We start from the raw sequence: 140,140 nt of genomic DNA, 5'->3' as shown, positions 1-140,140 counted from the left end.
AGTTGTAACTTTTCAGTTTGTATTGTGATGGACGCTTCAGTTAGAATATTTGTAATCCATGTGTGATTTATGTATTTATGTATTTATATGTGATTTGATATAATCACAGGTTAACGGGCGGGTGTGGTCCTGTACTGCGCAGGTGCGGGCGGGTGTGGGCGGGTGCGGCAAGTCAGGCGGGTGCGGTGCGGGTGCGGGTGGGGTGGGCGGGCGGTGCGGGGCGGGCGGGTGCGGGCGGGCGGGTGCGGTGGGTGTTGGCGTGGTGCGGGCGTGGCGGGTGCGGGCGGGTGCGGGCGGGCGGGTGCGGTGGGTGTTGGCGGGTGCGGGCGGGCGGGTGCGGTGGGTGGGCGGGTGCGGGGCGGGCGGTGGGTGGCGGGTGCGGGCGGCGGGTGCGGGTGGGTGTTGGCGGGTGCGGGCGGGCGGGTGCGCGGGTGGGTGTTGGCGGGTGCGGGCGGGCGGGTGCGGGTGGGTGTTGGCGGGTGCGGGCGGGCGGTGCGGTGCGGTGCGGGTCGGCGGGTGTGTTGCGGGCGGGTGCGGGCGGGTGAGGGCGGGTGCGGGCGGGTGCGGCGGGCGGTGCGGCAGGTGCGGGCGGGTGCGGGTCTCCAAATATGGCCGTGTGCAGGACTCTGGTCACCATCTGGTTTTGGACTGGATCCTCTTGGTCACAACAAGAGAAAAGAGAAACTGAAGCTCCTGTACGACACTAAACCAAGAGTCTCCAACCTGTAACTTTTAATATTCAGAACAACGGTGTAATTACATGTTTATTACTTTTATAAATGTTTACTTTTGAAGCCCAACTTTGTGCTTTTATAACTGGACAGTGGTTTATGTTTGTTTGTTGACTCCTGCGTGAAACTGACTCTCGAAAGCTTTAAATCCTGTTCTAATGTCGTTTCTTGGTCAAAAACAGAGCTGGACTTGTGTTTTGTTTCATTCACATGTTTGAGTAACTCTTTATTATTCGTCTGTCTACATCTCCAAAGCTCTAAACGCTCTGCTCCACCTTGTGATGTCACGATGTAGCGGTAGTTTTCAAGTGAACAGCTCCTTTCACCTTCAGTGTTTTCAGTTTAAGAAAAGAATTCAACTTAAATGTGCAGTTTGTGTGAACGAGACAAAAAAACACAACTCCAGATCAGAAAACAGTGTCATATGGGTCTGTTTAAATGGTCTGTAAATGATTTTTTTCCCAAAATAATCCCGCTGTGCACTGTCTGTATCTGATCAGGAAGTTCTCTGTTTGCATGCTAGTTGTTATTAACAGCGGTGTGATGTGCAAAACTCCACTCTGGCCTCTGAAAGTTATGAAAAGCTCTTAAAATAAACTCATCGTGGTAGAATTAGAGCACAAGAGAAGTGAGAAACACAGCAAACCGATTAAAAAGAAAAAAAAGAAAAAAAGTAGTTCTATTTTTTATGTTTTAAAACAGTAAAAACTTGTAAAAACTTGTGCATTTCTAAAAATACAAACATCTTTTTAGCAGGAACGAGAACATGTGTCTACAACGATCCATTATCGCCTCTAAACACAAACCTGAGCTGCCAAATTTGTCACTTACAAGTTTTAGAAAATGTGAAAATAGCCGTTGCATTTTGAAATCAGAGGAACAACGTCAGCACAAAGTTTATACGTTTAAAAATACAAACGTCGGGGCAGTAAACATCTAAAGATACGCACGGACGCAATTCCACGAGGGGCCAAAATAGAAGTCATCATTTTGGTCGCGGCCGCATCGGGGGCAAAAAATGCAAAACCTGAGCCAGGAATTATTTATTTAGGACAAAAAGGTTAATTTAAGGTTTGATTCGGAGAACAAAGGCGTGGGCTGGTTTGGGGTCTGGGCTCGGGGGGTCCGGCCTGTGGGAGGGTGTGGTTTTAAACACTCTCTATTTAACCAAACCAAGAATGTTTCACCGGTTCATGGACTTGAGTCTGAGTCCACCAAAAAGGACCAGAAAACCTCAAAACCACGAGTCGGGTTTAACACAGACGGATAAGTTTATCTTTAAAGATCCACTATTAAACCAAACGGACTCCAGTGAGGTTTAAGTTCCTCAAAAACAGAGCTGGAATTATGTTTGTTTCATTCACTTATGTTTGAGTAACTCTTTATTATTATTAGTTTGTTTACATCTCCAAAGCTCTAAAAGCTCTGCTCCACCTTGTGATGTCATGAAGTGGTTGTTTTCAAGTGAACACAAATCTTTAACCTTTAATTCAGTAGAGATTTAACCTGAGTTCTACACATTCTAAATCTGAAAAGGCTCTGAGTGAAAGTGTATTTTAAAAAGGCGGGACTCACAGCAGAACGACTCGAGCTGATTGGGCAAATCAAACTGAAGTACCCGCCCACCAGGTTCTTTTTAGCCAATCACAGTAAATCTGTCAAAATGACGAATCCAACTTGCACTGGGAAGCAAGTTCATAAACTAATTTAGAAGTTTTGCAGTACAAATTTGTGCATTAAGGAGGTTCTAAACCTCATGTAGAGCAGGAGTCTCCAGCCTGTGGCTCAGGAGCTACTTGTAACTCTCCTTCTTCTACCAAGTCGCTCACCAAGGGATTTCTGAATGACACATATTGTGCTGAGTGGCTCAGATTTGATGAACTGTCATTGTAAATGTGTCATTTTGATGCCTGACTTTGTTCGAGGGACCAGACGTCCCTGTTCACCTGGGACAGTTTCCACTGTCCCAGCAGATTTATACAAAACACTGATTTGTCCAAGTCAGTCTGGCGCCACCTAGTGCCTCCATTCAGTTTCATTTCTCTTCAGCGAGTAGGTCAAGAATCAGAATACACGAGACCAGGCATGTCCAAACTATGGCCCAGGGGCCAAATGCGGCCATCAGACAAATTTTTCTTGGCCCTCAGACTTTCAGGTGAAATGACCCAAATTACCTTGTATCAATTAAAAATACATTTTTTACTGCACGTTTTTTGAAAATCTACCTTGATAAAGCGAATATTTAATATTTAATATTTAATGTTTAATGTGTGATTTTAAGGATTTTAGTATGAATAAAGACTGATGGCTCATTCTAACATGTGAAACATGCACATGTTTCAATTATTCACTGTTTGGACACCGCTGCACTGGACGGTTCACAAAAACCCCGGAAGTGTGAGTTCGGGCACTGACCAATCAGAGAAGAGACAGACGTTCTGTGTTGGCGACGATTCCCCAGATCAAGAATCAGAAACAGAAATCAGAAACAGGACTAAAACGTTTTCAGTCCTGGTCTGGTCCCAGTCTCAGTCTCAGTCCTGGTCTCAGTTCTGGACTCAGTCCCGGTCTGGTTCCGGTCTGGTCCCGGACCTGGTTCAATCCTGGTTTAGTCTTAGTTTAATCCTGTTTAAGTCCTGTTTTAGTCCTGGTTTAGTCTTAGTTTAATCTGTTTAAGTCCTGATTTAGTCCTGGTTTAGTCCTGGTTCAGTCTTAGTTTAGTCCTGTTTTAGTCCTGGTTTAGTCCGTCATTCTTTTTTTCCATTTTTCATTTAAACACAAAATTGAAAACAAAAAAAAAACAACAACAAAAAAACACGAATCATTATCTGTTTTTTCATTTTGGTTTTGGAGACAAATAATGAAGAAAATCGTTGTTTTTTTCGTTTTCTTATTTTTGGTTTTATTTTGAAAAACGACTGAACGAATGACACATGAATTCTGTTGTCATGGCGATAAACCATTTCAGACCCGTGTGTGTGTTGTGTGTGTGCGTGCTGTGTGTGTGTGTATGTGTGTGTGTGTGTGTGTCTCACCGTGGGCCTGTGCTGTGGTGTTGGGCGAGTACCCCAGAGCCAGCAGGGCGCTCTCCACCAGCTGAGAGAAAAGAACATCTCTGCGGACGAGGACAAACTCAGCGTGGTGCTTCCTCCTCCTCCTCTCCTCCTCCTCCTCCTCATCGTCCTCGTCCTCCTCGTCCTCGTCGTCCTCGTCGTCTTCATCACGGGACGAGGTCACACACTCCACCACGCAGAACACCGGGATCATCAGACCTGGAACACACACGAGACTAGAGCCCGACCGATATGGATTTTGTTGTGGCTGATATAAAACCGATATAATGGGAGTTGGCGCTGCCGATATAATCACCGATATATTTAGTGATGTAAAAATTCACTGTAAATCTTGAACTGATTAAAAAACTTAGGTTTGGCTCTAGTCGATTCTAAATTGGGTTTATTTAGGCAACATTTATTGTTATTTTGACTCTTTACATCATATTTACAGACAGTAGTTTGGCCTAATGGCATTTTTGCATCACATTCTAGCTACTAGTGATGGGGATTCCAGTTTTTTTTTTTTTTTTTTTTGGAGAACCGGCTCTTTTGGCTCGGCTCACTAAAGCAACTGGCTCTTTCGGCTCCCAAGCGACTCTTGAGATGGTTTTGTTGCAAGCAGGACTAAACCAGAACTGAACCAGGTCTGAGTGTCGGGACTCGGTTTCTATCTCTCTCCTTCACTCGAGCCCAAGTTTAGTCCTGGTTTATTCATTTTATGCTGAACTGCAGCCAAATATGCACTTTTATTTTTTTTATCCTATGCACACGCAGATTTCTGAAAGTTTCGTTTTCAGCCGCTGCTGCTGTCAAACTACTGTCAAACTACGGGTCGACATGCAGCATGAAGAGAAAAAATGAGAAAAAGAGAAAACACGGCTCCCGATAAGAAACATGCTCCTGTTGTTCGCTTCAAAGAGCCGCTTCGATCGCGACACATAACTCCTAGCTAGTAAATAAACTACCGCTATTAGCCTTTAGCCGTAAATGCTGCGCACCGCGGTAATTAATTATATGCATAAATGTGGATCATTCACACGTCTGTTCACAGCTCATTTACATATCAATACTGGTCCAGTAACAAATATACGGCCAATACAGTCACTTTACAATAGACCAATAGAAAACAGCCTGTTTATGTGCGGGAGCTACAGCAGCTAACCGCTAACAAAACCTAAACTAGCTTCAAAGTCGATGTATTTCCAACACTCACCGCTCACACAGGCTCCTCCCACATCACACAGGCTCCTCCCACATCACAAGTCTGAACTAATAAATGTCCTTTTAATCCAGACTCAAACCGATTGTCCGAAAAAGAAAATAATCTCAGTGTTGCGCACGTCTGCGGGTGTAAACAAACACACGCGAGTGAAGTGACGTCACTCTGTGGTGTGTTCAGGGACAGTACGGACACAGACACAGACAAGTTACACCACAGATAAATACTGATGCAGAGCCACATATTAGGACATTTATCTGTCTGTAAATTGGATTAAATGAACAGAATGTAGAGAGTCTAAGCTTTATAACGAGGTATAACATGTCCACGTGAAATATCGGCTCATATCAGCAAGCATATCGGCCGATAGCCGATATGTCTCCAGATGCCCGTATTAGCCGATAATATCGGCCAGCCGATATATCGGTCGGCTCTACACAAGACCACACCACATGAGACCACACCACATGAGACCACACGACACGACACGACGCGACGCGAGGAAGAAGGAAACGTGAAATAAAGATTTAAAATTTATACATGTCATTTTACTAAGACCTAAACGGAACTAAACTAGGACTAAACATGACATAGACCAGGAAATAACTGGAGACTAAACCAGGACTAAACCGGGACTAAACCAGGAATCAAACAATGTCTAAACCAGAACTAAACCAGAATTAAATGAGGACTAACCCAGGACTAAACAAGACCGAAACCAGGACTGAACAAGAATTTATCCAGAACTAAACCAGGATTAAATCAGGACTAAACTAAGACTCAACAAGGACTAAACCAGGAACTCAACCAGTGTCTAAAAGAGGACTAAACCAGGACTAAACCAGGACTCAACGAGAACGAAATCAGTGTTTAAAACAAGTCTAAACCAGGACTAAACTGGGGCTGAAACAAGGACTAAACCAGGACTCGACCAAGACTCAACCAGGACTAAACAAGGGCTCAACTAGAACTCAACCAGAGTCTAAAACAGGACTAAACCAGGACTCAATATGAACTAGACTAGAACTAAACCAGGAATTAACCACTGTACCCGTTGTATCTGAGCAAAACTCCAGTACAGACGAGTCTAAACCAGGACTAAACAAGAATTTATCCAGAACTAAACCAGGACTATAAACCTGGACTTAATTGGGACTAAATCTGGACTAAACAACGAGTAAACCAGGACTAAACCAGGACTAAACAAGAATTTAGCTAGAACTAAACCAGAACTCAACCAGAAATGAACAAGAAATAAATCAGAGCTAAATTGGGATTTAACCAAGACTAAACCAGGACTAAACCAGGACTAAATCAGAACTAAATCAGGACTGAAGAAGAAATAAATCAGAACTGAACTGGGACTAAACAGGACTAAACCAGGTCTACAGTTCAATTAGATCTTTGTTAAATGAGATTATTAAATATTTTTGGTCGATTTCTTCCAAAAGTTTAAATCTTTCCCTCTGTTTTTCTTAAATAACAAACAAAAACAAGATTAAAGGTGCACGTGAAGGTTGAGTCTCACCCCCCAGAGTCCTGACGGGTCTGAGGATGCTGATGTTGTTGTTGTTGTTTGGTTTTTGGTTTGACCTCGCCGGGCTCCCGTTGACCTCCAGGACGCTGGCCCGGCTGGAGGCTGGACTCTCCCCGCTCTCGGGCCTCTCCTCCGGGCTGCAGCTGTCCATGACGCTGGGGCTGGAGTCCGGATCTGCTGAGAACCTCCGCTCCTCCTGCTCCTCCCGCTCCACCTGCTCCACCTGCTCCACCTGCTCCACCTGAGACATTCTACAGCTCTGAAAAACAACCGAGAAACAAAAACAAACACGACAGAAGAGCTGTCAAAAATAACAAAACTAGAGCCTCATTTTCCACAGGTGTTGATACAAAAAAGTCCCACAGAGCAGAACCTCTAGAACTTTTAAATCGATCCAGAGCTGGATCAGAACAAGCACAAGAACACAGACACTAGTATACACTCATGGACCCGGTTTCATCCTGGTTTAGACCAAGTTTAGACCTGGTTTAGACCAAGTTTAGACCAAGTTTAGACCAAGTTTAGACCTGGTTTAGACCAAGTTTAGACCTGGTTTAGACCTTTAGACCTGGTTTAGATTTAGACCAAGTTTAGGTTTAGACCTTTTAGTTTAGACCTTTAGGTTTAGTTTAGACCTGGTTTAGACCAAGTTGACCTTTAGACCATTTAGGTTTAGACCTGGTTTAGACTTGGTTTACACAGATATAAGGTCACATGGGAATAGAGGATTTCATTTCAAAGCCTCAAGTGTTTGTCTTTTGTTTTGATATTGGTGATATCTCGATATCATCGTAGTAAAATGTAATTTGATTTATTTTCCACGGTGGACGGTGTCGGGTTTAAAAGGTCAGAGGCCAAACTGGAACTGGCTAAAATGCCATTGCAATTAAGATTTTTTTGTTTCCTACAAGGACGACTCAAATATACATTGAGTAATAATGTGTTTAATGCAGCTTTGAGCACATTTGTTTATGTTTTACAGGAACTAAACTTAAAACCACATGACTCATTTGCATAAATTATTGCTCCTTGTGCTGCTGATGTGGTTCAGCTTCTGTCGGACTCCCTGAGGCTCCTGACTACAGCAGCAGTAAAGCTCCGATAATCCATCAAGTGTTGTGGCTTCGTAGTTTACCAAAGTCGTACTGAAACATTTAGACAGATTTTTGAGCGTCGTGTTCCACATAAAATCTGTTCCAGGTCAATAAACAAAAACACAATTAATACATAAGACACTGGATTATAAAACGCACTGTTGATTTTTGAGAACATTAAAGTATTTTAAGTGCTCCTTCTATTCTGAAAACTACGGTATTCAAACAGTGTTGTTCTACAGAGTCTGGAGCGTCACAGCGTCTCACTCTCCTCCGACAGGCGACTACAACAGTTTTATTACAACTGTTTAATTGTTACTTGACTTTTGCTTATTGCTTGTTTTAACAAATCACTGATCAAAACATTTTATAATGTCACTCTTGTTTTTATGTAGAATATCAGAATATATGAACTTTCCCACAATATCATGATAAATATCGTATCGTGTAGGTCTGTCACCAGGACCGTCTACACGGGTACAACTTAGTCCTGAGTTAGTCCTGGTTTAGTTCTGCTTTACTTCTGGTTCAGTCTTGGGTTAGTCCTGGTTTTAGTCCTGAGTTAGTCCTGGGTTAGTTCTGGTTTAGACCTGGTTTAGTTCTGTTTTAGTTCTGGTTTAGTCTTGGGTTAGTCCTGGTTTTAGTCCTGGTTTAGTCCTGATTTAGTCCTGGTTTAGACCTGGTTTAAACCTGGTTTAGTCCTGGTTTAGACCTGGTTTAGTCCTGGTTTAGTCCTGGTTTAGACCTGGTTTTAGTCCTGGTTTAGACCTGGTTTAGTCCTGGTTTAGACCTGGTTTCCTGGTTTAGTCCTGGTTTAGACCTGGTTTAGTCCTGGTTTAGTCCTGGTTTAGACCTGGTTTAATCCTGGTTTAGTCCTGGTTTAGACCTGGTTTAGTCCTGGTTTAGACCTGGTTTAGTCCTGGTTTAGACCTGGTTTAGTCCTGGTTTAGTGGTTTAGTCCTGGTTTAGACCTGGTTTAGTCCTGGTTTAGACCTGGTTTAGAGTCCTGGTTTAGTTGGTTTAGACCTGGTTTAGACCTGGTTTAGACCTGGTTTAAGTCTGGTTTACCTGGGTTTAGACTCCTGTATTTAGTCCTGGTTTAGTAAAAGTCCTGGTTTCAGAGTCTTAAACCAACCAAACAAAACTTTTCTATCGACATAAAACCACTTCTATTTTTTTAGTTTAATCAGTTTAAAAAGTCTGAACGTCCTGAACACGACGTCGACTCCTCCTCAAGAAATAAACTCGATTACCCAGCATGCACTTGTGTTTTATTAACCCCAAATTAAAGACTTAATCATGCTGCTTTTCTAAGTGTTTTTTACGACAGAAGCATTAAAAAGAAAAAGCCGTTTAAGTCTGCGAGCGTCTCCACTTCACCACTTCACAACACGTTTCTTTTTTTTTTTTTTTTACGGTGCTTAAAACCACAAAACTCAAACATGTGCAGCCCAAATGAAGCCAGAATCACGTTTTTAAATCTTATATTTCACATTTAATAGAAGATAATCCAGTTGTTGTTGCTCTAGTTTCTGTTTGGTTAAAAGTTTTTGTAGTTGAAATTCGTATTTTTTTTTTACAAATTCTGACTTGTTTTTGTGTTCAGTATTTTATTTATTTAGTTTTATATCAGTTAAACGACAAAAAAAGTGGAAAAAAGTACAAAAACTGACACTTTAAACCTTCATTTCACTAAATAAAACTGTGCTCTTTTTATTTTTATGAGTCTATTTTGTGATTTAAACATGTTTTTTGGGTTTTGTTTACGTCACAGTTGTTAAATTAAAATTACAAAACTCGAAAAACGAAGCAAAATTTTTAGTGAAATCTTAAAAATCAGGGAGGAATTAAAGTCTGAAGTGTCACGAAACTGAATTTAAAGCTCAAATATTTATCTTAAAATATTTCAGAATTTCACATTTAATTGTTTTTTTTGTTGTTTTTTTTTCTAATCTTGAATTTTTGTGTGTGATTTTGTCCAAAAATTAAAAGGTTTAGTCCTGGTTTAGTTTAGTCCTGGTTTAGTCCTGGTTTAGTCCTGATTTAGACCTGATTTAGTCCTGGTTTAGACCTGATTTAGTCCTGATTTAGTTTTGTTTAGTCCTGGTTTAGTCCTGGTTTAGTCCTAGGTTTAGTCCTGGTTTAGGTTTAGTCCTGGTTAGACCTGATTTAGTCCTTTAGTCCTGGTTTAGTCCTGGTTTAGACCTGGTTTAGTCTGGTTTAGACCTGGTTTAGTCCTGGTTTAGACCTGATTTAGTCCTGATTTAGTCCTGGTTTAGTCTGGTTTAGACCTGATTTAGTCCTGATTTAGTCCTGGTTTAGTCCTGGTTTAGTCCTGGTTAGACCTGGTTTAGTCCTGGTTTAGTCCTGGTCCTGGTTTAGATCTGATTTAGTCCTGGTTTAGACCTGGTTTAGTCCTGGTTTAGTCTTGGTTTAGGTTTATGGTTGGTTAGTAAAGGTTTAGAAATTTAAAGACAGTAAAATAAAACAAATAAAAGTAAATAAACGTCTCACCTTTTCACGTTGAGTTGAGTTGAAAGTAAAAATTTAAATCCATTTGTTAAAAAAAACGACTTAAAAATGTGACGCCACAAACAGAAACAAACCAGTCCAAATACTACGAGTACTGCAAATACTGCTGTGACTACTACTACTACTACTACTGTTAATACTACGACTACTACAACAACTGCTGCTGCTGCTGCTGACGCTGACAGAGAAGGAGGGCAGAGAAAGAGAGGGAAGAGAGAGAGAGAGAGGGAGGGAGGGAGGGGAAAGACATAGAGAGAGAGAAGAGAAGGAGGGCAGAGAAAAAGGGAGAGAGAGAGGGAGAGAGAAAGAGAAAGAAAGGGAGGGAGCAGATGAGCATAATATGGAGAGAGAGAAGAGAAGGAGGGCAGAGAGGGAGAGAGAGAGGGAGGGAGGGGAAAGACAGAGAGAGAGAGAGGGAGAGAGAGAGGGAGGGAGGGGAAAGACAGAGAGAGAGAGAGAAGAGGAGGAGACTGAGAGAGAAAGAGAAATAGAGGGAGGGAGCATACGGAGAGAGAGAGAGAGAGAACAGAGAGAGTAAGAGAGAGGGGGAGGAGAGAGAAATAGAGAGGGAGGGGAGAGAGAGAGAGGGAGGATGTGGAGAGAGAGAAGAGAGACGGGGGAGATAGAGAAAGAGAGAGGGAGGGAGCATGTGAGCGTGTGGAGAGAGAGAAGAGAGGGGGAGTGAGAGAGAAAGAGAGAGAGAGGTAGCATATGGAGAGAGAGAGAGAAGAGAGTGAGTGAGTGAGAAAGACAAAGAGGGGAGAGAGAGAGAGAGAGCATATGAAGAGAGAGGAAGAGGAAAGAGAGAGAAGAGAAGGAGGGCAGAGAGGGAGCATATGGAGAGAAAGAGAAGAGAAAGAGAGAGGGAGAGAGAGAGGGAGGGAGGGGAAAGACATAGAGAGAGAGAGAAGAGAAGGAGACTGAGAGAGAAAGAGAAATAGAGGGAGGGAGCATACGGAGAGAAAGAGAAGGAGAGGGAGGGCAGAGATAGTGGGAGCATACGGAGTGAGAGAGAGAGAACAGAGAGAGTAAGAGAGAGGGAGGAGAGAGAAATAGAGGAGGAGAGAGAAGAGAGAGAGGAGAGAGAGAGAGAGAGAGAGAGAAAGAGAAGAGAGACGGGGGAGATAGAGAAAGAGAGAGGGAGGGAGCATGTGAGCGTGTGGAGAGAGAGAAGAAAGAGGGGGAGTGAGAGAGAAAGAGAGAGAGGGAGAGAGGGAGAGGTAGCATATGGAGAGAGAGAGAGAAGAGAGTGAGAGTGAGTGAGTGAGAAAGGCAAAGAGGGGAGAGAGAGAGAGCATATGAAGAGAGAGGAAGAGGAAAGAGAGAGAAGAGAGGGAGAGAGAAAGAGAGAGGGAGAGGAGAGAGAGAGAGAGAGATGGAGAGAGAGAGGAAGAGAGGGAGGGGAAGAGCGACAAGGAGCATATGGAGAGAGAGAAGAGGGAGAGAGAAATAAAGGGAAGAGAGAGAGGGAGAGAAGAGAAAGAGAGAGAAAGAGAGGGAGGGGAAGAGCGACAAGGAGCATATGGAGAGAGAGAAGAGGGAGAGAGAAAGAGAGAGGGAGAGAGAGGGAGCATATGGAGAGAGAGGAAGGGGAAAGAGAGAGAAGAGAGGGAGAAGGAGAGAAAGAGAGGGAGGGCAGAGAGCAGAGAGAAAGGTAGCATATGAAGAGAGAAAGAGAAGAGAAAGAAAGAGCGAGGGAGAGCAGAGAGTGAGAGAGGGAGCATATGGAGAGAGGGAAGAGGAGAGAAATAAAGAGAGGGGAGAGAAGAAGAGGAGAGAGAGAGAAAGAAAGACGAAGAGAGGGGAAGAGAGAGAGAGAAGAGAGAGAGAGAGAAAGAAAGACGAAGAGAGGGAGAGGGGAAGAGAGAGAGAGAGAGGGAGGATGTGGAGAGAGAGAAGAGAGAAAGAAAAGAGAGAGAGACGGGGGAGATAGAGAAAGAGAGAGGGAGGGAGCATGTGAGCGTGTGGAGAGAGAGAAGAAGAGAGAGGAGGAGAGTGAGAGAGAAAGAGAGGGAGAGAGGGAGAGGTAGCATATGGAGAGAGAGAGAGAAGAGAGTGAGAGTGAGAGAGAAAGAGAGAGAGGGGAGAGAGAGAGAAAGAGAGAGGGAAGGGAGAGAGAGAAAGAGAGGGAGAGAGAGAGAGAGCATATGAAGAGAGAGAAAGAGGGAGAGAGAAATAAAGGGAAGAGAGAGAGGGAGAGAGAGGGAGAGAGCGAAAGAGAGAGAAAGAGAGGAAGGGGAAGAGCGACAAGGAGCATATGGAGAGAGAGAAGAGGGAGAGAGAAATAAAGAGAGGGGAGAGAAGAAGAGAAGAGAGAGAGAGAGAAAGAAAGACGAAGAGAGGGAGAGGGGAAGAGAGAGAGAGAGAGAGAGGAGGATGTGGAGAGAGAGAAGAGAGAAAGAGAAGAGAGAAGGGGGAGATAGAGAAAGAGAGAGGGAGGGAGCATGTGAGCGTGTGGAGAGAGAGAAGAGAGGGGGAGTGAGAGAGAAAGAGAGAGAGGGGAGAGAGAGAGGGAGAGAGAGAAGAGAGGGGGATGAGAGAGAAAGAGAAAGAGAGGGGAGGTAGCATATGGAGAGAGAGAGAGAAGAGAGTGAGAGAGTGAGAAAGACAAAGAGGGGAGAGAGAGAGAGCATATGAAGAGAGAGGAAGAGGAAAGAGAGAGAAGAGAGGGAGAGAGAAAGAGAGAGGGAAGGGAGAGAGAGAAAGAGAGGGAGAGAGAGAGGGAGCATATGGAGAGAGAGAAGAGGGAGAGAGAAAGAGAGAGGGAGAGAGAAAGAGAGAGGGAAGGGAGAGAGAGGGAGCATATGGAGAGAGAGGAAGGGGAAAGAGAGAGAAGAGAGAGAAGAGAGGGAGAGAAAGAGAGGGAGGGCAGAGAGAAAGGGAGCATATGAAGAGAGAAAGAGAAAGGGAGCATATGGAGAAAGAAAGAGAAGAGAAAGAGAGGGAGAAAGAAAGAGCGAGGGAGAGCAGAGAGTGAGAGAGGGAGCATATGGAGAGAGGGAAGAGGGAGAGAGAAATAAAGAGAGGGGAGAGAAGAAGAGAAGAGAGAGAGAGAGAAAGAGAAGACGAAGAGAGGGGAAGAGAGAGAGAGAAGAGGAGGAGTATGAACAAACAAAAAAAACACATTTAAAACAGAAGAAATTCATCACAGAGAGAAAGAAAGAGAAAGAGAAAGAGAAAGAGAAGGAGAGAGAGAAAAGAGGAGAGACAAACAGAGGAGTGGAGAAACACAAACTCTGGAGTTTCTAAACGTCACAACAACAACAACAACAACAACAACAACAACGATTCTCAAAAGTTCAGCTCGAGACGATTTTAACTTGAATTTTACTCTTTAAACTCTGAACTGTTTTACTTTCAAATAAACTCCACAAAAATCTAATAAATCGAATAATAATAAAAATGATTAATTGACTCAGATCGATGTTCACGTTTCACTCTTGAATATTTTTACGTCGTAATTATTTTTTGCCTTGGGTTTTTCTTCACATAAATCATATTTTCATTACATTTATTTACATTTATATTATTTTGATTATATTTAATTTTTTCTAGATTATTTTTCGTGGTATTTGTTGAGTTTCAGTGTTTTTTGACTCGTGTTTTTGCTGATGCAGGAGTTTGTGTGTTTTCTGTGCAAACGCCGCCCTCTTGTGGTGATAAACGGAACTGCATCTGTGTGTTTTCAATATTAAAGTTTCGCGTTTTTATTTATATATCACGTATTTTTTTTATTTTAGTCTCATGTAAAACTTTTCTTATTTAAAGTTTTTGGACAAGAACAATCATAAATGTTGTTATTATATTGGATTTACACTGGATTTGGGGACGAGTTTTGAGAATCTCTACATTTTTTGGCGTTTGTAGGTGAACAAGAAAACACAGTTGTTCCATTGCTTTTCCTGGAATGTTCCACAGTAGGGCATTAAACTATCTTGCATTTTTTAGTCTGTCTACATCTTCAAAGCCCCAAATGTTCTATATACGACAAAACACGTCTTCATTTGGAGTTTCTATAAATCTGCAAAGAACTTTAAATTTGTACATTTTAAATACATTTTATTTTGTATTTTAACTTTTTTTAAAATAAATTATTTTGGAAAAACACTGGTGTATTTAAGTTGAAATGTCCCTGTTGTGTTTTATAGACTCATCATTTTACTTTAGGTTTAGACCTGGTTTAGTTCTGATTTAGTCCTGGTTTAGTCCTGGTTTAAACTTGGTTTAAATCTGTTTTAGTCCTGGTTTAGTCCTTTTTTAGTCCTGGTTTAGACCTGTTTTAGTCCTGGTTTCACCCTAATTTAGTCCTGGTTTAGTCCTAGTTTAGTCCTGGTTTAATCCTGATTTAGACCTAATGTAGTCCTGGTTTAGACCTGGTTTAGTCCTGGTTTAGACCTAATGTAGTCCTAGTTTAGTACTTTTTTAGTCCTGGTTTAGACCTGGTTTAGTCCTGGTTTAGTACTGGTTTAGTACTGGTTTAATCCTGGTTTAGTCCTTTTTTAGTCCTGGATTAGTCCTAGTTTAGTCCTGGTTTAGTCCTGTTTTAGTCCTGGTTTAGACCTAATGTAGTCCTGGTTTAGTCCTTTTTTAGTTCTAGTTTAGACCTGGTTTAGTCCTTTTTTAGTCCTGGTTTAGTCCTGGTTTAGACCTGGTTTAGTCCTTTTTTAGTCCTGGTTTAGTCCTGGTTTAGACCTGGTTTAGTCCTTTTTTAGTCCTAGTTTAGTTCCTGGTTTAGACCTGGTTTAGTCCTTTTTTAGTCCTGGTTTAGTCCTAGTTTAGTCCTTTTTTAGTCCTAGTTTAGTCCTGGTTTAGTCCTTTTTTAGTTCTAGTTTAGTCCTTTTTTAGTCCTAGTTTAGTTCTGGTTTAGTCCTGGTTTAGTCCTTTTTTAGTCCTAGTTTAGTTCTGGTTTAGTCCTGGTTTAGTCCTTTTTTAGTCCTAGTTTAGTTCTGGTTTAGTCCTGGTTTAGTCCTAGTTTAGTCCTGGTTTAGTCCTGGTTTAGTCCTGGTTTAGTCCTGGTTTAGTCCTAGTTTAGTCCTGGTTTAGTCCTAGTTTAGTTCTGGTTTAGTCCTGGTTTAGTCCTTTTTTAGTCCTAGTTTAGTTCTGGTTTAGTCCTGGTTTAGTCCTTTTTTAGTCCTAGTTTAGTTCTGGTTTAGTCCTGGTTTAGTCCTTTTTTAGTCCTAGTTTAGTTCTGGTTTAGTCCTGGTTTAGTCCTTTTTTAGTCCTAGTTTAGTTCTGGTTTAGTCCTAGTTTAGTCCTGGTTTAGTCCTGGTTTAGTCTGGTTTAGTCTGTTTAGTCCTGGTTTAGTCCTAGTTTAGTCCTGGTTTAGTCCTGGTTTAGTCCTTTTTTAGTCCTATTTTAGTCCTGGTTTAGTCCTGGTTTAGTCCTGTTTAGTAGTTCTGGTTTAGTCCTGGTTTAGTCCTTTTTAGTTCCTAGTTTAGTTCTGGTTTAGTCCTGGTTTAGTCCTGGTTTAGTCCTGGTTTAGTCCTGGTATGGGCCCTTTAATGCTGTACTGTGGAACATTATAAAACCCCAGAGAAGTTCCTCAGTGCATCTTTAAAAAACAAAACCTTTAGGATTTCATAATAATTTTAAATTGTACCTGAGAGTTTTTGTCGTTCTTCTGTTTCTTTGTCGTCGTCGTTGTTCTTGAGTTTCCTGCGTCGACGCCTCGTCACCTGCTCCTCTTCAAAAAAACAACAACAAACAGGTTCTTTTCTTTCATTTCTCGTCTCAAAATCGTCGATAATTTCTGCAAAAATTGGAGCGTTGCACGACAAAATCGAGCGTTCATCTCACCACCGGCAGCTGTTTCCTGTTCTGGTTTGGTCAGAGAATATAGAGCACACGTGTTTTCACCTTAATATTTCACTGGTGTGTGGGAGACGTGATCCTCAAACACAAATTTACTTCAATTTGATTAAAAAAAATCTATCAAACTGTCAAATTTCCAAAAGTTTTGATTATTTAAAGCTCCTACGTCGCATTTATTACAGTTATTAACAATTAAAATCCTCTTTCCTCATCAGAAACCGAGCCGGAGTTGAGGTTTGTTTCTTTATTCTTCGTCTGTCTGCGTCTCCAAAGCTGAAAACTGTGCCGTGTTCCACCTTGTGATGTCATGAAGTGGTAGTTTTCAAGTGAGCAGCTCGAAAAACGACACGAAAAAACAACTATTTGCTTTGTTATTTGTCTCCAAAATGAAACACGACTGAGAAACCAGGACTAAACCAGGACTGAACCAGGACTGAACCAGGACTAAACCAGGACTGAACCAGGACTAAACCAGGACTAAACCAGGACTGAAACCAGGACTGAACCAGGACTGAACCAGGACTGAACCAGGACTAAACCAGGACTGAACCAGGACTGAACCAGGACTGACCAGGACTGAACCAGGACTAAACCAGGACTGAACCAGGACTGAACCAGGACTAAACCAGGACTAAACCAGGACTGAACCAGGACTAAACCAGGACTAAAACCAGGACTGAACCAGGACTAACCAGGACTAAACCAGGACTGAACCAGGACTGAACCAGGACTAAACCAGGACTAAACCAGGACTGAAACCAGGACTGAACCAGGACTAAACCAGGACTGAACCAGGACTGAACCAGGACTAAACCAGGACTAAACCAGGACTAAACCAGGACTGAACCAGGACTAAAACCAGGACTGAACCAGGACTAACCAGGACTAAACCAGGACTAAACCAGGACTGAACCAGGACTAAACCAGGACTGAACCAGGACTGAACCAGGAGAACTAAACCAGACTGAACCAGGACTGAACCAGGACTGAACCAGGACTAAACCAGGACTGAAACCAGGACTAAACCAGGACTGAACCAGGACTAAACCAGGACTAAACCAGGACTGAACCAGGACTGAACCAGCTTATCGTATGTAAGAATTATAGAAATTAATTTAGTTAATTTTTCCTTTTTAAATGTCTCGACAGAACAGAAAGAATTCAGATTTAAAAGTACTTTTCAAGTCACAGGCCTTAAATCCAAGTCGAGTCCCAAGTCTTAGTCCATTTCATCAAGTCAAGTCCTCTTAAGATGACTTGACAAAACTTCTAAAAAAAACAAATAATTAAGAGTTAAAAGTGTTAGAACTGTTATTTCTTCTTGTCGTCTGCATTGAAACGGAGCAAAGGATCATGGTCTGTGTAGTTCCTCTGACGTGGACATGTAATCTGTCCATTTTAACAAGAACTGGACCGGATTTTGGAGACTAGCCCAGAGTTTAGGCTCCTGACGTCGTTGTGTCTCCAGTGTCACATGTGGGACACATACAAGTCACATTTAACTGGAAATGTGAACGACTTCGCAAAAACATCGGATTTATCAAATATTTGGCAAGATTTGGCAATAGAGTCTTTGCATCGTCACGTGTCCCCATGGTAACGGTACCTACGCCGCCATGACACCGGGCACGACATGTCATCGACTTCAGCAGCGTCGGAGAAACATGGGCAGGTTCTGTTGTGTATTTGGTTTTTCTAGTTCAGACGTGTTCACACTTTTTCATCATGTGACCTACTTACAAAATGATCGACCTAATACAAAGTCAAACAAACTGCACTGAAACACTCTGTGCCCCTTTTTTGGACCCTCCCCCACAGTTTGAGAACCTCTTCTTTAAGAGAACTTCCTCTGGCACTTTACACAAAACTGTGAAAAAAGTGAAGGAAGATTTTTAAACCTGTTTTTTAAAGTTCCAAACTGGAGTTTCATTCTTTTGTGGTTTTGCAGTGATATTTACCAGCCTCTGCACGTTTACCAAACCAAACGCACATCGTGACAAACACAGATGCATTTGTCACTTTTGTTACACAAACTTCAGCCAAATGTGGCAGTAGGTCTGTTCTGTAGATCCGCTCTATGCTGTAGACCTGCTTTGTGCCAACACTGGAACACAAATTTAGACTGGTTTTTGCTTCACGTTTGGTCTTGTTCTTCTAATCAGCCGCACTGTGGGAGGGGCTTGTGTTCGCTGTACGCAGGAAGGAGCGAGAGCGTGAAAAGGCGAGGGGCGGCGTGCTGACGTGAGGCAGATGGACAGGTAGGATGTTTAGGAAGTTGAACCTGCCCTGTGACGCACGCTGGTACACGAGGGCACACGCTGTCGCAGACGAGCCGTGCATAGGGAGCGTGTGTGTTTGTGATGCGCCGTAGAGTCTCCGCGGGTTTCAAATGAGCGCACAGGCTGCACTGAGACGCCCCACACGCTCCTGCACCCGCTACAAGTTTATTACCAACAGCAGCGGCCGCAATGAAATATGATCACACTTGTTGAGTGTCAGACCTCGAGTGAGAGACAAGACCGAGTCCAAACACGAGTCCGAGACGAGACACGACGATCTACACACACGACCTTGGCCATCGACTGGTAGATCGAGATCGACGTATTGAGCACCACTGATCTAGACGCTCTGAGAGGGATAAAACATGTATTTTTTTTTATCATTCTATTATTATTATATTGTATGATGCTACTCCTATTTCTTGAGTGATTTGTTTATGTTTGTTAACTTTATTAGTTATGTTTTATCTGCATAAAAATGAAAAAAAAAAGTGTGTGTTCATGTGTTGTTTGAATGACATATCTGTATCTGTACGAAACCAAAAATTCCATGACTTTTCCATGACCGTGGGAACCCTGGACTTCAGTGGGTTTTGTCGAGAACGACACCGGGAGTCGTCGTCGTCTCATGTTTCCAAACGTCTTCCTGGTTTGTGACGTAATCGTGAAGAGTTTAGGCCTCCACAAACATCTTCGGAAAAACACGGGACTCTTGGATTCGTTAATTTTTCCGACATTGTTCATTTTTTGAGGCCTCGACTCGATTTCCCCCTCATGTATTTAAGTAAAATTTGACTCACCTCAGCACAGATCTCATGTTGAAGCAGCTGTCGAGGTCAAAATGTTTTCTGTGAACTCTCTGCATCAAATTATAACACATTTTCTTGGCCGATAATCAGGAAATGCGCTGTTAGCATGCCGCTCTGGCCTCAGGAGAACAGTCAAGACACTCTGACTCGGAATAACAACTTTGGAGCACTGCAAACTGTTTATAACGAACCAGTTTTTCACATTTTTCGGCCGTAAAAATCATGTACAGCACCTTTAAAAAACAAACAAAAACAAAAAAACCCAGAAACTTTTGACAGTTTTATCACAATATGGATTTCATGACACAAAATTCCTTGGATGTTTTCAAAAACCACCAAGAAATAACAATTTGTGAGCATCGTCTAGTATCTAAAATAATACGTTATTATTTTACAAGTCGATCCGCATGCAGTAAACGTATTTAAAATGTGCATGCTTCGCTCGTTTTTCACAAATCGTTCAAACGTTCCGGGTCAAATCACCGGCGTTTCCTCGTCGATTAAACTAAACTGCGTCGCCGGAATGTCGTGGACACTTAAAAAAGGATCTGGATGAGCTGGAGACCGTAAACTGGACCAGGAAATGGCCTGCGTGTCGGCAGCGTCCAGATCGATGAGCAGCGTCGTCGATAAAGTCGGATTTGAAGAGGAGTGTAGTTTTTGGGCGTCGCGTTCGCTCGGCGAGCCGGTGAGCGACGACGGAGCGGAAGAACGCGACAACTTCCTGCTCGGAGAAATGAGGAGATCGTGTGAGAAATGTCGGGTTAGGTTTGGGTTTTGGAGGTCGGACGTCGAGTCTTTGGTCGAGTCCGTGGCGGCGGCGTGCGCAGACGGGAAGTCCGGCGCCGGCGAGACGCTGTGGGACGACTGGTGGCTCGGGGGCGGGGTTATGTTGGTGAGGGGCGTGGTCAGCGCCGTGTAAGGGCTGAGGAGGAGGGGCTTGAGGAGGCGTGTCACTTCCTGTAGTTCCTGACTGACGCTGGTCACCTGACGGGACAAAGCGCTCATCTGGAAAAACACCAAAGAGGTTTGAGAAATTAGAGATTTATTTAAATCTGTCATATATAAATCGTATATTTATTCTTAATTGTTTTAACTTAAAAAAAATTCAACTGTGTAATTATGTTTTGCATCTCACCTCATGTTTGAGTTTGGATATTGTTCTCATGGCGTCCGCCGCCTCAGGATCCACTGTGGACGACACAAAAACACTCAACTCTTTATATTGAAGATTTAAAGGTGCACTGTGTAACTTTTTCTGGTCCATCAAACACTTTTCTACTTGGAAATGCTGTTGCTTTGGAATGTTCCGCAGTGTGGCATTAAACAATCTAACTTTCTATCTATACGGAAACCAAACCAAGTTCCAGGTCAGATCTGTGGAGAGGCGACGCCGCTCAGTCACAATGTCTGTTTTTCTAGGGATTTTTGAGCAATAAAACCAACTGTGATTGAATAAATGTAAAGTCGAGCTGTTTTATGTCACCTGAGCTGTTTTCAGGTCTGAACGGTGTCGTTATCGTGTCGGTTCCTGCTCCAGTTCCACTGGGAACTAAAGTTCTGACCGGAGAACGAGCCGCGATCAAACTATTTACATGAACCCAAGACGCGTCATCGACAGAGTGGATTTACCACCAAATAAAAACAAGACCACATGAAAACAGACGTCACAGGAGGAAAATAACAATCATGGATCAAATCATCAACACCAGTGAGAGTTTGTATTTATATAAATCATTATTTATGTTTATTTATGCACCAAACTCTGACACAACATGGATCTGCTGTGGAGACGACGACAGCGACGCCAAATACAAAGATGGAATCTCATCAGGAAACACGGACACATGAAAAACCAACGGGACCGAAGAGTTTCTGTAGAATTAAAACTTTTCATTTCATACGTGATAGTTTCAGTTGCTCTTAGTTTGTTTATTTTCCTGTGTGAATCTGGATGAACGAGCTGACGTCTTCTGTGTCGTCATGATTTGCTTAGAAAAACAAGTTTTACTTAGTTCCTTTTGGGAACCTGACGCTCTCCACCGACACCAACACGATTCTCTGTCGGCCTGAAAACTCCTAATGTGGAACATTCCAGACAGAGCGATGACGTATCCATAGTAACGAGCAGGTGACGGGCCCAACCACCAAAAAGTTACATAGTGCACCTTTAACAAACATTTTTTTCCCGGTTTTGCCGTTTTTTGCTTTCAGATTTGACTTTTTCCTGGTTGTAAATCCTGACATCACACGAGGGAATTCAATAACTGTTACCATAGCAACCGTGTACACTCCTCTCAAATGAAGTAGAAAAAAATGTGAGAATCTTACAAAATCTGTCATTCACACTTTAAATAATCTGTGTGTTGGAAGTAAAATGAACCTGGAGACGTTGCGTCTGGACTGGGAGGAAAACTGTGACTCGCGCTCGGAGAAAAATCATATCTGGACGAGTTCTGGTTTTCACCTCCGTCCACAAACCTGGAAGACAAAAAAACAATAATTTAACTCGGGTTTTCCAAGGATTCATGATGTGTGTGTTAGAGGAGCATAAATGCACCTGAATGTGAGTGTGTGTGTGTCGTACCGTGTGCTGAGCTGCGTCTGGGGGCAGGACAGGCTGACCACAGGGATCTGCAGGGTGACGGGTCGGGCGCTCGGGTCGGCGGGGGGTCTGAAGGCTCGCGGGGGGAGGAGGGGCGAGCGGAGGGGGGAGCGCAGACCGTGGGACGTCCTGCCCGAAGGCATTCTGGGAGATCCCTCGGAGCTGGAGCCCTCCTCGTCCTCCCGGATCGACGCCAGCTTTTTGGCGATGCCCCCGTTGCTTTCGAAATCGTCCTGAAGGAAAAAAAAACGAAAGAAAACAGAGACGTGAGGAAACAAAACACAAACACGATACAAGCATAAAGTGACAATGTGAAATGATTTAAAGGTTTGTGTTTCTTGCTTCACTTCAGATCTGGTTTAGTTCGTCTCATTTTTGTGTCTGTCCTTTGAAAACATCAGATTTTGTGAATTTAAAATATTCTTTAACTGAAACTTTGCAGCAGAAAAGTAACAATAACCAAAATATCGTGATATTTTATCGTCAAAAGTCTCACAATAATATCAGACTCACAAGGCTAGACCTGGTTTAGTCCTGTTTCAGTCCTGGTTCAGTCCTGGTTTAGACCTGGTTTAGTCCTTAGTTTAGTCCTGGTTTAGACCTGTTTTAGGTCTGGTTCAGTCCTGACTTTCTCCTGGTTCAATCCTGGTTTAGTCCTGTTTTAGTCCTGGTTTAGTTCTGTTTTAGACCTGGTTCAGTCCTTGTTCAGTTCTGTTTTTGTCCTGGTTCAGTCCAGGTTTAGACCTGTTTTAGTCCTGGTTTAGTCCTGGTTTAGACTTGGTTCTGTCCTGGTTCAGTCCTGTTTTAGTTCCGTTTTAGTCCTGTTTTAGTCCTGTTTTAGTCCTGGTTCAGTCCTGGTTTAGTCCTGTTTTAGTCCTGTTTTAGTCCTGGTTTAGTCCTTGTTTAGTCCTGGTTTAGTCCTGTTTTAGTCCTGGTTCAGTCCTGTTTTAGTCCTGGTTTAGTCCCGTTTTAGTCCTGGTTTCAGTCCTGTTTTAGTCCTGGTTTAGTCCTGTTTTAGTCCAGTTTTAGTCCTGGTTGGGTTTAGTCCTGGTTTAGTCCTGGTTTAGTCCTGTTTAGTCCTGTTTTAGTCCTGGTTTAGTCCTGTTTAGTCCTGTTTAGTCCTGGTTTAGTCCTGGTTTAGTCCTGGTTTAGTCCTGGTTTTAGTCCTGGTTTAGTCCTGGTTTAGTCCTGGTTTTAGTCCTTGTTTTAGTCCTGTTTTAGTCCTGGTTTAGTCCTGGTTCAGTCCTTGTTTTAGTCCTGTTTTAGTCCTGGTTCAGTCCTTGTTTAGTCCTGGTTTAGTCCTGTTTTAGTCCTGGTTTAGTCCTGGTTTAGTCCTGGTTCAGTCCTTGTTTAGTCCTGGTTCAGTCCTTGTTTAGTCCTGGTTCAGTCCTGTTTAGTCCTGGTTTAGTCCTGGTTCAGTCCTGGTTTAGTCCTGGTTTAGTCCTGGTTCAGTCCTGTTTAGTCCTGGTTTAGTCCTGGTTTAGTCCTGGTTCAGTTATAGTCTGTGATTCATGTTCTGTAGTTGATTATAAACAGCGTTAAAAAAAAACATCAAATTTTACAGATTTTCACTGGACTGGCGCCTTTATGTTTGTACTGAAAGGGATTTTGTGATTTTTTTTCTTTTTTTTTTTTAAATAAACAAACAATCTAAATGCCACCTGTGCGTGTTTTCGGTGGGTCAGGCTTGAGTTTACAGTTTTTGGGGTGAAGGTGGATGGAGCGGAGGCATTTTTGTTTTGTAAAGGAGCTCATCACCGCTGGAAAAATGTAAAGTCAATGTTCTGCGATGTGGTGTAGTGCTGTTGTTTGTCCAGCAGGAGGAGCTCGTGTGTCGTGTAAAAGTCGGAGTCATTCACAGAATCGGCTCCAGCGTCTGAGTCCATTCAGTTTATCACAGAGAATCTCATTCAGAGTAAATCCAGCGAGGCTCATTTGGAGCAGGTTTAAAAGGTTATCTCTGATTGTGACACGAAGCAGCCGCGTCCGGACTCAAAGAAAACCAAAAAAACACTGAAGTCCCGGGCTGCAGACGACAGGGAAGGAGAACATTCATCTTATAAGGTACAGGACGAGTTATGTGAAGACGAACAGGACCGAGTCTGGTTAATAGAGAAACACAAAACACAAAACAAAAACATAAAACACAAAACACAAAAGTGACTCTGTGAGATTTAAGTCATGTTACAACAATGGAACTGTGTTTTATTTCATTCACACCTTTAAACCTGGTTTAGACCTGGTTTAGTCCTGATGGTTTAGTCCTGGTTTATATCTCATTTAGACCTTGTTTAGACCTGTTTTAAACCTGGTTTAGACCTGGTTTAATTTAGTCCTGGTTTAGACCTGTTTAAACTTGGTTTAGACCTGATTTAGACCTGGTTTTAGTCCTGATTTGGACCAGGTTTAGTCCTGGTTTACATCTGGTTTACACCTGGTTTAGTTTAGACCTGGTTTAGACCTGGTTTAATTAAGTCCTGCTTTAGATCTGGTTGAGTTTAGTCCTGGTTTAGATTCTGGTTTAGTCCTGGTTTAGTCCTCTGGTTTAGTCCTACCTGGTTTAGTCCTGGTTTAGTCCTGGTTTAGTCCTGGTTTAGTTCCTGGTTTAGTCCTGGTTTAGTCCTGGTTTAGTTTTTAGTTCTGGTTTAGTCCTGGTTTAGTTCCTGGTTTAGTTTTAGACCTGGTTTTAGTCCTGGTTTAGTCCTGGTTTAGACCTGGTTTAGAGAGTCCTGGTCTAGACCTGGTTTAGTCCTGGTTTAGTCCTGGTTTAGTTCTAGTTTAGACCTGGTTTAGTCCTGGTTTAGTCCTGGTTTAGTTCTGGTTTAGTTCTGGTTTAGTTTAGTCCTGGTTTAGTTCCTGGTTTAGTCCTGGTTTAGTCCTGGTTTAGACCTGGTTTAGACCTGGTTTAGTCCTGTCCTGGTTTTAGTCCTGGTTTAGTCTGGTTTAGTTCCTGGTTTAGTCCTGGTTTAGTCCTGGTTTAGTTCCTGGTTTAGTTCTGGTTTAGTCCTGGTTTAGTCCTGGTTTAGTTCTGGTTTAGACTTGGTTTAGTCCTGGTTTAGTCCTGGTTTAGTCCAGGTTTGTTTGTTATGAGGAAACATTAAAACTTGTATCAGAAAATCATTTTATCGACGCCCGTGATGATGATTCTGTTCAGTTTTTCTTGTTTTTTTAATGATTCTGTTCAGTTTTTCTTGTTTTTTTAATGATTCTGTTCAGTTTTCTTGTTTTTCTTGTTTTTTTTTAATGATCTCGTTCTGTTTTTCTTGTTTTTACGTGGGTAAAAATCCCCTCTTTAAATCTCTTTGTAACGTGCGGCGGGTAAAACCGCTGCTCCACTCTTGTCGATCTTCTTCACGCTCGCCTTCTCCTCCGTCCGCAGACTCTGAACGCCGCAGCTGACGTTACAGCAGCTTTCAACCACGTGAACATCAAATCATTTACATATGACGAAGCACGTGGGGCAGTAAACAGTACGTCCTCCTTTAACGCGGCTGTGAAATCCCCGACACGTCCTTCCTCCTCCTCCTCCTCATCGCTCGCTCCCTCCAGGCAAAACCGCAGCTAAATTTAAACCTCCACGAGCTAAAAATAAAACAGACGCACGTGTGGATCTGGACCAGAGACAAGGAAGACCACAAGAAAGACTCAAGAAAGAGACGACAGAGGTTTGGGCGGCGGACGGTTTCACAAGTGTCAACAATCTGATTAAAAATATGTGTAAATAGAAACTAGATCGAAAGTCCCACTGACAGAACAGAGCAGAACCTTTAGAACCTTTAAAACCTTTAGAACCTTTAAACCTTTAGAACCTTTAGAACCTTTAGAAAGATCTGGAGATGGACCAGAACAAGAACAAGAGCACAGAGACTAGAATATACACACTGACCTGGTTTAGTCCTGGTTTAGACTGGGTTTAGTCCTGGTTTAATCCTGGTTTAGTCCTGGTTTAGACCTGGTTTAGACCTGGTTTAATCCTGGTTTAGACCTGGTTTAGTCCTGGTTTAGTCCTGGTTTAGACCTGGTTTAGACCTGGTTTAATCCTGGTTTAATCCTGGTTTAGTCCTGGTTTAGACCTGGTTTAATCCTGGTTTAGTCCTGGTTTAATCCTGGTTTACATCTGGTTTAGACCTGGTTTAGTCCTGGTTTAGACCTGGTTTAATCCTGGTTTAGTCCTGGTTTAGACCTGGTTTAGACCTGGTTTAATCCTGGTTTACATCTGGTTTAGACCTGGTTTAGTCCTGGTTTAGACCTGGTTTAATCCTGGTTTACATCTGGTTTAGACCTGGTTTAGTCCTGGTTTAGACTTGGTTTAATCCTGGTTTAGTCCTGGTTTAGATCTGGTTTACATCTGGTTTAGACCTGGTTTAGTCCTGGTTTAGACCTGGTTTAGACCTGGTTTAGTCCTGGTTTAAACCTGGTTTAATCCTGGTTTAATCCTGGTTTAGACCTGGTTTAATCCTGGTTTAGTTCCTGGTTTAGACCTGGTTTAATCCTGGTTTACATCTGGTTTAATCCTGCGTTATTCTTAGTTTAGATTTGAATTAGTTTTGGTTTAGACCTGATTTAGACCTGATTTAGTCCTGGTTTAGACCTGGCTTCAACTTGGTTTAGACCTGGTTTAGTTTAGTCCTGGTTTAGACCTGGTTAAGATCTGGTTTACATCTGGTTTAGTCCTGGTTTAGTCTGGGTTTAGACCTGGTTTAAATCTGGTTTCTTGTTTCGTTTAGTCCTTGTTGAGACCTGGTTTTTCACCTGGTTTATGACTGGGTTTAGATCTGGTTTTGTTTAGTCCTGATTTAGACCTGGTTTAGACCTGGTTTCGTTTAGTCCTGGTTGAGCTCTGGTTTAAACCTGGTTTAGTCCTGGTTTAGTCTTAGTTTAGACTTGAATTGGTTTTGGTTTAGACCTGGTTTAGTTTATTCCTGGTTTAGTCCTGGTTTAATCCTGTTTTAGAGCAGATTTAGTCCTGGTTGAGACCTGGTTGAGACCTGGTGTAGATCCGGTTTAGATCTGGTTTTGTTTAGACCTGGTTTAGTCCTGGTTTAGATCTGGTTTAGATCTGGTTTAGATCTGGTTTAGATGTGGTTTAGATCTGGTTAAGGCCACATGGGATTTTGAAGGAAAATACTATAATCACATTTTGTTGTGTAAATAAATCAGTATTGATCTGTTCTACAGTTTGACTTCAGTTTTATTGTGGATCAGGTTCTGAAATCAAACTTCAAATTTATTCACAATTAAATCATTTTTCTCACAGTTTAAACCTTCAGTAACATTATTGTTGCTCGGTAACAGTTACATCTTCATACGTCACATCTGCCCCCCGAGTCCAACCAGGAGGCAAAACTATAAACTCTGGGGTCCAACACCTTCATGTTTCTATGGAGACGCCATCGCTCTGTCTGGAATGTTCCGCAGTGTGACATTAAACACCTCTACTTCACATTTATTCAATTACAGATGGTTTTACAGCTCAAAAACGCCAGAAAATCAAACATTCTGACAGTGAGCGGTGTCGCCTCTCCGCAGATCTGCCCTGTAACCTGGTATCATTAAGAAGTTGCCGACACGATACAGCGCGATTTCAATTCGATACGATACATTTCAGATCAGAAATAATTTAAGTTAAATAAACCAACGTGTGAAACTCTTCGTGGAGAAAAACGTTTGACGGATTCTCGATCGGAAAAGTTCCACAATGCAGCTTTAAAAATAAGCGTGTCGGTGCGTTGTGTTGTCTTTAAGTGTGTGTGTGATTGTGTTTTCGAGCGTGTTTGTGCGTTTAAACTCACGTGGTCGTAACATCTTTGCCCCGCGGTCGTCTTCGTCCCGTCTCCATCTGTCTGTGTGTCTCTATATTTATACAACCAGGGATGACCCCCCCCCCCCCCCGTCCTCACACACACACACACACACACACACACACGCCCAGATGACAGCTCTATTTTTAGCCCCACATCGCCGCGTTCACCCCGTCTCTGGAGGTTCGCCGCGCTCCAGACGATAACGTCGCTTTAACGCGCCAATTGGGTCACTTGGATTTAATATTACGGTTATGATTTCGAGGTGATGTGGTGACTTTTTGGGAGTTTTTTTTTTCCATGTTTCCTCATCAAAAACCTGCCTGAATACATGTCTGAGTAATCTAGCGATCTCTCCCCGTGAACGAAAACGTGACGCGAAACCGTGCGCTACAACTTCACAAACCTGACGCGATGCTGCTCAAGTTTCTTTAGAGATGATTGTGTTGTGTTGCTGTGTGATGGTGCTCTGAAGGGGGAGTGACTTAGTGCGGGGAGCAAAGGGAGGGGAGACTCACAGCGTCAAAAAAAAAAAAAAAAATGAAAGTGACTAATTATTTTAAAAAAAATTAATTTAAAAAACAGTGATATACTAAACCTTTAAATGCAAATTCATCATTCAAAGTGAGGATAGAGAGAACGAGAGATAGAAAGAGAAAGACAGAGAGAGAAGAGAGAGAGAGAGAGAGACAGAGAGACACAGAGAAGAGAGAGAAGCAGAGAGAGAGAAGAAAAGAAGAGGGTTAGAAAGAGAGAGACACACACACACAGAGAGACAGAGGAGAGATGGAGATAGAGAGAGAAAAACAGAGATAGATAGATAGACAGAGAGAGATAGAGAGAGAGAAGAGATAGAGAGAGACAGGAGAGAGAGAAGAGACAGAGAGAGAGAAGAGATAGAGAGAGACACAGAGAGAGAAGAGATAGACAGAGAGCGAGAAAAGACAGATAGATAGATAGAGAGCTTTAGATAGAGAGAGATATAGATAGAAAGAGAGAGATAAAGAGAGACAGAGAGAGAGAGAGACAGAGACAGAGAGAGAGAGAGAGATAGAGAGAGACACAGAGAGAGAAGAGATAGAGAGCGAGAAAGACAGAGATAGACAGATAGAGAGCTTTAGATAGAGAGATATAGATAGAAAGAGAGAGATAAAGAGAGACAGAGAGAGAGAGAAGAGATAGAGAGACAGAGAATGAACGATAGAGAGAGAGAGAGAGAGAGAGAGAGAGACAGCAATAGAGAGAGAAAAACAGAGTTAGATAGACAGAGAGAGATATAGATAGAAAGAGAGAGATAGAGAGAGACAGAGAGAGAGAAGAGATAGAGAGAAAGAGACACAGAGAGAGAAGAGATAGAGAGAGACACGCAAGAAAGGCAGAGAGAGAACAATAGAGAGCTATAGATAGAGACAGAGAGAAAGACAGGGATAGATAGATAGATAGATAGATAGATAGATATAGATAGAAGAGAGAGAGAGAGAGAGAGACAGCGATAGAGAGAGAAAAACAGAGTTAGATAGACAGAGAGATAGAGAGACAGAGAGAGAGAGAAGAGATAGAGAGAAAGAGACAGAGAGAGAAAGAAAGACAGGGATAGATAGATAGAGATATTGATAGAAAGAGAGAGAGAAGAGATAGAGAAGAGATAGAGAGAGATACACAGAAAGAAGAGATAGATAGATAGAGAGAGAGAGAGAGAGAGAGAGAGACTATGTTGATCTCAGGGGAAATTCAAGTTTTGCTGCACCAACATTTACACTTCTCAGTAAAGAACATGACGATCGACAAGAAATGTGCATCTATATACACAAAAATGAGAATTACTACTACTACTACTACTACTACTACTACTGCTACTGCTAATCCTACTGCTACTACTAATATTACTAGAACTACTACCACTACTACATTACAACTACTACTAAAACTAATAAAACTGTTACTACTGACACTACCTCTACAACAACTACTACTACTTCGACTACCACCACTACTACTAGTACTACTGCTACTTCATTAAGTGGGCAGATAGTAGTACTTAGCTGGTGTAATAGTGATGTATGAGATGTTGTGTATAATTTCACGGTGAGACATGATTCAGCTGGAGTCTTCCGCTGCCGCCGTCGTCGTCTGAGTGCTCCATTTCCCTAAAAGCCTGTGTTGGTGCATTAGTGCTGCTCCGCTCTGTGTCCCACCTGAGGAAAGCATTTCACATCAGAGACAAGCAGGTACAGCTCCTCCCCCCCGAGGCATCTGATGTGTGCCACCAAATCTCACCGCAAAATCCAAACAAACCTCACTGTAACATCCACAAACCTCACTGTAAAATCCACCAAACCTCGCTGTAAAATCCAAAAAACCTCACAGAAACATACAAAAAACCCTCACTGTAACATACAAACAAACCTCGCCGTAACATCGACCAAACCTTGCAGTAACATCCAAACAAATCTCACCATAACATCCACAAAACCTCACCGTAACATCCACAAAACCTCACCGTAAAATCCAAACAAACCGATCTGTAACATCCACAAAACCTCACCGTAACATACAAACAAACCGACATGTAACATCCACAAAACCTCACCGTAACATCCAAACAAACCAATCTGTAACATCCACAAAACCTGACCGTAACATCCAACAAACTTTGCTCTAAAATCCACCAAACCTCACTGTAACATCCACAAAACCTGAACGTAACATCCAACAAACCGACCTGTAACATCCAAACAAACCTCACAGTAACATCCACAAAATCTCACTGTAACATTCAAACAAATCTCACTGTAAGAGCCACCAAACCTCGCCGCAACATCCAAACAAACCAACATGTAACATCCAAACAAACCTCACTGAAAAATCCACCAAACCTCACCGCAACATCCAAAAAAAATCACAGAAACATCCAAACAATCCTCACTGTAATAACCAAACAAACCGCGCTGTAACCTCGACCAAACCTTGCAGTAACATCCAAACAAATCTCACCATAAAATAAAATTAAAAAAACTCACCGTAACATCCAAACAAACTAACCTGTGACATCCACAAAACCTGACCGTAACATCCAACAAACTTCGCTGTAAAATCCACCAAACCTCACTATAACATCCAAACAAACCTCACTGTAACATCCAAACAAACCTCACGGTAACATCCAAACAAACCTCACTATAACATCCAAACAAACCTGACCGTAACATCCAAACAAACCTGACCGTAACATCCAAACAAACCTCACTGTAACATCCAAACAAACCTCACTGTAACATCCAAACAAACCTCACTGTAACATCCAAACAAACCGACCTGTAACATCCAAACAAACTGACCTGTAACATCCAAACAAACCTCACTGCAACATCCAAACAAACCGACCTGTAACATCCAAACAAACCGACCTGTAACATCCAAACAAACCGACCTGTAACATCCAAACAAACCGACCTGTAACATCCAAACAAACCGACCTGTAACATCCAAACAAACCGACCTGTAACATCCAAACAAACCGACCGTAACATCCAAACAAAACCTCATCCAACAAACCGACCTGTAACATCCAAACAAACCGACCTGTAACATCCAAACAAACCGACCTGTAACATCCAAACAAACCGACCTGTAACATCCAAACAAACCGACCTGTAACATCCAAACAAACCGACCTGTAACATCCACCAATTCTCACAGAAACATCCACGGGTGGCGGGTGTGTCATAGGTGAATCTGCCGCGTCATCGTTGTAGCAGCTTTAGTTCATTGTTACGTGGGAGGGTGGCAGAAATACGCTGCAATTTGTTTAAAAAACGCCGAATCAATCTAAAAAAACATTTCAGTGACAAATACAAGGCCCACACATCACTCTGAGAAGGTAGAAAACTCTGAAAAGTTGATTTTGCATGAGATGGGGACTTTAAAAAGCCATAAAAATACTGGACAAGAAACCACTCTCATTTCACCACTGCACTATTTTAGACAAGTACAACCTGCTTAATTTTAATTTTAAATTTTTGTTGATTTTAAACATGGATGTTTTACCTATAAAGTTTTGCATGGACTTGCTGCCCCCTCTGTTACAGGATTTTATTAAAACAAAGACCATTAGTGGGAACTAGGGCCACAGTCCGGGGGAACTGTGAGCTCCACACAGACAATCCACATTCAGACAAAGTGTGTCTCAGTCAGAGGCTCTAAATTCTGGAACATTCTCGCTTTATCAGTAAGACAGACTCCAGCACTTGCCACTTTTAAATCCCACTTGAAACAGCGGCTAAAGGAAAAACAGACTTGTGGACACTTTCAGTTTAAATCTGTCACTTGTTTTTGCATTTTTTTCCTCGTTAAATTTGTGGTGTTACCTGCCGAGGGGCTACAAATGGAAATAAAATAAATAAATTATCATAAAGTGTTACCAACAGTTAGACTTTATTGATCCACAAAGAAAATTATTAGTTGTTAAAGTGATTCTTGTTTTAGTTTGTCAGTTCAGATTTCAGTCTTTTTGTCCGTTCCTCTGGACATTAAAAAGCGAAAACCTTGAACAGAATCTAATTAAAACCGCAAATGTAATCACAAAAATGCACTGAGATATTTTCCCCAAATCGCTTTGCCGAAAAACCAAAACCAGAATCCTGTTAAATCTCTAACCCTGCACATTTCCTCGTTCATATTCCAGTCCAGTGTGATGCCGGGCGATTACATAACGACTCCAGTAAAGGCTCAGCTCGTTTTAAACCTCGCCAAAGCGCCGCTCTGGTCCCTGGGTGCTTCTTTGGCGTGCATGCTCTAATTAGCAGCTCGCTCTACAGTACTCTTGACGGTATGCATATGCTAATCCGTGCGTGCGTTAACCTGGAAAGCTCACTGTAAAAACGCCGCCGTGTTTATCGCGCTGTGTTTTGTTTTGTTTTTTTCCGAGCGTCGCAAAGACAGATGGTTAATCCTTTTCCAAATACTGGTGCAAGGGGAAGGGTCAGGGGACAGGACATGAATTTAAATAAGGTTATTCTACTGGATTATCAAATAACATTATAGCTGGAAAACTATGGATATTTAAAGCGGGAGTATTATACTTCTCTGGGGTTTAACTGTAACACACACTGATTTAGATCACCACGTTCTTCTTATTGTTTTGAAAATGCTGTATACGCCAAAAAAACGACAACATATTAACATGTTTAGTAAGTTTCACATTTGTTTTTGATGATCTGAGTCTCCCCTCCCTTTGCTCTCTGTGCTAAGTCACTCCCCTTCAGAGCAATATCAGTTCTGGTTTAGTCCTGGTTTAGTCCTGGTTTAGTGGTGGTTTAGACCTGGTTCAGTCCTGGTTTAGTCCTGGTTTGTAAAACTTTCTAATCTCTCGTTGTTGTTTTTTTTTCTTTTTGTGGTTTATCAGTCTGAGCTTTGCGTCTGTGTTTGTGAATCTTTTGTTTCCTTCGTTGAAAACTTGAGATTACTGCGTTTACTTTAGTGGCTGAAGTACTCGAGGTATTGCAGTATTTGTATTTTGATTTTGACTGTTTACAAGGATTTTTTTTTTTTATAATATTCAAACATTTGTTGATTATTTGAGAATATTTTATTGAACCTATTAGTTTTACCAAGCAGCACTTTGACTTTATTTTATTTTCCCGTTTGTCTCATGTTCAAACAAACTTTTGCCTTAATGAAAACACAAACGGTTTTGCATTTTGTTCCCAAACTGAACCAAAAATGAACCCTGATTTTTGTACCGTTACATCAAAAACATTGTGTGTAAGGTTTATTAGATGGAAATACTGACTTGACAAAGAGTAAAACTGAAGAAGAAGTTATCCAGTGAGAGCTCTTAATATAAATATAGCAAATGCACTAAAACATAATAAAATAAAAGCTGGTTTAGTCCTGGTTTGACATCGCATCCATTGAACATGCAGCAAAACATCATTTATTTATTACTAAGTTGAAATGTAACTGGCAATTAAAGGTACACTGTGGAACTTTTCTGGTGCTTTTCTCCATGGAGATGCCATCGCTCTGCCTGGAATGTTCCACAGTGTGACTTTAAACAGCTCTAACATCTACATTTATTCTATTACATGTGGTTTTATAGCTCAAAAATACTTAATTCTGGCTGTGATCGGGGGTCGCCTCTCCACAGATCTGACCCGTAACTTGGTCAGGTTTGGTCTCCATGGAGATAGAAAGGTTTAATGCCGTACTGTGGAACATTCCAGACAAAGAAATAATAATAAACTCCATGGAGAAAAGTGTTTTGGGCAAGTGGTGCACATTTATTTTGCGCATCTAAGATAATATTTGGATTTCAAAGTATCGTCAGATCTAAACCGGGTCTAAAGCAGGACTATCTCAGGTCTATTCTGGGGCTAAACCAGGTCTAAAACAGGACTATCCCAGGTCTAATATGGGGCTAAACCGGGTCTAAAACAGGACTATTCTGTGTCTAATCTGGGGCTAAAGCGGGTCTAAAACAGGACTATCCCAGGTCTAATCTGGGGCTAAACCGGGTCTAAAACAGGACTATCTCGGGTCTATTCTGGGGCTAAACCGGGTCTAAAACAGGACTATCCCAGGTCTAATCTGGGGCTAAACCGGGTCTAAAACAGGACTATACCGGGTCTAATCTGGGGCTAAACCGGGTCTAAAACAGGACTATCCCGGGTCTAACCTGGCGCTAAACCGGGTCTAAAACAGGACTATCCCGGGTCTAACCTGGCGCTAAACCGGGTCTAAAACAGGACTATACCGTGTCTAATCTGGGGCTAAACCAGGTCTAAAATCGGACTATCCCGGGTCTAATTTGGCGCTGAAGACTCAAATCAGACCTGATAAGCCAAAACACGACGCCCATCAGTTTGAGATCTGCGTAAGCGTTTGTTTGTGAGTGTCGCTCTTCTCTCGGTCGTGGTTTACCTGTCCGCTGCGTCCTTGGCGGAGGTTGTAGGTGAGGTCGTGCCTGATCTCGCTGACAAACCTCTGGGCGTAGTCGGGGTAGAGCGCGAGCACCTCGGAGAGCCCCCGCAGACCGATGTACTGCAGGTCGCAGTAGGTCAGGGCCTTCACGCACGCGTTCGTCTTTATCACCTCGTCCTGGGTCAGGCAGTCGGAGCCGATCAGATCACCCCGACCTGAACACAGAGAGAGAGAAAGAGGAAGAGTGAGGGCAGGAAAGCCGGAAAACACAAACAACCAATATGGATAAGGGATTACACGGAGATATAACGACACACGGGAAAAGAAAAGAAAGTGCGACCATTTAAATCCTGAAAATCACGTTCTATACACACATCACAAATCTCGGACTTCCGGTCATTGCACAGTCCACACTGGGAAGGATTTTCCGAAAAAGTGATTCGTTTGTTTTCCCAGTGGGATGTGTCTATTGTCAAAGTTGATCTTTTCAAGTCTTCTGAACCATATCGGTTTTGTTTCTGGTTCTGATATTGTCATATTTTAGTTTTGGGATTCGAACATTGTTAATTGTTGTGGTTGTTGGATCCAAACAGCGGAAAACGACTTGAGAAATGTGTTTGTGAACTTCATAAATGCAAAAGTGAATCAGATGTGTGTGACTGCAAACCTCCGTTCAAACTGTTTCTCTTCCCAACGGAATTGAAAAATAGTGAAAGGTGAAGGTGATGGGCAGGATTGATCCACAGGAAGAACCAAAAAGGAAACATTGACTGACTAAAAAATCATCCCGAGTTTACAGAGAACATTTTGTATGTGGAGCGACGACAAGCGGGATCCCGATCTCTCGCTCAACCTCGGTTACGAATTTAAAAAGTCAACGCCAAAGTGAAAGGCTCCAACTGTTCACCAAGAAACACCTTCCACTGCAAAGAGACCAAGACGTGATGTTGCTGTAAAACGACAAGAACAAGAAAGTGCAGCTCAGTCTGTTTGTCTTCTGCTCCTCTCACATTAACAAACGGGATTTTGTTTTGTTGTCGCTCCACATAAAAAATCTTAGCTCCAAACTCGGGATGATGAAAAACAAAATAAACATATTTTATAATTTGACCTCATGCATGGACTAAAAGCTGCATTGTTTTTATTTCAGAGGTGTTTTTAAATGACATTTTCTGTAAGGGAACCTCACTTTTTCATTGTTTAGTCAGAACATAAACTCTTCCCAGTCTGAGCAGCTCCAGGCTTTTCAAGAAATATAATTAATATTCTGCAGAACTGAGTTAAACATTTTGGCCTCCACAATATTTTCTGTTTCTCAAGTGGCTCCACTCCTGATCTACACCTCGTGGATTTTTCCTGGTCAAATACGATGTAAGGAAAGACGTCATCATGTTCTAGAAACTGTAAAAACACCAACATTACCCACGTCCCCTCAGGAGCCGTTTACTGTCTCTGCCACCTCCGCGACGGGCGTGACTGACAGGCTGATTAACCAATCAGAGAAGCACACGGTCGACTGACACACGGCACAGATCTCAAGTCACACATCAAGTTAATTTAAGGTTAATTTAAGCCTCGGGTCGACCCTATTGATCCCATGTGAGTGTCTACATTTGACCAATCCTTCAAACTGTGCCACCGGGGCTAATCTGTGCCCCTCTCCCGCCTTTTTGCGATTTATATGAATTTTTAAATTAAATTGTACTTATATATATATGAGTATTTATATAATAGTTGTAGAAATGCAACTTTTTCTTAGTGTGAATCATCACAGTCAGAATAGAAAGAATTAAGATTTAAAAGTGCAGTTATTTTGTCGTGTGTCTGGAGTGAAATGGACGGATCATATTCTTTGTAGTTCTCTCTGTTTTATGATGTTGTACTGTAAATACTGCAGTACTTTTGAGTATCACAGTACTTCAGGTCCATCCCAAGTAACGACCAGAAGTGAGAGCGACACGTTCCAGTTTGTTTTTGTAAAATTCAGTTCTGCATTTATCAACTAATATTTCCAAAAAACATATATATTTTATTATATTTTTGGGAGAAGCATCAAGTCTTCTCAAGTCACAGGCCTCAAGTCCTAAGTCAAGTCCCGAGTCTTTGAGCTTCAAGTCAAAGTCCCAAGTCCTAAAAATAGTGACACAAATCTGACTCGAGCTGAAGTCACGACTCACAAACCACCTCTGATTTTAGTAGAAGTCGTGCGTTTGTTCTCTGATGATTTATTAAACGTTATTAAAAAAAACAAAACAATGAACCGAGAAGTTGTACCTGAAAACACGAAGTAAACATGGAAATATTAAAATGCGAGTGCGACGGAGGAAGTGAGCTGCGCCGGCTGGATCATGATTCATTTGGCATTTCAAAATCTGGGTCAGAGGAAAACAGGGCTTTCCCCGACTCTCGAATCCCGCGTCCTTCCTACAAAAAAAACAAAAAAAACGACTCGGATCCAAAAATACACATCCTACTTCACCGCGGCCGCGATAACGACGCCGACTCTCTGTGGTTTATTATTTAGACGTCATTAAAATGAATAAAACAGTCGGTCGTTTGCTTTACGCGCCGGAGCCAGAACCAGAGCCAGAGCCGGAGCCAGAGCAGGAGCCGGAGCCAGGAGCCAGAGCAGGAGCCAGGAGCCGGAGCCAGAGCCAGAGCCAGGAACCAGAGCCGGAGCTGGAGCCAGAGCCAGAGCCGGAGCCGCAGCAGGAGCCGGAGCTAGAGCCAGAGAGCAGAGCCGGAGCCGGAGCCAGAGCCGGAGAGCCAGAGCCAGAGCCAGGAGCCAGAGCCAGAGCCAGAGCCAGAGCCGAAGAGCCAGAGCCGGAGCCAGAGCCGGAGCCGGAGCCAGAGCCAGAGCCGGAGCCAGCAGCAGGAGCCGGAGCTAGAGCCAGAGTCAGAGCCGGAGCCAGAGCCAGAGCCGGAGCAGGAGCCAGAGCAGGAGCCGCAGCAGGAGCCGGAGCCAGAGCCGGAGCCAGAGCCAGAGCCAGAGCCGGAGCCAGAGCCGGAGCCAGAGCCAGAGCCGGAGCCAGAGCCGGAGCAGGAGCCGGAGCCAGAGAGCCGGAGAGCCAGAGCCAGAGCCAGAGCCGGAGCCGGAGCAGGAGCCAGAGCAGGAGCCGCAGCCGCAGCAGGAGCCGGAGCCAGAGCCGGAGCCAGAGCAGGAGCCGGAGCCAGAGCCCGGAACCAGAGCCGGAGCCAGAGCCGGAGCAGGGCCGGAGCCAGAGCAGCCGAGCCGGAGAGAGCCGCAGCAGGAGCCGGAGCCGCAGCAGGAGCCAGAGCCGCAGCCGGAGCCAGAGCCGCAGCCAGAGCCGCAGCCGGAGCCGCAGCAGGAGCCGCAGCAGGAGCCGTAGCCGTAGCCGGAGCCGGAGCCGGAGCCAGAGCCGGAGCCGGTATCGGCTCAGTGTGTTTCATGTGTTTGTGCAGATGCAGATGTCGTCGCTCCAAAACCGACAGACGCGAAACACAAAACACAGAACGATCAGGGACACGGGGACGAGTGTGGAGGAGAGTTTAAAGGTGCACTGTGGAACTTTGTCTCCATGGAGATCAGAGGCGCAGTGGGGATTTTTTTAAGAGGGGGTGTGTGATATGTGACGTAATCGATTTGAACCATAGACTACAATACATGTGTCCAAAACTGAACCAGGACTAAACTAGGACTAAACCAGGACTAAATCAGGTCTGAACCAGGACAAAACCAGGACTGGACCAGGTCTAAACCAGGACTAAACCAGGTCTAAAACAGGTCTAAATCAGGACTAAACCAGGACTAAACCAGGTCTAAACCAGGACTAAACCAAGTCTAAACCAGGTCTAAATCAGGACTAAACTAGGACTAAACCAGGACTAAACCAGGTCTAAACCAGGTCTAAACCAGGACTAAACCAGGACTAAACCAAGTCTAAACCAAGTCTAAACCAGGACTAAACCAGGTCTAAACCAGGACTAAACCAGGATTAAACCAGGACTAAACCAGGTCTAAACCAAGACTAAACCAGGACTGGATCAGGTCTAAACCAGGACTGAACCAGGTCTAAATCAGAACTAAACCAGGTCTAAACGAGGTCTAAACCAGGACTAAACAAAGTCTAAACAATGAACTAAACGAAGTCTAAACCAGGTCTAAACCAGGACCAGACCAGAACTGGACAAGAACTGGACGAGAGCTAGATCAGGATTAAACAAGGACTAAACCAGGACTAAACCAGGACTGGACCAGAATTACACCAGGACTGGACCTGAACTGGACCAGGACTACACCAGGACTGGACCAGAACTGGGCCAGAATTACACCAAGATTGAACCAGGATTAAATCAGGACTACACCAGGACTGGACCAGAACTGGACCAGGACTACACCAGGACTGGACCAGGACTGGACCAGAACTGGACCAGGACTGGACCAGGACTAGACCAGGACGGAGAAAACAGTGTAACCTTGTCTCTTTAAACAGACCTGGAGACGTTCCTCTGTAACTGTCAGATTTGTTGACCTGGTTTACGGCTCATATCTCTGTAATTACAGGGACGCAGAGTTCAGCCTCTTCTCCGTCACTAAAATGATTTTCACACGATGACTTCAGAAAGTGGAGCCATTAATCAGCCCCAAAGACGCGAGTGTTTCATCTCAAAGGACTTTAAAACCGTAAGATTAATATGACACGTTTGTGGAGCTGATCTCAAACAAATAATGAGCTTCAACATTTATGAAGTTTGCAGAAGTTTCGACATTTTAAAAACAGTGAATCTCTCCTAGAGTTTTAAAAACCCCTGCACAACGTCTGAAACTATAACATGAGCGAATTGTAGAACGTGACATCACACTGGGGGTGGTCTACATGTATTTCTATGGGAAAAACTACAGAGGATTTTCAGACAACATGAGATCCCAGTCTGTTTCAAACCTACAAACACTTTAAGACGGAAACTGGTCCAAACGAAGGACAAAACACCGAGCCACTTCACAAGAGGATGAACCAACACAGACGAGAGAGCAACACAGGACCTCAGTCTGCCGTCCCGCAAACTAAATATGAGAGTAAAATATACAAATGATTCATGTTTGTCTATCATACATCATTTGTGCTGGATATTTTATTTGGCATTAATAAAAAACATTTTAAGCAGATTAATATGCGGCTCTGGTCTAATCTTGCCACATTTTAGACCGTTCCTTTCCCATATTCGTGTTTGACAGAGCTTAAGAAAGCAAATGTCTCCAACCTGTGGGATTTGCAGGCGGGAATGGGACAAAATATTGTAGTTCTTTGAGGGAGCCAATGGGAGCCGGTGGGAGTGGGTGGGAGTGGGTGGGAGCCGATGGGAGCAGGTGGGAGCGGGCAGGAGTGGGTGGGAGTGGGTGGGAGCCAGTGGGAGCTGGTGGGAGCGGGCAGGAGTGGGGGAGCCAGTGGGAGCTGGTGGGAGGGGCAGGAGTGGGTGGGAGTGGGTGGGAGCCAGTGGGAGCTGGTGGGAGCGGGCAGGAGTGGGTGGGAGCCGGTGGGAGCGGGCAGGAGTGGGTGGGAGTGGGTGGGAGCGGGTGGGAGCCAGTGGGAGCGGACGGGAGTGGGTGGGAGCGGGTGGGAGCCAGTGGGAGCTGGTGGGAGCGGGCAGGAGTGGGTGGGAGTGGGTGGGAGTGGGTGGGAGCCAGTGGGAGCTGGTGGGAGCGGGCAGGAGTGGGTGGGAGTGGGTGGGAGCCGGTGGGAGCGGGCAGGAGTGGGTGGGAGTGGGTGGGAGCGGGTGGGAGCCAGTGGGAGCGGACGGGAGTGGGTGGGAGCCAGTGGGAGCGGGCAGGAGTGGGTGGGAGTGGGTGGGAGCCAGTGGGAGCGGACGGGAGTGGGTGGGAGCCAGTGGGAGCTGGTGGGAGTGGGCAGGAGTGGGTGGGAGTGGGTGGGAGCCAGTGGGAGCCGGTGGGAGCGGGCGGGAGTGGGTGGAGCTGGCAGGAGTGGGTGGGAGTGGGTGGGAGTGGGCAGGAGTGGGTGGGAGTGGGTGGGAGCCAGTGGGAGCCGGTGGGAGCGGGCAGGAGTGGGTGGGAGTGGGTGGGAGCCAGTGGGAGCCGGTGGGAGCGGGCAGGAGTGGGTGGGAGCCGGTGGAGCCAGTGGGAGCTGGTGGGAGCTTGCAGGAGTGGGTGGGAGTGGGCGGGAGCGGGTGGGAGTGAGTGGGAGCCGGTGGGAGCCGGTGGGAGCGGGCGGGAGTGGGTGGGAGTGAGTGGGAGCCGGTGGGAGCCGGTGGGAGTGGGTGGGAGTGAGTGGGAGCCAGTGGGAGTGGGTGGGAGCAGGTGGGAGCTGGTGGGAGTGGGCAGGAGTGGGTGGGAGCCAGTGGGAGCTGGTGGGAGCTTGCAGGAGTGGGTGGGAGTGGGCGGGAGCGGGTGGGAGTGAGTGGGAGCCGGTGGGAGCCGGTGGGAGCGGGCGGGAGTGGGGTGGGAGTGAGTGGGAGCCGGTGGGAGCCGGTGGGAGTGGGTGGGAGTGGAGTGGGGAGCCAGTGGGAGTGGGTGGGAGCAGGTGGGAGCTGGTGGGAGTGGCAGGAGTGGGTGGGGAGCCAGTGGGAGCTGGCGGGAGTGGGTGGGAGTGGGCGGGAGTGGGTGGGAGCAGGTGGGAGTGGGCAGTGTTAAAGAAGCTGTTTTTGTTAGGAACGATAATCCTTCCTTGAACTGAAACGCCTACTCAGCCATCATCTAACTCCAATCTACAACTCCATCCTCAAAACTAAAACAAATAAAACAAAACAAACAGAAACCGTAAACGTGTAGGTGTGTTAGTTTCAGAGTAGTTTCAGTGTAGTTAGCTCCTCCTTCAGGCAGATATAAGGAAGTGTCCACCAGCGTCTGACCAGAACTAAATTTATCTGTTAATTTTAGTACATTGTCTTGGAAAAAATCATGTGTTTTTTTTAAATATATTTAATATTTATTGTCTTAGTCAAGCGTGATGGATTCATTTAATTATTTGTTTATGGAACAAAGCCATTCTACACTGAAGCTCTGTAACACTTTATTTTGTAATTGTGTTTTTATACGTGTTTATTGTACATAATGTGGATGAATGAAACATTTTCGACCAAAATAAACGTTTGTCCAGTTGACAAATTGAATTTCTCATTTGCCGTGGACTGAGGGATTCTTCACACATATTTCTATTGGAGGAATGTTTAGAAGTTGCCACGGTGACACAACTCACACTTTAGGGAACAGTACCAAACGGTTTTAAGATAATAGATGGATTTAAACTTGTTTAACGGCACCGATCAGCTCACCTGTGATTCCACCTGTAAATCAGTTCTTTCTCGTCAGATTGTCTTGAAATAAAACTCAGACTAAAGATTAATTTGACGAACAGAGCTTCAGCTGCAACGTGTGAATCTGGGCTGTTTCGTACACGTTTTATTGTCACTGTTGTGCGATATTAAAGCTTAAAGGAGAAAGACGCGGCGCTGTGACGGTGGACGAGGTTGAGTGTTTAATGAGCGTGTCCAGGGAGCAGTCGCTAATTGATTATGCGAGCGCCACAATCAGCTCTAATCTGCGCGTCCATCACGGCTCTGCTCACTCAAAGGCAGAGGAAGGTTAAATAACGTGAGGAGTTGGTCTGACTTTGAATTTATTACCGAAAAATAAAATACAGGAGTGATTTGTAATGTTTAAAGATCCTGTATTTACGCAAAATCGACCCATGTGATGTTTAAGTCGTGTTTTAATGACGTTTCCGTCAAAATCAGACCTTGAGTTGTGTTTTGTTTCATTCACACGTCTGAGTTTTATTATTAGTCTGGGGACGTCCTGCGTTTTTGGGGCGCGTCTTCAGGTGTGAGTCGACCAATCAGAGACGACTATTCAGTGATGTAACGACATTATTATCCAGAAGAAAGAGAAGATCTAGAAAAAGACCAAAGAGCCACAGACATTAGAGGAGAATAAACAATAAACACACCACAACCAGCGAGCTGAACCAGGACTAAACCAGGACTAAACCAGGACTGAACCAAGACTAAACCAGGACTAAACCAAGACTGAAACAGGACTGAACCAGGACTGAACCAGGACTAAACCAGGACTGAACCAGGACTAAACCAGGACTGAACCAGGACTGAACCAGGACTGAACCAGGACTGAACCAGGACTAAACCAAGACTGAAACAGGACTGAACCAGGACTAAACCAGGACTGAACCAGGACTGAACCAGGACTGAAACCAGGACTAAACCAGGACTGAACCAGGACTGAACCAGGACTGAACCAGGACTGAACCAGGACTGAACCAGGACTAAACCAAGGACTGAAACAGGACTGAACCAGGACTAAAACCAGGACTGAACCAGGACTGGAACCAGGACTGAACCAGGACTGAACCAGGACTAAACCAGGACCCAGGACTGAACCAGGACTGAACCAGGAAACCAGGACTAAACCAGGACTAAACCAGGACTGAACAGGACTGAACCAGGACTGAAACCAGGACTGAACCAGGACTGAACCAGGACTGAAACCAAGGACTGAACCAGGACTAAACCAGGACTGAACCAGGACTGAACCAGGACTGAAACCAGGACTAAACCAGGACTAAACAGGACTGAACCAGGACTAAACCAGGACTGACAGGACTGAACCAGGACTAAAACCAGGACTGAACCAACCAGGACTGAACCAGGACTGAACAAACCAGGACTAAACCAGGACTGAACCAGGACTGAACCAGGACTGAACCAGGACTGACTGAACCAGGACTAAACCAGACTGAACCAGGACTGAAACTGAACCAGGACTGAACCAGGACTAAACCAAACCAGGACTAAACCAGGACTGAACCAGGACTGAAAAGGGACCAGGACTGAAACAGGACTGAACCAGGACTAACCAGGACTGAACCAGGACTAAACCAGGACTGAACCAAGACTAAACCAGGACTGAAACCAGGACTGAACCAGGACTAAACCAGGACTGAAACCAGGACTGAACCAGGACTAAACCAGACTGAAACAGGACTGAACCAGGACTGAAACCAGGACTAAACCAGGACTGAACCAGGACTGAACCAGGACTGAACCACCAGGACTGAAACCAGGACTAAACCAGGACTGAACCAGGACTGAAACCAGGACTGAAAACAGGACTGAACCAGGACTGAACCAGGACTAAACCAAGACTGAAACCAGGACTGAACCAGGACTGAACCAGGACTAAACCAGGACTGAACCAGGACTGAACCAGGACTAACCAGGACTAAACCAGGAACTGAACCAGGACTGAACCAGGACTAAACCAGGACTGAACCAGGACTGAACCAGGACTAAACCAGGACTGGACCAGGACTAAACCAGGACTGAACCAGGACTGAACCAGGATTAAACCAGGACTGAACCAGGACTGAACCAGGGCTACACCAGGACTGAACCAGGACTGAACCAAGACTGAAACAGGACTGAACCAGGACTAAACCAGGACTAAACCAGGACTGGACCAGGACTAAACCAGAACTGAACCAGGACTAAACCAGGACTGAACCAGGACTAAACCAGGACTGAACCAGTACTGAACCAGGACTGAACCAGGACTGAACCAGGACTGAACCAGAACTAAACCAGGACTGAAACAGGACTGAACCAGGACTGAACCAGGACTGAACCAGGACTGAACCAGGAAACCAGGACTAAACCAGGACTGAACCAGGACTGAACCAAGACTGAAACAGGACTGAACCAGGACTAAACCAGGACTGGACCAGGACTAAACCAGAACTGAACCAGGACTAAACCAGGACTGAACCAGGACTAAACCAGACTGAAACCAGGACTGAACCAGGACTGAACCAGAACTAACCAGGACTGAACCAGGACTGAACCAGGACTGAACCAGGACTGAAACAGGACTGAACCAGGACTGAACCAGGACTGAACCAGGACTGAAACAGGACTGAACCAGGACTAAACCAAGACTGAAACAGGACTAAACCAGGACTGAACCAGGACTGAACCAGGACTGAACCAGGACTAAACCAGGACTGAACCAGGACTGAAACAGGACTAAACCAGGACTAAACCAGGACTAAACCAGGACTGAAACAGGACTGGACCAGGACTAAACCAGGACTGAACCAGGACTGAACCAGGACTAAACCAGGACTGGACCAGGTTTGAACCAGGACTGAACCAGGACTGGACCAGGTTTGAACCAGGATTGAACCAGGACTGAACCAGGCCTAAACCAGGACTGGACCAGGTTTGAACCAGGACTGAACCAGGATTAAACCGGGACTAGACCAGGACCGCTGATGGTTTTATGGCTGGTCCATCCATAACAGAACGCTGGAGTTGTGTGAAAGAAATACTCAAATTCCATGAGTTTTCCAGGATTTCCATGACCGTGGGAATAATAACATAAAGGCTGAAATGATCCAAATGATTCTAGTAAAAGTGTCTTAGATCTTAAAAACACAGTGGAGTATTTTCAGTTTGCAGAGTTGTGTGTTAAATGTGTGAATGAAATAAAAACACAACTCCAGGTCTGTTTGCGACGAGAAAACGACATTAGAACTGATCAGAAAACAGCGTCATTTCCATCCTTCAGCAGAAAAGTTACGTGGCGCAGCTTTAACCCGAGCGTTTCTCACCGAGGATGGCGAGCACCGTGTTGTCCTTGAGCACCTCCATGGAGCCGGAGCAGACGAAGTAAATGGCCTGGAGCGCGTCGCCCTGTCGGATCAGGAACTCTCCGGGAGCGCAGAACGACGTCTTGATGATGAGGGAGAGGGAGCGCAGACACCCCCTGCTGGCCGACTCGAACAGCGGCAACTGCAGCAGCTCTTTGTTCAGGTGCATGGCGATGTCGGCGCGCAGCTCGTCCGGGAAATCCTTCAGCAACTGGAGACGAGAAAAAAAAAAACGGATATTCATAAGTGAGGAAAGAAACGGCAAAAAACAATTCAGAAAATGTAAATGTTGGATCTTTTGAACGGTTCAAAGTTCTTAAAATAAACAGGAAGTTGCATGTTTCAACAGTCCGTGTAGCATCGGTTCATTCGTTTTCCAAAATAAAACCAAAAATAAGAAAACGAAAAAACACCTGCTTTACTCATTATTTGTCTCCAAAACCAAAATGAAAAAAAAGATAAAGATTCGTTTTTTTTTTTTCAGTTTTCGATTTTGTGTTTAAATGAAAAACGGGGGAAAAACGGATAATGGACTGAACCAGGACTAAACCAGGACTGAACCAAGACTGAACCAGGGCCCAGTCTCACTTCTGGTCTGGTCACTGTCTCAGTCCTGGTCTGGTTCCGTTCTCAGTTCCGGTCTCAGTCCTGGTCCTGGTCTCGGTCTGGTCCCGGTCTGAGTCCTGGTTGAGTCCTGGTTTAGTCCTGGTTCAGTCCTAGTTCAGTCGTGGTTCAATCCTGGTTTAGTTCTGGTTGAGTCCTGGTTCAGTCCTGGTTTAGTCCTGGATTAGTCCTGGTTTAGTCCTGGTTCAGTCCTGGTTTAGTCCTGGTTTAGTCCTGGTTCAGTCCTGGTTTAGTCCTGGTTTAGTCCTGGTTTAGTCCTGGTTCAGTCCTGGTTTAGTCCTGGTTTAGTCCTGGTTCAGTCCTGGTTTAGTCCTGGTTCAGTCCTGGTTCAGTCCTGGTTCAGTCCTGGTTTAGTCTTGGTTTAGTCCTGGTTTTCAGTCCTGGTTTAGTCCTGGTTTCAGTCCTGGTTTCAGTCCTGGTTTAGTCCTGGTTCAGTCCTGGTCCTGGTTTAGTCCTGGTTCAGTCCTGGTTCAGTCCTGGTTTAGTCTTGGTTTAGTCCGTGATCCGTTTTTTCTATTCTTCATTTAAACACAAAATCGAAAACTGAAAAAAAAAAACGAATCATTATCTGTTTTTTCAGCGTTTACATGGTATTAATTTTTATTCAGAATAAATTTATTTTTATTCAGAATTCAGCAAATATGTCTTTAAACATATTTATCTCCATGGCAACAGCAGAATGGACGGTTTTGTTTCTTGCACTGGGCTGTAATATTCCACAGTACGGCATTAAAAAAATAAAAAAAACACGTACTCGCTCGCTGAAGCTTCATATGTAAGTTTAATGTTTTCATGTTTGTGTCTTTTCTGCGCAAAATAAATGTTGTTGTGAAGGAGTGGGTGAGTGTGGAGCCGCTCGCCCTCCCACTGCAGGAGACGCACAGGCAACACAAGCTGGAAGAACAGAAGAATAAACAAAGAAACAAGAGGAAATACACAGGGTTTCATTCACTTTTGTACGGCTGTAGTCCACAAAATACATTTATGTTGGACAAAAGACGTGCTGCAGGTCGACTGGTCGTGAAAAGGCGGCGCGGTGTGAGGGAAATTTCTATCGTGGAAAGATTTCCCTCAATCTGTCTTTGAGTAAATGAAGCCAAACCTCCACAGGAAAATATCGACTACAACTGATTAAATTAAAATAGTGATTAGCTGATCTTCTTGAAACACTTTCGGTCTTGTAACTAAGTCTACGTTCAGACTGCAGGGCTTAACGCTCAATTCCGATTTTTTTGTGAAATCCGATGTTTTTTCGAGGTCGTTCACATTTCCAATTAAATGTGACTTGTATGTGTCTCCAGTGTGAACATTAAAAAGTGTCCCACATGTGACACTGGAGACACGACGACGTCAACCGCAGCGAGCGTCTCTGTGTTTACAGGAAGTTGTCCAAACATGGACGCAGCATCGAGCACCTGGAGATTTTAAAGTTCCTCTCGTACCGGAGCCACAACATGAACAACTGACTTGTTTTAAGGAGGAGATTGAGAAGGAGAAGGACCAGGTTTTTGGTCGTGGTGTTTTGTGGTTCAGTCTGTTGAAAGGAACATGTGGATGTGGAGACGGAGCCAAGAGTGGTGAGTGGAGATGTGCTTCACTTCAGTGACACAGGATTTAATTAACAATTTTCGTCTGACTTCAGAAGCAACGAATAGTGTACGTTTGTGTCTTGTTGATGAACGTGTAGGTGGATGAATGCACTTTGGCCATTCAGACTGAAGTCACATGTCAAAAGATCAGATATGTATCAGTTTCAGGAGCACATATCCAAGTGTCCTGGGTCACATTTGAAAAAATCTGATCTGTGTCGTTCAGACGTCATTAAAAGATCAGATACAGGAACATAGAGGCCAAAAAATCAGATTTGGGTCACTTCAGGTGCAGACTGAACGCAGCCTAAGTCTACGTTCAGACTGCAGCCTGAAGTTTGTGAGGTCGTTCACATTTCCGGTTAAATGCGACTCGAATGTGACTCCAGTGTGAACTTTAAAAAGTGTCCCGCATGTGACACTGGAGACACGACGACGTCACACACAGCGAGCGTGTTAAGTGTTTACAGAAGTCGCCTAAACATGGACGCAGCATCGAGCACCTGGAGATTTTAAAGTTCCTCTCGTACCGGAGCCAGAACATGAGCAGATGATTTGTTTTAAGGAGGAGACTGAGAAGGAGAAGGACGAGGTTTTTGGACGTGGCGTTTTGTGGAGCAGCGGCAGCGACGTCCGTAGAAAGAAACGTGTGGGATTCTGTGCTTCTCTGCTTCACTCACACGGAATTCAGACACAATTTTGGTCTGACGAGAAGAACGTTTGTGCACATTTGTGACGGATGAATGTGACCTGTCCGTTCAGATCAGATATGTGTCGGTTTCAGGAGCACATATCCAAGTGTCCTGGGTCACATTTGAAAAAATCTGATCTGTGTCGTTCAGACGTCATTAAAAGATCAGATACAGGAACATAGAGGCCAAAAAATCGGATTTGGTTCACTTTAGGCTGCAGTGTGAACATAGACTAAAACTCATTTGGTTTGTTCATTAAATACATGAACTGTTACAAAGACCCTTCGATGTAAACACTTCTCTTCCCTTTTGCTCGCTGATGTTGTGAGGAAGCAACAAATTCGTGAACATGGAGGTATGAGTCGTCACCTTCTCACTTTAGATACTGCGGATATAAACTTGGAGCTTTGTAACATTCTGGGTCTAACGTTGGAGGGAGATCGCATAAATCTTGGTGTGTATTCCAAAAACTCATCGGGCTTTGCAAATAGTTTCATTATTTATCATCAAGAGATACATAATTTTTCACACGACCGCGGCAAAAGCTCTCGAACCTCATCGAAACTCATCAAAACTCTGCGTATCCGACCCAAACTGGACTCACGGGAGCCCAGGAAGAAAACTATTACTACTACATCTGCAGAAAAAACACCACATCCTCAGCTGACTCACGCTCTTCTCTTGTCCCGTGTTTTTTTATTATTTTACTTTTATTTTCCCCGCAGGCCCCATTGAGATTCAGAATGTCGTTTTCAATCGAGCGCGAGCGGCAGAAGCAGCGGCGACGCGGTCAATACAAAACAGCCACATCACGAAAGACCACATTAAAAAACCATTTGTATCGCTGCACTTTTTTACACTTTTTTGCAATTTTCTTGATCTTGTAAAGTGGCAAAATCGATTCCAGTTTAAAATCTTTCAGTAAATGATGGTGTTGCAAAGGAAAAGGCAGATTTTCACCGATCACAGCTCAAATAAATCACAAAATAATCAAATGTGGACTCTTCTGTGGACTTTAAAGGGGCACTGTGTAACTTTTTGGTTGCAGGTTTGTCACCGTCTTGCTTCTGGAACGTTCCAGTGTGACATTAAACAGATCTACCTTACATTTATTCAATTAAAGGTAGTTTTATAGCTCAAAAATCAAGATAAAAAGGTTAGACCCATCCAGACCTCGCCTGGATTTTTTTCATAATTTTGCGTTTAAAACTCCCAGTTTTACCCCCTAATGAAGTGTTACACATCCTTTTTTCAGTACAACCTGTTATTTCACAATCTGCTGCTGTAGCTGTGTCATCTGGTTGTGATAAAAGTTACAGGACCAGAAATACAAAAAAAAAGGAAATGGAAAATAAAATTCACACTCTTTCATACAAAACACACACAAACATGGAGAAACAATTTTTGGACATCAAAAAATGCTTAATTTAGGGCCTTAGCTATAAAAGTGCAAAATATCAAGTGTGTAAATAAAATAAAAATCTCCTTATTGCCTCAAAACAGAACAAAAAAAGTGCAGTGGCCCCATGACTTGACTGGTGCAGGTCATGGAAAGAGAGCCACATCACTTCCTGTATTTCCATGTGGTTTATTACATTTGGATTTGGACATTTGGACTCAAATAAACCTGAAAATAAAAATAACAAGGGATATGCAGCGTAATTTTCCATTTATTAGAGAAATCTCTGCACTTAGACTTTTTCAACTGTTACAAACACAGACGCTCAGAGCATCGACTATTTTGACTCACTACACTCTTTGGCAAAGTTTGGGCCAATCAAAATGGACGGAGCGACTGAGTTTGGAGGAAAACAAAGACACTCGTTTTTTCCTGCATCATCAGGCAGCGAGTGACAGAGGATAATGCCCGAAATCTGCTCTGAGAGGCACAACTCTAGGTTTTTAAAGGGAAAAAAAAGGAAGTTTCTATCTTTAATGGTTGGAAGGTTATGCAGGATTTTATAAAACATGTCCCCTGGTATCATATACGATACCGTCGGTCTGGAAGGCTTAATGTCATACTGTGACCCCCCCCCTCCCCAAAGAGCTCGGAGCAGAGTCGGGTCTGGGCAGGACTTGGATCAGGCCACTGGGAGCAGTAGTGGATCTAATGGAAACATTGTGTCCTTAGGCAACACACTTCACCCACACTGCCCAGTACGAGCGGTGTGAGTGTCGGTGTTGGTCAGAGGGGCTGACGGTGCAGACTGGCAGCCTCATTTCTGTCAGTCTGCCCCAGGACAGCTGTGACTACAACAGTATCTGACCAACAGTGAATGAATACTGCTCTGTAAAGTGTTTTGGGTGTTTTTTAAGAGCTTCAGATACATCACAACATTCTACAGGTGACCAGGGGTGTCCAAACTTTGTTCGTCAAGGGCCACATGTTAGGGACGGGCATTCGATGAAATTTTCTTAATCGATCGTCAAGAGAATTAACGATCGATTATCGATTAATCATTAATGTTTTTATATTAAAATGATCATCATTATTATTACTAGCTGCACTACTAATCTGCATAAATAAATTCAACTTTACGACAAATAAACCGTAACGACTCTAGATCCACATCAGCCCGTTTATTATAATGTGTTTAATTCAGTTTTGTTCAAATCTCACAGAAAAGAAACTTAAAACCACATCACTAATTTGCATAAACTCAGCGAAGATAAAAAACTCCAGCTCTTGTGCGTTGATGTGGTTCAACTTGTGTTGGATTAAAAGACATGACTCAGGTGAATACAGGTCAGTGTGACCAGATTTGTGTTTGTCAAAACCAGGACAGCGTACGGGGGGAGGGGGGCGGGGCCTCGTCATCCACATTGAGCGACTCTCACCTGGTAAAACTTTTTCCCACTGGACACAGAAACATATGTGCTGCTTTATCCACTGTGCACATGGACTCACACTTGTCCCAACGCAACGGAAAGTGTGGAATTTCTTGTACAAATCCTGGTTAAATCCACATTTGTGCTTCGGTTCGTTACAGACTGACCCACTGTTTGTGTCTCGCTCCTTCTGATGCAGAGACACATGTACACACCTGTTTGGTCTTCCTACACTACGCACAGCAACCTACATTCGGTTTGTCGATAAAAATTTACGTAATTGATGAAATTCTTAATGATCAATTATCGATTAATTGACTAATCATGCCCATCCCTACCACATGTCAAAACGCAGATGAAGCAGAGGCTGTTTGAGGCCCACTGACTGGTGGACAGCAGAGTGAATAATTGAAATATGTGCATTTTTAACATGTCAGAATGAGCCATCAGACCTCTGTTCAAGCCTACAAAAGGTACACACGAAATACTAGATATTGGCTTTATCAAGGTACATTTTCAGATAACTTGTAGTAAAAGTACTGAAGGTCATTTGGGCCAGTTCACCTGGAAGCCTGAGGGCCAGAGCTCGGACATGCCCGTTCTAGACAAAGCAATGACATCTCCATGGAGAAAAGCATCTGACAAACCCTCCACCTGAAAAGTTACACAGTGCACCTTTAAACGCAGTGACCCACACAGCTCCTTCTGTCTGCATCACTGCTCCCAGTAAATCAGATAAACCAGATTAAACACAGATACACACAGGTTTAGTTTATCACCTCTGGAGCAATAAACCGTTAAATCAAACACTTTCCACTTTGGCGTGACGGAAATCCTTCACACGACTTTGACTGGATTCAAACCCAGCGGCAAAAATCATCAGGGTTTTTTTTTTTTTTGGACCAATTTTAGAAACCGGAGTTCATGTGATCCCATTGTAACTGACAGGGGCGCACCTGACCAGAGCGAGAGAGGCAAACGTACAGCACACACACGAAACACTGTCAAGGTGCATTTATACACAGGTTACATATTTAAAACTCTATTTATTTTAACTTCTAACTGTGTTTTTTCATCTGAAGATCCTCACCTCTGCTCACCTCCTTCTCAAAGAAACACAGGCTGAAAAAAACAGTGGGACAGACTCTAAAAGACCTGGATTATTTTCACACAAGAGAAATCCTGAGGGCAAATCTGAGGAAAAATTGGTAAACATTTTTATTATTATTTTTTAAAACATAATTTGAAGGTGCTGATTCTGAATATTTTGTTTACCAACCTGGATCTTGACTTCTAATCCTTCTAAATTGCTTATTAATATGGGACTTGTTTTTTCCATTTTTTCCATTCAGATCCATTCAAATAAAGAGAATTTTAATTTGATTAGACTGGCTATGCTTTTATGTTAATTAGCAGTCGTAAAACTCAAAATCCAACTTAGTAAACAAAATATTTTGAACCTTCAGATTATGGGAAATAGCAAAATTATAGATTTTTCCCCAAATTTTCCCTCAAGACTTTTTCTGAAAGTATTTCTTACACTTATTCTCAGTCTATAACAGCTCCAAATAATTATTTTAATATATTTTTGTGAGGACCTGGATGTGTACTGTACATTTATTCACATGTTTGGGTAGATTGAAAGTAGAAAAATACATGAATCTAAGTGGATTTTATGACCATTTAAAAAGGGACCTAAAAGTTCTGATTGTGATAATTCACTTTTGAATCTTTGAGAGAAACTCGGCTCTGATAAATCCTGTAACATGGACACACCTCCCCCCAGAAGAGCTCGGAGCAGAGTCGGGTCTGGGCAGGACTTGGATGGGGCCACGGGGAGCAGTAGTGGATCTAATGCAAACATTGTGTCCTTAGGCAACACACTTCACCCACACTGCCCAGTACGAGCGGTGTGAGTGTCGGTGTTGGTCAGAGGGGCCTGACTCAAACTGGCAGCCTCACTTCTGTCAGTCTGCCCCAGGACAGCTGTGACTACAACAGTATCTGACCAACAAAAGAGCTTTTAAAGAGCTTCAGATACATCACAACATTCTATAGGTGAAGAATATTTAAAACAGATAGGAGGTCTGAGGTCCAGCTCCGGCTCGTGGGACCTAAAACCAGACTTAAAATCAAGAGTCCAGGACCTTCTCTGTGACCGAACTCAAACTCTGGAACATTCTGCCCCCCCCCACGTCCCAACAGCGTCTTAAAACTGTTTTACTCTCTGGCTTTTAACACCGTGTGAGTCGTGTGTCTTTTATTTATTTTACTTACTTACTGCTATTTTATGATTTTTATGGTTTTGCTTTTATTTTGATTTAACTGGTTTTATTGTTTTATTGCTGGAGTGACCAAGTTTTAGCAATTTCCCTTTTTGTTGTGTTCATTTTCTGATCTCTGCGCTGCACTTTGGAAAGGGCTTTGCTTGTAAAATGTGCTGTAGAAATAAAGTGGATTTTGGATTTTGGATTTGAGATAAAAACAGATGAGGGCAGCTGAAGTGGACACTGGTAAAACGCAGATTGGATACTGAGTCGAGTCACTAATAGAAATGATCGGGTTGAACATTTGTGAATTTACCTTTTGGCGATTTCATGCCAAAGAACAATGTGATCAAAAAGGAAAAAATATTCTGTAAACTGAAAACCACCAATGAAAACACTCATACACAGATACATAAACAGATAAAAAGAGAACCCTCGCACCTCGCTGACGTCGATGCCGTTGTTGACCGCCCAGGTGGTCTGGAAACACTCCATGACGCGCTGCTCCAGGGCCGTGGGCAGACGGTGGACTCGGATGAAGTCCTTCAGGTCCTTGGTCCTGGTGTGGTACAGAGAGCGGCGAGAGTACATCCTCTGAATGATCGCCGTCACGTTCCCGAACACCACGGCGTGCATCAGGGCTACGGGGACAAACACGGAACAACACTCGACAAGTTATCAGGTTCTTTTTTCAGACCAAGAGTTTGTTTCCCTGCGCTCTTCCTCAGAGTCTCGTGATGTTGCTGTGAACCGGGACGAGGGGCTTTTTTACTCTCACACACCTGGGATTCTGTCCTGAGGAAGTGGGACTGCAGGTGGCGCTGTCGTCCTGCCTCCACCGACAGGAAAACAGCGTCAAAACCTGTTTAAATCAACCGAGCGACACGACCAGAAACATCACGAGACTCTGAGGAAGAGCGCAGGGAACAGAACAAACTGTCAGGAGGAAAACAAACTCTTGGTCTGAAAAAAAATCCTAATAACAAACACTACCGGTCAAAAGATTTAGAAGTTTTAGAATTTTTCCAGTTATTTATTGCAGTTCAAGTCTTCAGTCAAGCTTGAAATGGTACGAAGGTAAGAACCGAACCTGCCAGAACTACCTCAGGAAAAAAGAACAAGATGGTGAGTTTGAAAACATGGAGTGTCCAGCAGCACAGTGTCCAGACTCAGGCTACGTTTATATGATGAGGGTCTGAACAGAAAATGCAAAAGTGGCGTTTTCACTTATTATTCCGTGTTTTTAAACGAGTGTTTTCGGGAGGAAATCTGCGTGGATGTGGTGACGCAAAAGTGTGTGGAACTGGATTGTGTGTGCATGCCAGGCGGCTCGGTGGTGACGCTCGGTGGTGATGTATGTCACGTAAACTCGTACGCGACCTGAGCAGATCTGACCAGAGTTTTGCGTCTTGGCCAGTGTAGACGGAAACACTACGGTGGAACCTATTCAACTTTTCCACTCTGGAGGCTGGTCTCTGATTTTTTGCGTTTTTCAGCCCCAAAAACGCCGTCACCGTCTAAACGAAAGACACTTCTGATGAAAATAAAGCGTTCTCGTGTAAACAGACCCTCAAATCCCATCGAGCTGGTTTGGGATGAACTGGACTGAAGAGTGAAGCAACCGACAAGTGCCACACTTTTACGGAAACTTCAGCAACAGACTTGGGGGGAACTTTCTCAACAATATTTGATTTGTGTCGTAAAAAGAACGAGCCACGAGTGAGTTCAGCTGTTATAGTTTAGAATACGTTTTGGTCAACAGTAAACAGGAAACGGCAAAAAACTGGAAAAAGCGTGGTGTTCTAAAACTTTTGTTGTTATCGGTTTCCTTGGAATGTTTCGTAGTATAACATTAAACAGACATATTTCGGAAAAAAAAACCTTCGTCAGACTCCACTTGGACCACAGTCATCCAAGGCCAGAAAGGTGATATGTGACGAAGGCTTTTTTGCCAAAACATTATTTAAAAATAAAAAAAAAAAAGCTTCTGGAAATCCGCGACTTGAGGGCACTGTGCATTTTTCCACTTTTATTTTACTGTTTCTTGCATTTGTTGTGCGTTTTCTGTTTTATTTGACGACATTAAACATTTCCATTGAGCATTTATTCATTACGTGTGTTTCTACTGCACAGAAATACAATAATTCCTTCTGTGAAAAGGAGCGTCTCTCCACAGATCTGACAGACACAGTTGGTTTAATCTATACTGTGGAATATTCTAGACAAACCAGTCAATTTCCATAAATCTGATCTAACGTGACTCTTTTGTTTGTGTTGTAAACGGAGCCTCGGTTGTAGATTCCGCCTGTTCTCTGTCACGGCTCGTTTCGTCCTCGGTTCCGTCCTCCGCCCGTCCGTCCGCTCGTTAAACACACGCATTAGTATGGAAATTGAAGGGTTGAAATCCCCTCGGGGACAGAACGCAGAGTGACCCGCCGTTTCTCTGTTATTAAGCGGTGATTGTGTCGATCTGACCCGCCTCGTGATCCGAGTGGCAGAGCCGGAGCACAGCCTCCCGCAGCTCGGACGCACACCAGGGACTCAAGGAATAAAATATGGAAAAATATACAAGAGCTCTTATATCATGTGTCGGCTTATAAACTATAAAACCCATATTACTAGGCCTGGTACATCTTGTATTACACCTGTAACGATAACAGATTTTGCTGGACGATTAACTGACCAAGAATTTATTGCGATAAACGATAATTTTGACATTTTGAGACCATTTTCAACTAATATAATGACCATGAAATAAAAATGTAAATACACCATTTCAAAACTGTAAAACAAACAAAAACAACAGGCCTAAATAAAACAGACTTGTTCACGTAAGAATAGCCTCATGTGTCTGTCTCACAGCGAGGACTTGTTCACAAAAATGTACTTGAATAAACCACTGCTGAACCAAATACAACCAAAACAATCAATAAAATGGATTATTAAGTCTCTGTAACAAAATTGCCCTTAAAAGTGATTTTAGTCGTTGACTTACATTGGAATATTGTGTCTCGTCTCTGTGGCTGCTGCTCTGAGCCTCTGCGTTTTGGTCATTTGTTCGTCTGAACTCGTGACACAGGATGTTATTTCGCTCTGAGGGAGCCTCTGTCCTGTCTGGTATCATGTCTGTGTCTTGTGGGATTTCAGTGGATTTCGGGCTCTTCCAGGGGCGGGGTTAGTTCTGTCGCTCGGGTTTAGGTGTATGTCGGCTGTTGGGCTTTGAGACATTTCTTCTCGTCGTTTGAGTTTCTCTGCCTTTGCTGCACATGTCTGTTGAGACGAGTCCCACTCACCAGTGTTAAATTGGCATCGTGACTTGTTTTGTCACATGGTGATGAACTGTTTTGGTTCTGACGGTGGCGTTTGTGTTGCGGTTTCATGTTCGACGCACAGACAGCTGCGTTTTCCGCAATCAGGCTGCGCGTGAATCCACTGTGTTCATAAACACAGCGCACGCTGGTTCAAGCGTCATTACGACTGTTAAACGAGAGGAATCAGAGAGCGACAGAAGCTTCTAACATTCAGTCTCTGAGAGCGAGAGAGTGAGGAAAACAAACAAGCTGCAAATAGAATTAATTGCGGCCGGAAAAGTTATCGAGCTCGCTAAAAGTTATCGTACGATTCAGTTGTGGCTTTTTGATGTGTTGTGGCTTTTTAATGTGTTGTGGCATTTGTATTTGTCGCAGCGTTTGCGTTTGTTGTGACCCCTCTCGGCTTCTGTAAATACCAGACCTCGGCACTATCCAGCTTCAGGCCACATTCGGTTTATAATTTTACCTCGTGCCTGGACTAAAGTTGTGTTTCTTTTATTTTAGACGTGTTTAAATTTCACTTTTTTATTGCTTAGTCATAACATAAACTCTTCCCAGTCTGAGCGGCTCGTCAGAACAATGATATTTTCTGTTTTAATCGCCCAGACTCACCTCCAATTAACATGGTGCATATGGAAAAGATCTTCTCCGAGTCGGTGTTGGCCGAGACGTTCCCGAACCCGACGCTGGTCAAACTGCTCAGGGCGAAGTACAAGGACGTGACGTAAGAGCTGCGCACGGACGGACCCCCGCTCAGACTCATCCCAGAGCCCAGAGGCCGAGCGCGGGACCGGACCGGAGGAGCCAGACCCGACGAGTTCCACTGGCTGCTGTTGGACACGGACGCTGCCATGGTGGGCTGAGGAAAAAACAAAACAAAGGGACGGATTTAAAGAAAGAAAACACACAGACGGACGGACGGACGCTACAGAAAAACAGTCTGGAGTCCGTGTAGATTAATAAATTTAATCCCATAAGTAATAACACGTAGAACCTCCACCAGAAAAGTTATGTCGTGCAAAAAAATCCAACCAAATTCAAGACAGAACTCCAGATAAAGAAGATAAAGTGAATCTGTGTGTCGTTTGTTCATTTTTTTTTTCAAAATAAAACCAAAAATTAAGAAAACGAAAAAACAACAATTTTCTTCATTATTTGTCTCCAAAACCAAAATGAAAAAACAGACCAGGACCAGGACCAGGACCAGACCAGGACCAGACGAGGACTGCACCCAGGACTTAGACCAGGACTGAGACCAGGACTGAGATCAGGACTGAGACCAGGACTTGAGACCAGGACCAGACCAGGACTGAGACCAGGACTTGAGACCAGGACCAGACCAGGACTAAGACAGGACCAGACCAGGACTGAGACCAGGACTGAGATCAGGACTGTGACCAGGACTTGAGACCAGGACCAGACCAGGACTGAGACAGGACCAGACCAGGACTGAGATCGGGACTGAGACCGGGACTGAGACCAGGACCAGACAAGACTAGAGACCAGAACGGGACCGGGACTAGGACTGATCCCAAGACTAAAACAGGACTACACCAGGACTAAACCAGGTCATAACCAGGACTAAACCAGGTCCCAGTCTCAGTCCTGGTCTGATCCCGGTTTTGGTCCCAGTCTCGTTCCTGGTCCTGGTTCAGTCCTGGTTTAATCCTGGTTCAGTCCTTGTTCAGTCCTGGTTCAGTCCTGGTTTAGTTCTGGTTCAGTCCTGGTTTAGTTCTGGTTCAGTCCTGGTTTAGTCCTGGTTCAGTCCTGGTTCAGTCCTGGTTTAGTCCTGGTTCAGTCCTGGTTTAGTTCTGGTTCAGTCCTGGTTCAGTCCTGGTTCAGTCCTGGTTTAGTCCTGGTTTAGTTCTGGTTTAGTCCTGGTTCAGTCCGTGATCCGTTTTTTCCATTTTTCATTTAAACACAAAATCAAAAACTGAAAAAACGAATCATTATCTGTTTTTTCATTTTGGTTTTGGAGACAAATAATGAAGAAAATTGTTGTTTTTTCATTTTTCTTATTTTTGTTTTTATTTTGAAAAACAAATGAACGAACGACACACAGATTAAAGATTAAAGTGCTCGACTCTTGACCTAAAACCCTCGGTTGTTGTTTTTAAATGTGTATATGCAGAGAAAAGCTGAGTGCACCGATTCTCCTGTTTAATTCAGAAAGTGCAGTGTCCAAAATGGCTGATGCAAACAGTGGAAACACTTTGTAATGTTTTTCTGTTTCGTAACTGATGCTTCCAAACACACCGAAGCTGCTCGTGTAAGGTGTGTTATCAACTAGAGAAGAAATACTAAAGCAAAAGGTTCAAATAAATCAAAAGAACTACAACAAAGGAGACCACAACTTCTTTTACAATTTACAATCTCGCTATTTTAGGTTTTCCTTCTTGTTATTCTTTAAAAATATATATATTATCTGGATTATACAAACTTATTCAATCAAAATGTCAAAAGGGACTAAAGACAAGATAAGATAATCCTTTATTGTCTCCCATGGATGAAATTTGTCTTGGGACGGGGGGTAACATGTTTTATCAAAAAACAGGACAACACAACACAAAGCAGCACATAAACAAACACCATAAAACAAAGTAAATATGAGACCAGTATGACCACGAGTGATGCACCAACAGGACCCTTAAATTATCCTTAACCCTTGCATTCTTCTGTTCTATTAATTATTGCACATTCCCTAAGCCTATGTGCAGTTTTAGTTATAATTATTGCACATTCCCTAAGCCTATGTGCAGTTTTAGTTATGATTATTGCACATTCCCTAAGCCTATGTGCAGTTTTAGTTATGATTATTGCACATTCCCTAAGCCTATGTGCAGTTTTAGTTATGATTATTGCACATTCCCTAAGCCTATGTGCAGTTTTAGTTATGATTATTGCACATTCCCTAAGCCTATGTGCAGTTTTAGTTATGATTATTGCACATTCCCTAAGCCTATGTGCAGTTTTAGTTATGATTATTGCACATTCCCTAAGCCTATGTGCAGTTTTAGTTATAATTATTGCACATTCCCTAAGCCTATGTGCAGTTTTAGTTATGATTATTGCACATTCCCTAAGCCTATGTGCAGTTTTTAGTTATGATTATTGCACATTCCCTAAGCCTATGTGCAGTTTTAGTTATAATTATTGCACATTCCCTAAGCCTATGTGCAGTTTTAGTTATGATTATTGCACATTCCCTAAGCCTATGTGCAGTTTTAGTTATGATTATTGCACATTCCCTAAGCCTATGTGCAGTTTTAGTTATAATTATTGCACATTCCCTTAGCCTACGTGCAGATTTAATTATTGCACATTCCTTAAGCCTATGTGTAGCTTTAATTGCACATTCCCTACACCTATGTTCAGTTTTGATTGCACAATCCCTAAGCCTTTTATAATTATTTTTTTAACTGCACTATCTGAGTTTAGCAGTTTAACAGCTAGTGGCACAAAAGAATGTGTAAACCGTTTCTGCTTTCCATTATTAAAAACCATTAAAAAAAGTCTCAAACTACAACAGAAATAACAATTTGCCCGATAAAAGATCACACGTTTGTTTTTGCTCGTATGTTTCTGTTTTCTCACCTCTGGGTCTGAGATTCCGAGCAGGGAGCCGAGCGGCGTCAGGAAGTACGGCGTTCCCAACCGTTTGGCCAGTTCGTGAAGCCATCCTGAGAGAAAAACAAACAACATTTTAAAGAACTTTTTTACCAGATTTCATGTGGTTCTAATGTTTGGTGGATAAAACCTGTGGTCAATGTTTAGTTAAAGGTTGTATAGAGGATTTTTTTAAGGGAAGAGAAATACAGCGACAGTCTTTGTGCACATTCAGAATCACTGTTGAAGTTTCCTGTCTATAAGTAATTCAGCGACCGAGCGAGTCAGTTTTTAGACCCTTCGTCTGCTTCGCGCGCCATCGCTGGAACGAGATCTCCAAGAATCACCTCTCAGTTTGACTTTGCTTCCTTTTCCTCTTCTCTTCTTCTTTCAGCGACCTCAAAAACTGACTTTTTTTGGGCGAACCGGTCGTGGATTCTCGTCCGCCATCGCGACAAACTGTGCGAAATGCGAGGAAGCGACAGTTCGAAAAAGCCTCTAAGAACCGCTGCATAAACCACGAAATCCCAGCGCTCCGACGAGTCAGTTACACTAGGGAGTTTGATTGACAACCTAACAGCCAATAGAAAATGAGGGAGCCTCGTTTTCTATTGGCTGAACGTTTATCTGGCCTCATTACGTCCACAGTTGATAGATTTTTGTTCTTTTTTTTTTTGGTCGTCATAATTACAAAGCTGCTGCGTCTCTGTAATGGTGTTTTAATCTTTCACTGAAAATTTGAAACAAAAAAAATCCTCCATACAACCTTTAAGTTCAGTTTGTAGGAAAAATTTGAGAAGAAAAGAAGAAAAATGCAGGAAGTTGAGTAAAACATCATCAACACGGAAAAGTATAAACAAAATCCAGGGACAGTTTATGCGCAAGGAAGGATTTTTCTGACAGTTCAACCTTCATTTAACGAAATAAAAGTGTTGTTATTCATTTCTATTAATCAAAAAAAAAAAAAAAAAAAAAAAAGCCTTGGATTTTGTTTACATTAACTTTGCTCGGTAAAAGTTACGGATTGTGTTAAAGAAAAAGTAAGAAGTAGAAGAAAAAAAAACGAGGGAGGAAATGAGCAGTTTGACGCGTCACAAATTGAACGGTCGACCTTTTCTCGTGGTCTCGCGGTTCGCTTCGTTAACGCGAGGGCTGCTGGGTAATGATCAGAGTCAAAGGACGAGGGTCAATACAACCTCAATTTATATTTGTGTGACAGAGATGGAGGGACTAAAAGAGGGAGAGAGAGAAGGGGGGTTTGGAGAGAGACGGAGAACAACAGAGGGAGGAGCGAGAGAGAGAGGAGAGGAGAACAGAGAAAGAGAGAAGAGGGAGATGAGAGAAAAGACGTGTAGAAGAGAGAGAGGGTGGGGGGAGAAAGAGAGATGGGAATATATTAGGAAGGAGAAAGAGAGAGAGGAGAGGCAGGTGAAAGAAAGGAGGTGTGGAAGACAGAGAGAAAGTGAAAGAGAGGAGAGAGATGGAGACAAAGAGAGAGAGAGAGATGAAGAGAGGAGAGGAGAGAGATGGAAATATGAGAGGAAAGAGAAAGAGAGAGACTGGAGAGAGGGAGATGAGAGAAAGGAGGTGTGGAAGAGAGCGAGAGTGACAGAGAGAAAGTGAAAGAGAGGAGAGAGATGGAGACAAAGAGAGAGAGAGAGAGATGAAGAGAGGAGAGGAGAGAGATGGAAATATGAGAGGAAAGAGAAAGAGAGAGACTGGAGAGAGGGAGATGAGAGAAAGGAGGTGTGGAAGAGAGCGAGAGTGACAGAGAGGGAGAAAGATAGAGAGAAGGGGGGAGAGAAAGAGACAAAGAGAGAGACAGAGAGAGGAGAGAGAAAAAGAGATGGAATTATAAGAGGAAAGAGAAAGAGGGATAGGAGGAGGGATGAGAGAAAGGAGGTGTGGAAGAGAGTGAATGTGACAGAGAGAGAGAGAGAGAGAGATGGAACTACAGGAGGAGAGAGAAAGAGAGATATGAGAGGGGGATGAGAGAAAGGAATTGTGGAGAGAGAAAGAGAAAAAGAGATGGAAATATAATAGGAAACAGAAAGACAGATAGGAGAGGGGGATGAGAGGAAAAAAAGTGGTGGAAAAGAGCGAGAGTGAAGGGGGGAGAAAGCAAGAGACAGAAAGAGAGAGTGATGGAGAGAGGAGAGAGAAAAAGAGATGGAAATATAATAAGAAAGAGAAATAGAGAGAGAGAGAGGGGGATGAGAGAATAAAAGTTGAGGAAGAGAGCGAGAATGACAGTGACAGAGAGAGAGAGAAGGGGAGAAAAGAGAAAGAGAGAGAGAGGAGAGAGATGGAAATACAAGAGGAAAAAGAAAGAGAGATAGGAGGGGGGATGAGTGAAAAAAATTGTGGAAGAGATCAAGAGTGACAGAGAGAGAGAGAGAGAGAGAGAGAGAGAGAGAGAGGGGGGAGAGAGAGAGAGAGAGAGGAGGAGAGAGAGAGAGAGAGAGAGAGAGAGAGAAGAGAGAGAGAGAGAGAGAGAGAGAGAGAGAGAGAGAGAGAGAGAGAGAGAGAGAGAGAGAGAGAGAGAGAGAGAGAGAGAGAGAGAGAGAGAGAGAGAGAGAGAGAGAGAGAAGAGAGAGAAAGAGAGAGAGAGAGAGAGAGAGAGAGAGAGAGAGAGAGAGAGAGAGAGAGAGAGAGAGAGAGAGAGAGAGAGAGAGAGAGAGAGAGAGAGAGAGAGAGGGGGGAGAGAGAGAAGAGAGAGAGAGAGAGAGAGAGAGAGAGAGAGAGAGGGGAGAGAGAGAGAGAGAGAGAGAAGAGAGAGAGAGAGAGAGAGAGGGGAGAGAGAGAAGAGAGAGAAAGAGACAGAGAGAGAGAGAAGAGAGAGAAAGAGACAGAGAGAGAGAGATGGATAGGAGAGAGAAAAAGAGATGGAAATATAGGAGGAAAGAAAAAGAGAGATAGGAGAGGAAGATGAGAGAAAGGAGGTTTGAAAGAGAGCAAGAGTGATGGGGGGAGAGAGAGAGAGAGAGAGAGAGAGAGGAGGAGTTAGAGGACAGAGAGTCGTCTCCTGGTTCTCCGCGTCTCGTTGTGACTGTGGAGAAACTGCTGCAGGTTCTGGTGAATTAATAATGAAACATTTATTTACATTTCATTTCGTTGTATTGTCAGAGTGATATGAAGGGGGAGTGACTCAGCACAGAGAGCAAAGACAGGAGAACTCAGAGAATCAGAAAAAAAAGTGACACTTGTTAATGTGTTGTTTTTGGTATTTTTAACCCTCTCAGGCTCAAATTAACTTTTAGTATCAGGAAAAATCAGATATTTGGGGAAAATTATAATATGGGGCAGTAATATACAATCCTGACTTTTTTATCCTTTGTGAACAAAAAAAGTGTTTTGCACTTGTAGTTGTTCTTGCACAGTCTGCATCGCCCACGTTTATCAGCATGGATGGGAGAAAAGGCTCCTGAGTAAAAAAAGCTCATAAAATATGGATCTAGAGTAAGTAGGTAATTGGAATTTATCTGTTGCAAATCTGCAACGTCTGCCTGGAGAGGAGTAAAACAGCAAAAGGAACACGGGGATATAATATGTGACAGTAAAGGAAAACAGGTCTTCTTTAAAGAAGCTGAACAGGTCCAAGTTTTTACTCTCTCTTCTCTTTCTCTCTAAATCCGATCTGCCCTCCACAGTCACAGCTGCAGATTTCAAAATGCCTCAGGTCTCGTCTGCTCCAGGTCCTGTGTGTGTGAAGCTGCAGCAGCCACAGTTTTATGAATTTAAAATGTTTTTACTGAAAAAACCTGTTTCCTTCATCATTTACTAAGTAACTAAATAAACCAAAACTAAACCAGGACTCGACCAGGACTCAGCTAGGTCTAAACCAGGTCTAAACAAAGACGAAACCAAGACAGACGAAACCAAGACTAAACCAAGACTAAACCAGGTCTAAACCAAGACTGAACCAAGACTAAACCAGGTCTAAACCAGGTCTAAACCAGGTCTAAATAAAGACTAAACCAGGACTCAATCGAGATTAAACCAGGACTGAATCAAGACTAAATCAGGTCTAAAACAGGACTAAACCAGGACTAAACCAGGTCTAAACCAGGACTAAAACGGGACTAAACCGAGACTAAACCAGATATAAACCAGATCTAAACCAAGACTAAACCAAGACTAAACCAGGACCTAATTAAGACTAAAACAGGACTAAAATAGGACGAAACTAGGTTGAAACAAAGACTAAACCAGAGGCAAACCAGGACTAAACCAGGACTGAATCAGGACTAAACCAGGACTAAACAAGGGCTGAATAAGGACAGAACCAGGTCTAAACCAAATCTAAACCAGGACTTATTTAAGACTAAACCAGGACTAAACCAGGACTAAACCAGGACCCTTAACCCCAGACTACAGCACCTTAAAGCCCCACTGTAGAGAAGGAACTAAACATCTAAATTCTCTCAAATCTTAATCAATATTTGTATTTTTTTCACATTATCTTTGAGGACTAACGTGTCTTTCCTCCGAGCGTCTTTAAAAACGCGTCAAAAATCGGGCGTTCGTTTATTTTTAGCCGAACACATCGACGCGTCTCGGTTGAAAAGCCCCCCCCCCCTCCCCCCCGTGTCCAAACGCCGTCGATAGAAAAGTGTGGCATCGATCGTCCGGACGCTTCTCAAATCTTTGCATCTTCCCACGGGGCCCGGCGCTCACAAACGCCCCACGCCGAGCCGCCGCCGATAAACTCGATCCCAAAAAGGTGGAATGTATTTTGTCCCCGCGCGCGTCCCGTCTGATCGCACCTCTCTCCTGCGCGGGAGAAACAGGATGTGACTGGAGCGGTGTGAATAACATTATTATTCTGTCGGTGTTAAACGCAGCGTGAGCCGGAGCCGCACAACCACAATTAGAAGTGTTTCCTCAGCAAAAAAAAAAAAAAAAAAAAGACGCCGCACATTGAGAAAACGCTGCACAAAAATCAGGTTATCCACAAACGGCTCGGTCAAAAGTGAACGCGGCTTTTGGCTGAACAAAGGTGTTGTGTTTACGAAATAAGCGACAAAAAAAATATGTTTTGTGTTTTTTCAAGGTAAATAAAACAGCAGGAAGCAAGATTAAGCACAAACGAAGTCACTGTTTGAACGGACGCAATTAACAAATCACAACCATCATTTCCTCAGATTCTCATGATGTTTCTGAGTTCACAAATCAACAATCTGAAATAAAAACATTCCCCAGGGGATCCGGCTTTCACAAATTTTGGATTTTGGGGGATTGATTTCTATTTTCACAACATAAACTTTAAAATCCTCAAAGTTAGGGAAACCAGGCGTCCCTTTTTACCCGGGACAGTCCCAGTTTTGAGCCTGTGTCCCCCGTCCCAGCAGATTTATACAAAACCACTGATTTGTCCCAGAAATTTGTCAAGAAATGTCCCAGGTGTCTATTTTGGACCAATCTGATCCCTGCCAGCAGTAAAGAGAGGAATAAAGTGACATTTATTTAAGTAAAATACAGAAAAGCTGCTTAAAAATAACCAAAACACAAAGAAAATGTGACTATTTTCCGGGCTATTAGTCGCTCTGGATTATAAGACGTTATAAGACGTCATTAAACAGTCTATTTTCGATCTTTTTTCACAAATAAACTAGAGCCCGACCGATATGGATTTTGTTGTGGCCGATATGATACCGATATAATGATAGTTGGAGCTGCCGATAGCCGATATAATCACCGATATATTTAGTGATGTAAATTCACTGTAAATCTTGAATTATTTAAAAAAAACTTAGGTTTGGCTCTTGTGGATTTTAAACTGGGTTTATTTAGGCAACATTTATTGTTATTCTGCCTCTTTACATGAAATGTCATAGGACTAAAGCAGGACTAAACCAGAACTGAACCAGCACTGAAAAAGCACTAAACCAGGACTATAACAGATCTAAACTATGTGCAAAACAGAACTAAACCAGAATTTAACCAGGACTGAGTGTCGGGACTCGGCCTCTATCTCTCTCCCTCTCTCGACCCCAAGATTAGTCCTGGTTTATTTATTTTATGCTGAATATATATAAGTTTTTTTTTTTTACACTATGCACACGCAGAGTTTTGAAAGTTTCGTTTTCAGCCGCTGCCGCTGTCAAACTACCACGAGTTTGCACGCGGCGTGAAGAGAAAAAAGTGAGAGAAAGAGAAAACACGGCTCCCAATAAGGATCAGGCTCCCGTCGTTCGCTTCAAAGAGCCGGATCTAAGAGCCGCTTCGTTCGCGAACGACCCATCACTGCTAGCAAGTAAATAAACAATCGCTATTAGCCTTTAGCCATAAATGCTGTGCGCCGCGGTAGTTAATTATATGCGCAAATGTCATAATTCACACGTCTGTTCACAGCTCATTTACATATCAATACTGGTCCAATAACAAATATACGGCCAATATAATCACTTTACAATAGACCAATAGAAAACAGCCTGTTTATGTGCAGGAGCTACAGCAGCTAACCGCTAACAAAACCTAAACTAGCTTCAAAGTCGATGTATTTCCAACACTCACCGCTCACACAGGCTCCTCCCACATCACACAGGCTCCTCCCACATCACACAGGCTCCTCCCACATCACAAGTCTGAACTAATAAATGTCCTTTTAATCCAGACTCAAACCGATTGTCCGTAAAAAGAAAATAATCCCAGTGGATCTGTGTCTGCGGCCGATAGCTGATATGCTTCAAGGTGCTCAATTCGGCCGATAATATCGGCCAACCGATATATCTTTCGGGCTCTAAAATAAACCATGTGGGACTTTAAAGGAAACCCAACAGTGTGATGGGTGAGTGGTTTTGTTTGTTTGTTCGTTCACGGTGACTCTGGGTGTGTTCAGTTGTGGCGTGTAGGGAGTAGTGTCTGTCGCTGGATTGTCGTCGTGTTCGCAGTGACTCAGTTGTTCAGTCGTGTCTAGAAGCGGCACGTTGCACTCGTGGCTTTTTCGGTTCGTTCCTCCGTTCCGTTCCTCACATTTTTAGCTCTTTTTATTGTAAACGCTATAATCACCCGCAACAACAGATTAACATGTTTTATAAGTTTCGGTTTTGCTGCTAAGTCGCTCCCCCTTCAGAGCGCCATCACAACACAATCACCGCGCGTCCCTCTAACGAAACTACTGCGGTTTTCTGTCACGTTTTTGTAATATTCATGGAGAATTTTCATGTTTACCGTCGTATTTATGGAGAAATCTCGTACAGAGAGATCGCTAGATTACTCAAACACGTGTGGATGTCTCTAAAACCTCTTCAGACATGTTTTTTAAGATGATGGAACATTAAAACATGGGAGAAAGCTCCAAAAATACCCCGTCTTTAAGCACAGTTCTCCATTCATCTCGACAGAAATTCTAATCTTGGTCAACGGAATTTCAGTTTTGTCCGTCGTTATCGGTAATTTTTTTACATTTTAAAACTTTCGTGTAGGGAGGGTGTGTCTGGGACCAACGGATCGTCGGCGTGTTCGCGGTGACTCAGTTGTTCAGTCGTGTCTAGAAGCGGCACATTGGACTCGTGGTTTTTCCGTTCCGTTCCTCGTCGGCGTGGAGTGATGAGTGTGTGTGTGGGTGTGTTTCGTTGTGCGGTCGCTGTCTGCTCCGTGTGTGTTTGTAGTTTACTGAAGTCGTGCTGGGACACCCGAGTGGATTCGTGTATGGGGCGCTCTGGATTGTGGCGCGCGGTCATTTTTTGATGCAGTTAGAGGCTTAAGAGCGCGTCTAATGGCCTCTAAAATACGGTAATACTGACACATGTTCGTCCTGAATGAGCCGAGTGCAGAACAGTTTTCATTTCACAGTTTTATTATTCCCAAAAACCTCAAATCGAACGTGCCCCAGATTTTGATTCTGAAAATCTAGTCACGTAACTCAAAGCGTGTAAAAGAGATGTTTGTCAAATTTATCTGAGTCTGAGTCTGCACTACGAGTCTGCTTCATTCAATCATCTTGTTTTCAGATTTATTCTCTACTTACGAGGTCTAAGATGCTTCATTTTTGTCCAGACGTCGTTTATTTTGAGAGAACTTGTCGAGTAAAACGATCTCGCTGCGTGGACAGAAAATTTCACAGACAGTTTTAAGTCATTTTCTGATAAATTTAAGTGTTTGGATCTTAAATTTTGCCCAAGGTTTTTGCAGCGTTTGTGGAAGTGAAGATTTTCTCTGAACTGGATTTAACTAAAGTTTGATTTTTTCGACTTGTGACCAATCAGATTCCAATAATAAACGCCAAGACGTTCTGTGTTTTATAGAGTTTCCAGATGAATAACGTGGAAAACTTTGGCATTACAGTAAAAGCTACTGACTAGGATGCTAACCGTGCACTTCCTGACAGTAGATTAGCTGCAGACACACACAGAGGATTAATTTAGAAGAGCTGCTGATTCTAAACTTTTACAAACACATGTGGAAAAAAAAAAAAAATCACAGAAGTTTTTTTAATCGCGCACGTACCGATGTCCCAGGAGGAGGCGCTGTTGCTCTCGATCTCGCTGCGTCCGATGAAGTACCAGACGCAGGCCATCCAGTGGGCGAGGAGGGCGAAGGTGGACATGAGCAGCGTCAGGACCACGGCGCTGTACTGAGAGTAACGGTCCAACTTCTGCAGCAGACGCAGCAAACGCAGCAGACGCACCGTTTTCAGCAAGTGCACCCCGAAGTTCTGCAAAAACAAAAACACAACAACGGAATAAAAGTTCGGTTGTCGTGTTTCTTTAACCCAGGGATCAAGTAGGATTTCTGAATTAAATGTGTTGGGTTTAATAAGTAAAAATAAATGTATTTTCGTTGTAAATGTGTCATTTTGGTGCGTGTACCAGTCGCTGTTTGAATTTGAAAGAAGAACGAAAAAGAATAAAATGGGAAAATGGTTTAATCCGTGTGTAATTTGTTTTTCAAAATAAAACCAAAAATAAGAAAAATGAAAAAACAAAACAATTTTCTTCATTATTTGTCTCCAAAACCAAAATGAAAAAACAGATAATGATTAGTTTTTCAGTTTTTGATTTTGTGTTTCAATGAAAAATGGAAAAAACAGATAACGGACTGAACCAGGACTAAAACAAGACTAAACTAGGTCGAAACCAAGACTAAACTAGAACTAAACCAGGACTGAAACTGGACCAAACAAAATTACGATAAAACCAGGACTAAACCACGATTAAACAAGGTCTAATCCAGGACAACTGGACAAAACCTGAACTAAAACTGGACCAAACAAACTAGGATTAAATCAGAACTAAATGAGGATTAAACAACTTCTAAACCAGGTCTGAACCAGGACTAAACCAGGACTAAACCAGGACTAAACCAAGACTAAATCAAGATACAGACAACTGTTTATCAGAAACATCCCACAAAAGCAGGTCATAACCTGAACTAAACCAGGACTAAAACAGGACCAAACCAGGACTAAACCAAGTCTAAATCAGGTCTAAACTAGGACTAACCTAGGACTAAAACTGGACCAAACCATACTAGGATTAAACCAGAACTAAATGAGGGTTAAACAAGGTCTAAACCAGGACTAAACCAAGACTAAATTAAGATACTGAAAACTGCTGATCACAAGCACCCCACAAGAGCAGGCCAAAACCTGAACTAAACCAGGACTAAAACAGGTCTAAAACAGGACTAAACCAGGACTAAACCAAGACTAATAGACAAGGTCTTAAACTGGGTCTAGAGTCGAGTTAATGATCACTGCAACTCAGGCCCAACCTAAAAAAACAAGATTAAATTGGGCCTGAAACAAGACTGACCCAGGTCTAAACCAGGACTAAATGTGGTCTAAAACTGGACCAAACCAAACTAGGATGAAACCAAAAGTAAGCAAGGGTTAAACAAGGTCTAAACCAGGACTAAACCAGGACTAAACCATGTTTAAATCAACATACTGACAACTGTTGATCACAAGCCAAAACCTGAACTAAAACAGGTCTAAAACAGATCTAAACCAGGACTAAACCAAGACTAAACCTGGATCAAACCAAAGTAGGATGAAACCAGAACTAAACGAGGGTTAAATAAGGTCTAAACCAGGACTAAACTAGTACTAAACCAGGATTAAACAAGTTCTGAACCAGGATTAAACCAAGACCAGATCAGATCAGAAACACCCCATAAGAGCAGGCTAAAACCTGAATTAAACCAGGACTAAACCAGGTCTAAAACAGGTCTAATCCAGGTCTAAAACAGGTCTAAACCAGGACTAAACCAAGAATAAACCAGGACTAAATCAGAACTAAACCAGGACTAAATCAAGATTAATAAACAAGGTGTTAAACTCGGTCTAGAGTCTAGTTAATGACCACTGCAAATCAGGCCCAATCTAAAAAAAAGAGGATAAAATTGGGACTGAAACGGTTCTAAACCAGGTCTAAACCAGATCTAAAACAGGTCTAAACTGGGACTAAACCGGGACTAAACCAGGACTACTGACCACACTGATGTTGAAGGCATAGAGGAGGTCAAAGGGCAGAGCGGCGATGAGGTCGACGAAGAGCCAGGACGTGACGTAGTGGACGCAGATGGAGCGAGCGTCGTACACCACCTGCCCCGACGTGCTCACGAAAGTCGTACGGAAATTCAACGCGATGTCTGCGAAAAAACAAAAACAAGTCCCAGTTAAACGTCCTGAACTACTAAAAATACCTCTAGTGAGTTTAAAGTCGTGTTCTCATGTTGTTAATCCAAGTGTCGTTCATTAGTTTTTCAAAATAAAACCAGAAATAAGAAGACGAAAAAAAACAACTACTTTCTTTATTATTTGTCTCCAAAACCAAAATGAAAAAAAAAAACAGATAATGATTCGTTTTTTTCAGTTTCTGATGGAAAAAAACGACTGAACCACGACTAAAACAGGTCCGGGACCAGACCAGAACCAGTCCAGGACTGAGACCAAGATTGAGACCAGGATTGAGACAGGGAACAGGACCAGGACCGAGACCGGGACTGAGACCATGACCAGACCAGGACTGAGACCTGGACTGAGAGCGGGACTGAGACCTGGACTGAGACCGGGACCAGACTGGGACTGAGACCTGGACTGAGACTGAGACCGGGACCAGACTGGGACTGAGAGCGAGATTGAGACCGGACCTGAGACCGGGACTGAGACCGGGACTGAGGCCAGGACCAGACTGTGGACCAGACTGGGAGTGAGCCCGGGACTGAGACTGGGACCAGACCTGGACTGAAAACGGTTTAGTCCTGTTTTAGTCCTGGTTCAGTCCGCTTTTTTCCATTTTTCATTTAAACACAAAACCAAAAACTGAAAAAACAAAATGTTATCTGTTTTTTTTTTCGTTTTGGTTTTGGAAACAAATAAGAATAAGAAAATTGTTGCTTTTTTGTTTTGTTATTTTTGCTTTTATTTTGAAAAACGAATGAACGAACGACACACAGATTGTTGTTCCCTGCTCAAAAACAAACCTGGATTTTTGGAGTTTTGATGAAGAAACATTGCAAAATAAATCAGAAAATCCCGTAATAAAAGTCCTTCACATAATTAATCCGACACAAAACGAACAAATGAAGTCTCGGAGTAAATTTAAATGATGTAAATCTTTAAACTTTTGGGTTGGAACATGACGGGAGACAAAACTCTGAGCTCTTTTTTAACTCAATATTCTTTTCCTCGTGTCAAAGTGAATCGCTTCAAAAATCACCACTGGATGTTTGAGTTAAATTAGATGAACGTTCCGTCGCAGTAGCTCGGCCAGAACAAACTAATTACAGCAAAATTACAGCAAATTGTTGGATATTTTAAGGATAGAAACAGTAAACCGAAGTTGTATAGTATTTTTTATACATCAGGTGTAAACCACAAAGACTTAAAGCAGGAGAGTCAAACTCATTTTGTTCCGGGGGTCGTGTCCAACCGACTTTGATCCAAAGTGTCCGGATCAGAAAACTCATGTCATATAAACCCCAAAAATAAAGTTCAAATATTTGTGCAGAGAAACACAAATCTATTACAGAAATCTTTTTTAACTGATGAACTCTTTCTTTTACAAAATATTATAATATTATGAACAACCTGAAACTTGAAAACTGAAAAATGTAATTTCAACACAAAGTTTTAACATGAACTTGTCTGTAAACAGGAATAAGTAAATTTTTGTTGTAAAATCCTGCACTCGGCTCCACTTTTCTCATGTTGGACATTTTTCTGATGAGGGTGTCACGGTCAACAGTCAAAACGATCGTCCTTTAAGAGCGTTTGGAAAGAGACAAGTCTTCATTTGTGCTGCTCTGGTGGGAGGGGCCACGTACAGAGACGCTGGAGACGCTGCTGTGATAAACACCACAGAAAATTATTTTTTTATTTATTTAATAGGGACAGTGCATATTAATGAACATCTACAACATTGCAGTGTAAATATGCCAGATTATAGCAAGTCTGCTCATTTCCATCTGTCGTCCCTCGGCAGGAAACACCACAAATTTAAACAAAGCAAAAACAAGTAACAAATCTATACTAAAAGTGTCCACAAGTCTGTTTTTTCTTTAGCCGCTCTTTTAAGTAGGACTTGAAGGTGACAAGAGTTGAAGTTTATCTTATTGATAGTGGCAGACTGTTCCAAAATTAACAACATTTTAATAGAAAATATCATTAAAATATTTGAGTAGAAAATCAGCCGAGGGCCAGATTAAAGGTCTTGGAGGACCGGATCCAGCCCCCGGGCCGTATGTTTGACACCTGTGACTTAAAGGGTTCATATTATGCGATTTTCTGAACCATGTTATAATGTTGTGACCTCATCACAAACAGACCTGGAGTTGCAGTCCAGTCAGGTTCATTTAGTCTTCTGATAATTTATATTTGGTTCTTTTTTTTTCAGACCAAGAGTTTGTTTTTGTCCTGACAGTTTGTTCTGCTCCTGTTCTCTTCCTCAGAGTCTCGTGATGTTTCTGTGTCGTGTCGCTCAGTTGATTTAAACAGGTTTTGTCTCTGTTTTCCTCTCGGTGGAGGCAGGACGACAGCGCCACCTGCAGTCCCACTTCCTCACGACAGAATCCCAGGTGTGTGAGAGTAAAAAAGCCCCTCGTCCCAGTTTATCGTCCTGTGGGAACGTTTCTGTATTTTGCCTGCATCTTTAATCCAGGGACGATGTTTGTTTTGATGATGTTTGCTCCGTTTCAGTCCAGAATCTGCTTCTCTCTTTAATAGTGTCACAAACGGACGACTTGAGTTGTTCCTGTTCTGCTTTGTGGTTTGTTGCAATGAAGCAAACAACAAAGCTGGAGTTGTGTTTTGTTTCATTCACACATCTTTGAGTAACTCTTTATTATTAGTCTGTCTACATGTGCAGCTCAAAACGCTCTGTTCCACCTTGTGATGTCATGAAGCAGACGTTTTCAAGTGAACAGTTTTACCTTTTACCTTTTGTTGGGTCGAGTTTGGAAAGTGCAGGGCTGAAATGATCCAAATGATTCTAGTGACGGTGTGTGGAGTTTAAAAACACAGTGGAGCTCTTTCTGCGTCACCTCATGACATCACAAGGTGGTGGTGTGAAACACGTGCGAATGAAACAAAACAAAACTCCAGGTCTGTTTGTGAAGAGGAAACGACGAAAAGAGTAAATCAGAGCCTCAAAAATGTAAAATTACAACATTTACGTTTCAAAATAACCAGTAAATGACAACAGATAAATAAACAAACAAACTCTTACCGATTATGAAGAGGATTTCCACCAGGATGTCGCTGACGGTGGGCGGGTTTCGAGCCGAAGCGACCCCGTCCTCGCGGATCTCGACGGCGGTGAAGCAGACGTTGTACGGGACGGTGATGGCCACGTAGAAAGTGGCGAGGAGGATGAGCCAGTCCCAGCCGGCCTTGAACGCACCGTAATGTAAAAGAATGAGACGGGACTTCTGCACGTCGGCCACTTTATACTCCGGGACGGGGTTGGCGTTCGCCGTCAGGACGCTCTGACCACGACAAGACCAGAGACGGACACAAAGACAGAAGAGACAGTTTTTATGGTTTTAAATAAAGGTGAGTGTAAATTATCCCCTCAAACGTTTTAACTGCATAAAACTGACCTAAAAACAAACTAAACCAGGACTAAACCAAGTCTAAACCAGGACTAAACCAGGACTAAAACAAGACTAAAACAAGTCTAAACCAGGACTAAACCAAGACTAAACCAAGACTAAACCAGGACTAAACCAAGACTAAAACAAGTCTAAACCAGGACTAAACCAAGACTAAAACAAGTCTAAACCAGGACTAAACCAGGACTAAAACAAGACTAAAACAAGTCTAAACCAGGAGCGAACCAGAATTATACCAGCAGGACTAAACCAGGACTGAACCAGGACTAAACCAAGACTAAAACAAGATTAAACCAGGACTAAACCAGGACTAAACCAGGTCTGAAACAGTGGGACTAAACCAGAAGTAAACCAGGATTAAACCAGGACTAAACAAGGCCTAAACCAGGACTGAACCAGGACCGAACCAGGACTAAACCAGGAATAAACCAGCTCCAAACCAGGACTAAACCAGGACTAAAACCAGGACTGAACCAGGACTAAACCAAGTCTAAACCAGGAGTAAACCAGAAGTGAACTGAGACTAAACCAGATCCAAACCAGGACTAAACCAGGACTAAACAAGGCCTAAACCAGGACTGGACCAGGACTAAACCAGAAACTGAACCAGGTCTAAACCAGATCTAAGCCAGGTCTAAACCAGGACCAAACCAGGACCGAACTAGGTCTAAACCAGACTAAACCAGGAACTAAACTAAACTAAACAAGTCTAAACCAGGACTAAACCAGCAGGACTAAACCAGGACTAAACTAGAACTAAACACGTCTAAACCAGGACTAAACCAGGTCTAAACCAAGACTAAAACAAGTCTAAACCAGGACTAAACCAGGACTAAACCAAGACTAAAACAAGTCTAAACCAGGACTAAACCAAGACTAAAACAAGTCTAAAACCAGGACTAAACCAAGACTAAAACAAGTCTAAAACCAGGACTAAACCAAGACTAAACCAAGACTAAAACAAGTCTAAACCAGGACTAAACCAGGACTAAACCAAGACTAAAACAAGTCTAAACCAGGACTAAACCAAGACTAAAACAAGTCTAAACCAGGACTAAACCAAGACTAAAACAAGTCTAAACCAGGACTAAACCAGGACTAAAACAAGTCTAAAACAAGTCTAAACCAGGAGCGAACCAGAATTATACCAGCAGGACTAAACCAGGACTGAACCAGGACTAAACCAAGACTAAAACAAGATTAAACCAGGACTAAACCAGGACTAAACCAGGTCTGAAACAGTGGGACTAAACCAGAAGTAAACCAGGATTAAACCAGGACTAAACAAGGCCTAAACCAGGACTGAACCAGGACTAAACCAGGTCTAAACCAGGAATAAACCAGCTCCAAACCAGGACTAAACAAGGCCTAAACCAGGACTGAACCAGGACTAAACCAGGTCTAAACCAGGAGTAAATCAGAAGTGAACTGAGACTAAACCAGATCCAAACCAGGACTAAACAAGGACTAAACAAGGCCTAAACCAGGACTGGACCAGGACTAAACCAGAACTGAACCAGGTCTAAACCAGATCTAAGCCAGGTCTAAACCAGGACTAAACCAAGACTAAACCAAGACTAAACCAGGGCCAACTAGGTCTAAACCAGGACTAAACCAGCAGGACTAAACCAGGACTAAACTAGAACTAAACACGTCTAAACCAGGACTAAACCAGGTCTAAACCAGGACTAAACCAGGTCTAAACCAGGACTACTCTTGGACTTGAGAGAGAGTGAACCCTGAGTCTGTGGCGCAGGGCGTCTGCAGCCTGTGATCAGGCGACAGCTGTGGCGGTTTCGCCCTGTGGGGCACGAACCTTTAGCCCGCGGTTTTCCGACGGTCTACACGGACGCCTCCGAGCTCGTCACGGTAACTGGAACCATAACGAAGCGACGCGAGATCTACTGTTCTAGATCTATGACAGATATAAACTAAATATGAAGCTGCCAGAAAAGGTAGAAGTGTCACTGGAAGAAGATTTCAGTCATTAAAACGTGAAAATTAAATCACAGTTGTAATTCTCGTCCTGAAATTGGATCGGATTTTACCTTAAATTGTCCAGCTCCGGTGTGAAATGTGTTTTGTTTTGTATTCTCGTCACTTGAACGCTCCGACTTCAGAGCTTTTGTTTTGGCTTTTGATCATCATTTTAAAGATTTTTCTTATCTGAAGCAACACATCCGTCACGGCGAAGACCGAACCACCGACCCGACTACAAATACACCACCAGAACTTCTGAGGGCTTTGATTTAGTTTTTATTTTAAACTTTTGACTTCTACTACAATTTCTCAGACTTCTATCATGCTTTATTTGAGTTTTAATTTCGAGTATTAAGGAAAAACGCTAAATATATCAGCGTATATAGAGACAGTTGTTTAAGATAGAAAACCAGTTTTAACCCTGATGCCCTCCCTGTCTGACCCAACTCTTTTTGTAGATCCAAATTAAGGATTAGCCCAAATTTAAAGTCTCTGTACCCAATTTTTCTGACTTAAAAATGTAAAAAAAAAAACTAAATAATTAAAAACACAGCTGTAGAAGTGCTGTATCTTCCCACTCTGGCATTTAAACTAATATACTGGGAAAACACTTAGGCTCTGGAGTGTTTGATTTTAGATTTTTTTTTTTTCATCAGCCATCAATAAAAAAAAAAAAAAATAAAAAAAAAAAAAAAAAAAGAATCAACAAATGACACACGATTTGTTGTTCCCTCCTCAAAAACAGAGCTGGATTTTTGGAGTTTTGATGATAAAACTTACAACATAAATCAGAAAATCCCGTAATATAAATTTTTTACACAATTAATCCGACACAAAACGAACAAATGAAGTCTCGGGGTAAATTTAAATTATGTAAATCACACACTTAAAACACTTAGGCTCTAGAGTGTTTGAGTTTAGATTTTTTTTTTCATCAGTCACATCAACAGTAAAAAAATAAATAAATAAATAAAAAATACTATGAAAAAAAAACAATTTTTTATTTTTTTTTTAATTTTTTTGAGTTGTTGAAAAAAAAAAAAAAAGATTAAAAGGCAAGATTTTTTTTTTGGGGGGGGGGCTATGATGAAAAAAAAAACAAAAAACTAAATGACGTACCTGTTTTTTTTGTTTTTTTTTTATTAGTTTAACTAGTCTAGTGTAGCTTAGCAAAAATATTGAAATATCAATATATCGTATCGTTTAATGTGACAATACAGTATCAATACTGTTGGCTGATGTATCGATATATCGCAAAGAGAATTTTTTGGTTTATTTGGGAGGAGAAAACTCGTTTATGCGACACATTTGACATTTTCACTGTTTTGATGATTAAAATATTGAACTTTGCACAAGAAGAAGTGATTTAACAAAGACTCGATTTAGACTTTATTTTTTATTGAACCGTATCGAATCGATTTGAACTATATCGTATTGAATTGTAAGATTACTGTATCGAGATATGTATCGTATCGGCAACTTCTTACTACTAACTAATAAAAACAACAATCTTGATAGAAATTTGGAAACAAGCTGCTCTATAAAGTCATAAAAAGTTATAATTTAATTAACCGCGCAATCGAAAAATCAGTCGATAGATCAATTGATTAATCGAAAAATTTGTTGTTAGATTAATCGATGAGAAAATACTCGTTAGTTGCAAGTTCTTCCTCACTTCCCTTCTGCATTCAGACCATTTAAATGATTCACCACGACGACTTTATTAGAGCTTTTCACGATTTTCAGATCAGAGTTTTGCCGTAACCTTAAAACTAACAACAACTATCATGCTAACCTTACACTTCCTGATTTTCCAGCACGTTATAATTAGTAGTTAGTAATTATTTTAACCTCCAGAGCTGTTTTATCGTATATCTGTTCAGATGCCGTCCAGAGTCTTTAATTCAGAACGTGAGGTACGAGCGAGAGGCAGGATTTCAAACCCCCTCTCGGTCTTTAATGGTCCTTTATTAAGTTATCGTTTTAGCATAATTTAATCTCGTCCTCAAATGAAAACGTGGCAGTCGTTTAATTTGAAGCCTGATCCGTCTGAGTTCAGAAACGTTCGGCGCTTCGTTGTGATGTGATTATGTAAAACAGCCTCGAGTCTCCACACGAACACGACGGGTTTATTATTATTAAACGAACAATTTACATCTGATTAAACGAGACGCAAAAATAGAAACAGGAATTACAGGAGGATTTTTGTAGTAGTAGTTGTAGTAAAAAATTTAGCAGCAAAAACTTCTACAGATCAAAGAATCTCCATGAATGTCCAGTAGTCCTGGTTTGGCGCTGGTTTAGTCCTAATTTAGTCCCAGTTCAATCATTGTTTAGTCCTGTTTTAGTCCTGGTTTAGTCCTGGTTTAGTCCTGTTAGTCCTGTTTTAGTCCTGGTTTAGATCTGGTTTAGATCTGGTTTAATCCTGGTTCAGTTCTGGTTTAGTCCTGGTTCAGTAGTGTTTTTAGTCCTGTTGTAGTCCTGTTTTAGACCTGGTTTAGTCCCGGTTTAGTCCCGGTTCAGTCCCGGTTCAGTCCTGTTTTAGACCTGGTTCAGTCCTGGTTCAGTCCTGGTTTAGTCCTACTTTAGTCCTTGTTTAGTCCTGGTTTAGTCCTGTTTTAGACCTGTTTTAGTCCTGGTTTAGTCCTGTTTTAGACCTGTTTTAGACCTGGTTCAGTCCTGGTTCAGTCCTGGTTTAGTCCTACTTTAGTCCTTGTTTAATCCTGGTTTAGTCCTGTTTTAAACCTGTTTTAGTCCTGGTTCAGTCCTGTTTTAGTCCTGTTAACTATCACCTGTTTTCCAGTTTCAGTCCTGGTTTAGTCCTGGTTTAGACCTGGTTTAGTCCTGGTTTAGATCTGGTTTCATCCTCCTGGTTCAGTTCTGGTTCAGTCTGTATACGGCACATCTTCACTCGCTGATACTGTGAAAAATCTTTGTTTTGATACACATTACTACTCCTACTACTACTAATACTACTACTACTACTACTACTAATACTGCTACTGCTACTATTACTACTACTATTACTACTTCTACTACTACTACTACTACTACTACTACTCTACTACTACTATCACTGCTGCTGTTCCCTGTTGTGTCTTACGTTGTTGATCTTGAGTTTGCTCTTGTTCTTCTCTTGTTTCTGGAGGTGTCCTGACAGTTGGTACAGAACGGCTCGACTCCTGCGTCTCTCCGCGCTGAAGCCCGTCGGACGAGTGACGCGGTGGATCTGAAGACCCGTCTCCTCGTCTGGAAAACACCAACGTGACGAGAGAACAAGAGAGCACTGTTTAAAACTACAAACTCCATTTTAATACCAATTCCAACACCGCGATGATAATAAAAACCCACTGTCTTCAGACAACAGAATGTGATTTTCCACATTAAATAGTAGAACTTTCTTTTCTATTCCTCCATCCATTCAATTTCTTCCGCTTATCCGGGGTCGGGTCGGGGCAACAGCGTCTAAACAGGGACTCCCAGACTTCCTTCACCCCAGACACTTCCTCCAGCTCCTCCAGTGGGACCTGAGGTGTTCCCAGGCCAGTCCAGAGACATAGTCCCTCCAGTGTGTCCTGGGTCTTCCCCGGGGCCTCCTCCTGGTGGGACATGAACACCTCCTGAGGGACACGTCCAGGAGACACCAGAACAGATGCCCGAGCCTCAGCTGGCTCCTCTCAACGTGAAGGAGCAGCGGCTCTACTCCAAGCTATTCCTATGTGTCCTTATATCTGTGTGATCCCTCAGTGGTCCAGGTAGGTTCCGTAGTGGTCCATGTATTTTTCATACATAAGACACACTGAGCAGCTAGAGTGGAGCAGATCAGAGCTGGATCAAACAATTATAAAACGTTTTTTAAGACAACTGAAGGATTTTGAGCTGACAAAGTTTATGATATAAAAATAGGTAAAAATCGACACAAAATCCGACCGTCAGCCGAACATGAGCAGTTTGTGATTACGTTATGCTCTATGAGAAAAATCTTGTCCCAGCCCATGGGATTTTTTCTGCTGTAGCACCAGTGAGTGTCACTACATCAGCTGAAGGCAACTACAAGCAGTAACACCCTCCAGTTATTTCAACAGATCCATGGTTTGACTAAACGACACGACTACAGTAGTCGTAATGCTCCGACAATCCATCAAAAGGTGAGGTGCGGTCGTAGTTTACCAAAGACGCACTAAAACATTTTGACAGATTTTTGAGCACCGTGTATCACATAAAATCAGTTCGAGGTCGGTAACACAACCAGAATTAATACATAAGGTGCACAAGATTATATATTTCTCTATTTTTGAGAAAATTAAAGGATTTTAAGTGCACTTTATTGTCCGAAAAATATGGTATTCAGTATTTTACCATGTAAACCAACTGAGAACACCTTCTCCTTTGCAATGACGACCTGACCAAGAGGCACAAACAGAAAACACTCACACATCAGCCAGAACATGAAAAAGTGAATAGAGACGTGAGACAGTGAAACATTTTCAGAATAAAGATATAAAAGTGTTAAAAGCATGTGCAATGATCCAGTCAAATACAGTATAAATATAGTTTATGTTCTCTTATTTTTGTTCAGCTCAAGATCATTCTAAAGCTTCATTTCTGTCCCAAACCAGGTCTAAAAGTGGACTAAAAACAAGAAATGATCCAAAAGAGGTTAGAAAAATGAACCAAATGGACTCCAAAATTGCAAAAGCACAAACCCTGAGAAACCCTGATCTCTCCAATCCATTCAACCCACTACAGATAACGAGATTACTTCCCAAAACTGCAGTACACAATAAAATTTAAATAACCTTTTTATGCATGTATTTATTCTTTGGACTCCAAGCTCACGGATAATGAATAGAAAAGGTCTGGGATGTGAATAAAAGCAGGTAGGAGCTGTTCTGTTTCAGCCGATACCAACGTCTATAAAGCGTTTCTATTAAAGTGCTGCTGTGTGCGACGGAGCGAGGCCCAGCTGCCGGCGTTTCTGATGAATTATGGTGAAATAAAAGCGTTTGTGCGCGTCGCGTGGCTCTCACCCGTCTCCGATTCGTTGGCGTGGTCCTCGGTTTTGTTTTCGGTGATGTCTTTGTGCGAGACGAGGAACAGCACCACCTCGCTCTTCTCGTTTTTGATGGGAACGATGTCCAAGAGGCACCAGAACTTACAACCTGAAGAGGAAAAGACGAGACGAGACTTTTTAAGACGTGATAAAGGTCTGATCCAGAGATATAAAAGATCTCGTGTTCAGAACTAAACCAGGACTAAACCAGGACTAAACCAGGATTAAACCAGAACTAAACCAAGGACTAAACCAGGACTAAACCAGGTCTAAACCAGGACTAAAACAAGACCAAAACGGGGATAAACCAAGATTAAACCAGGACTGAACCTAGGACTAAACCAGGTCTAAAACAGGACCAAAACAGGTCTAAACTGGGACTAAACCAGAACTGAACCCAAGACTGAACCAAGAGGATTAAACCAGGACTAAAACAGGACTGAACCAGAACTAAAACAGGACTAAGCCAGTACTAAACCAGGACTGAACCAGGACTAAATCAGGACTGAATCATGACTGAACCAGGACGGAACCCAGGAGGAATACACCAGGTCTAAATCAACTAAACCAGGTCTAAACCAGTACTGAACCAGAACTAAACCGGGACTGAACCCAGGACTGAACTCAGGACTAAACCAGAAGGACTAAATCAGGTCTAAACCAGGACACAACCAGAACTACACCAGGATTGAACCTGGACTAAACCAGGACTGAACCCAGGACTGAACACAAGACTGAACCTCGATGACTGAACTAGGTCTAAACCAGGACTAAAACAGGACTGAACCAGGACTAAACCAGGATTAAACTAGGTCTAAACCAGGATTAAAACAGGACTGAACCAGGACTAAACCAGGATTAAACCAAGACTAATCTTCTTATGTCTAATTATTACTTCGTCTTTGGGAAACACTGATTTAAAGCGGCGTTACCCTTGTCCTGGTTTAGACCTGATGTAGTCCTGATTTAGTCTTAGTTTAGTTCTGGTTTAGTCCTGGTTTAGATCAATTACCTCTATTAACCAAACCAAGTCAGAATTAAAACCACGTGAAAGCCCAGGTTAAAGTCTTACCGCTCTTTTTGTACAGAATGATCTCGGTCTTAAACTCTTTTCGTTCGTCCAGGGCTTTCTGCATCTGGGAGGTCAGGTTTTCGCTGGTCTCGCCGCCGTACAGGAAGTGACACATGCAACTTTTCTGCATGAGCTCCCCGCGAGCGAAGCCGGTGAGCTCGCAGAAGCCGTCGGAGCAGTAGACGATGGGGTAGAGACTCTGCACCTGCGCGTTCCCCAGCACGAAGTTACTGTCTGTGGAGAGACGAGACCGAGAGCTCAGGGTTAGGTTTGGTGTTAGTGCAGGTTTTACACATCAGCCGTTCATGTTTGAGTCATTTAGTGATCTCTCCCGGGCCCTATTCGAACCCTCCTTACGGTTAGTTGTAAGATTCTGTTCAATATTCCACTCTGGAACACTGGAAAAAAAAATATACAAAAACATGATACAAAACTGTACACTACAACTGACATGTAATGTGATCGCTCAAAGAGCAAGAGGGAAAAAAAAAAAATCGGAAATGAAACGTATTAAAATGTTGTTTTGGGTGAATACAGCGTTTTAAAAACAATAAAAGGAACATGGTGATATAAATATGTTCTTAACACTCCACTACTTTATCAATGTTGTGTTGTTTTACCAAACTTAAAAGGTTATTTTAACTGTCAAAACTGATTTAAACTAATAATTTATGAATGATGAGGACCGAAATCAGGTCACTTATCTTTTGTTTTACTCTCTAGGATCACTATAAACGTTTATTCTGTGGGTTTAACCATTACATTTACATTAGCCGCTAGTTTAACTAATGTAACACATTTAGAGCAGTGGCCTAAATTAAATTCATTTTACTTCAACAAGAATTATCCCCCTTTGTTGTTTATAAAAAATAAAATAACCAAAAAGAAAGTAAATAACGAAACAAAGGATAATAAAAGTTAAGTCTTCTGTTTATTTCTACGAAGAGAGACTGCCAGTGAACTATAAAGACTGTACACAAAGCGCACACTTTTCTTGCTTTTATGGAGACGTCTTACAAAGGGTTACACCCTTATCATCAGAAGGTCCACTAGTCAGAAAATCATGACCTCTTCTATTGGTTTGTCAGCAACATTTCTCTTGAACAATTGAATGTATATTTGATGAAAGCAACAGGGAATAATCCCTGGATATCAGGGAAGAATTAGTAAACTTTTGGATCTATAACAATTAAAAATGCCTGCAACATCAACATTTTTAGAGATATTGACAGGAAAACACATAATCATGTATAACAGCATTAGCTAAGACCAGCATTACTTAATGTGTTGGTTTACAAACCCACCAATGTTATATTCAAAGAAAAAGATTTAAAATAAAATTGAAATGAAGGTTGTAGAGCTCGAATTACTGAACATTTTGCAAGTTGTTGCCTGAAAATCAGACAATTATTCACCCTGTTCCACTTAAGACAGACATTTCCACCCAAATCATTATTTCCTCAAAAAATTTTGCTGCATTTTAAGGGTTTAATATATTTATTACTTTTAATATTTACTTTTTAAAATATTTAAAACTTGAAATACAATTTCATTTGTAATAATTTGTAACACGACCTGAATATGGATTTTCTGACTAGAGGCTCTTCTGATGATGAGGCTGAACCCCCTTACAGAGTAATAAGTGAAACTACCCTGTACGTTTGGAGAGTAAAATAAATACAAGTGTATATATATAATATATATATATATATATATATATATATATATATATATATATATATATAATCTTCTGTTTGTGTAATAAGACCGTCATAATATCACATGTTCAGCTCAAGTTCACAGTCTCTGTTACGTGTTCAAAATAAAGTTTAAAAAAGTACATTTGACGTCTATCAAAGTGCTTGTGGACGGACAAATACTTACAAAGATGTAAGTTTTCCAAGATTCAAAGGTTTAGAGCACATGGAGCGAGTTTAAGAGACACTTTCAGACCTCAACCTGCGTTAGCTTTAGCGTCGTTAGCTCCGTTAGCTCCGTTAGCTTTAGCCTCGTTTGTAAACACGTCAAAGATCCTCTGTGAAACTGACGAGTGCTCACTCTGTAATGAAAATAAAACGATCCTTAAAGGTGAAGATGTCTCACTCTGACGATTTTAGCTCAAATCTTTTTTAATAGTTTATAAAAATGAAAAGAACATATTTATATTTTATATTTACCAAGTATGAACGTATTTATAACTTATTAACCTCATGAAATATTAATGCATTTTATCCACAATGCCTAAACCAGGACTAAACCAGGACTAAAACCAGGTCTAAACTAGATCTAAACCAGGTCTAAAACAGCTCTAAATTCAGGTCTAAACCAGAACTAAAACCAGGTTTAAACTAGATCTAAACCAGGTCTAAAACCAGGTCTAAACCATCCTAGTCTTTGCTACTCTACAGTAAATCAAGTAATCCAAAGTATTCAGATTACATTACTCACTTTAAGTAATTTAATGGATTATGTTACAAACTACATTTTGGGGTATGTAATCTGTAATCTGTAGGGGATTACATTTTAAAAGTGACCTTCCCAGCACTGACTAAAGGTAAAAGGAGCTGTTAAAACTGTTGAAAATTACCACCTCATGACATCACAAGGTGGACCAGAGCGTTTTAAGCTTTGGAGATGTAAACAGACTCATAAAAAGAGTTACTCAAACGTGTGTGAACGAAACAAACACAACTCCAGCTCTGTTTGTGAGGAGGAAATGACGTTATGTTTCTGTGTTCGCCGACGGAGACGAAACAAAAAAACAAAACAAAACATGAGATTTTTTTTTTTTTTTTTTTTGATAAAACAGGATCCGGTGCCGTCTGAATGTCAAAGCAGCTGCGCGTCCTCGAGAGCTTCACCCACAGCGCGGCGCGGCTGTCAGACGCCGTGTCGACATGTGAGAGGAAACAGAATGTAAATCTCGGGCGCAGGTCTCTGGGGGTTTTGTTGTAAAATGGTCCTGAAGGAGGTTCAAGGTTCTGCCCCAAACTCGGCAACATCCAAGATCCAACTCAAAACTAAAGGACCGCAGGTTTTTAAAGTATCAGCGTTTGAAGTACTACAAGATCAGGGAACGGTTTAGTCCTGGTTTCTGTATTTAGTCCTGGGTTAGTCCTGGTTTAGTCCTGGTTTAGTCCTGGTTTCTGTATTTAGTCCTGGTTTAGTCCTGGTTTCTGTATTTAGTCCTGGTTTAGTCCTGGTTTAGTCCTGTTTAGTCCTGGTTTAGTCCTGGTTTCTGTATTTAGTCCTGGTTTAGTCCTGGTTTCTGTATTTAGTCCTGGTTTAGTCCTGGTTTCTGTATTTAGTCCTGGTTTAGTCCTGGTTTCTGTATTTAGTCCTGGTTTAGTCCTGGTTTAGTCCTTGTTTAGTCCTGGTTTAGTCCTGGTTTCTGTATTTAGTCCTGGTTTAGTCCTGGTTTAGTCCTGGTTTAGTCCTGGTTTAGTCCTGGTTTCTGTATTTAGTCCTGGTTTAGTCCTGGTTTCTGTATTTAGTCCTGGTTTAGTCCTGGTTTCTGTATTTAGTCCTGGTTTAGTCCTGGTTTAGTCCTTGTTTAGTCCTGGTTTCTGTATTTAGTCCTGGTTTAGTCCTGGTTTCTGTATTTAGTCCTGGTTTAGTCCTGGTTTAGTCCTGGTTTCTGTATTTAGTCCTGGTTTAGTCCTGGTTTTAGTCCTTGTTTAGTCCTGTTTTGTATTTAGTCCTGGTTTTCTGTATTAGTCCTGGTTTAGTCCTGGTTTCTGTATTTAGTCCTGGTTTAGTCCTGGTTTTTCTGTATTTAGTCCTGGTTTAGTCCTGGTTTCTGTATTTAGTCCTGGTTTAGTCCTTGTTTAGTCCTGGTTTCTGTATTTAGTCCTGGTTTAGTCCTGGTTTAGTCCTTGTTTAGTCCTGGTTTCTGTATTTAGTCCTGGTTTAGTCCTGGTTTCTGTATTTAGTCCTGGTTTAGTCCTGGTTTAGTCCTGGTTTAGTCCTGGTTTCTGTATTTAGTCCTGGTTTAGTCCTGGTTTAGTCCTGGTTTCTGTATTTAGTCCTGGTTTAGTCCTGGTTTCTGTATTTAGTCCTGGTTTAGTCCTGGTTTCTGTATTTAGTCCTGGTTTAGTCCTGGTTTAGTCCTTGTTTAGTCCTGGTTTCTGTATTTAGTCCTGGTTTATCTGTTTTGGTTTAGTCTGGTTTAGTCCTGGTTTCTGTATTTAGTCCTGGTTTAGTCCTGGTTTAGTCCTTGTTTAGTCCTGGTTTCTGTATTTAGTCCTGGTTTTTGTATTTAGTCCTGGTTTAGTCCTGGTTTCTGTATTTAGTCCTGGTTTAGTCCTGTTTTCTGTATTTAGTCCTGGTTTAGTCCTGGTTTCTGTATTCAGTCCTGGTTTAGTCCTTGTTTAGTCCTGGTTTCTGTATTTAGTCCTGGTTTAGTCCTGGTTTAGTCCTGGTTTCTGTATTTAGTCCTGGTTTAGTCCTGGTTTCTGTTTTAGTCCTGGTTTAGTCCTGGTTTCTGTATTTAGTCCTGGTTTAGTCCTGGTTTCTGTATTTAGTCCTGGTTTAGTCCTGGTTTGTATTTAGTCCTGGTTTAGTCCTGTTTAGTCCTTGTTTAGTCCTGTTTCTGTATTTAGTCCTGGTTTAGTCCTGGTTTAGTCTGGTTCCTGGTTTAGTCTTGTTTAGTCCTGGTTTCTGTATTTAGTCCTGGTTTAGTCCTGGTTTAGTCCTTGTTTAGTCCTGGTTTAGTCCTGGTTTCTGTATTTAGTCCTGGTTTATTCTTGGTTTAGTCCTGGTTTGGTTCTGGTTTTGATTTGGTTTGGTCCTGGTCTAGTCCAGGTTCAGTGTTAGTTTAGTCTAGGTTTAGTTCTGTTTTAGTCCTGGTTTAGTCCTGGATTTGACTTGGTTTAGTTCTGGTTTGGTCCTGGTGTAATCCTGGTTCAGTCTTAGTTTTGTCTAGGTTTAATAGTCCTGTTTTTTTCTTGGTTTAGTTCTGGTTTAGTCCTGGTTTAGTCCTGGTTTCTGTATTTAGTCCTGGTTTGGTTCTAGTTTGGTTTCAGTTTAGTCCTGGTCTAGCTCCGTTTCAGTTCTGGTTTAGTCCCAGATTTGACTTGGTTTGGTCCTGGTTTGGTTCTGGTTTGGTCCTGGTTTAGTCCTGGTTCAGTTTTAGTTTAGTTTAGGTTTAGTAGTCCTGGTTTATTCTTGGTTTAGTTCTGGTTTAGTCCTCATTACTGTATTTAGCCATGGTTTGGTTCTGGTTTGGTCCTAGTTTAGTCCAGGTTCAGTCTCAGTTTAGTCTAGATTTAGTAGTCCTGGTTTGGTCCTGGTTTAGTCCTGGTTTAGTCTTAGTTGGTCCGCCCAGATATTTTTAGTTCTAAATACAGTCTGAACCAGGACTAACCAGGACCAAAACAGGACCAAACCTGGACTAAACCTGGACTAAACCAAATTTAAATCAGGATGAAACCAGGACTAAAGCAGGACTGAACCAATAAGAAAAGAGGATCAAAACAAGACCAAACTAAAGCAAAACTAACCTAAACTAAACTAGAACTAAACCAGGACTTAACCAGGACTAAACCAGGACTTAACCAGGACTAAACCGAGTCTAAACAGGAGGATGAGATGTGAGAGTTTCGTTAGTTTCTTGTTTTAGTTTTTCCTTTGGGATCAGCTGCTGAAACTTTCATCTGAGTCCAATCAAAGTTTGACGAGACTCCATCACAAAACCACAAACTCTGCAGTTTTTAAAGATCCACAATTTTCTCCACAAACATTAAAATCTCTCGTCTTCTTGTGCATAAAAACGTGTAACCGTCTAGAGCTGAAAAAGTCTTGTTTGCAGAACAGGTCCGATTTAAAGTCCGAAGTCTTTGCCTGATTCTCAGAACCAACGGGTCTCGGTCTGGACCTGAGCTTCAAACAGGTGCAGCTCCACAACAACAAAAATAAAACTGAAGCAGGTGAAGCAGCTGCTGCCTCTTCTGCAGCTCAGGTTTTTATTTTAATCAGCCTAGAGAGTTAGTCCTGGTTTAGTCCTGGTTTAGTCCTGGTTTAGTCCTGGTTTAGTCCTGGTTTAGTCCTGGTTTAGTCCTGGTTTAGCCTTTATTTAATCCTGATTTAGTCTAGGTTTAATAGTCCTGTTTTAGTCTTTGATTAGTCCTGGTTTAGACTTTGTTTAGTCCTTGTTTAGTCCTGCTTTAGACCCGGTTTAGACCTGGTTTAGACCCTGGTTTAGTCCTGGTTTAGACCTGGTTTAATCAGAGTTCAGTCCTGGTTCAGTCAGGGTTTAGACCTGGTTTAGACCTGGTTTAGACCTTGATTTAGACTTGCTTTAGTCCCTGGTTCAGTCTTGCTTTATTCCTGTTTGGTTCAGTCCCTGTTTTAGTCCTGTTTTAGTCCTGGTTTAGATCTGGTTTAGTCCTGGTTTAGCCTTTATTTAGTCCTGGTTTAGTCCTGGTTTAGTCTAGGTTTAGTCTAGGTTTAATAGTCCTGGTTTAGTCCCTGTTAATCCTGGTTTAGTTCTGGTTTAGTCTAGTTTTTAGTCTAGGTCCTTTTTCCTTTTCTCTGGTTTAGTCCCTTTTAAATTTTAGTTCAGTCTGGTTTAGTCTAGGTTTTGTAGTCCTTTTTTTTTTCTGCTTAAATTTTGTTCAGCACTGGTTTAGTTTTTCTGAATACGGTCTAAACCAGGTCTAAACCAGGTAAACCAGGTCTAAACCAGGTCTAAACCAGGTCTAACCAGGTAAACCAGGTCTAAACCAGGTCTAAACCAGGACTAAACCAGGACTAAACCAGGTCTAAACCAGGTCTAAACCAGGTCTAAACTCCCAGGACTGGTAAACTTCTAAACCAAGGCTAAACCAGGACTCAGGTAAACCAGGTCTCCAGGTGGTTTCTAAACCAGGTTCCCAAGTCGTTTAAATTTCTCCTCCACAAACTGAAAACACGAGTCGAGAACATCACACACGTCCACAGAGGATGTGTGTGTGTGTGTTATGTGTGTGTGTGTGTGTGTGTGTGTGTGTGTGTATGTGTGTGTGTGTGTGTGTGTGTGTGTGTTGTGTGTGTGTGTGTGTGTGTGTGTGTGTGTGTGTGTGTGTGTGTGTGTGTGTGTGTGTGTGTGTGTGTGTGTGTGTGTGTGTGTGTGTGTGTATGTGTGTGTGTGTGTGTGTGTGTGTGTGTGTGTGTGTGTGTGTGTGTGTGTGTGTGTGTGTGTGTGTGTGTGTGTGTGTGTGTGTGTGTGTGTGTGTGTGGTTGTGTGTGTGTGTGTGTGTGTGTGTGTGTGTGTGGGTTGTGTTGTGTGTGTGTTGTGTGTTATGTGTGTGTGTGTGTGTGTGTGTGTGTGTGTTGTGTGTGTATGTGTGTGGTGTGTGTATGTGTGTGTGTGTGTGTGTGTTGTGTTCATATTCTGTCAATCACAAACATTCGACTGCAGTAAAACACCTGATACAAAGAAAAAATGAGAGAGAATTTCAGTATTTTTATCCAATTATTCATTACTTAAAATGTCACTTTTTAGTCCTTGATTTAGTCCTATTTTAGTCCTGGTTTAGTCTTGGTTTAATTCAGGTTTAGTTATGTTTAAATATTTGTTTAGACTTGGTTTTGTCCTGGTTTTAAGTCTTTTTTAGTCTTAGTTTAGTTCTGGTTTAGTCCTGATTTAGTCCTGGTTTAATTCAAGTTTAGTTATGTTTAAAATTTGTTTAGACTTGGTTTCGTCCTGGTTTTAAGTCTTAATTTAGTCCTGGTTTAGTCCTGGAGTAATCTGTGTTTCGTCCTTGTTTAGTCTTGGTTTAGTCCTGGTTTAGTCCTGGTTTAGTCCTGGAATATTCCTGTTTTATTGCAGGAATAGTCCTTGTTTAGTTCTAGAGTAGACCTGGTTTAGACCTGGTTTACTTCTGGTTTAGTCCTGGTTTATTCTGGGTTTAGTACTGGTGTAGAACCAAGACTAAACCAGGTCTAAACCAGGACTAAACCAGGACTAAACCAGGTCTAAACCAGGTCTAAACAGGACTGTATTGATTCCTGCAGAGTCTGAGTTTAATCCCTCGAGCTTTAAATTGTCATTGAAATGTAAAACTGAGGAGAGTCTGTGTCCTTCACCAGAACAACACATCCACATCTGCTGCCTCCAGTCAGAGCAGCAAGAAAAGCTCCGCAGTGCAACTTTAAAGCCGGACTAAACCAGGATTACACTTTGAGAACATGAGTCCGGTTCATTAAATCCGGTCCCACTGGTCTGGTCTCTGGTCTCTGGTCTCTGGTCTCTGGTCTGGTCTCTGGTCTCTGGTCTCTGGTCTCTGGTCTGGTCTCTGGTCTCTGGTCTGGTCTCTGGTCTGGTCTGGTCTGGTCTGGTCTGGTCTTTGGTCTCTGTCTTTGGTCTCTGGTCTCTGGTCTGGTCTCTGGTCTTCTGGTCTCTGGTCTCTGGTCTGGTCTCTGGTCTTTGGTCTCTGATCTCTGGTCTTGGTCTTCTGGTCTCTGGTCTCTGGTCTCTGGTCTCTGGTCTGGTCTCTGTCTGGTCTCTGGTCTCTGGTCTCTGGTCTGGTCTGGTCTGGTCTCTGGTCTCTGGTCTCTGGTCTCTGGTCTCTGGTCTCTGGTCTCTGGTCTGGTCTCTGGTCTTTGGTCTTTGTCTTTGTCTTTGGTCTTTGGTCTGGTCTGGTCTGGTCTTTGGTCTCTGGTCTCTGGTCTGGTCTTGGTCTCTGGTCTCTGGTCTCTGGTCTTTGGTCTTGGTCTCTGGTCTCTTGGTCTCTGGTCTCTGGTCTCTGGTCTGGTCTCTGGTCTTGGTCTTTGGTCTTGGTCTTTGGTCTTTGGTCTTTGGTCTTTGGTCTCTGGTCTCTGGTCTTTGGTCTCTGGTCTTTGGTCTCTGGTCTCTGGTCTCTGGTCTTTGGTCTTTGGTCTCTGGTCTTTGGTCTTTGGTCTCTGGTCTCTGGTCTCTGGTCTCTGTGGTCTTGGTCTTTGGTCTGGTCTCTGGTCTCTGGTCTTTGTCTCTCTGTCTTTGGTCTGGTCTTGGTCTTGGTCTGGTCTGGTCTCTGGTCTTTGGTCTCTTGGTCTCTTGGTCTCTTGGTCTCTGGTCTTGGTCTCTGGTCTGTCTTTGGTCTCTCTGGTCTCTGGTCTCTGGTCTCTGGTCTGGTCTGGTCTGGTCTCTGGTCTCTGGTCTCTGGTCTCTGGTCTCTGGTCTTTGGTCTCTGGTCTTTGGTCTCTGGTCTGGTCTCTGTCTCTGGTCTGTCTGGTCTGGTCTGTCTGGTCTCTGGTCTTTGGTCTCTGGTCTCTGGTCTCTGGTCTTTGTCTCTGGTCTCTGGTCTCTGGTCTTTGGTCTTTGGTCTCTGGTCTCTGTCTTTGGTCTCTGGTCTTTGGTCTTGGTCTTGGTCTTGGTCTCTGGTCTTGGTCTTTGGTCTCTGTCTCTGGTCTCTGGTCTCTGGTCTCTGGTCTCTGGTCTCTGGTCTCTGGTCTCTGGTCTCTGGTCTTTCTGGTCTTTGTCTCTGGTCTCTGGTCTGGTCTCTGGTCTCTGGACTCTGGTCTGTCTTTGGTCTGGTCTGGTCTTGGTCTCTGGTCTCTGTCTGGTCTCTGGTCTGGTCTCTGGTCTGGTCTGGTCTCTGGTCTGGTCTCTGGTCTCTGGTCCCTGGTCTGGTCTCTGGTCTCTGGTCTCTGGTCTCTGGTCCCTGGTCTAGTCTGGTCTCTGTCTCTGGTCTGGTCTGTCTCTGGTCTGGTCTCTGTCTGGTTGGTCTGGTTTCTTTGGTCTCGTGGTGTTAATTGCGAGTAGAATCAGTAGAATCAGTAGAATCAGTAGAATCAGTAGAATCAGTAGAATCAGTAGAATCAGCAGAATCAGCAGAATCAGCAGAATCAGTAGAATCAGTAGAATCAGTAGATCAGTAGAATCAGTAGAATCAGAGAATCAGAGAATCAGTAGCAGTAGAATCAGAGAATCAGTGAATCAGGAATCAGCAGAATGATCAGATCGTTATCGCCGTAATGGATTTAAATTTGGAAAGTGTAATTAAGCGCGGACGGTTGCCAGATAAGAAGCAAACGCCGCGTGTGCAGTTCGGGGTTAAAAGGCGACTTCATCCCCGACGACGCGGACACAAAGTCACAAAGAAAATAAACCTGATAAATAAACCTGATTTTTATCGTTTTGGTCTCGTGATCAAAAGTTTACACATGAATAAATAAATAAAAAATGTAAAAATAAACGATAAATGTTCCTATATTTAACAAATCTGACTCTTGTTTTGTTTTTGTTGTTGAGAAATTAAAACAAGGATCAGAAAATAGTGAGTTTAAAGATAAAAACCTGACTGAGGATTTTAGAAACAGATTTGTAATTCCACACGAGTAAAACTGTTCATTCACAAAAAAACACCAAACAAACAAAAATAAAACACACAGAGATTCAACAAATGTAGAACAAAAAACTGATTCAAAAAAATGAAAAGGATTCAGTTAAAAAGAGAAAGACCTGATTTAGTCCTGGTTTAGACCTGGTTTAGTTCTGGTTTAGTCCTGGTTTAGTCTTGTTTAGTTTAGTCCGGTTTAGTCCCGGTTTAGTCCTTTAGTTTAGTCCTGTTTAGTCCTGGGTTAGTCCCAGTCCTGGTTTAGTCCTGGTTTAGTCTTTAGTTTAGTCCTGGTTTAGTCCTGGTTCAGTCCTGGTTTAGTCTTGGTTTAGTCCTGGTTTAGTCCGGTTTAGTCCTGGTTCAGTCAGTCCTGGTTTAGTCCTTTAGTTTAGTCCTGGTTTAGTCCTGGTTTAGTCCTTTTGGTTTAGTCCTGGTTTAGTTCTGGTTTAGTCCTGGTTTAGTCTGGTTTAGTCTTTAGTTTAGTCCTGGTTTAGTCCCGGTTTAGTCCTGGTTTAGTCCTGGTTTAGTCTTTAGTTTAGTCCTGGTTTAGTCCTGGTTTAGTCCTGGTTTAGTCCTGGTTAGTCCTGGTTAGTCCTGGTTTAGTCTTGGTTTAGTCCTTTTAGTCTTGGTTTAGTCTTTAGTTTAGTCCTGGTTTAGTCTTTAGTTTAGTCCTGGTTTAGACACGTATTTAGTCCCGGTTTAGTCCTGGTTTAGTCCTGGTCCGGTTCACTCACGGGTCCCGTCGAAGCGCGTGGCGATCGTGTCCAGGAAGGTGTTCTGCGGCGCGATGAGTCCGCGCATGACCGGCATCCGTGACCTGGTGGACCCGCGCCGCTCCCGCCGCTCCGACCCATGATTCTCCGCGGTGCTGACGAACCCGGGCAGGAACCGGGACGTGGCGCCGGGCGCGGACCCCCCCAGACCCTGCAGGAGGGCGCCCAGCCGAGACACGCGCGACTCCACGACGGCGACGGAGCGACGAGGACACGCGACGAGGACACGCGACGAGGACACGCGACGAAGACACGCGACGAGAGACAGCGACGAGGACAGGCGACGAGACAGGCGACGGAGAGACGCGACGAGGAGCGAGTGGAGAAGGACGGAGGTGTGCAGCGCGAGGAGGATGGAGGGAAACAGGATGGAGAGATGGAGAGCGCGCGCATTTACGCACGGGCTCCTCTCTCTCCAACCCCCCCTCCTCCCCCCGCGACTGTGGAGACCCGGAGCGAAGTTTATTATTTTTATTTTATTTTATTTTTTTATTTGTTTATTTCATTCAGTATTATTCAAGTTGCAGATATGACACACACCTCGATACGGTGCACTTTCGATTCGATACGATACAATATGACATATTTCAAATCGATTCGATGTTAAATCACTTCTTCTTGTGCAAAGTTCATACAAAACGCAAACATTTTAATCAACAAAACAGTGAAAATGTCAAATGTGAACAAAATAATTTAGTCAAAAAATACTCTTGGCGATTTATCGATACAGCAGCTCACAATATCGATACTGTAGCATCACATAAAATGACACGATATATCGATGCTTCAATATTTTTGCACAACGTTAATTTCATTCATAATGTTTAAAAAGCAGGGGTGTGCAAAAATATCAAAATATCACATTTTTGGTTTATTTTATTTTTTATTTTGTTTATTCTGTTACAGCTACAGTTTTGTTGCTTTTAAAAAAAAAAAATATCATATCGAGATATGTATCGTATCGTGGTCGATGTAAAAAGGTTTGTATCGTATCGGCAAAATCTTAATGAAACCAGCCCTAATAAAAAAATATTAAATCTCTATGTCTGTTTTTTTTTTTTTTTTTTAAGTAATTACTGCTTTTTATTTTATATATATTATATATATATATATATATATATTATATATATATATATATATATATATATATATATATATATATATATATTTATTATTTTATTTTTTTATTTTTATTTTATTGGTTTTATTGTTTTAGACCTGGTTCATTCCTGGTTTAGTTCTGGTTTAGTCCTGGTTTAGACCTGTTATAGTCCTGGTTTACACCTGTTTTAGTCCGGGTTTAGTCCTGGTTTAGACCTGGTTTAGTCCTGTTTAGTCCTGGTTTAGTCCTGTTATAGTCCTGGTTTAGTCCTGTTATAGTCCTGGTTTAGTCCTGGTTTAGTCTCGGTGTTTGTGTTGGTAAATGGCGCCCTCTTGTGGTCACGTGTGAGTATTACACGTGACCAACAGTGTTCAATATTTATGAATGACGTCAAAAGGATGAGGTCAGTGTTGAGTTGGCGCGCCGCTCCACAGCTCTGATCCGGACTCAAACGAACAGACACATTTTTATTTATGACAGAAGCAGGTTTGTGTAATTTTATCAGAAAAACCCGAGTCCAACAGAGCCTCGTGTTTTCTGAATGACATTACGTAACTCATTGTGTCCGTTACGCACACGTACGTTACCTGTGGATTTACGTAACGAGCACGAACGCGCTCAGAACAGAAAGGTGACGTAAATAAAATTAAAACTGTTTAGTATCAAATCAGTAAAGGATCTGAACCAGGACTAAAACAGGACTAAAGCAGGACTAAATGAGGACTAAACCAGGACTAAAACAGGACTAAACCAGGACTAAAGCAGGACTAAAACAGGACTAAATGAGGACTAAAGCAGGACTAAAGCAGGACTAAATGAGGACTAAACCAGGACTAAATGAGGACTAAAACAGGACTAAAGCAGAGGTAAAAACAGGACTAAAACAGGACTAAACCAGGACTAAACAGGACTAAACCAGGACTAAAGCAGGACTAAAGGACTAGGGACTAAAACCAGGACTAAAACAGGACTAAATGAGGACTAAAACAGGACTAAAAGCAGGAAAAAAGGACTAAAACAGGACTAAAGCAGGACTAAATGAGGACTAAAACAGGACTAAAAAGAGGACTAAACCAGGACTAAAACAGGACTAAAACTAAACCAGGACTAAACAGTAAACCAAAAACAGGACTAAACCAGGACTAAAAACAGGACTAAAGCAGGACTAAAACAGGACTAAAGCAGGACTAAAACAGGACTAAATCAGGACTAAAACAGGACTAAATGAGGACTAAAACAGGACTAAATGAGGACTAAAACAGGACTAAAGCAGGACTAAAACAGAACTGAAGCAGGTCTAAACCAGGACTAAAACCAGGTGTAAAACAGGATTTAACAGGACTAAATCCTGCTGCGTGAACGGGTCTCATCACATTTCTTTTCATTCTGTCACATGTGAAGTGTCTGAGGTTAAATCAAATCAGTTTTTGAGGAGAAAAATCTGATGTTCGAACCCAAACTGGAGACGTTTCATTCAAGAACTCGGTTATAAATGATTTTATTTTAAATGATTCATGTGTTGACAGAAACAGAAACAGTGATGAAAATCCAGACGTGTCGCAGGTGTTTGGGTTAAACTGTGTCTCTGTCTGTGTCTGTGTCTGTGTCTGTGTCTGTGTCTCTGTGTCTCTGTGTCTCTGTGTCTCTGTGTCTGTCTCTCTCTGTCTGTCTCTGTGTCTGTGTCTCTGTGTCTCTGTGTCCTTCTGTCTGTGTCTCTCTGTGTCTCTGTGTCTCTGTCTCTCTGTGTCTCTGTGTCTGTCTCTCTGTCTGTCTCTGTCTCTCTGTGTCTGTCTCTCTCTCTGTGTCTCTGTGTCTCTGTCTCTCTGTGTCTTTGTCTCTGTGTCTTTGTCTCTCTGTGTCTGTGTCTCTCTGTGTCTCTGTCTCTCTGTCTCTGTCTCTGTCTCTCTGTGTCTGTCTCTGTCTCTCTGTGTCTCTGTCTCTCTGTGTCTCTGTGTCTGTGTCTCTCTGTGTCTCTGTGTCTCTGTCTCTCTGTCTCTGTGTCTCTCTGTGTCTGTCTCTCTGTCTCTGTGTCTCTGTCTCTGTGTCTGTGTCTCTGTGTCTCTGTCTCTCTGTGTCTCTGTCTCTCTGTGTCTGTGTCTCTGTCTCTGTGTCTCTCTGTGTCTCTCTGTGTCTCTCTGTGTCTCTGTCTGTGTCTCTGTGTCTCTGTGTCTCTGTGTCTGTGTCTCTGTGTCTCTCTGTGTCTCTGTCTCTCTGTGTCTCTGTGTCTCTGTGTCTCTGTGTCTCTGTGTCTCTGTGTCTCTGTGTCTGTCTCTGTGTCTCTGTGTGTGTCTCTCTGTGTCTCTCTGTGTCTCTGTGTCTCCTTGTCTCTCTGTGTCTGTGTCTCTGTCTCTCTGTGTCTGTCTCTCTGTGTCTCTGTGTCTGTGTCTGTCTGTGTCTCTGTGTCTCTGTGTGTCTCTCTGTGTCTCCGTGTGTCTCTGTGTCTGTGTCTCTGTGTCTCTCTGTGTCTCTGTGTCTCTCTGTGTCTCTGTCTCTGTGTCTCTGTGTCTGTGTCTGTGTCTCTGTGTCTCTGTGTCTCTCTGTGTCTCTCTGTGTCTCTGTGTCTCTGTCTGTGTCTCTGTCTGTGTCTGTGTCTCTGTGTCTCTCTGTGTCTCTGTGTCTCTGTGTCTGTGTCTCTGTGTCTCTGTGTCTCTGTGTCTCTGTGTCTCTGTCTCTGTCTGTGTCTGTGTCTCTGTGTCTGTGTCTGTGTCTGTCTCTCTGTGTCTGTGTGTCTCTGTGTCTCTGTGTCTGTGTCTCTCTGTGTCTCTGTCTCTTTGTCTCTGTGTCTCCGTGTCTCTGTGTCTCTGTGTCTCTCTGTGTCTCTCTGTGTCTCTCTGTGTCTGTGTCTCTGTCTCTCTGTGTCTCTGTCTCTCTGTGTCTCTCTGTGTCTCTGTGTCTGTGTCTCTGTGTCTCTGTGTCTCTGTGTCTCTGTCTCTCTGTGTGTCTCTGTGTCTCTGTGTCTCTCTCTGTGTCTGTGTCTCTGTGTCTCTGTGTCTGTGTCTCTGTGTCTCTGTGTCTCTGTGTCTCTGTGTCTCTGTGTCTCTCTGTGTCTGTGTCTCTGTGTCTCTGTGTGTCTCTGTGTCTCTGTGTCTGTGTCTCTGTGTCTCTGTGTCTCTGTCTCTCTGTGTCTCTGTCTCTGTGTCTGTGTCTCTGTCTGTGTCTCTGTGTCTCTCTGTGTCTCTGTGTCTCTGTGTCTGTGTCTCTGTGTCTCTGTGTCTCTGTGTCTCTGTGTCTCTGTGTCTCTGTGTCTCTGTGTCTCTCTGTGTCTCTGTGTCTCTGTGTCTGTGTCTCTGTGTCTCTGTGTCTCTGTGTCTCTGTGTCTCTGTCTCTGTGTCTCTGTGTCTCTGTGTCTGTCTCTGTGTCTGTGTCTCTGTGTCTCTGTCTCTGTGTCTCTGTGTCTGTCTCTGTCTCTGTGTCTCTGTGTCTCTGTCTCTGTGTCTCTGTGTCTCTGTGTCTCTGTGTCTGTGTCTCTGTGTCTGTGTGTCTGTCTCTGTGTCTCTGTGTCTGTGTCTCTGTGTCTCTGTGTCTCTGTGTCTCTGTGTCTGTGTCTCTGTGTCTGTGTCTGTGTCTCTGTGTCTCTGTGTCTCTGTGTGTCTGTGTCTCTGTGTGTCTGTGTCTCTGTGTCTGTGTCTGTGTCTCTGTGTCTCTGTCTGTGTCTGTGTCTCTGTGTCTGTGTCTCTGTGTGTCTCTGTGTCTCTGTGTCTGTGTCTCTGTGTCTGTGTCTCTGTGTCTCTGTGTCTCTGTGTCTCTGTGTCTCTGCTTGTCTCCGTCCTTCTCCTTGTGTGTCTCATCGATTTCTCGCCTGTTACTCGATTATTTCTGCGTGAAACTGCGGCTCTGACCTGGCAACCCCCAGATCAAACATCAATGAAAGAAAAACACAAACACACCAGGACTAAACCAGGACTAAACCAGGACTAAACCAGGACTAAACCAGGACTAAACCAGGACTAAACCAGGACTAAACCAGGTCTGAACCAGGACTGAACCAGGACTAAACCAGGACTAAACCAGGACTGAACCAGGACTAAACCAGGACTAAACCAGGACTCTGAACCAGGACTAAACCATGTCTAAACCAGGACTAAACCAGGACTAAACCAGGACTGAAACCAGGACTAAACCAGGACTGAACCAGGACTAAACCAGGACTCTGAACCAGGACTAAACCATGTCTAAACCAGGACTAAACCAGGACTAAACCAGGTCTGAACCAGGACTAAACCATGTCTAAACCAGGACTAAACCAGGACTAAACCAGGACTAAACCAGGACTGAACCAGGACTAAACCAGGACTGAACCAGGACTAAATAACACTTAGACTAGGACTTAAACCAGGACTAAGGAACCAATAAAGGATCTAAACCAGGACTAAATCAAGAACTAAACTAGGATTAAACTGGGACTAAACCAGGACTAAATCAGGACTAAAGCAGGTCTAAAACAGGACTAAACCAGGACTAGACCAGGACTAAAACAGGACTAGACCAGGACTAAAACAGGACTAAAACAGGACTAAACCAGGACTAAACCAGGACTAAACCAGGACTAAACCAGGACTAAACCAGGACTAAAACAGGACTAAACCAGGACTAAACCAGGACTAGACCAGGACTAAACCAGGACTAAAACAGGACTAAACCAGGACTAAAACAGAACTAAACCAGGACTAGACCAGGACTAAACCAGGACTAAACCAGGACTAAAACAGGACTAAACCAGGACTAGACCAGGACTAGACCAGGACTAAAACTGGACTAAACCAGGACTAGACCAGGACTAAAACAGGACTAAACCAGGACTAAACCAGGACTAAACCAGGACTAAACCAGGACTAGACCAGGACTAAAACAGGACTAAACCAGGACTAAACCAGGACTAAACTAAACCAGGACTAAACCAGGACTAAACCAGGTCTAAACCAGGACTCTAAACCAGGACTAAACCAGGACTAAACCAGGTCTAAACCAGGACTAAACCAGGTCTAAACCAGGACTAAACCAGGACTAAAACAGAACTAAACCAGGACTAGACCAGGACTAAAACAGGACTAAACCAGGACTAAACCAGGTCTAAACCAGGACTGAACCAGGTCTAAACCAGGTCTAAACCAGGACTGAACCAGGTCTAAACCAGGACTAAACCAGGTCTAGACCAGGACTAAAACAGGACTAAAACAGGACTAAACCAGGACTAAACCAGGTCTAAACCAGGACTAAAACTAAACCAGGTCTAAACCAGGACTAAACCAGGACTAGACCAGGACTAAAACAGGACTAAAACAGGACTAAACCAGGACTAAAACAGGACTAAACCAGGACTAAACCAGGACTAAACCAGGAAACCAGGACTAAACCAGGTCTAAACCAGGACTAAACCAGGTCTAAACCAGGACTAAACCAGGACCCAGGACTCTAAACCAGGACTAAACCAGGACTAAACCAGGACTAAAAGGACTAAACCAGGACTAAACCAGTAACCAGGTCTAAACCAGGACTAAACCAGGACTAAACCAGGACTAAACCAGGACTAAACCAGGACTAAACCAGGTCTAAACCAGGACTAAACCAGGTCTAAACCAGGACTAAACTAAACCAGGACTAAACTAAACCAGGACTAAACCAGGACTAAACCAGGACTAAACCAGGACTAAACCAGGACTAAAACCAGATCTAAACCAGGACTAAACCAGGTCTAAACCAGGACCAGGACTAAACCAGGTCTAAACCAGGACTAAACCAGGACTAAACCAGGACTAAACCAGGACTCTAAACCAGGACTAAACCAGGACTAAAACCAGGACTAAACCAGGTCCAGGTAAACCAGGACTAAAACCCAGGTCTAAACCAGGACTGAAACCAGGACTCTAAACCAGGACTAAACCAGGACTAAACCAGGTCTAAACCACCAGGACTAAACCAGGTCTAAACCAGGACTAAACCAGGAAACCAGGACTAAACCAGGACTAAACCAGGTCTAAACCAGGTCTAAACCCAGATCTTTTTATTGTCCAGAATCATTTGTCTTTTCTCGTGTTTTTCCGCTTGTTTCTGCTCCTCTGACCTGGCAACCCCCGGCGGAGCATCTGGCGCGCGTCCCCGCCTCTTCTCCTCTTCTCCATCACTTCACCGGGGTGCGCGCTCCCGATTACGTTTCACGCCGCGCGCTCCCTCACCCCCCCCCCCCCTCCTCACCCCCCCTCACCCCCCTCGCGCTCCTCCTCCTCCTCCTCTTCCTCCTGCTGCTGCTGCTCTTCCTCTGCGCACGCGAGCAGGACGATGGACGCGTTCTGACTCACGCGCTCGGGCTTTTTGGGGTTTGTTTGTTTGTTTGTTTGTTTTTGGTGAAAATGGCGTCGGGGTCCGGATGGCAGCCCCCGTACAGCAGCAGCGGCGGCGGCGGCGGCGGCGGCGGCAGCAGCGGCTCGTGCACCCCCGCCTCGAGCAGCAAGTACGTGCAGTCCCCCCCGGGTCTGGGCTCCGCGGCTCCGGGTTTGTTCTACGACGGGAGCGCGGCGCTGGAGTACACGTACACGCACGAGCTGCACCTCAAGATGAGCAAGAAGATCGCGCAGCTCACGAAGGTACAAACACCAAAACATGAAGAACATCTCCAACAAGAACATGAACACATGAACACATGAACACCGACATCTCCCACAACCAGGAGCTCCGCGGGGGGCAGATACACGCGGGGGGGGGGGGGGGGGGGTCTGTGTGGGGCAGGTGTGTGTGTGCGCGCGCGTGTGTTGTGGTGTTGTGTGCGCGTGTCAAAGGAAACGAGAGAAAAACCTTTTACAAATACAAAAACTGACACATCACAGTGTTTTTTTTTTTGGAGGTTTGTAGTAATAAAATAGTAAAACGTGTGAGTGAAGCAGAACTGATGATGAACGAGTCTCTGTCGTTTTCTTTGTGTTTTGGTTTTTTCTAAGCAGCTGTTCTGTGTTTTATCACAACAAATCACAATTTATGCATCAGATTCATCAAAAATGTGGACATCAGGGACATTTCTTGTATAAAACTGGACACAGGCTGGTGGTTGGTGGTAATAAGTTTGTATAATTAAAGGAAAACTGTTCTGTACTCGGTTCATTCATGACGGACATGAGTCGGGACAGTCACATTTTCTTTGTGTTTTGGTCGTTTTTAAGCAGCTTTTTCTGTATTTTATCTACACAAATGAGACTTTATGACAGAGTCTCTTTACTGTCATTCGTTAGTTGTCAATTCTCCTTCATTACACACTTGTTTCACAATTTTATTACTACCAACGGCCAAAAAACCTGTGATTTGTCTCAGTTTTACACAAGAAATGTCCCAGGTGTCTCTATTTTGACAAATTGGACACTATAAATTGTCATTTGTTGAGGAAAAATAGAGAAAAGCTGCTTAAAAACGACCAAAACACAAAGAAAATACATCTCTTTCCTGATGGCAGTATCAGATTGGTTAAAAATAGGAAATTTCTTGTATAAAACTGGGATAAAATCAGTTTTTTTTTGGAGGTTTGTAGTAATAAAATAGTAAAACGTGTGAGTGAAGCAGAACTGATGATGAACGAGTCTCTGTCGTTTTCTTTGTGTTTTGGTTTTTTCTAAGCAGCTGTTCTGTGTTTTATCACAACAAATCACAATTTATGCATCAGATTCATCAAAAATGTGGACATCAGGGACATTTCTTGTATAAAACTGGACACAGGCTGGTGGTTGGTGGTAATAAGTTTGTATAATTAAAGAAAACTGTTCTGTACTCGGTTCATTCATGACGGACATGAGTCGGACAGTCACATTTTCTTTGTGTTTGGTCGTTTTTAAGCAGTTTTTTCTGTATTTTATCTACACAAAAGACTTTATGACAGTGTCTCTTTACTGTCATTCGTTAGCAATTCTCCTTATTACACACTTGTTTCACAATTTTACTATACCAACGGCCAAAAAACCTGTGATTTGTCTCAGTTTTACACAAGAAATGTCCCAGGTGTCTCTATTTTTGACCAAATGGACACTATAATTGTCATTTGTTGAGGAAAAAATAGAGAAAAGCTGCTTAAAAACACCAAAACACAAAGAAAATATCTCTTTCTGTGGCAAGTATCAGATTGGTTAAAAATAGGAATTTTGTATAAAACTGGGATAAATCAGTTTTTTTTGGAGGTTTGTAGTAATAAATAGTAAAACGTGTGAGTGAAGCAGAACTGATGATGAACGAGTCTCTGTCGTTTTCTTTGTGTTTTGGTTTTTTCTAAGCAGCTGTTCTGTGTTTTATCACAATTTATGCATCAGATTCATCAAAAATGTGGACATCAGGGACATTTCTTGTATAAAACTGGACACAGGCTGGTGGTTGGTGGTAATAAGTTTGTATAATTAAAGAAAACTGTTCTGTACTCGGTTCATTCATGACGGACATGAGTCAGGACAGTCACATTTTCTTTGTGTTTTGGTCGTTTTTAAGCAGCTTTTATGTATTTTATCTACACAAAAGACTTTATGACAGTGTCTCTTACTTTCATTCGTATTTAAAAACCTTCACACGTTAGTTGTCAATTCTCCTTCATTACACACTTGTTTCACAATTTTATTACTACCAACGGCCAAAAAACCTGTGATTTGTCTCAGTTTTACACAAGAAATGTCCCAGGTGTCTCTATTTTTGACCAAATGGACACTATAAATTGTCATTTGTTGAGGAAAAATAGAGAAAAGCTGCTTAAAAACGACCAAAACACAAAGAAAATGCATCTCTTTACTGATGGCAAGTATCAGATTGGTTAAAAATAGGAACATTTCTTGTATAAAACTGGGATAAATCAGTTTTTTTTGGAGGTTTGTAGTAATAAAATAGTAAAACGTGTGAGTGAAGCAGAACTGATGATGAACGTGTCACTGTCGTTTTCTTTGTGTTTTGGTCGTTTCTAAGCAGCTGTTCTGTGTTTTATCTACAAAAATGAGACTGTATGACAATGTCTGTCTTTACTGAACCAGTAAAGACTCACACAGTGTCATTTGTTGAGGTAAAATATGGAAAAGCTGCTTAAAACTGACCAAAACATAAAGAAAATGTGAATATACTGACACACGTCAATCATGAATGGACCGAGCACATCACAATTTTCCTTAATTACTCGTTTCACTATTTTACTATTACAAACCACCAAAAAACCTGTGATTTGTCTCAATTTTATACAAGAAATGTTCCAAGTGTCTCTATTTTGGACTAATTTGATACTATGACTTGTCATTTGTTGAGGAAAAATATAGAAAAGCTGCTTAAAAACAAGAAAAAACACAAAGAAAATGCATCTGTTTACTGATGGCATCTGTAAAAACAGGGACATTTCTTGGATAAAACCGGCACACGTCACTAGTTTTTTGGTGGCTGGTAGTAATAAAATAATGAAAGAAGTAAATCTGGAGAATTGATAACGAACGTGTCAGTGTATCACATTTGTCACATTTTCTTTTGGTCATTTTAAGCAGCTTTTCTCAACAATTTATGTTTCTATTTACTGTTGGCTGGGATCAGATTGGTTAAAAATAGGAACATTTCTTGTATAAAACTGGGATAAATCAGTTTTTTTTGGAGGTTTGTAGTAATAAAATAGTAAAACGTGTGAGTGAAGAAGCAGAACTGATGATGAACGTGTCAGTGTCGTTTTCTTTGTGTTTTGGTCGTTTCTAAGCAGCTGTTCTTTGTTTTATCACAGTTTATGCATCAAACTGGTCAAAAACCGAGACACCAGGGACATTTCATGTGTAAAACTGTGATACATCAGTGGTTTTGTGGTGGTTTGTAATAGTAACGATGTGAAAGCTGCATTATTCTGGATATTGTGAAGCAGAAACCGTTGATGACAGGAGTCGGGACAGTCACATGTTCTTTGTGTTGTGGTCGTTTTTACTCAGCTGTTCTGTGTTTTACTTCAACAAATCACAGTTTATAGGATCAAATTGGTCAAAAATAGAGACACCAGGGACATTTCTTGGATAAAACTGGGACAAATCTATGTTTATTGGTGGTTTGTCTGACGTGTGTCACTGTCGTTTTCTTTGTTTTGGTCGTTTTTAAGCAGATTTTTTGTGTTTTAACTCAACAAATGAGACTTTATTGTATCAATTTGGTCAAAAATAGAGACACCAGGGACATTTCTTGGATAAAACTGGGATAAATCAGTGTTTTTGTGGTGGTTGGTCATAATGAGATCGTAAAACAGCTGCATAAATAAGGAAAGTTGTGAAGCACTTGATTTTAGTCACATGTTCTTTGTGTTCTGGTCGTTTTTACTGTTGACAGGATCAGACTGGTCAGAAATAAAGACACTCTGGAACATTTCCTGGATAAAACTGAGACAAATCACAGTCGGCTGTGACTGAATTCAAGACTGGACCAGTTTAATTTTGGTCAAATGAAAATATTTTTATGTCGCCAAATGAAAACAGACAAGAACCTAAACCAGGACTAAACCAGGACTAAACCAGGACTAAACCAGGACTAAACCAGGACTAAACCAGGACTGAACCAGGACTAAACCAGGACTAAACCAGGACTAAACCAGGAGGACCAAAAACCAGGACCAAACCAGGACTAAAACCAGGACTAAACCAGGACTAAACCAGGACTAAACCAGGACTAAACCAGGACCAAACCAGGACCAAACCAGGACTAAACCAGGACTAAACCAGGACCAAACCAGGACTAAACCAGGACTAAACCAGGACTAAACCAGGACCAGACTAGTGCTAAACCAGGACTAAACCAGGACTGAACAGGACTAAACCAGGACTAAACCAGGACTAAACCAGGACTAAACCAGGAATAAACCAGGACTAAACCAGGACTGAAACAGGACTAAACCAGTACTAAACCAGGACTGAACCAGGACTGAACCAGGAACTGAACCAGGACTAAAGAAAACCAGGACTGAACCAGGACTAACCAGGACTAAACCAGGACTGAACCAGGACTAAACCAGGACTGAACCAGGACTAACCAGGACCAGACCAGACTAAAACCAGGACTAAACCAGGACTAAACCAGGACTGACCAGGACTAAACCAGGACTAAACCAGGACTGAACCAGGACTAAACCAGGACTGAACCAGGACTGAACCAGGACTAAACTGAACCAGGACTGAACCAGGACTAAACCAGGACTAAACTAACAGGACTAAACCAGACTAAACCAGAACTAAACCAGACTGAACCAGACTAAACCAGGACTGAAACCAGATCTCTGTCGTGTTACGAGTCGTAGATGATCGTTTCTAGAGTGAATCTAAAGTGAATTTTTGGATCATTTTATAGTTTGGTCACATTTTCTTTGTGTTTTGGTCGTTTTTAAGCAGCTTTTCTGACCCTTCGTGTCTCTTTTTACTGTTTTCGAGGATCAAATTGGTAAAAAATCGGGACATTTTTTGTATAAAACTGGGACAAATCTGTGGTTTAGTGTAAATCCGCGGGGGGGGAAGGAGGATGATGATGATGATGATGATGATGATGAGGATGTGGGTCGGAGCGGCGCTGGTGCTGGTGGCGGCGGCGGTGGCGGAGTTAATCCCGTGGCGGTGGATTGCGAGCAGATGCCGTGAAACAAACAACACGAGAGAAAAAAAAAAAAAGACGAGGAAAACGAGTGGATTGAGACACGTGCAGAGACTCGAGTCTGACCCAGGATCAGTCCTTTTGTTTTGGTTTAGACTTTTGAAAATATGAAGAAAAAATGTATAAATTGTGATTTAAATTTACACTAAACCGTTTTTATTTTGTGGTTTTCTTTTTATTTTCTCTTATGTAGAAATAAATCTCATGAATTTGTGTAAAATCTGGACTAAACCAGGTCTAAACCAGGATTAAAGTGAGACTTTAGACCTGGACAAAACCAGGACTAAACCAGGACTAAACCAGGACTACTACTACTACTACTACTACTACAAGTATGACTACTACTAATACTACTATTACTACTACTACAACTGATCCTCGGCGTCTTTCTGCGTCTCTGTGATTTTCTCGGTCGTTTTGGTTCATTCAGGTTTTTGTTTCGACACAAAGAAACGCGTCGAGACGTGATTGAAGTTTTCCCTCCAGTTCAGAACGTTTTGTTTTGTCGCAGCTCGAGGAGAAGACGCCGCGTTTACTCCGGAATGACGACTCGGCTGAAACGCGCGGGTTTAATTCTCCTCTTTTCTTCTTCCACCTGTTTCTTTATAAAAACATGAAAAACAAACCGAGTCCATTTAAAACCGTTTGTTCTTCTTCGTCGACCTCCTGCGTCCAGAATATTCACCTCCCTGAGTTTATAAAAGATTTACACGACTGAAACAACAGCAACTAGCATGATAACACACACTTCCTGATTAACATAAAATAAAAATAATATAAAAAAGCAACAAACAGCACACAACAGAATTATTATTAAACCAGGACTAAACCAGGTCTAAACCAGGACTGAACTAGGACAAACCAGGACTGAACCAGGACTAAACCAGGAACTAAACCAGGAAACCAGGACTAAACCTAAACCAGACTAAACCAGGACTAAACCAGGTCTAAATTAGACTAAACCAGATAAACCAGGTCTAAACCAGGACTAAACCAGGACTAAACCAGGTCTAAAACCAGGACTAAAACCAGGTCTAAACCAGGACTAAACCAGGTCTAAAAGACTAAACCAGAGCTAAAACTAGGACTAAACCAGGTCTAAAACTAGGATTCAACCAGGTCTAAAATTAGGACTAAACCAGGTCTAAACCAGGTCTAAACCAGGACTAAACCAGGTCTAAATTAGGACTAAACCAGGTCTAAATTAGGACTAAACCAGGTCTAAACCAGGTCTAAACCAGGACTAAACCAGGACTAAAAGGATTAAACTAGGTCTAAACCAGGACTAAACCAGGTAAACCAGGTAAATTAACTAAACAGGACTAAACCAGGTCTAAATTAGGACTAAACCAGGTCTAAATTAGGACTAAAACCAGGTCTAAAGGACTAAACCAGGTCTAAATTAGGACTAAACCAGGTCTAAAATTAGGACTAAACCAGGTAAACCTAAACCAGGACTAAAAACCTAGGACTAAACCAGGACTAAACCTGGACTAAACCAGGACTAAACCACCTGGACTAAACCAGGACTAAACCTGGACTAAAACCTGGACTAAACCAGGACTAAACCTGGACTAAACCAGAACTAAACCAGGACTAAACTATGTAAGGCAAAGCAGAAACAGACTCTCTCCGTAGTGAGTTTTTAGTGAGTTTTTAGTGAGTTTTTAGTGAGTTTTTAAACAGTTTGTTGGCACTGACATTGTTATTTTAATCAGTTTTTTCTAAGTTGATTCAAGTGTTCAGTTTGTGAATCGTTTCTGGATTGTCAGAGGTGAATAAAAGTGTTGGGTTTTTTGGTCAAACGTGTAGAAAACGGTTCTTTTGGCGTCTGGACACGGAGCCTCGATCCAATTACTCTGCTCCCGTCCGGCTTTTTCACTCCCAACTCCGGTCATGAAAAGTGCGGCGTTTCCAAATCCCTGGTGTGGAAATGGATTTGCAAACTTCTTTTTAACATTTTCAGAGTTTTTGCTTCACTTTCGGTGCTTTTCTTTGCCGGTTTTTGCCCCGAGCGAAAGTCGTCGTGTCGTTTTGGCTTTGAAACGTTGAAAGGTCCTGAACTCTGTTTGTTATTTTATTATTTTAATATTTATATTTTTCCATTTTCTGATTTGTTCTAAAGTCGTTTCCTCGTCACAAACAAACCTGGACTTGTTTTGTTTTTCATTCACATGTTTAACACAAAAAAAAACCTGCACATTAACACATTTTTTTTTTCAAATCAGGTCTAAACTCGGACTAAACCAGAACTAAACCAGGACTAAACCAGGACTAAACCAGAACTAAACCAGAACTAAAACCAGGTCTACTAAACTAGACTAAACCAGACTAAACCAGGACTAAACCAGAACTAAACCAGGTCTAAACTAGGACTAAACCAGGTCTAAACCAGGTCTAAACTCAGGACTAAACCAGGTCTAAACCAGGACTAAACCAGAACTAACCAGGTCTAAACTAACTAACCAGGACTACTAAACCAGGTTCTAAAACCAGAACTAAACCCTAAACTAAGGACTAAACCAGGTCTAAACCTAAACCAGGTCTAAAACCAGGAACTAAAACCAGGTCTAAACCAGGACTAAACCAGGTCTAAAACTAGGACTAAATCAGTCTAAACTAGGACTAAACCAGGTCTAAACTAGGACTAAATCAGGTCTAAACTCGGACTAAACTAAACCAGGTCTAAACTCGGACTAAACAGGTCTAAACTCGGACTAAACTAAACTACTAAATCAGGTCAAATACTAAATCAGGTCTAAACCAGGACTAAACCAGGTCTAGACTAAACCAGGTCTAAACAAGGTCTAAACTAGGACTAAATCAGGTCTAAACCAGGACTAAACCAGGTTTAAACTCGGTTCCACCTTGTGATGTCATCGTGTGGTGATACAGGAAGTGCTCCACTGTGTTTTTACTTTCTCTAGAATCATTTAGATCATTTCAGCTCTTCTGGATTTTGGACAATAGTCCATAGTTAAGTTAAAGTCCTGAGGGAAGCTCAAGCCGGTCTTCGTTTTTGAGGTTTTTGAACTTTAGAACTTGACTTAAACCTCACAAGAGTCAGTTTTGTGTTTTATATTACACAAAACTGACTCTTGTGAGGTTTAAGTCAAGTTCTCATGTAGAATAAGTAATAGTAAGAAATATAGAACCTTTAAAGAAAAAAGTGTCCTTCCTCAGTCCAGATTTATCGTACAAACTCTTGAAGTCAGAAGAATCTGCGGCTGCTGAGGTTTATTGTCTTTTAACTGCAGGTGGTGAATAATTAAAGACGCTCTGAAAGCAGAAGAAAGAGAAGAAGAACTTTAGACCAAAACTAATCTGTGTGTCGTTCGTTCATTTGTTTTTCAAAATAAAACCAGAAATAAGAAAACGAAAAAAAAAACAACTATTTTCTTCATTATTTGTCTCCAAAACCAAAATGAAAAAAAAACAGATAAATATTTGTTTTTTCAGTTTTTGATTTTGTGTTTAAATGAAAAATGGAAAAAAAAAAAAAAAAACAGATAATGGACTAAACCAGGACTAAAACAGGACTAAACCCAGACTAAACCCGACTAAACCGGACTAAACTAAACCCGGACTAAACCCGGACTAAACCCGGACTAAACCCGGACTAAACCAGGACTAAACCCAGGACTAAACCCGGACTAAACCAGGACTAAACCAGGACTAAACCCTAAACCGGACTAAACCCGGACTAAACCCGGACTAAACCCGACTAAACCCGGACTAAACCCGACTAAAACCGACTAAACCCAAACCCGGACTAAACCCGGACTAAACCCGACTAAACCCGGACTAAACCCGACTAAACCCGGACTAAACCCGGACTAAACCCGGACTAAACAGACTAAGACGACTAAGACAGGACTAAGACAGGACTAAGACAGGACTAAGACAGGACTAAACCGTTTTCATTCTGGTCTGGGTCCTGGTCTCGGTCCTGGTTTGATCCCACTCTCGGTCCCAGTCTTGATCTGGTCCCGGTCTCGGTCCTAGTCTCAGTCCTGGTCTGGTCCTAGTCTCAGTCCTGGTCTGGTTCCGATCTCAGTCCCAGTCTCAGTCCCGGTGCCGTTCCTGGTCTCAATCCTGGTCTTAGTTCTGGTCTGATCCCGGGCTCAGTCGTTGTCTGGTCGCGGTCTAAGTCCTGGTCCCAGTCCTGGTCTGGTTCCGGACTTGGTTTGGTCCTGGTTCAGTCCAGATGCGTCCGGAATCACGGTCACGGAAACCACAGAAACGGGAAACATCCGCTTTCCGTTTTCTCTCTTTTTCCATTTTTCATTTAAACACAAAATCAAAAACAGAAAAAAAACCCGGAATCTTTATGTTTTTTCATTTTGGTTTTGGAGACAAATAATGAAGAAAATCGTTGTTTTTTTTTAGTTTTCTTATTTTTGGTTTTATTTTGAAAAACGACTGAACGAGCGACACACAGATTCAAACTGTTTACAATGAACTCGCTCTGTTTTTCACTTTTTTAAGGCGTCAGGACTCAGGTGCGGCGGGTTTGGAGCTTCGTTGTCGCTGCGCAGTCGTGTACAGAACCGTTTGTGATTCTAACAGTTTGGCTTTGATCCTGGCGTTCGCTCGTGCAGGAGGCCGAGGCGGGTTTGTGTTGTGCCAGTGCAGCAGCCCGTTTCCCGTTCGAGAGGTGGAAACTAGGACAGAGCTATTTAAAGAGCAGATGAGAAATCCTTTTGTTTTGAACTTCTCGCCGTTTTAATCGCGTGTGGAGACGGAAACGCTCCTGTCCTCGATCCGTCCACAGAAATCCAACCCCCAGTGGACACGAGTCACCAAAAACACACAGGTCCAGGTCGTTATAACAGACGGTTTTATGTAAATGAACAGAGGGAACCCGCTAAACGCCATGTTACTAACAGGAAGTGAGCACGGACGCGCTTCTGGATCCATGGACTCTGGCTCCACTTGACGTCACACTGAAACTTGTCGCTCCTCTCTCCGGAACTGCCGCAGTGAACCTCGTTATTTTGGTCTTAAAGGTTGTATGGAGGATTTTTTTTGTTTCAAATAGTCAGTGATAGATTATAGATGCAGTCGCCTTGTAATTATAATGACCAAAAAAAAGAGAATAAAAATTCATCAACTCTGGACGTGGTGGGGCTAAACATTTGCCAATAGATAACGACACTGCCTCGTTATCTGTGAGCTGACAGGCTGTCAATCAAACTCCCTACGTTTCTAGTGTAACTGACTTGCCTGCGCCGCCGTTACGTGGTTTACGTACGACTGTCACACAGTCCACAGACGCAAGACGCACAGACGCTGTTTACTCCACCAACGCAACAGTTCTTAGCGGCTTTTTTTACCTATATCTTCCTCGCAGTTCGCAAAAGTTTGTTGCGATGGCGACAAGAATCCAGGAGCAGTTCACCGCAAAAAGAAAGTCTTTTTTTGAGGTGAAAGAAGAAGACAAGGGGAAAAGCAGCGAAGCCAAAACTAAGGTGATTCTTGTAGATTCATTCCAGCGATGGCGCGAACTGAAGCAGACGAAGGGTCTAAAGACTGACGCACTGGTCCACAAATTACTCCTGGACAGGAAACTTCTGCTTATTATGAAAACGTACTTTATTTCCAAGAGTTAGACAAACGTTTTTCAGGACACGAATGTGATATCCTATGTCTGAAAACTTAATTTTCAAGGCAAAGAAAGAGTCCAGCTTGCTGCTGCGTGTTGTAGTAGGAGCTAGTTCATTCGCACGGAATCTCCGCGCCCCCCCTCCCCCCGTCCTCACTTCTCCGTCTTGTCTAACCAACACTGTAGTTAGTTGTTTACAAGTCATGTGCAGCACCGGCTGTAAACAAACCTGTTTGTGGCGTAAGGAGGAGGAGGGAGGAGGTGTTTCTACGTAGGAGCTGTAGGAGGGGGAGGTGGTTTCACGCATGCGCAACATTTGAAAAAGGACAAACAGTCGCTGGATTTCTCGTTCCTTGGAAAATCCTCTATACAACCTTTAAAATGTTCATCCATCCATGTTCTTCTGCTTCTCCGATGTCGAGTCGCGGGGCATCGGTTTAAACAGGGACTCCCGGACTTCCTTCACCCCAGACACTTCCTCCAGCTCCTCGAGAGGGACCCTGAGGTGTTCCCAGTCCAGACCAGAGACACCGTCCCTCCAGTGTGTCCTGGGTCTTCCTCCTCAATCAATCAATCCATAAATCAATCAAACTTTATTTCTATAGCAGCTTCCGACGACCAAAGTGCTGGACAACATTAAAACAGGATAAAAAACAATAAACATCCTACAAACAAAACAACAAAGCATTTAAATTACACCAGTAAAATAATGAAAGTGTCACAAGGCCTAAGGCTGCGTTCAGATGCACCTGAAGTGACCCAATCAGATTTTTTGTCTCTATGTTCCTGTATCTGATCTTTTAATGACGTCTGAACCACACAGATCCAAATTTTTCAAATGTGACTCAGGACACTTGGATATTTGCTCCTGAAACTGATACATATCTGATCTTTTAACATGTGACTTCAGTCTGAACGGACAAAGCTCATTCATCCACCTACACGTCATCAACAAGACACAAACGTCACTATTCTGCGCTGAAGCAGGAGAACTGTAAAAAATCTCCAGGTGCTCGATGCTGCGTCCATATTTGGACAACTTCCGTAAACACACAGACGCTCGCTGCGGGTGACGCATGGGGTTGACGTCGTCGTGTCTCCAGTGTCACATGTGGGACACTTTCGGGCCGTTTACCTTCACACTGGAGTCACAGACAAGTCGCATTTAATTGGAAATGTGAACGACCTCGAAAAAACATCAGATTTCACAAAAAAATCGGAATTGAGCGTTAATCCCTGCAGTCTGAACGTAGACTTAGTGTTAAAAGCCGTTCTAGATAAGTCGGTTTTAAGTTTGGTTTTGAACAGAGGCAGGGATGGACCACAACTCAATGGGTCAAAGAGTTCCAGAGTTTTGGACCGACCACTGCAAAAGACCGATCAGCCCTGTTTGCACCGGGACCGGGGGAACCTGAACTGGACAGGAGCCAGTGTGAGGACAACAGGACAGGGGTGATGTCCTCCTCCTGCTGGGACATGAACACCTCCTGAGGGACACGTCCAGGAGACAGAACAGACGTCCTCCCCTCAGACGCTCCTCTCCACGTGGAGGAGCAGCGGCTCTACTCCGAGCTCCTCACTCTGTCTCTGAGGGAGACGCCCAGACTAGAGACGGACATTCGATGAAATTTTCTTAATCGATCGTCGGAAGAATTAACGATCGATTATCGATTAATCATTAAGGTTTTTATATTAAAATGATCATCATTATTTATTACTATCTGCACTAATCTGCATAAATAAATTCAACTTTACGACATATAAACATAACGACTCTAGATCCACATCAGCTGTTTGACATTATAATGTGTTTAATTCAGTTTTGTTCAAATCTCACAGAAACAAAACTTAAAACCACATCACTAATTTACATAAACTAAGTGAAGATAAAACTCCAGCTCTTGTGTCGCTGATGTGGTTCAACTTGTGTTGGATTAAAAGACATGACTCAGGTGAATACAGGTCAGTGTGACCAGATTTGTGTTTGTCAAAACCAGGACAGCGTACGGGGGGAGGGGGGCGGGGCCTCGTCATCCACATTGAGCGACTCTCACCTGGAAAAACTTTTTCCCACTGGACACAGAAACATATGTGCTGCTTTATCCACTGTGCACATGGACTCACACTTTTCGTCCCAACGAACGGAAAGTGTGGAATTTCTTCTACAAATCCTGGTTAAATCCACATTTGTGCTTCGGTTCGTTACAGACTGACCCACTGTTTGTGTCTCGCTCCTTCTGATGCAGAGACACATGTACACACCTGTTTGGTCACGACACACAACAACCTACATTCAGTTTGTCCATTAAAATGAACGTAATCGATGAAATTCTTAACGATACCCATCATGCCCGTCCCTAGTCCAGACGCCCTGCGGACGAAACTCATTTGTGTCACATTGATCTCGTCTAAACCTTTACTTTACTTTTGTTAGTGTAGTTTGTATACAGGGTTCCCACGGTCATGGAAATCCTGGAAAAGTCATGGAAATTGAAAATGTCATCATTCAGGCCTGAGAAACTCATGGATTTTTGTAAATTCAATGAAAGTTCTGGAAAAGTCATGGAATTTTAGGATCTTTCACACAACTCCTTGGTGTAAACCGTGTGACCTGAAGCATTAGGATTCGTTCGCTCGACAGGAGGCGGGACTTTTTAAAATTGAACCAGTCGCTGCTGTTTGGTCGTGACGTTTGTAAAGCTCCAAATCCTGTAGGAAGAAGAACAATAACTTCTTTCCTCTTGATAAAATTCACCAAACTTTCTCTTTGTTCCGGCTTTAAATCCTCTGGGATCTGGGGAATCGTCGCCAACACAGAACGTCTGTCTGTTTGTTTACTGTTGTGTTGAAACACAAAAGGGACACAGACGCCACGACCACCACGTCATGACCTCACAGATCACAGATGATTGGTCAGTGCGTCGTCCACATCTTCTCTTACAAACCGTCTAGTGTTTTCTGATTCCTGATCTAGAGCTGGAGAGAAATGAAACTGAGCGGAGGCACAACAGTAGGTGTCACAGATGAATTTAACATAAAGAAATAAACACAAGTGAATCAAAATAAACACAAGTGAATCAAAATAAACACAAGTGAACATAAATCAAAACTATAGAAATGTAGAAAAAAACAAATGACTCCAAACTCCTCCACATGGTCCAAGACACCAACCAAAAGTTATAAATCTGTGTGTGTGTGTGGAGCATGTGCAGGACCAGGTGAGTCTGACAAATCTGGATGTGTTTAAAGGTTGTATAGAGGATTTTCCAAGGAACGAGAAAACCAGCGACTGTTTGTCCTTTTTCAAATGTTGCTCCTGCGTGAAACCACCTCCCCTCCCCTACAGCTCCAGACGTAGAAACACCTCCTCCCTCCTCCTCCTTACGCCACAAACAGGTTTGTTTACAGCCGCTGCACATGACTTGTAAACAACTAACTACAGTGTTGGTTAGACAAGACGGAGAAGTGAGGAGGAGGGAGAAGAGCGGAACGAGCAGCGAGGAGAGGAGCAGAGAAGGTTGCGTGGAGATTCAGTGCGAATGAACTAACTACAACACGCAGCAGCAGGCGGACTCTTTCTTTGCCTTGAAAATGACGTTTTCAGACATAGGATATCACATTCGTGTCCTGAAAAACGTTTGTCTCGCTCTTGGAAATAAAGTAGGTTTTCATAATAAGCAGAAGTTTCCTGTCCAGGAGTAATTTGTGGACCAGTGCGTCAGTCTTTAGACCCTTCGTCTGCTTCAGTCGCGCCATCGCTGGAATGAATCTACAAGAATCACCTTAGTTTGGCTTCGCTGCTTTTCCCCTTGTCTTCTTCTTTCACCTCAAAAACGGACTTTCTTTTGCGGTGAACTGCTCCTGGATTCTTGTCGCCATCGCAACAAACTTTGTGCGAACTGCGAGGAAGATATAGGTCAAAAAAAGCCACTAAGAACTGTTGCGTTGGTGGAGTAAACAGCGTCTGTGTCGTACGTAAACCACGTACCGGCGGCGCAGGCAAGTCAGTTACACTAGAAACGTAGGGAGTTTGATTGACAGCCTGTCAGCTCACAGATAACGAGGCAGTGTCGTTATCTATTGGCAAATGTTTAGCCCCACCACGTCCAGAGTTGATGAATTTTTATTCTCTTTTTTTTTGGTCATCATAATTACAAGGCGACTGCATCTATAATCTATCACTGACAATTTGAAACAAAAAAAAATCCTCCATACAACCTTTAACTGAAGTGAATTAGAAAATAAAACCGATTTATATGAACTATTTGTTGTGTGATAATTGAACAAAACAAGAGCTCAGGTTTATGTCCAGAGATTTATTTGTGTTCGGCAAATTAAGAAAAAAAAATGAAATGAGGTGGGAAATAAACTAACGGGACAAACGTGACCTCAAACATGTCACAGACTAACGCAGATTTTGCTCGATTAAGGCTCCATCCACCGATTAATCGACTAAAATACTAAATGCAGTAATATTCCTCTGACGTGTGGCGTGTGCAGTGTGTCTGACAGTACGAACAGTCAAACACCAAACTCATCAATAAAGTCATGTTCCAGGTTTAAGTGAGAGAGTTTGGGTCAGATCCAGATGAGACAGTGAGTCCAGGAACATCCACCGGGAAAATCCACCGGGAAAATCCACCGGGAAAATCCACCGGGAAAATCCACCGGGAACATCCCTGGAGTCTGAGCTGAAGAGACGAGGTGTTAGAGAAATGAATATATGTAGGTCATATTCAGAGCAGAAGATTTAGAAACATCTGCAGTGGATCAGAACAAGTGTAAGAGCACAGAGACATGGACCTGGATTAAAACTGGTTTAGACCTGGTTTAGTCCTGGTTTAGACCTGGTTTAGACCTGGTTTAGACCTGGTTTAGACCTGGTTTAGACCTGGTTTAGACCTGGTTTAGACCTGGTTTAGTCCTGGTTTAGACCTGGTTTAGACCTGGTTTAGTCCTGGTTTAGACCTGGTTTAGTCCTGGTTTAGACCTGGTTTAGACCTGGTTTAGACCTCCTGGTTTAGACCTGGTTTAGACCTGGTTTAGTCCTGGTTTAGTCCTGGTTTTAGACCTGGTTTAGACCTGGTTAGACCTCCTGGTTTAGTCCTGGTTTAGACCTGGTTTAGTTTAGAGTTTAGTCCTGGTTTAGACCTGGTTTAGACCTGGTTTAGACCTTTAGGTTTAGACCTGGTTTTAGACCTGGTTTAGACCTGGTTTAGACCTGGTTTAGACCTCCTGGTTTAGACCTGGTTTAGACCTGGTTTAGACCTGGCCTGGTTTAGACCCTGGTTTAGTAGATTTAGACCTGGTTTAGTAGACTCCTGGTTTAGACCTGGTTTAGACCTGGTTTAGTCCTGGTTTAGACCTGCCTTTTAGTTTTTAGACCTGGTTTAGTCCTGTTTAGACCCATTTTAGTCCTGTTTAGTCCTGGTTTAGACCTGGTTTAGATCTGAAGCGGAGTGAACAGCTCCTTTTTCCTTTCGTTCAGTAGAAATCGGCGACTCCAGGTCTGAAATGATCCAAATGATTCTAGTGAAGGTGTGTGGAGTTTAAAAACCCAGTGGAGCTCTTCCTTCCTGCATAACCACAGGATATAACAGGTGGAACAGAGAGTTTTCATAATGTTTTGTGTGTTTAAATAAATGAAACAAAACCCAACTCCAGGTCTGTTTGTGATTAGAAACGACATTAGACCAGATCAGAAAACCGTGTGAATCTGCAGCGTTTTGTCAAATCTGTGGCTCAGACCCGATGAGTCGAGATAAGTTTTCATTAACAGCTGCATATTGTTCGTGTTTGAAGTCGTCATTGTTCGTTCCTCGAGGCGACGTCTTAATTTGAATCTTACGTAAGCTGCTGTGGTGCTGCTGCGGTTCTTTTTTTTTCTTTTTTTTTCTCGGGCTCAGAGGAGCGTCTGTCCTCGTCGCTCGGCTCCACGCTCCCTGAGGTCTGGGTTTGAGTTTAGCTCTGGGCTAAAACTCTAAAACTCTAAAAACTCTAAAACTCTAAAACTCTAAAACTCGGCCTCTGGGTTTGTTTGATGAATCTGCCCGGACCCGTCGACCCGGAGCAAAGCATGATGGGAAAAAAGACAGAAGAAGAGTGAAGGTTTAAAGGAGACGGATCGAGATGTTTTATGATTTATGATCTAGTTTTCTCTTCACAAACTGGTGTTGTAGCTCAGACCCGACGAATCCAGACCGAGACCAGACCGAGACCAAGACCAGACCAGACCACAGGGTCCAGAGACCGAGACCAGACCGAGACCACAGGGTCCAGAGACCGAGACCAGACCGAGACCACAGGGTCCAGAGACCGAGACCAACCGAGACCAGACCGAGACCACAGGGTCCAGAGACCGAGACCAAGACCAGACCGAGACCACAGGGTCCAGAGACCGAGACCAGACCGAGACCGAGACCAGACCGAGACCGAGACCAGAGACCGAGACCAGACTGAGACCACAGGGTCCAGAGACCGAGACCAGACCGAGACCACAGGGTCCAGAGACCGAGACCAGACCGAGACCACAGGGTCCAGAGACCGAGACCAGACCGAGACCACAGGGTCCAGAGACCGAGACCACAGGGTCCAGAGACCGAGACCACAGGGTCCAGAGACCGAGACCAGACCGAGACCACAGGGTCCAGAGACCAGGACAAGACCAAGACTTTTAAAGGTCAAAACCGAAACAAGACCGGGACAAGACCGAGACGAGACCGAGACAAGACCGAGATAAAAACGAGACAAGACCGAGACAAGACCGAGACAAGACCGAGACAAGACCGAGACAAGACCGAGACTAGACCGAGACAAGACCGAGACTAGACCGAGACAAAAACAAGACAAGAACGAGACCAAACCCCATCAAGACCGAGATGAGACCGAGACTTTTAAAGGTCAAGACCAAGACTGAGACAAGATTGTGAAAAGATTGAGACAAGATCGAGACAAGACCAAGACCAAGAGGTTTTAAAGTCATCTGTCCATGTTTGAGTAATATAGTGATCTCTCCCAGGCGAGGTCCTGGACCGGATCGGGTTTTAACAGTGTAGACCTGGTTCAGTCCTGGTTCAGTCCTGGTTTAGTCCTGGTTCAGTCCTGGTCCAGTCCTGGTTTAGTCCTGGTTTAGTCCAAGTCCGGTTCTGGTCCAGTCCTGGTCCAGTCCTGGTTTAGTCCTGGTTTAGTCCTAGTCCGGTTCCTGGTTTAGTCCTGTTTAGTCCTTTTCCTGGTCCAGTGGTCCTGGTCCTGTCTGGTCTGGTCAGTCCTGGTTTAGTCCTGGTTTAGTCCTGGTTCCAGTCCTGGTCAAGTCCTGGTTAGTCCTGAGTCCTGGTCCAGTCTGGTTCAGTCCTGGTTGTCCTGGTCAGTCCTGGTTCAGTCCTGGTTTCCTGGTTCAGTCCTGGTTTAGTCCTGGTTTAGTCCTGGTTTAGTCCTGGTCTAGTCCTGGTTTAGTCCTGGTCTAGTCCTGGTTAGTCCTGGTTTAGTCCTGGTTTAGTCCTGGTTCTCTGTTAAATCCGTTTCTTTCCTGTTAAATTAAATATGATTATTCTGATGCTTCGCCGCCGCAGCCGCTGCAGTCTCTTCTTCTTCTTCTCTTCTTCTTCTCTTTCTCCGTCTTCTTCTTCTTCTCTCTTTCATGTGCGGTGTGTTTTTGTTCTTGGCTCCGCCCCCTCGCTCTGGCGCCTCGTTAATATTCGCTCCACGCGCCGCATCAATAATCCACACGATTCCCACAAAGTCCACGAAGAAAAACCACGAGGACGAGAAGAGAAGAGACGCCAGAGCTCGGATTATGTCACCGACCAAACGGACGCCACGACCACCACGACCACGACCACACGACCACGACCACGACCACCACGACCACATCCACGACCACCACGACCACCACCACCACCACCACCACGACCACCACGACACACCACGACCGACCACGTCACACCACCCACCACCACGACCACAGCCACGACCACCACGACCACGACACGACCACGACGACACCACGTCCACGACCACCACGACCACGACCACGACACCACCACCACGACCACCACCACGACCACCACGACACCACGACCACGACCACCACGACCACCACGTCCACGACCACCACGACCACCCACGACCACGACCACCCACGACCACGACCACGACCACGACGACCACCACCACCACCACGACGACACCACGACCACCACGACCCACGACCACGACCACCACGACCACCACGACCACCACGACCACCATCCACGACCACCACGACCACGTCCACGACCACCACCACGACCCACCACCACGACCACCACGACCACCACGACACGACCACGTCCACGACCACGACCACCCACGACCACGACCACACCACGACCACCACGACCACACCACCACGACCACCACGACCACACCACGTCCACGACCACCACGACCACGCCACGACCACCACGACCACCACGTCCACGACCACACCACGACCACCACGACCACGACCACGACCACGACCACCACCACCACGACCACGTCACGACCACCACGACCACCACCACCACGACCACGTCCACCCACCACCACGACCACCACGTCCACGACCACCACGACCACCACGACGACCACCACGACCACCACGACCACGTCCACGACCACACGACCACGACCACGACCACCACGACCACGACCACCACGACCACCACGACCACCACGACCACGACGACCACGACCACGACCACGACGTCCACGACCACCACGACCACACACGACCACCACGACCACCACCACACCACCACGACCACGACCACGTCCACGACCACCACGACCACGTCCACGACCACCGTCCACACCACGTCCACCACGACCACGTCCACGAACCACCACGACCACGGACCACCACGACGACCACCACGACCACCACGACCACGACCACACCACGACCACGTCCACGACCACCACGAACACCACGTCCACGACCACCACGACCCACCACGACCACGTCCACGACCACCACGACCACAACCACGTCCACACCACCACGACGACGTCCACGACCACACGACCACCACCACCACCACCACGACCACTCCACGACCACCAAGACCACGACCACGTCCACCACGACCACGTCCACAACCACCACGACCACCACGTCCACGACCACCACGACCACGTCCACATCCACGACCACCACGACCACGACCACACCACCAGACCACGTCCACGACCACGTCCACCACCACGACACCACGACCAGTCCACGACCACCACGACCACACCACGACCACCACACCACCACGACCACTCCACGACCACCACACCACAGCCACGACACGTCCACGACCACGTCCACCACGACCACGACCACCACGACCACCACGACCACCACGACCACGACACCACGACCACGACCACCACCAACCACCGAACCACCACGACCACCACGTCCACCACGTCCACACCACACCACGACCACCACGTCCACACACGCCACGACCACCACCACGACCACGTCCACCACCACCACGACCACCACGACCACCACCACGTCCACGACCACGTCCACCACGACCACGTCCACCACCACATCCACGACACCACACGACCACGACCACCACCACGACCACCACCACCACGACCACCACCACCACGTCCACGACCACCACCACGTCCACGACCACCACCACGACCAGTCCACGACCACCACGACCACCACCACCACCACACCACCACCACCACGTCCACCACCACGACCACCACGACCACCACGACCATCCACGACCACCACGACCACGTCCACGATCCACGACCACCACGACCACCACGACCACGACCACCACGACAGATTCAAATGTTCCACAGTACGGCTTTAAAGAGCATGAATTACACTGGCTCATGATCTGTGGACTGAACCAGGACTAAATGAGGATTGAAGAAGGACTAAACCAGGACTAAACCAGGACTAAAACAGCACTAAACCAGGACTAAACCAGGACTAAAACAGGACTAAAACAGGACTAAACCAGGACTAAACCACAGGACTAAACAGGACTAAACCAGGACTAAACCAGGACTAAACCAGGACTAAAACAGGAATAAAACAGGACTAAACCAGGACTAAAACAGGACTAGACTATGACTTAACCAGGGACTAAACCCAGGACTAAAACTGGACTAAATGAAGACTAATCCATGACTAAGCCAGGACTTAATCAGGTCTATGGAAACTAGAGCCCGACCGATATGGATTTTGTTGTGGCCGATATGAAACCGATATAATGATAGTTGGAGCTGCCGATATAATCGCCGATATATTTAGTGATGTAAAAATTCACTGTAAATCTTGAACTGATTAAAAAACTTAGGTTTGGCTCTAGTTGATTCTAAATTGGGTTTATTTAGGCAACATTTATTGTTATTTTGACTCTTTACATCATATTTACAGACAGTAGTTTGGCCTAATGGCATTTTTGCATCACATTCTAGCTACTAGTGATGGGGATTCCAGTTTTTTTTTTTTTTTTTTTGGAGAACCGGCTCTTTTGGCTCGGCTCACTAAAGCAGCTGGCTCTTTCGGCTCCCAAGCGACTCTTGAGATTGTTTTGTTGCAAACAGGACTAAACCAGAACTGAACCAGGACTGAGTGTCGGGACTCGGTTTCTATCTCTCTCCTGCACTCGGGCCCAAGATTTAGTCCTGGTTTATTCATTTTATGCTGAACTGCAGCCAAATATGCACTTTTTTTTTTATCCTATGCACACGCAGATTTCTGAAAGTTTCGTTTTCAGCCGCTGCTGCTGTCAAACTACGGGTCGACATGCGACATGAAGAGAAAAAGTGAGAAAAAAGAGAAAACACGGCTCCCGAATAAGAAACATGCTCCTGTTGTTCGCTTCAAAGATCGGATCTAAGAGCCGCTTCGATAACTCCTAGCTAGTAAACTACCGCTATTAGCCTTTAGCCGTAAATGCTGCGCACCGCGGTAATTAATTATATGCATAAATGTGGATCATTCACACGTCTATTCACAGCTCATTTACATATCAATACTGGTCCAGTAACAAATATACGGCCAATATAAACACTTTACAATAGACCAATAGAAAACAGCCTGTTTATGTGCGGGAGCTACAGCAGCTAACCGCTAACAAAACCTAAACTAGCTTCAAAGTCGATGTATTTCCAACACTCACCGCTCACACAGGCTCCTCCCACATCACACAGGCTCCTCCCACATCACAAGTCTGAACTAATAAATGTCCTTTTAATCCAGACTCAAACCGATTGTCCGAAAAAGAAAATAATCTCAGTGTTGCGCACGTCTGCGGGTGTAAACAAACACACGCGAGTGAAGTGACGTCACTCTGTGGTGTGTTCAGGGACAGTACGGACACAGACACAGACAAGTTACACCACAGATAAATACTGACGCAGAGCCACATATTAGGACATTTATCTGTCTGTAAATTGGATTAAATGAACAGAATGTAGAGAGTCTAAGCTTTATAACGAGGTATAACATGCCCACGTGAAATATCGGCTCATATCAGCAAGCATATCGGCCGATAGCCGATATGTCTCCAGGTGCCCATATTGGCCGATAATATCGGCCAGCCGATATATCGGTCGGGCTCTAATGGAAACACTAATTAGGACTAAGGCAGGACTAAACTAGGTCTAGACCAGGTCCAAACCAAGACTCAACTAAAACTGCAGCAGGATTAAGGACAATGATAAAATGACTAAACACGGACAAAAAACAGGACTAAGGTGAGACTAAACCAGGACTAAACCAGGACTAAACCAAATCCTAACCCTCATATATTGTTGGTTTGATCAACAACAAAAAATCTGACCTAAATTCCCGTCTACATTTGACTTTCCTCGAATTTGAGACGTCTTCAATTTCAAATCGAGCTGAAGAATAAAATTTTTAATGGTCATTGAAATTTCTGTTTGATTATGGTTCAGTCTGCAGCTTCACGAACGATTTAAAAACCTCCTTTCACCATTTGAAAAAAAATATAAAAATAAAACCAAATCAGGATTAAATTACAGAGAAAAAACAGGACTAAACCAACACTGAACCAGGACTGAACCAGGACTGAACCAAGACTGAACCAGACTGAACCAGGAATAAAACAGGAATAAAACTGTACTAGACCAGGACTAAATGAGGACTAAACCAGGACTAAACCAAGACTAAACCAAGACTAAACCAGGACTGAACCAGGACTGAACCAGGACTAAACCAGGACTAAACCAGACTAAACCAGGACTAAACCAGGACTGAAACAGGACTGAACCAGGACAACCAGGACTAAACCAGAATAAAACAGGATAAACTAACCAGGACTAAACCAGGACTAAACCAGAAACCAGGACTAAACCAGGACTAACCAGGACTAAACAGGACTAAACCAGGACTAAACCAGGACTAAGCAGGTCTCTGTGTTGGTGTCGTGTGTTGTGGAGAGTAAAGTGCTGTTGTCTTGTGTTTGCGCTGAGCTTTGAGGCTCTGTTTTTAGATCCTCTAATCAGCTGAAACAGACCAAGCAAAAGAACTAAACCAGGACTAAACCAGGACTAAACCAGGACTAGAACCAAACATGTTCTCATTTTTAATTTTAATTGATCTTAAATGGACACATATTTGCCAAATTCACTGCAAAATAATGTGAATTGTGCGTATGAATGGACTTTGCAATATTTTGGACTGTGCAATAATGAACTGCAGTATTTTCAAATGTGCAATAATGAGTGAGCAATAATTGAAACTGTGCAATATTTTAGTGTGTTTACATTTATGTTGTGTCATATTTATCCATTAACACGCTCAACTAAATAAATAAATAAATAAACTAAACCTGGACTAATACAGGACTAAACCAGGGCCAAACCAGGACTAAACCAGGACTAATCCAGAGACTAAACTAAAAGGACTAAACAGGGACTGAACCAGGACTAAACCAGGCTCAACTAAGAGTAAGCCACAAGGACTAAACCAGGACTAAAGCAGAGACTAAACTAAAAGGATTAAACAGGGTCTAAACCAGGTCTAAACCAGGTCTAAACCAGGACTAAACCAGGACTAAACCAGGACTGAACCAGGACTAAACGAGGGCTAAACCAGGACTAAACGAGGGCTAAAGCAGGACTAAAACAGGCACATCTAGGAGTAAACCACAAGGACTAAATGAGGACTAAACCAGGACTAATCCAGAGACTAAACCAAGACTAATCCAGAGACTAAACTAAAAGGACTAAACCAGGACTGAAACTAAACAGGACTAAACCAGGACTAAACCAGGACTAACCAGACCAGGACTAAATGAAAGGACTAAACAGGGACAACCAGGACTAAACCAGGACTAAACCAGGACTAAAAGACTAAAACAGGACAGGACTAAACCAGGACTAAACCAGGACTAAACCAGGACTAAACCAGGACTAATCCAGAGACTAAACTAAAAGGACTAAACAGGGACTAAACCAGGACTAAACCAGGACTAAACCAGACTAAACAGACTAAACCAGGATAAACCAGGACTAAACAGACTAAAGGAAAAGGACTAAACAACCAGAGACTAAAGGACTAAACCAGGACTAATCCAGAGACTAAACTAAAAGGATTAAACAGGGACTAAACCAGGACTGAATCAGGACTGAACCAGGACTGAACCAGGACTAAACCAGGACTAAACTAACCAGGACTAAACAGGACTGAACCAGGACTAAACCAGGACTGAGACCAGGACTAAACCAGGACTGAACCAGGACTGAACCAGGACTGAACCAGGACTAAACCAGGACTAAACCAGGACTAAACCAGGACTAAACCAGGACTGAACCAGGATTATTTAGCCCTGAACGACACTTAAACATTTTTGCTGTACATATTTTTACTGGACACTTTATATATATATTAATTCCCTGGTCTTTATAATAAAACAGTCCGGTCGTGTTTATTTCAGCCTCAGTCTCAGATGGACGAGACTCGCGGGTGTAAATCTGTCCTTTTGGCTTCGCTCGATCGATCTGTTTTCTATTGATAAACCCACGGCGGCCGCGCTTCCTCTTCTCATTCTGCTTTTGTTTATTCGCAGGTCATTTACGCGCTGAACACCAAGAACGACGAGCACGAGGAGGAGATCGAGTCGCTCAAAGAAGCTCACGAAGACGAGGTACCAAATATTCATGTCAAAACGTCGCAAAATATTACAGTATCGTGACAAAGTTCAGCACAAAAAAATATGGAACTTTTTTATTATTTTTATTATTCTACTTTTTTGAGATGGACGAGTTTATGGATCTACACAAGCAGAAGTTTTATGAGTTTAATTTGCCTTTTTTTTTTTTTTTTTTTTTTTTTTTTACATGCAAGACCACCTTGTTTCCTCGTCTTTTTCTCTACATAAATAGTAGTTTTTGCATGAGCGCCCCCTGCAGGTGTCGTCCTGTGAGTGCAGATTTGTCCATTTCTAGTAAAAATAACAGTAGTTGTGGTAAAATCTTTTCTTAAAATATCATGATTTTAACTGTGTTTTGGTCAAGTGACTTGTACGGTGTTGCAAATCAGGTCATTTAAAATGTTCCACAATATGGCATTATTTATTGTTTTTACATTTTCTACCAACAACAAACACCTGCAAATACTATAATTTAAAAAAAAAGTTTTTTATTGAATTAATCTTGAAAAAACAGCATTTTCTTCACAATGAATAAGAACCAAGTCTAAGCCAGGACTAAACCTGAACTAAACCAGGTCTAAGCCAGGACTAAACCTGAACTAAACCAAGTCTAAGCCAGGACTAAACCTGAAAACCTCTAAAGAACTAAACCAGGTAAACCAGGTCTAAACTGCTAAAACCAGGTCTAAACCTGAACTAAACCTGAACTAAACCAGGACTAAACCTGAACTAAACAGGACTAAACCTGAACTAAACCAGGTCTAACCCAGGACTAAACCTGAACTAAACCAGGTCTAAGCCAGGACTAAACCTGAACTAAACCAGGTCTAGCCCAGGACTAAACTGAACTAAACCAGGTCTATTTTAGGACTAAACCCGGACAAAACCAGGTATAGCCCAGGACTAAACCCGATCTAAACCAGGTCTATTTATGACTAAACCCGTCCTAAACCAGGTCTAGCCCAGGACTAAACCCGGCCTAAACCAGGTCTATTTTAGGACTAAACTCGTTCTAAATCTGGTCTAGCCCACAACTAAACCCAGCTTAAACCAGGTCTAGTCCAGGACTAAACCTGACCTAAATCAAGTCTATTTTTAGGACTAAACCCGTCCTAAACCAAGTCTATTTTAGGATTAAGCCCTGATCTAAACCAGGTTTAGCCCAGGACTAAACCCAAACTAAAGCAGGTCTAGCCCAGGTCTGAACCCAAACTAAAGCAGGTCTAGCCCAGGTCTGAACCCAAACTAAAGCAGGTCTAGCCCAGGACTAAACCCAAACTAAACCAGGTCTAGCCCAGGACTAAACCCAAACTAAACCAGGTCTAGCCCAGGTCTAAACCCGACTTAAACCAGGTCTATTTTAGGTCTGAACCCGGCCTAAACCCGACCTTAATCAGGTCTAGCCCAGGACTAGATCTGGACAGACCTACTGTCCTACGGGCGACAATAGAACGTTTGTCCACTGATCTGAAGGTTGGTGGTTCGAATCCCTCCACAGACCCGCAGGCTGGAGGTGTGATTCCAGATCCCACAGATGAATGCTGTTGTTGTGTCCTTGGGCAAGATGCTTAACCCTTTTCGCCCCCAGTGTCCGTGTACACTGGTGTGTGATGTTCTAAACAGGTTCCTTGTTGTAAAGATACTTTGAGCCTTGAAGGTGGAGAAGTGCTGTATCAAAAATGTGATTATTTACCAATTACTGCTCAGACCTGGTTTGAGTCCTGGTCTGGTCTGGTCTGGTCTGGTCTGGTCTGGTCTTGTTGATCATTATGGAGTAAGAAGCTGTCAAAAATATTTGTGCGCGTAAAATAGAAATCCGTGCATATTTGTCTGTAGTTGCGCATAAAATAAATATTTGTAAACTCTTAAATGAGTCCAGTCGTACATAAAATATATTGTGTGTATTTTTATCCATCAGAATACGAATTGAAAAATTACGACGTCATGAATTACAATCACCAAATGAAAATTTACGATTACACTTTCATCAGTACGAATACGAATTCACAGACGGAACTTTACTGTCAAAAATACATCATCACTTCACAGACATTATTCATCGAGCAGAAGAAACATCGATCAAGATCAAGACTGAGCAGCTCAAGTTTGTATCAGAGTAAAAACAGAGTAAAAACAGAGTAAAAACAGAGTAAAAACAGAGTAAAAACAGAGTAAAAACAGAGTGGCTGTAGTCGTGAATGTTTTAATCTAAACATACAGAGAACCTGATATTTGTTAATTAGTCCCTGGGATAACGTTACGTCTGATGTTTCCAACTGGCTCCACTATGTTTTCTAACATTTAGGTGCAATTTCCCGTTCAGAGGAAGTGTTTCTACACAATATTATACAGCAGCGTTCGGTTCCCGAATTCAAGACATTTTTACAATAGATTTTAATGAACCCACTTGTTGTTCTGTTGTAGCTTCTTGTGCTTTTACTCTGTTTTTACTCTGTTTTTACTCTGTTTTTACTCTGATACAAACTTGAGCTGCACAGTCTTGATCTTGATCGATGTTTCTTCTGCTCGATGAATAATGTCTGTGAAGTGATGACGTATTTTTGACAGTAAAGTTCCGTCTGTGAATTCGTATTCGTACTGATGAAGCGTAATCGTAAATTTTCATTTCGGTGATTGTAATTCATGACGTCGTAATTTTTCAATTCGTATTCTGATGGATAAAATACACACAATATATTTTATGTACGACTGGACTCATTTGAGAGTTTACAAATATTTATTTTATGCGCAACTACAGCCAAATATGCACGGATTTCTATTTTACGCGCACGAATATTTTTGACAGCTTCTTACTCCATATGATCTCCTCTCCTTCTTGTGGAGTCCTAGTTTCTTCCTGGTCCAGCTTCTGAGCCTCTGCAGCTCAGAGGAACATCCAGAAGAACTCGCCTGGACTCTGGACTCAGTTAAACGAGCCCGAGCTTCGTACCTCCTCCTCAGGCGAGTTTTGTCCTTCCACAGTCGCTTTTTCCATCGCGAGTGGGATTTTAAACTCCTCCCACAGGTCAGGATCTTCTCCATCAGCTCCAAGGACACAGGACGGATCTTTGGTTTAGTCCTTCTACTTTAATTCTGAAATACACAGATTCTTGGATTAGTTCAGCAGCTCAGATTTCAACCAAAAGCTCCGATGTGAGTTATTAAAAGAACTGAAAAGCATTATTATAAATTCACCCGACAAAACTGCCCACGACACTGAGGCCGCAGCTCTTTCCGTCGCTCTACACACTGGATATTAAATATTACATGTGTCGCTCTGTCTGAAAATAGTCCCGTCCATAAGCGAGAGTGGAGTCGGAAAAAGCTCCGCGTAAAAGCCCGAGCCGCACTTCAACTTAAAATAACATTATTCCTCTGGCTTCAAACTGGATTTATACGAGCTGCACTTAAACGTCCCACAGTATCTGACGCCGAACGGAGATTTAAAACATGTTATAATACTGTTCCCTCCTCAAAAACAGAGCTCCAAACATCTCCAAACATCTAAATGCTCTGTTCCACCTCGTGATGTCATGAAGTTTTCAAGTGAACAGCTCCTTTTGCCTTTAGTTCAGTAGAGATCGTTTTTGGTTTGAAAGAAGAACTCAAGTCTAAATGTGCAGAGTTTGTGTGTTAAACATGTGTGGAACCGGTCTTGGTCTCGAGACCGCTTTTTTACCGTCTTTGTCTCGTCTCGGACTTGAGTATGTTTGGTCTTGGTCTTGTCCTCTGTCTTGTCTTGGTCTTGTCTCGGTCTTGATGCAGCTCGGTCTCGTCTTGTCTCGGTCTTGATCGCTTGGTCTCGGTCTTGTCTCGTCTTGATGGCGCCTGGTCTCGGTCTTGTCTCGGTCTTGTCTCGGTCTTGATGCTTGGTCGTCTTGTCTCGATCTTGTCTCTATCTTGTCTTTCTTGACGCGCCTGTTCTCGTCTTGTCTCGGTCTTGTCTCGTCTTCTTGTGTGGTCTTGGTCTCGGTCTTGTCTCTGTCTTGAGACGCTCTGGTCTTGTCTCGGTCTTGTCTCGGTCTCTCGGTCTTGTCCTCGGTCTTGTCTCGGTCTTGATGGCTCTTCTTGGTCTTGCTCGGTCTTGATGCGCTTGGTCTCGGTCTTGTCCTCGGTCTTGTCTCGGTCTTGTCTCGTCTTGATGTCTCGCTTGTCTCGTCTTGTCTCAGTCTTGATGCTTGGTCTCGGTCTTGTCTCGGTCTTGACGGCTCTCGTCTCTGTCTTGTCGATTGGTCTCAGTCTTGTCTCGGTTGTCTTGGTCTTGAAGGCACTCGGTCTCGGTCTCGTCTTGATGGCTCTGGTCTCGGTCTTGTCTTGGTCTTGATGGCGGTCTCAGTCTTGTCTCGGTCTTGTCTTTGATCGGTCTCGTCTTGTCTCAGTCTTGATCGCTTGGTCTTGGTCTTGTCTCAGTCTTGATGCTCTTGTCTCGTCTTGTCTCGGTCTTGACTTGGGGCTCGGTCTTGTCTCGGTCTTGTCTCGGTCTTGATGACGCTTGGTCTCGGCCTCTGTGATGCTCTTGGTCTCGGTCTTGTCTCGGTCTTGTCTCTGGCTCTTGGTCTCGGTCTTGTCTCGTCTTGTCTTGGTCTTGTCGGTCTTGTCTTGGTCTTGATCTTGATGGTCTTGTGTCTTGGTCTTGGTCTTGATGGCTCTTGGTCCGGTCTTGTCTCGGTCTTGTTTCAGGTCTTGATGCTCTTGGTCTTGGTCTCTCTTGGTCTCGGTCTTGTTGGTCTTGATGACGCTTGATCTCGGTGTCTCGTCTTGTCTCAGTTGTCTTGTCTCGTCTTGGTCCGGTCTCGGTCTTGTCTCGATCTCGGTCTTGGTCTCGTCTCTGTCTCTCGGCTTGCTTCTTGGTCTCATGGTCTCGGCTGATCGTGTCTCTTGTCTCTGTCTTGACGTTGGTGTCTTGCCTTGTCTTGTCTTGAAACTCGGTCTCGGTCTTGTCTCAGTCTTGATGCTCTTCTCGTCTTGTCTCGCTTGGTCTTCTTGTCTTGTCTCGGTCTTGTCTTCTTGATGACCTTGGTCTCAGTCTTGTCTCGGTCTTGATGACGGCTTGTCTCGGTCTTGTCTCGGTCTTGAACTCTTGGTCTTGAGTCTTGTCTCTTGTCTTGTCTCGTCTTGTCTCGGTTTGAACCTCGGTCTCGGTCTTGTCTCGGTCTTGATGGCTCTTGGTCTCGGTCTTGTCTTGGTCTTGATGGCGCTTGGTCTTCTTGGTCCTTGTCTCTCAGTCTCGGTCTCAGTCTTGATCGCTTGGTCTCGGTCTTGTCTCTCTGCTTTCTCGTCTTGTCTCAGTCTTGATGACGCTTGGTCTCGTCTTGTCTCAGTCTTGATGACGCTTGGTCTCGTCTTGTCTCAGGTCTTGGTCTCTCGGTCTTGATGGCTTGGTCTTCTTGGTCTTGTCTTGGTCTTGATCTCGGTCTTGGTCTTGGTCTTGTCTTGTCTCAGTCTTGATGACGCTTGGTCTCTGGTCTTTGGTCTTGTCTCGGTCTTGACGACGCTTGGTCTTGGTTCTTGTCTCGGTCTTGTCTTGGTCTTGTCGGCTTTGTCTCTCGGTCTTGATCTCTGGTCTTGGTCTTGGTCTCAGTCTTGATGACTCTTCGGTCTCGGTCTTGTCTCTCTCTCTGTCTCTCTTGTCTCGGTCTTGAGGTCTTGGTCTCGTCTTGGTCTCTTCTTGTCTCGGTCTGTCTCAGTCTTGATCTTGTCTTGCTTGGTCTTGGTCTCTTGGTCTCGGTCTTGATCTTGATGCTTCTTGTCTTGTCTCGGTCTTGTGTCTTGGTCTCTGGTCTCGGTCTCGGTCTTGTCTTGGTCTCGTCTCGGTCTTGAGGTCTGAGTGTGATCGTTTTTCATTCTGGCCAGTAAACATTTGCCAGGTTGGTTCCACCTAGTGCCTCTTCTTAATTTAATTTCTCTCCAGGAATCAGAAAACACTAAACAGTTCACAAAAACCCCGGAAGCTGTAGACGACGGACGACGCTACTCGCTTTTTTTCACAATTTTATTTTATACCAACCATTAAAACCCAGGTGAGTCCCAGTTTTTAACACTATTACTATGTTTTTTGTTTGTGTGTTTGTGTTGTTCAGGTGCAGCACATCGTGACGGAGACGCGGGATAAGATCATGCAGTACAAGAGTAAGATGGCGGACGAGGCGGACCTGAGGAGGAGGCTGGCCAGTCTGGAAGAGTCTGTGGAACTGCACGAGCACATGAAGAGACAGGTACAAACCGCACAACGTCCACTCAGCCGGAGAGGAAAAAAGTCAAACATTTAGTCCCAGAACTTCATTTCTATTTTGTAAAAGCAGCTCCTCGAAATCAGCGTCGTGGTAAAACTTCGCTCTGGTCTCAGAAAAGTGCTTCTAAAATCGTCTCTGTGAATAATTCGGTTAATATAAATATGTTTGGAAAGAGAGAAATAAGTTTGGACGACCACAAACTGTTTAAAACTGCTTTTTAAGGTGGTAAAAAGTAAAAGGTGAAGTGGTTGTAGCTGTTTATCTTTTGTCTAACTCTGGTGTTTCTTCAGATCAAAATAAGGCAGTTTTAAAGCGTTTTAATTATCGGAGAGTCAGGAAGTGCGCTGTTAGCATGCTCCATTCCATTGTATTCACCATCCTGTCTCTCTCATCTCTATAATTTGAATACTTTTATTGGTTTACATTGTGATTTTGTGAGGTCGGAGATCGGACCAAAACAAAGATGGAGATGCCGACTCGGGCTGAGAACAAAGAACGAGAATAGACCTTTTTCACAATGTCCGGAAATGCCGCAATGTCAAAATGTGCCTGTAAATGTGCGTCGTTTTCTCCAGCAGCTTCATAAATCTGCTAAAACTAGATCTTAACCAGGTCTAAACCAGGTCTAAACTAGATCTAAACCAGGTCTAAAACCAGGTCTAAAACAGGACTAAAACAGCACTAAAACCAGGTCTAAACTAGATCTAAACCAGGTCTAAACCAGGTCTAAAACCACTAAAACGGTCTAAACTAAACTAAACCAGGTCTAAACCAGGTCTAAACCAGGTCTAAACTTGATCTAAAACAGATCTAAAACCAGGATTTAACAGGACTAAATCCTGCCGTGTGGACGTGTTTCTTCTTCTTCTATCAATAATATTTTTAATTTGGTTCAGTAAAGTCTGGACTTTTTATTTTCTTTTATCAAACAAAACTTCTTATGTGAAAATTTCCTCGTCTTTGTTTCTCGACAGAAAATCAAGTAATCCAAAGTATTCAGATTACATTACTCACTTTAAGTCATTTAATGGATTACGTTACAAACTACATTCTGGTGTGTGTAATCTGTAATCTGTAGGGGATTACAGTTTAAAAGTCACCTTCCCAACCCTGCTTTGGTGCTGTGTTAACGTGCTGTGGTGTTCGTTCAGGCTCTGGCGGAGTTTGAGATGTACCGACAGCGGATGGAGGACTCCCAGCTCTGCACCGAGGCACAGCACACGCAGAGAGTCGTGTCTATGAGCAGAGAGGTGAGTGTGCGAGGACACGACAGCAATAATCACACGCCTCGGTTTCTGTTTGAGCTTCAGGCCGACTCTGGGTTCGACTCTGGGGCCTGAGCTTAACTTTTAGATTTAGGTCTAAAACAGGAGTCCAGATTTGTGTGGTTATTTATTTTTCATGCCATAATCCATGTTTTATCACACGACACAAACACGTGATTCATTTTGATCATTTTGTTTCATTAATTTAAGTTCTGTTTCTCCAGATACGGTAACGAAACTTTTCAAAGTATTAGAAAACAAATTAAAGCTGCTTAAGAAGAGAAATTGTGCTTTTTTTTGTGCCCAGAGTTTTTGACAGTACAGAGCAGTGGGCGGAGACAGGGGGGAGGTGAAAATGGCAAATGTCTGAAAACTGAAGCCAAACATGCTTGAATCAATCAAAATGTTGAAGCAAATGATGACAGAACACTGTTATAACCATAAACTGTACATACGCATAAGTGGACAGAGCTAATCTGATTAAATATTCCAAATACGGAATTTGGCTCCAAATTCTCTCATGTAACTACAGCCTCGATGAGCTTCATTTGACTGGAGCTGGAGGCTGTGGCAAGTGAACAGACGTCCCCACAGACTCGGGACAATCCCAGATTTGAGCCCCGAGTCCCAGGTGTCCCTATTTTGGACCAATTTGATCTGAACTAGGACTGAACTATGACTAAACCAGGACTGTATGAGGTCTATTTCAGGTCTATTTCAGGTCTAAATCAGGGCTAAACCCAGTCTAAACCTGGTCTAAACCTGGTCTAAACCAGGTCTGAATCAGGTCTAAACCTGGTCTAAACCAGGTCTAAACTAGGACTATCACAGGTCTATTTCTGGTCTAAACCAGGACTAAACCAGAGGAGCATAAATTTTATTTGTTTAGACAAAATCCATCAGACTGAGCTTGTGTATTTAGTCTCAGATTAAACACTGAATGGACAAAGCGACATGATTTTTTTCTGTTTTATTTTATTCCAACCGTCCCAACGGTTAAAATCTCACAGAAGTTGAGTTTACGTACGAGTCATTTGTCCTTTAGTTACCAGACGTGTGAGGATATTTCCAGACCTTGAAGCCTGTCGAGGCTCAGTGGCGTCTCTGCTGCTGCTTTCAGGTGGAGGAGATGCGTCGCGATTTCGAGGAGAAGCTTCGCTCGTTCAGCCAGGCCCAGGCGCAGTTCGAGGCCGACAAGAGGCGAGCGCTGGAGGATCTGAGGGCCACGCACAGACAGGAAGTGGAGGATCTCATCAACAAACACCAGGACCAGAGCGCCTCCTCCTCCGAAGACCAGGAGCGACTGGCCGAGCTGCACCGACAGGAGGTGGGACTCCACACCGACGCTGTTTTTACATCTACGCAGTTTATTTCCACGTACGATGGAATTACAAAATGAGACAGTGTTTTGTTCGTTTGTTTTTTTAAGCTGCACTGTGTAAGTTTTTTGGTGGAATGTTCCACTACCTGCTTTGACTTCATAGAAACATGACCTGGAAAGTACTTCAGTCGTCACGTTTACACGAGAGCTTTTTGCACGTCATCCTCTTTATTTCCCCATTTTAATTTCTGCTCAATAAAAACACACAGATTCTTTTTTCTGATTTGTTCTAATGTCGTTTCCTCGTCACAAACAGACCTGGAGTTGTGTTTTGTTTCATTCACACCCTGGTTTCGGTTCAGTTCGAGAACAAAATGTAAAACCATTTGTTTGTTTGTTTATTTGTGTTTTTATTAAACCGACAATTAGTTTTAACTTTATACAAATGGGAAAATAAATTAGTAATAGTAATAAGTTAAATTCTGTTACGGTGAACGTGAGGACAAGCCAGGCTGGTTCCAGGAATCAAAACACACAAGACGGTTTACAAAATGTAGGTTTACAAAGCGAGTTCGGGCACCAGCCAATCAACGAAGAGCCAGACATTCTGTGTTGACAACGATTCCCAAGATCGAGGATTTAAAGCCGGAACAAAGAGAATGTTTGGTGAATTTCATCCAGGGGAAAGACGTTATTGTCCTTCTTCCTACAGGATTTGGGAAAAGCTTCATGTACCAGTTGTCCCCGTTAGTGATGCTTTACAAACGTCACGACCAAACAGCAGCGACTGGTTAAATGATAAAAAGTACCCGCCTACTGTCGAGCGAACGAATCCTAACGCATGAGGGATGCAACGGCTGTAGTTTTGCAGGATTCTCGTGGTTCAGAGCGACGTAATCAAGTCAGGGGGCAGTTGTAGTGAAGGTGTCGCCCTAACTATAAAGCGCTGCGGGAAACACTGCACCAAACACGGACGAGTTCCTGGTGAATATTAAAGAGCCGAGCCTCCGTGTAGCTGCACATGTAGAGGACGAAATGTAAAACACACAAACTGCACCAAACCCAACGTCCTGTACTGAAACGCTTCGGCACAAATACATAATAAACGTTTATATCTTAAATTTTGTCCAAGCTTTTTCGCAGTGTACATGACATCACCAGGTTGAACAGAGCATTTCGAGCTTTGCAGATACAAACAGACTGAAAATAAACATGTGTGAATGAAACAAAACACAACTCCAGGTTTGTTTTTGAGGAGGGAACAACATTATAACACGACTTAAAGCTCACAAGAGTCAGTTTTGCGTCATGTAAAAGCTTTAAGCGGAAAACTGTAACACGTCCATGGAGAGACGAGCTGTAAACTTTGTTGTTTTTATTTCCAGGTGGATTCGTTGATGGAGCGAGTGGAGGAACTGTCCAAAGACAAAGTCCGTTTGGTGGAGGAGTACGAGGCTAAACTGGGCAAAGCTCAGGAGTACTACGAGAGGGAACTGGAGGCAATGAGACGGACGCACCAGCTCACCACAGAGAACCTGCTCGCCTGGAAGAGGACCGAGGTCAGTGACGCTCTGTAGTCGTCTGTATTTGTGAAGACCATCGTAGTTTTCAGCTGTATTGATTAAGTTAAGGTTTACTACTAATATTAAACCTTCATGAGGGACATTTAGTCCTTCAACCGGTGCTGCTGGAGAAACCTGTGAGGAGCAGTGAGACCCACATCCAGATCTTTAGTCACAGGCAAACAGTGTAAAAACTGATACTGACATATGATTGACAGGACACAGGGCTGTAACGGTACAAAACATCTGGCTAATTCTGGTACATTTACAGAAATGCTGATTAACGTACGCTGTCCCTGTTAAATAAACCAAATAAATAAATAAAAATCACAGTTCTGTACGTACCTCGGTTTTATTTATTTGTTTATTTATTTGAGACGGGGGCAGCGCACAGTTTTGACATTAACATTAACAGGAGAGATGTTTGTACATCAGGTTGTAGCGTCAGTGTTGACCTCCAGGAAGAACAGTTAATAGCCAAGGTCAGTTAAATACAATCAATCAATGAACCTGCCCAGAGACGACAGGTGAAAATGAACACTGCTGCTGGAAGAAACCAACAGTTTGTTTTAACTTTATACAAACGGGAAAAATAAAATAAAGTCAAAGTGCTGCTTGGTAAAACTAATAAGTGAAATAAAAAATATATATATAAACTTTTCAAAAAGTAAAGCGCAGCACGAACAGTTCCAGCATGAACTTTTAAGTCTTTATTTCTATAGCGCTTTTCACTGACACATGTCACAAAGACACTTTACAGAGAATTATAGATTCATTGTTCTTTCTCTCCACATCCAGTGATACTAAACTACTACAGTAGCTACAGCTGCCCTGGGGCAGACTGACGGAAGCGAGGCTGCCAATCTGCACCATCAGCTCCTCTGACCACCATCATCACTTAACGCACACACACCACTGTCATACTGGGCAATATGGGTGAAGTGTCTTGCCTAAGGACAAAACAACTGTTTTTTTTGTGACTGGCGCCTCCTGTGGCTCCTGATTTTCCCACCGTCTCCACCCAAGTACTGACCAGACCCGGAGATCTGACAGGATCAGGCTTTTACAAACTGGTTTGGCCACAAGATTTTACACAATCTTCAGATTTTTGGCCAGAAAAACAAACCGCTTGCATTAAAACTCAGGTGACAGGTATTGGTGGTGGTGGAGGGACACTGTGCCAGCGAAAGGCGAGCGTGAGTGAGTGAGTGAGTGAGTGAGTGAGTGAGTGAGGGCCGCGAGGATTCACGTGGGTCAGAGGGACGTGGTCAAGTCGGGGGACCAGGTGTTGTTGCGGTGGTCGCTCTAACTATAAAGCGCTGCGGGAAACACTGCCCCAAACATGGACAAAACACGGACAAGTTCCCTCGTAAATATTAAAGAGTCGAGCCTCGGTGTCGCTGCACATGTAGAGGATGAATATAAACACAAACAAACTGCACAAACTCACTCGTGCACAGACCTGCACCGAACCCAACGACCTGTACACAAACCGTTCAGCACAAAAACATGAACCATTACACCTCTGTTACATAAGGGTGACTTGTTGTACAGTTGTAGGGAGTATTATCTGTTACATGTAAGTGAGTTGTTGTACAGTTGTAGGGAGTATTATCTGTTACATAAGGGTGACTTGTTGTACAGTTGTAGGGAGTATTATCTGTTACATGTAAGTGAGTTGTTTGGAGTATGGTAAGATTGTAGTCGTGTGTCTCTCACTGAAAGCCGAGTGGCCAAACCGCACGAGCTCTCCAGTATTTATTAGTCGTAGAGTTGTAAGTTGCAGTTCCTGTCCAGTGATTTTAGTGTTAAACTTGAAAATGGAGCGTGGCCCGTCGTCTGTCCCGTCCGTTTGGACCTGTGCCCGTCTCTGTCCCGTCCGTTTGGACCCGTGCCCGTCTTCTGTCCCGTCCGTTTGGACCTGTGCCCGTCTTCTGTCCCGTCCGTTTGGACCCGTGCCCGGCTCCGTCCGCAGCTTATCTCCCTTTTACTACTCCAAAAATACACAGACACAGAGCGAGATTACACCAGCGCGGAGTTATGTAAGTGACAAAAGGTTGGCACTCGTCTCAGTAACGTTATGCAAAAAGTGAACAGAATCTGCTCCCTCAAGCACCACTTTCACACACTTTCACTCTCACACTCCTCTGAGCCGCTGCACCGTCAAGTGACTTTCTCCGCTCAGTGTGGAGGTTGTGGGTTAGACTCCTGACATCGTTACGTTCTAGAACAGAGCTACTCAACTAAAATCTGAGGAGGTCTGGTTAGAGAAAAGGTCCAGGACATAATAATGTTTAACTTGCATTAGGATTGTGATACAGAAGCAGCCTCGTTTTATCAGTGTCTGAGTGTGTGAACAACAGACTGTCACATGGTAAATGGTCACATTTTTCTATAGCTTTTCCACCTTCAAGGCTCAAAGTGCTTTACAACAAGGAACCACTCACACATTCACACACCAGTGCACACAGACACTGTGGGCAAGGTGGGTTAAGTGTCTTGCCCAAGGACACAACGACAGCATTCATCTGTGGGAGCTGGAATCACACCAGCAACCTGTGGGTCAGTGGATCTGATGCTCAACCTGAGATGTTTTATGTCGAGAACTGGAATCGAACCACCAACCTTCAGATCAGTGGGCGAATGCTCCACCAACTGAGCTCCTGCCGCCCAAATCAACGAAAACACAAGATACAAACATTTTAACAAAGTGTATTTTTAACTGTTAGTCGTGTTCTATCAAAAATGACTAGACTCAATCAATTTAAATGACAAACATTTATTCCCCTGACAATACAATTCTAATCCAGAGCTCTGATGCCTCCACTTACGCAGGTCTGACCCCTGCCTTTCCCTCCACCCAGTTTATAAAACACAACTGTATGAAGATGCAGATAATATGTTGAGCAGGTTCACGCCTTGAATCGTCGCCTTGAAGCTTCAGCATTTCTTCTTTGGGGGAAGTGACAACCCGTCCAAACCATTGGAGATCACACCAAGTCTTCTTGGATAACTCCAGCCTGGGTTATTCTCTCCAATTTATTAGGACACACAGAGCATTACCATTAAACATTAAACAATGTTCAACTCAGTGAGTGTGTTCGTGTTACTGTGTTTACATGTTCACTGAGAAACAGAGACACTCATATCCGCGTGTACATGATCAAATGGAGTGTCCCGGTTTCTTGACATAATCTTACAAATGCGCAGGCGCAAAAATTAACTTAAATCAATTTCATAAACCAGGAAAAATACAAACCATGAGCTCCTTTAGCATAAGAAGCTAAGGAGCTACGAGATCTCCCACAATCCACTGTGCAGATTCTTCATTCAAATCTTCTGCATAAATAAACTCAACTTTACAACATATAAACCATAAACACTATAGACACATCAGCCCGTTTGATCAGATCATTCAGCTGTGATCACATTTGTTTATGTTTTACAGAAACGAAACTTAAGGCCGTAGGCTAATTAGCATAAACTGTTAGCGGCGATAAAAACAACTCGCTCCTTGTGCCGCTGATGCGATCAGTTTCTTTTGGACTAAATGACTCGACTCTGTGGATTATGTGTGTTATTTCTGTGACAGAAGAGGTGCTGATGATGGTGAGTCTGTTCCGTGCATATAGAGTATAGGAGATAGTTCATGTTTTAGCTTTTCAGCGTCACACGAGTGCAGGTCGTACGAGTGCAGGTTGTACATGTGCAGGTTTAGCGCAGCTCTTTATTTTACAGTCATTTCACTCGTTTGGTCACTTTATTTATGTTGGTCAATTTATTTATGTCACTACTGTTGTGTTGAGAGGCTGGAAAGTGTCTTTTGGACGCATGCGACTCAACTTTATGTTGCAGTAACCGGGATACTGCGTTTACATGACACAAGTATCACAGTTACTATCAGAATAAACCAGCTACAGTAACACAGTTTCTAATAACCTGGTCACTGCCATAACCGGGTTACTGAAACCGGGTTACTGCGTTTACATGCACCATCAAGAAACGGGGATACTCAAAAAACCCGATCATAACCGGGTTATTGATGTGCATGTAAACACACTCAATGTATAACTTCATTAAACAATATTCAAAC

The 140,140-nt window shown here is 43.2% G+C and overlaps 2 protein-coding genes and 1 pseudogene across 2 annotated transcripts in view; 1 reads left to right on the top strand and 2 right to left on the bottom strand.

The window, feature by feature from the left end:
* The window catches only part of LOC110166209 (DNA-binding protein SATB2-like), a 37,158-nt pseudogene extending 30,464 nt beyond the window's left edge, over window positions 1-6,694 (bottom strand).
* A 12,848-nt stretch (window positions 6,695-19,542) lies between these two features.
* Window positions 19,543-93,221, bottom strand: LOC110165690 (potassium voltage-gated channel subfamily H member 8-like). The gene is made up of 16 exons (XM_055163787.1): window positions 93,146-93,221; window positions 82,114-82,347; window positions 81,019-81,150; window positions 79,092-79,237; window positions 73,624-73,882; window positions 70,389-70,546; window positions 68,402-68,609; window positions 59,939-60,024; window positions 56,957-57,203; window positions 53,475-53,674; window positions 44,994-45,243; window positions 34,396-34,610; window positions 21,656-21,906; window positions 21,452-21,549; window positions 20,207-20,259; window positions 19,543-20,076 (listed from the first exon to the last, which is right to left on the bottom strand). Exons 1-16 carry the CDS (start codon window positions 93,219-93,221, stop codon window positions 19,543-19,545), a joined length of 3,147 nt encoding a protein of 1,048 aa, XP_055019762.1.
* A 7,388-nt stretch (window positions 93,222-100,609) lies between these two features.
* Window positions 100,610-140,140, top strand: part of LOC110165691 (protein FAM184A-like) — a 96,150-nt gene continuing 56,619 nt past the window's right edge. Inside the window, exons 1-6 of the mRNA XM_055165937.1 lie at window positions 100,610-100,867; window positions 125,583-125,660; window positions 131,747-131,881; window positions 133,051-133,149; window positions 134,285-134,491; window positions 135,871-136,044. Of these exons, the coding sequence (XP_055021912.1) occupies window positions 100,634-100,867; window positions 125,583-125,660; window positions 131,747-131,881; window positions 133,051-133,149; window positions 134,285-134,491; window positions 135,871-136,044 (927 nt within the window). The 5' untranslated portion in view covers window positions 100,610-100,633. The remainder of the gene's footprint in view (window positions 100,868-125,582; window positions 125,661-131,746; window positions 131,882-133,050; window positions 133,150-134,284; window positions 134,492-135,870; window positions 136,045-140,140) is intronic.

This window comes from Boleophthalmus pectinirostris, unplaced genomic scaffold (genome assembly GCF_026225935.1).
Source record: "Boleophthalmus pectinirostris isolate CB_2022bp ecotype Guang Dong unplaced genomic scaffold, ASM2622593v1 HiC_scaffold_11, whole genome shotgun sequence".
In the NCBI taxonomy this organism is placed as follows: Eukaryota; Metazoa; Chordata; class Actinopteri; order Gobiiformes; family Gobiidae; genus Boleophthalmus; species Boleophthalmus pectinirostris.
Note: the sequence above shows the minus strand (reverse complement) of the source record. Positions and strands in the feature narration are given on the sequence as shown.

Excerpts from the sequence above, each read along its gene's own strand:
- LOC110165690 (XM_055163787.1), bottom strand. The coding sequence starts at position 93,221 with ATGCCGGTCATGCGCGGACTCATCGCGCCGCAGAACACCTTCCTGGAC. Across the intron at positions 81,151-82,113 it reads CATTCTGTACAAAAAGAGCG|GTTGTAAGTTCTGGTGCCTC; the intron begins GTAAGACTTTAA and ends TTTCCTCTTCAG. Across the intron at positions 53,675-56,956 it reads ATGCACCATGTTAATTGGAG|CCCTGATGCACGCCGTGGTG; the intron begins GTGAGTCTGGGC and ends TTGTCCCCGTAG.